The sequence below is a fragment of the Macaca mulatta genome, chromosome 8 (genome assembly GCF_049350105.2).
Source record: "Macaca mulatta isolate MMU2019108-1 chromosome 8, T2T-MMU8v2.0, whole genome shotgun sequence".
NCBI lineage: Eukaryota > Metazoa > Chordata > Mammalia > Primates > Cercopithecidae > Macaca > Macaca mulatta.
The window spans coordinates 89,044,665-89,185,948 of record NC_133413.1 but is presented as its reverse complement, the minus strand read 5'-3'; the positions used below and the strand labels follow the sequence as shown (position 1 = coordinate 89,185,948).

At 35.5% G+C, this 141,284-nt stretch overlaps 1 protein-coding gene across 4 annotated transcripts; it reads right to left on the bottom strand.

Moving 5' to 3' along the window:
• Positions 1 to 34,505: 34,505 nt before the first annotated feature.
• Positions 34,506 to 123,588, bottom strand: PKIA (cAMP-dependent protein kinase inhibitor alpha). 4 transcript variants are annotated; one of them, XM_077942364.1, is made up of 5 exons: positions 123,431 to 123,588; positions 98,517 to 98,542; positions 66,462 to 66,590; positions 41,211 to 41,388; positions 34,506 to 38,034 (listed from the first exon to the last, which is right to left on the bottom strand). In XM_077942364.1, the coding sequence occupies exons 4-5, from the start codon at positions 41,359 to 41,361 to the stop codon at positions 37,955 to 37,957; spliced, it is 231 nt and encodes a 76-aa protein (XP_077798490.1). In that variant the 5' UTR covers positions 41,362 to 41,388; positions 66,462 to 66,590; positions 98,517 to 98,542; positions 123,431 to 123,588; the 3' UTR covers positions 34,506 to 37,954.
• Between the last annotated feature and the right edge of the window lie 17,696 nt (positions 123,589 to 141,284).

The window sequence follows — 141,284 nt, the reverse complement described above, 5'->3', positions numbered from 1 at the left end:
AAACTGCATGATGGAAATACCAACAGAACTGAAAGGATAAATAGAGAAATTAAAAATTAGAGTTGGAGATTTAAACTATCTTCTCTGGGTAATGAATAGAACAAATATACAACTATTATGTATTAATAAAAATTAAAAATTAAATTAAAATTAGAATAAATAGACAAAGCAATAATCAAAAATGTTTTAAAAATTAAATGACACTATCCATCAACTGGAACTAATTGATATTTATGGACACTCTACTCAACAGTAGAAGAGATGCAAATAATTTTCAAGGGCACATGGAAAACTCACCAAAATAACCCATAATGCTAAAACAAATTAAAATAATTTTAAAAAATCAATGCATTATCTACACATAGTGGGATTAAATAGAAATCATTTAAAAAGATGTATGGAAAATCCTCCCAACACACATACATACCCAGGCATAGTTGGAAATCAAACATGTTTCTGAATAGCCCATAGAGCAAAAGCAAACTAAAACTACACTGAGATATCACTTCACACCGTTAGAGACCTCTTAGAATGGCTGAAATAAAAACATATTGACAGTACTGAGGATTGGTAAAAATAAGAGCCATTTGAAGTCTAACATTTTGCTGTTGTGAATGCAAAATGTGACATCTGGTCAGAAAAATAGTTTAGAGGTCTCTCACAATGTTGAATATACACTTAACTGCTTGACCTAGCAATGCTGCTCCTAAGTACTCATCCTAGATAAATGAAAACTTACGTTTAAACAAAACCCTGTACACGAATGTTTACAATAGTTTTATTCATAATTGCCCCAAACTGGAAACAACTCTAACCCCATGCAATAGTTGAATAGATCATCTCTGGCACATCCATACAGTGAAAAACCAGTCAGCACTCTAAAAACAAAAAACAAACAAACAAAAAAACCCAAAACTATTGATACCCTCAACGACATGAACAACTCTCAAAGGTGTTATGCAGAGGGAAAGAAGCTAGTCTCAAAAGGTTTTATTCTCTATTAATTCATTTATATGACAGAAAACTCAAGTCTACAAAGACAGAGAACATATCAGTGGTTGCCAGGGAATAAGGGTGGCAGAGAAGAAAGAGTATGACTATAAAGGGACGGTACAAGGAATATTTTGTGATGATGGAAATGTTCTGCATCTTGATTATTATGGTGGTGACATGAATCTACGCCTGTACTAAAAATTAAAACACTACACCAAAAAACAAATTGTTTTATTGCATATAAATTTTAAAAAATTATGGTGGCAAAACAAAATACCAGTTTGTGATTTCTTTTCTTTTTTTTTTTTTTTTTTGAGACGGAGTCTCTCTCTGTCGCCCAGGCTGGAGTGCAGTGGCGCTATCTCGGTTCACTGCAAGCTCCGCCTCCTGGGTTCACGCCATTTTCCTGCCTCAGCCTCCCGAGTAACTGGGACTACAGGCGCCCACCACCATGCCAGGCTATTTTTTTTGTATTTTTAGTAGAGATGGGGTTTCTCCGTGTTAGCCAGGATGGTCTGGATCTCCTGACCTCGTGATCTGCCCACCTCGGCCTCCCAAAGTGCTGGGATTATAGGCGTGAGCCACTGCACTGGCCTGATTTCTTAATTTAACTTACTTGCTTTATTAATTAGAATAGGCAAAAAACTAGAAGCAGGCAGAGACTAGGTCAAAGATGAACTTACTGTATCTTCAGGCAGCATAAGAGACCTAGATGGTTGACCCTTTTACAAAATATTGGAAGTAAGTGTGCATTTTTAAATGGTTGTAATATAACTAATAATGAGCCAAAACCATATAAATGACTTCTACTTGATACAGTTCTTCTCTTTAATGGTCACATCTGGAGTCTCTTGGTGCATATGCTTTTCTACTATAATTCAAGTATTCTATTACAAAAATTTTTGGTAAAAGTTTTTTATAAATAAAGTTTCTTCCGTAGTAGTTTGGACTTGACTGTTTTAAAGTACGTATGCCAAGAGGTGCAACATTAATTACCTTAGTCCTTCTGAATGCCAGTACTTCTACTCCAAGTTCTGTCACTAACTATGTAATCCCTGAGCAAATCAATAAACATCTCTACCTTCATTTTCCTCATTCATAAAACATGAGTTTTACGCTAACTCTAGGACACATTTTATCTGAAAACATCCACATTTGTGATCCTAGTAGTATTCTGCGGCCTATTTTGGAGGGATAGTTTTGGGTAGTTTTTCCTCTAAGAAAGACATGTTCTTGAAGGCCTGCCTCTTCACTGCCTGGTTTATTGCCCCATTAGTCAAAATAAAGTTAATCTCAAGTACTATTAAACATTGACTCTGTGACAAACTGTTAAGATAGGGTGATTATCTATTCATAAAGGATATTTTGATTAAATAATATATTTCTGGACAATGACAGATCCACGTTAGAATTGTAATCCTGTCTCCTCTCAGTGGTATGACTTTTAACAAGCTCATTGGTTTAAATTTCTCCATCTATAAGACACAGAAGAGCCCCTAATAAGGGTGCTGTGAAGAATAAATCAAACAGTACATTAATATATTTAACAGAATGCCTCGTCCATAATAATTTACTATTATTAGAGTCTTATAAATTCCAACTTCTATTTTTTCTTGATATAAAATAATTGAGCACTGAACAGTATGTATTTTCAATACACAGTAATGACAAGCACAGCATCAGAGGTTCATCCAAAAGCACACGTACTGCCACCTCTACACTTGTGGGAGAATGGGGCTAGGAAAAGTGTATTTGTCAGAAATATGCTGAAACTGTGGAAGAAAAAAAAAGAAAATAAATCAATTCCTTAAACTGAGAAACTTAAGTCAGTTTCACCTGTTCTGTAGCACCAATAATGTCCATGACAATGAACATAAAAATAAAACCAAAGAAGATCTAGAAGCACTTTGAAAAACTAAAAGGTCACTGATACTTTCATTAGGTCATCCTATTCCACTGCAAAACTTTGCATTACTCGGCACACACATTTCATACATAAATCTTCCAGTTTTTAGCTATAATAATTTATGTATTCTTTATTGATAACTGTGATGATTTATAAAGAAGTCCTCCTGTACTAATTTCCTATGGGGCCATTAAAAATAACCATAAACATAGTGACTTAAAACAACAGAAATTTATTTTCTCACAGTTCTGGAGGACAAAAGTATATAATTCTGCAGGATCATGTTCCCTTGGAGTGGACTGGGGAAGATTCCATTTCTTGCATTGCTCTAATCTCTGCCTCTGTCTTCCCATGGCTTTCTCCTCTGTGTGTCTCCTCTCTGTTTGTCTCTTATAAGGACATTTAACATTGGATTTAGGGCTCAAGTGGACAACCCAGGACGATCTTCTTATTTCAAGACTCTTAACATAATTACATCTGTATAGATTATTTTTCCAAATAAGGTAACACTCACAGGCTTCCAAGCTTTAGTACATAGTCATATATTTTTGAGTGTCACAGTTCAGCTCTGGTACCCTGAAAAATTACATGTTTCTGATAGTCTTTCAGCTATAGGGTCTTTCCTTTAATCTCTATTCCTTTACTTCTCATGTTCTCCTCTGACTTCCTCTCTTTTCTTTATCACAACCAATTATCATGCCGGATAGATAAATTAAGTGAATGACTGAGTAGGATTTACCAGTTTTTCAAAAGCTAGGGTAAGCAACTGTAGTCTAAAACAAATGATGGTGAAGACCTTGGTCACTAGTCCAATTATTTCTCTTTTTAATCATCCTACAACTATGAAGAAGTTTATGTTAGAGTGCTCCAGACAATGTAGAAGTGAAAGAACTAAGATTTTTCTTGAGTAGTGAAATGACAGATCAACATAAACTGGATCTGAACATATATCAATTCATGAAAAGAGTAATTTGGCCAGGCGCGGTGGCTCACACCTGTAATCCCAGCACTTTGCGAGGCTGAGGCAGGAGGATCACTGGAGCCCAGGAGTTCCAGAAAAAGAACAATTTTACAGTGGAGAAACTTGATAAACACTACCTCAGCCAAGGTTAGTGTTAAGGTCAACATCAACAGTGATCAGTCGTGGATACCTTTAATATGATGTAATGAAAATCGCATTTACCTCTGTGGTATTCTTTCCCCGAAGGCATAACCCATAGCCCAGGACCAATCATCAAAAAATTCATCAAGAAAAACATCAAAGAAATTCCAGTTGAGAGACAGTCTATAAAATACCTGACCCATATTTCTCAAAAGTTTCATGGTTGTCAAAAACAAGGAAAATCTGAGAAAGTGTCGCATGAAATAGAGATAAAAAAAGACAGAGTGACTAAATAGTATATGGTTTACTGGATGAAATTCCGGAACAGAGAAAGGACATCAGGTAAAAACTAAATAAATCTTTAAAAATATATAGACTTTAGTTAAAAATAATGTATTAATATTGGTTCATTAATTGTAACAAATGTACCACATGAATGGAAGATGTTAGTAATAGGGGAAACAATGGGGGGTATATGGAGACATTCTGTACTATCTTCCCAAATGTTTTGCAAATTTGAACTGTGCTGAAGATAAAATTTATCAAAACTATCACCTGCAGGAGATAAGATAGTTTTCATTTATTAGTTTAATAATATTTTTGTATCCTTTCCAACTGGCAGGAGCCAGGCTAGAGACCAAAGATACAGAGGTAAGGAACAGTCAGGGATCTTACCTTAACAGACCTCAGATCCCTTAGTGAACACAGCCATTAAGCAGGTGACGAAATATAATATAGAGTGCTATGATAGGTAGTGCTATCATATGTTGAACATGATTATAATCTTAAGGCCTCTTTGCATTGCCTGAGTGAGGAAACTTAGTTCCCTGCCCCTCCCCTCCCCTGCCCTCTTCTCTCAATCTCTCTCATCCTCCCTTCATTTCTCTCCCTTCCCCTTCCCTCAACTACTCCAGCTCACTCTCCTCTCACCTTTTATGATAGACTAACGTTTTATATCTTGTTTTCAATCCCTCATTGAATCTACCATAGCACCAGGCCCTAAGCAAGGGTTTATAAGCATTGCAATTATTATATATGATTTCATAAATATTTGTTAAACTAAATTAAAATCCAAAATCCTTAAATGGGTAATTTGAGGAATCTGTGAAGGAGAACTTGAAAGCTAAGAAGAGTTTATAGCAGTAACCAATCTGTCTGCAAACCAATGCTAGAAGTGATATGAAGATGATATCTTTTGCCCAACCTACTCATCAAGATGCAAAGCTCATCATTAATACAATTTACATTTATTGAGTAGGAGTTCTGTGCCAGGCATGCTGCATAATGCATCACACACATTATCTTAGCAAATCCACTGAGCAATCCCCTAAGATAGTAACTATTTATTCTCCCAATTTTAGGGGTGAGATAACTGTGGCTTAAAGAGGTTAACTAGTTTTCTCAAGGTCACATAATTAGCAAATGACAGAGCTCAGATTCAAACAAATCTCAGTAGTTCAATTCCAGATCACACTGTCTGAAAAACAAGAAGGAAGTATTGACTTCCTTATTAATAAGAGCCTGCTTCATGGTCTGAAGACCAGGAGAATTGACAGGTAATTACTTATTTTTTAAACTACTTCTCTTTCTGTTGTCTTTGATTTAAATAATAAATATTCATTCAATTTTTGTAAATAAAATATTTATTTATTGTATAGTTGATCATTGTTCTAGAAATGTCAGTCAATAATTTGTATTTTCTCAAGTTTCTTAATATACTTCAGACCCTTGGGATTAAAACTACTTCTTTTTAAATCCGTATTATAATTATACTATAAAAGTATACTATTATAATTTTTATTTGTAATTATTAATATATATTTTAATAAGACTTCTTAGGATATACTTCAGGAAAAAATAGAAGAAAACAAAAATTTAATTGTATGACAAGAAATTGATTGATTTTCTCAAAATATACCTGCTGCTTATAATTATTATGTTATCAAATAATTTTTCAAAGGCTAAGAAATGCTAAGACATTGTTTGTAGAATTACATATTTTATTTTCAAAATTGTGGTTATTTTATATAATTGTGCTTAGTCCAGAGGGAATAAAAATTTACTTCTTGCAATGATTAATTTTATGTTTCAATTTGGCTGTGCCAAGGAGTGCCCAGATTAAACGTTATTTTTGGTCTGTCTGTGAGGATGTTTCCAAATAAGATTAGTATTGAGTAGGTGGAACCAGTAAAGTAGATGGTACTCTTCTGTGTGCCTGGGCATACTCCACTTCACTGAGTACCTGAAAAGACTGAAAAAAAATAAAAATAAAAAAGCAGCAGCAGAAGGAATTCACCACTTTTCCCTTCTGCCCGATTGTTTGAGCTGGAACATCTATATTCACCAGCCTTGGCACTGGAACTCCTAGTTCTCAGGACTTTGGACTTGGACTGAATTATACTGCCAGCTCTCCTGGATCTCCAGGTTGCAGAGGGTAGATTGTAGAATTGCTCAACTTCCATAATTGCCTCTATTAATAAAAGAGTTAGCATGAACCAATTTCTTATAATAAATTTCTTTCAAAATGCATATCCTTTGGTTCTGTTTCTCTGGAGAATTCTGAGTAATACAGTTCTTGTAGAGTAAAACTTTCATAATTCTCATTTGACCTTTATTTAAACTTTAAGAGGATTGCAAATGCTTCATCATATCTTTTATTTAAGACCAAGTGAAATAAGAGAGTTAGAAATAATTAAACTTATTGTGACTAATTGGTATTGAATTCATTTTTTGTTCAAACAATTCTAGTAATGAAAAATCTTCAAGAATACGTATGAAATAATTTACATTAAGAGATATATACAATGTTAATATAACCTAAATAATATTAGTAATCAGAGCAAGAGAAGAAAAGAAAATGAGGCTTGGTCACCCTCTAGTGGCTTTTCATTAGTTATTAGCTAGGGGAAACTGCAGTAGTATGAGAACCACAGAAAAAGAAAACATCTGCAAAATTTCTTTTATTGAAATAGTTATAGTTATTGGGGCTTAGTTGCTTACATTTAAACTTCATCACTTTCTAGGATGTAAGTAAACCGCTGTAGAAATAGTTAATAACTTTACACTGTTTTGTCAAAAGTTAACTTGTTTTTTCTTTTAAATAAAGGAAAGAAAACATGTTTAATAGCTGTTTAAAGAAATAAAACGTGGAGAAGGGATAATCTTACTCTATACTTATGATTATTAGAGAATGTTCCGTTCATTTTATTTTATTTTTCTTATTTAAAATTAACATACTTAAAAATTATGTATTTACATTTTAATAATGTAATCAGAGTTCATAGTGTTATTTTCTAGGTCTTAAAAATAGTGTTTTTCATAAATACAAAATTGTCAGTGCCATTTTATATATGTATATTTAAATTTCACATTTCCTAAATTTTGTTTGATTCTGATCAGGTATAAAGCATGGCTAAAATAAATTCTTAAAATTTGGAAAGTAAGTAAAACCTCTAAATCTGGTTATTGAATCCTGTTATGGCTGTTTACTAATATGATTTGAAGCCAATAACAATAATATATTTATCTATGCCTGTGTTCTCATCTGCAAGGCAGAAATGTGTATCTTCTGAGAAGCAAATAGTATAATATATCTCTTACCAAGTGAGAAAAGATAATTTTAGGATTTTTCCTGAATGCATTTCTATTCACATTAGCATGAGTTTAGGGTTTTTGTTTTCTTTTCAAACAAAGGAATTTGTTTTGTTCTTTAGAATTATTTAATTTTTTATATTTATTTTAAATTAGCATTGCTTAACCTATGCTGATAAAGTTATGAAATATACATATAAAGTGGACAACTTGTGTCCCGTCTGCCATGATTTACAGTTTCCTAGGTTTGTAAAAATTCTCTGTTGCTCTAAAATATGAGGATTTTGTGTAAAATATAAATTGGTAAAATATAATATTTAAAGGAAGGATGAAATATTGTAGATGTTTGGAGAGGGCATTAGAAATACTGTAGTTTGTCACCTTTGCCAACAGTTGTAATAAGAGAAGGAAAGTGGGAAAGTGATGTAGATGCCACAGGTAGAACATTATTTTATTCATTATTGTTTAGAACAAGAAAACAGGAACCTGGGACTAAAACGAATCTAGATCAATCTTAGAAGTATATTTCTGTACTTTATCCATAGTACAGAAATCCACTGGTGGTACAGAAACCATTTAAGGAGTGTAATCTTTAAAACTTCTGCAATGACATATGCCTAGTTCTTGGAATTAGGTAAAGAGTAGTGATAATGCCAACATAGTTACCAAAATAACAGAACTCTAGGCATTCCCATTTCCCATAATCTGGAGGATACTTTATTTTAAATATCTGTTCATAATCCTAAAGAAAATAATTGAAAATTAAATGCATCACAATTCTTCCTCCGCCCCCCCCCCCCCAAATCTCCCCTCTGAACTTCTCCAATTTCTGCCTATGGTTAGTACCACTCTACAGAACTAGAAAGCATAATTAACTTCCATCTATGTTTATTTTTTTCCTTGTGGTGAAATTATTTTGAAAATCAAATTTTGAATCTGTTAAACCTTTTGATTATATATTTTTAAAGTTCTGGCCGGGCACGGTGGCTCACGCCTGTAATCCCAGCACTTTGGGAGGCCGAGGCGGGCGGATCACGAGGTCAGGAGATCAAGACCATCTGGCTAACACCGTGAAACCCTGTCTCTACTAAAAAATACGAAAAACTAGCCGGGCGAGGTGGTGGGCGCCTGTAGTCCCAGCTACTCGGGAGGCTGAGGCAGGAGAATGGCATAAACCCGGGAGGCGGAGCTTGCAGTGAGCTGAGATCCGGCCACTGCACTCCAGCCTGGGCGACAGAGAGAGACTCTGTCTCAGGAAAAAAAAAAAAAAAAAAAAAAAAAGAAATGTATAACAAGAAGGCCATTTCTATCTCTGAAAACAGGGGTAGCTGAGCCTATGTTGTTTGTTTGAGCCTATGATTGTTCCTGGAATAATCCAAAAGTGTCTAAGAAAAGCAAGTTAATCCAAATTTTTTAGGAAGCACTGGAACCAGCAGTAATATTTGCATTCAGAGAGGAAAATAGCTTGATATACGGATAGCCGAAGTTCTGTGTTAAAAGTTAAAACATAACAATCCTAATAAGACTTTCAGAATTTCATTTTTCTGGCGCGTGGAAGAAAACCGGTAGTATCTTTTAGAATGACATGAAACATGTAGAGCTTTTCCTACCTCCTGGAGTTTTTCTGCTCTTAATCATGCATGCCATAAGCATAGCTGTGAGGATACTTTCAGGAACCTTAATTCTGAAAAATATCAGAAGAATTGAGTGAGTCTGAAAGGTTTGACACTGAAAAGCCTAAGCAAGATAAAGAAACAAAAAAAATGAGGATTATGTTGCCATAGAAAGGAAAAGAGAACAGAGTATGCCTTGTAGGAGAGGAGAGTGTGATAAGGGTGATAATGCCAAGTTGTATTCAATTGTGTATCTCTTTATATTTTGTTCTATCTATGATATTCTTAGATTAAAATAGCCAGTATACTTTGTCATTATGTACAAAACATGAGGATTAATCTAGTTCCCGTTGCTTCCTCTACCTTGGTCAAAAATGAGGTCTATGTTAACAACTCATTTTTAAAAACTGCATAGCAAATTTCATGGGTCCATGTGACAGAGATTTATTTATTTAGATTTAGAATAACAGGTAGTGAAGGTGCCCTCATTTGTGTGTTTAATGTACAGTTATTGCATGTGAATAACCTTTGCAGTATCCAGTCCCCCATTTCTTCCTGTTCATGTTACAGAACAATGTCTTCATGTTCTTTATTGCCGAATGTGTCATGCTTGATTAAAGTCATACCTCCCATCACAATAAAAAGGTAGCTGTTACTACAATGCCATGCCTCTTTGAAAACTGTTTCAATTTTCAAACAATTTAAAAACGAAGTTATTACCACTATGCTTCCCAACTTCCCAAATACGATTTTAAAAATCTGGCAATGTGTTTATTCATAATGCTGCATCATTTATCATTCTACCCATGAATGAATATTGGCTTCCAACATCTCTCTCAAAGTTTGTTACTATGCTTCACTGATCATACTACAAATTCAAGACTAACTCAAAATACGCAGAAAGTGTTAACCATATTCACTTTCTGTTCATGTTAAATTAACTGTTTTTAATTTTACAGAATATATTTGTGCTCTTTAGGCAGAAATAGCTGTGCCCCTAAAATACAGTCTCTTTCTGGGTTTATCACTCATTAGTGGTGAATACAGGCCAAGGATCGTGTTTAGATTCTCATTTACACAAACAAAAATGTTCAGCCTTCCTCTGTCAAATCTTAAAAATAAACATGATGTTTCAATTTGGCCAGAGACCAGAGAGGACATCAAAATTAGTAAAAAGCTTTCTTACTTCAGCCCACATGTTATACCCAACAAAGCAGATATGAAGCTGAATATTAGAACTTTTGAAGTGACAGGAATTAAAATAACTAAATTACAAGAGGGTTCCTATTATAGTCTTATTTAATAAAATTAGAACAATGAATATTAAATATATCGTGTGTGTGTGTATATATATATATGTCAAAGAGTATGTTAAGAGATGATTTTTGGAGCAGAAGGAAAATAGAATTTGATGTTACAATAGCTGCCCTCAAAGGAACTTATAATTTGGAAGATGAATGTATACACCAGTACAAAAAGCAATACACACAGACTGACAGTGGGAAGTAGAGGGGTCTGAATATGCTTTAGATTGTTAAAGCAAGACACATCTACTACAACTATCTGAATCCTTTATTAATTAGAGAGAGATTACAATTGGATTTCATAATAGTATCCTATTGCAAAAATTATCGTTTTATTATAGCATATTTAAGTGTCCTCCTCTGTCCTTTGTTATAGGACCAGGGCCTGTTTTGGAGGCATGGAGTTCGAATTGAGTTGGAGAGATGATGGTAACAGTAGCTTCTAAATATACACCTGATGCTTATACAACCATTATACCAAGAGTAAAAGTAGCTGTTCAATTCCTTTCTGTGGAGCATGGAAGATTCTTTCTATTTGCATAGGCTATAGGTCATTCATAATCAAATTTGAATATGTAATAAGCCGTTCATAGTTGATGGCTTTGGGAAAATGAACTAATTTCTTTACATCTGCGTATCCTCTTATATAAAAGGGGATACAAGCATTCAACATCCAAGGTTGCTATGAGGACCAGGTGCAAAGAAGACCTTTTAACACACATTGACCCCTCCCCTGCTTCCTGACTTTCTAAATTATTCATTTGTAACACAATTATTCTCTTAAGGTTGTCCTTGATATTTCGTTTTAGACTAATTTTATCTGCCTAATTGTAGGGACTGAAAAGGAGAATATACAACATAGTTTGTCCAAAAACACTTAGTAGACGACTCTTCTTATAGTCAAATTTTGTAGTCCATAAAACATGCGAAATATTTAGTCTATGACAATTTCAGAGCAATGTGACAGAGTAGATTCAACCATAATTGGAATCAAAATAATTACCACAGAGATGTATTATTTTTTCCCATATCCTCAGAACAGTATATCGTTTAAGGCAACTGTAGACACTAGTTTATTTCCTGTGGGGGAATGTTATCTGTGGCATTTGTAATAAAATCTTCCTTACTAAACTCCACTTATTTTCAATGATTTTTTTTTTAATGAAACGAATATGGCATTCTCAACTAAAGTTAGGAAAGCATAATAATTATGTTTCTCTTTAAATTAAGCTGTTTCCATCCCAAAAGCAAATACACAGTCCTAACAGGCAACCTGGGACATAAAGGGGCCATTTGGTGTCTTGTTTAACAGACAAAGACAACTGCAGGGCAGCCAGAGGACAGATTTAAATCCTGCTAAGAATAGCAGGAAATATTTTAGTTCACAGCAGTATGACACCACTTGTGGTTTCCTTAGGCATACAAGACAAGTCAACTCAAGCCTGTGGATTTTTTGGGTGAATGGAAATAACTCCCTTCTGTGCTTGTTTTTCACTGGAATGCTGACATGTGCAACGCTTGAAAATTCAGATCAGCCAGAGTTTACCTTGGCACTTGAAAAGAGGAAACTGTTTCAGTAGTACCGCAGTGTTCACTTTCAAGTGAGCAAAAATATAGTATGGTAGATGTAGAGAAGAGAATTCATGATTACCTGTTATTTTTCTTAAACTCAGCAGAAATAGTAGAAGAGAACAATCAAGAAATACTATCCCTTCTATTAAAACACTAGAATGTAGACAACTTATGAATTTCAGATTAAAATTCTTCATACAGGTCCATAGTTCTCCACAAATGTGAACCTTTCCAAGTCTGTGACTGTGGAAATAGTTTGGTCATTCAAGGGCTGTGGCTGTGAGCTATATGTATATTCTCTGCCTAAGCAAAAATGCTGCCTAGTGAAAAATCAAGTGGAATATGGAGGTATAATTGGTAGTAAAGATAAGATAACAGTTTGCTGAGTGCCTAAGATGTGCCCAGCAACTTAAATTCAGTTTTGTTAGGGTTAAGATTGATGGTAGTCGCTAGTTATAACATTGTACTGTGGAATCCTATTAGGGAAAGAAGTTGTTTTTATGTTGGAGTCAATGAGGTGCTGCTTGTCAAAGAGGTCCCTTGAGTTCCATAATTTTCTTTAGTTATGGATGAATTCCTGATTTGTTAGTTTTGTTTTATTCAAAATTTATGTCTCACGTATCTCTCAGTCTGGATTTTCTAGGAAGCACATAGCATATTTAATGTCTTTAAAAGATACATTCTTTCTGACCTTACATTAACTTTAGGATACATTTTTTCTATAGGCCAGGGACATTGCTCAATATTTTCAACTATGACTTTCAGTAAAAATGCAGAAACATTTTTATAGTGGATGATTTTTATACTTTCACCAATGCTGAGAGTTGAAAGACAATCTTAACACCGAGAAGGCATTTTTGAAATGGGAGATTGTAATAATGTGGTTCAAGTGTATTGCATATTGAGCATTTAATCTCACCAAGAGCCAAAGATTTTACGTCACAAGGAGGTACTATTTCAGTGAGTTCATAAAGCTGCATCTCTCATACAACCTGTTTTTCCAAGGAAGACTTTATCAAATGCTGAATCACAATGTATTCTTATTTATACTTCCTGAAATGTAAAATATCAATATTCTTTAGAGTTTTAAATGGTACTTATAGTCATCTAAAACCAGGACTCCTGGAAGCAAAGTCTGGACATTGGCTTCTTTCTTCACCTCAGAGGAGGAGGTTTTCCACTTCTCCATTGAGACATGTTCCAGGTCCAGCTGAAGGAGGCAAAAAATGTTCTTCAGATAACTTGTGTAGATTAACACATGGATAAATGTGGATTTTCTAAAATTTAATAAAAACCTTACCAGACTTGGTAGAAAAATAAGAAAATTTTACAACAAACCAATCTCACTTACACATATTAATTCAAAAAATACTAAGTGAAATATTAGCAAACAAAATCTATCACCATATTTAAAAATAACAAAGCATTCTGTCTGTTGTCTCATCACTTTGTTGAGTGCATCCCTTGCTATGCAGAAGGTTTTTAGCTTGATGTGGTTCCATTTGTCTATTTTTGTTTTGGTTGCCTGGACTTTTAAGTCTTACTCAGGAAATCTTTGCCCAGTCCAGTGTCCTAGAGTGCTTCTCCAGCGTTTTCTTCAAGAGGTTTTAGAAAATCCATTTTGAGTTTATTTTTCCATGTAACAAGAGATAGCGATCTAATTTCATTCTTCTGTATGTGAATATCAATTTTCCCAGTACCATTTATTAGCCTGTCCTTTTCCCAATGTATATTCTTGGTGACTTTGCCAAAAATGAGTTGACTGTAAATGCATGGACTTATTTCTGGGTTCTCTACCCTGTTCCACTGGTTTTTGTGTCTATTTTTATACCAGTACCATGCTGTTTCAGCTACTGTAGCCACTATAGCTTTGTGATATAATTTGAGGTCAGGTAATGTGATGTTCTTTGTGCTTAGTATTGCTTTAGCTATTCTGGATATTTTGCGGTTCTATACAAATTTTAAGCCTTTTCCCCCCATTTCTGTGAATAATGTCGTTGGTATTTTGATAGTATTGCATTGAATCTATAGATTGCTTTGGAGAGTATTGACTTTTTAATAATATTGATTCTTCCAGTATGTGAACATGGAATATCTTTTCATTTTATTGTGTCCTCTTAAATTTATTTTATCAATGTTTTATAGTATTCCTTGCAGAAATATTTCACTTCTTTAAATTTATTTTTAGGTATTGGAGGAAAATACTTCTAAATTGCTCATTTGACAAGGGATTAATATCCAAAATATATAAGGAGCTCAAACAACTCAACAGCAAAAATGGGGAAAATATCTGATTAGACATTTTTCAAAATAAGACCTACAAATGGCCAAAATGGATATGAAAAAGAATACTTGATATTACCAGCCATCAGAGAAATACGTATCAAAAATACAATGAGATGCCACCTCATTCCAATTAAAGTGGCTTTTTCTCAAGAAGACAGACCATAACTGACACTGGCAAGGATGCAGGGAGAGGGGAATCATTGTACACTGTGTGTGAGAAAGTAAAGTAGTACAGTAACTATGGAGAACAATATGAAGGTTTCTCAAAAACCTGAAAACAGAACTACCATATGATCCTGCAATCTTACTGCTGGATATATATCCCAAAAAAAGAAAATCAGTATATCAAAGATATATCTCCACTTCCATGTTTATTGCAGCACTTTTTGCAATAGCCAAGATACAAAATCAACCTAAGTATCTATCAGTGGATGAATGGATAAAAATTACGGTATATCTATACAGTGGAATATTATTCAGCCACAAAAATGAAATTCTGTCATTTCCAACAACATGAATGAAACTGGAGGACATTATGTTTAGTGAAATAAACCAGGTAGATAAAGAGAGATATGTGTTCTCCTTCATATGTGGAAGCAAAAATATTAGAACTCAGGAGATAGAGAGCAGAATAATGGTTATCAGAGGCTTGGAAGGGTAGTGCAGAGGGAGGGTAAAGGCAGAATGATTAGTGGGCACAAAACCTCTAAACAGAAGGAACAAGCTTAAGCATTTAGTAGCACAGTATGGGGACTATAGTTAACAATAATTTATTGTATATTTCAAAATAAGTAGAAGAGTGAAATTGGAATATTTCCACCATAAAGAAATGATAAATGCATGAGGTGATGGTTATCCAAATTATCTTGATTGGATCATTACGCATTATATGCTTGCATCAAAATGTCACATATACCCACAAATATTTAAGTGTTAGATATTCACAAAAATTAAAAGTAAAAAAAAACTAAAGGGAAATAAACATGACAAAGTGGTATTTATTATAGGAATCTAAGGAATATTCAATATTAGAAAACTATAAATTGAAACCTATCAATTCAAAAGGGTGTAGTAATAAAATAATACTGGCCTCTTCTTAGGTATAGAAAGGCCTAAAATGCAAATTCATGTTTAAAAACTCAAATAAATAGAAATTGATGGACTCCTATTTAACATACTTTACATATACAGTAGCTCAAGAGCAAGTATCTTAACGGTAAAGTAGCAGAGATTCTCTAGTACAATGAACTGTACAAGGATGCCTGTTAGCTTCACTGTTATTTCACATTAACTTGTAAATAGTAGCCAATAAAATAGAGAACAAAAGCACTTAGTGACAACACTTTTGAAGAGTTAATACTATTTTTATTCACAGATTATACAATCGTATGTCAGAAAAACTAAAAATGTATCAATGCAAAAATACAACAAATAATTGGTCAATATATAACAATAAATTGTCTACATATGGGTAAACAAAACCAGTTAGAAAATTTAATGGAATAAAAAGAAATCCCATTTATGTAGCAAAAAACAAAACATAGTCAACTAAACAAAAATACAAAAAAATTTCCCAACTTTGCATAAGCATAAAAAGAAATGCCCCAAACCTATGTGACAGAAAGTATAAAATACTCCTGTAAGGTGCAAAAGTTGAATTAAATAAATAGAAAACAACTTATATTCCTGAAGAGAAAAACAGCATCAAAGTGATGTCAACCCCTTCTAGGTTAATTTAAACATTTTAAATAATGCCAATAACCATACCACAATAATTGTTTTTCTGGAGATGAAAATTTGATTATAAAGTTCTTTTGAAAGAATAAATAAACAACGAATGGTTAAGAAAAACCTTGGAGAGGGTGTACAATAGTGTAGGTGATAAACTACTGTCCTTAGCAGATATTAAAGCTTATATTTTTTCTCCATAATTAAAAGGGTATGGTGTGCTTGCTTGACTGGACATACCAAAAATAGAACAGAAAACAAACTCCAGAAATACACCCAACTGCATATGAATATTTAAAATACGACAGTGGCTTTTCAAATTTATGAAGTCAAGACAGACATTTTAATAGTAGTATTGGAAATCCATATAAAATAAGATAAATTGCATCTGTTCTGTCATGACAAATTCCAAATTAATCAGAAACTTAAATGTAAAATGGAAGACTATAGATAGAGTTTCCTAGATGGCTGAATAGGAACAGCTCCAGTCTGCACCTCCCAGCATTAGCGATGCAGAAGATGGGTGATTTCTGCATTTCCAACTGACGTACCAGGTTCATCTCACTGGGGCTTTTCAGATAGTGGGTGCAGCCCACGGAGCAAGGTGGGGCATCGCTTCACCCAGGAAGCACAAGGGGTCAGGGAATTCCCTTTCCTAGCAAAGGGAAGACTTGACAGACAGTACCTGGAAAATTGGGACACTCCCACCCTAATACTGTGCTTTTCCAATGGCCTTAGCAAATGGCAGAGCAGGAGATTATACCCTGCACCTGGCTTGGAGGGTCCCATGCCCATGGAGCCTCTCTCACTGCTAGCACAGCAGCCTGAGATCGAACTACAAGGCTGGGGTAGGGGCGTCCGCCATTGCTGAGGCTTGAGTAGGTAAACAAAGCAGCCAGGAAGCTCGAACTGGGTGGAGTCTAACGCAGGTCAAGGAGCCTGCCTGCCCCTATAGACTCCACCTCTGGGGGCAGGGCATAGCTGAACAAAAGGCAGCAGAAGCTTCTGCAGACTTAAAAGTGCCTGTCTGACAGTTTTGAAGAGAGCAGTGGTTCTCCCAGCACAGAGTTTGAGATCTGAGAATGGACAGACTGCCTCCGCAAGTGGGTCCCTGACCCCTGAGTAGCCTAACTGGGAGACACCTCCTAGTAGGGGCCGACTGACACCTCATACAGCTGAGTGCCCCTCTGAGATGAAGCTTCCAGAGGAAGGATCAGGCAGCAACATCTGCTGTTCTGTAATATTTGCTGTTCTGCAGCCTCCGCTGGTGATACCCAGGCAAACAGGGTTGGAGTGGACCTCCAGCAAACTCCAACAGACCTGCAGCTGAGGGTCCTGACTGTTAGAAGGAAACCTAACAAACAGAAAGGACATCCATACCAAAACCCCATCTGTACGTCACCATCATCAAAGACCAAAGGTAGATAAAACCACAAAGATGGGGAGAAACCAGAGCAGAAAAGCTGAAAATTCTAAAAATCAGAGTACTTCTTCTCCTCCAAAGGAATGCAGCTCCTTGCCAGCAACAGAACAAAGCTGGATGGAGAATGACTTTGACAGTTGAGAGAAGAAGGCTTCTTCTCTTATTAGACGATTGGTAATAACAAACTTCTCCAAGCTAAAGGAGGATGTTCAAACCCATTGCAAAGAAGCTAAAACCCTTGAAAAAAGAGTAGATGAATGGCTAACTAGAATAAACAGTGTAGAGAAGTCCTTAAATGACCTGATGGAGCTGAAAACCATAGCATGAGAACTACGTGATGCATGTACAAGCTTCAGTAGCTGATTTAATCAACTGGAAGAAGGGGTATCAGTGATTGAAGATCAAATGAATGAAATGAAGTGAGAAGAGAAGTTTAGAGAAAAAAGAGTAAAAACAAATGAACAAAGTCTCCAAGAAATATGGGACTATGTGAAAAGACCAATTCTATGTCTGATTGGTGTACCTGAAAGTGACAGGGAGAATGGAACCAAGTTGGAAAACACTCTTCAGCATATTATCCAGGAAAACTTCCCTAACCTAACAAGGCAGGCCAACATTCAAATTCAGGAAATACGGAGAATGCCACAAAGATACTCCTTGAGAAGAGAAACTCCAAGACACATAATTTTCAGATTCACCAAAGTTGAAATGAAGGAAAAAATGTTAAGGGCAGCCAAAGAGAAAAGTTGGCTTACCCACAAAGGGAAGCCCATCAGACTAACAGTAGATCTCTCGGCAGAAACTCTACCAGCCAGAAGAGAATGAGGGCCAATATTCAATTATTCTTAAAGAAAAGAATTTTCAACCCAGAATTTCATATCCAGCCAAACTAAGCTTCATAAGCAAAGGATAAATAAAATCCTTTACAGACAAACAAATACTGAGAGATTTTGTCACCACCAGGCCTGCCTTACAAGACACCCTGAAGGAAGCACTAAACATGGAAAGGAACAACTGGTACCAGCCACTGCAAAAACATGCCAAATTGTAAAGATCATCAATACTAGGAAGAAACTGCATCAACTAACGAGCAAAATAACCAACTATCATCATAATGACAAGATCAAATTCACACATAACAATATTAACCTTAAATGTAAATGGGCTAAATGGTCCAATTAAAAGACACAGACTGGCAAATTGGATAAAAAGTCAAGACCCATCGTGTGCTGTATTCAGGAGACCCATTTCATGTGCAGAAATACACATAGGCTCAAAATAAAGGGATGGAGGAAGATCTACTAAGCAAATGGGAAACAACAAAAAAGCAGGGGTTGCAATCCTACTCTCTGATAAAACAGACTTTAAACCAACAAAGATCAAAAGAGACAAAGAAGGCCATTACATAATGGTAAAGGGATCAATTCAACAGCAAGAGCTAACTATCCTGAATATATATGCACCCAATACAGGAACACACAGATTCATAAAGCAAGTCTTTAGAGACCTACAAAGAGACTTAGACTCCCACACAATAATAATGGGAGACTTTAACACCCCACTGTCAACATTAGACAGATCCAGGAGACAAAAAGTTAACAAGGATATCCAGGAATTGAACTCAACTCTGCACTAAGCGGGCCTAATAGACATCTACAGAACTCTCCACCCCAAATCAACAGAATATACATTCTTCTCAGCACACTTTTCCAAAATTGACTACATAGTTGGAAGTAAAGCACTCCTCAGCAAATGTAAAAGAACAGAAATTATAACAAACTGTCTCTCAGACCACAGTGCAATCGAACTAGAGCTCAAGATTAAGAAACTCACTCAAAACTGCTTAACTACATGAGACACATTTAAAGCAGTGTGTAGAGGGAAATTCATAGCACTAAATGCCCACAAGAGAAAGCAGGAAAGATCAAAATTGACACCCTAACATCACAATGAAAAGAACTAGAGAAACAAGAGCAAACACATTCAAAAGCTAGCAGAAGGCAAGAAATAACTAAGATCAGAGCAGAACTGAAGAAGATAGAGACACAAAATATCCTTCATAAAAATCAATGAATCCAGGAGCTGGTTTTTTGAAAAGATCAACAAAATTGATAGACTAATAAAGAAGAAAAGAGAGAAGAATCAAATAAATGCAATATAAAGGGGATATCACCAATGATCTCACAGAGAATACTATACCATCAGAGAATACTATAAACACCTCTACACAAATATATATGTGTTTATATATATATATATACACCACACACACACACACACACGCACATATACATACATATTTAGGGAGTCAGAGGATCCCAGGAAAGCATGCAGGCTGTCACAAGACCATCTAACTGAATTAAAAATGCACAGGACAATCTCACTTAGTATAGTGGTGTCTACTTTAGTAACTTTAGAAATACATGGAGATTGTATGATTAAAGGCAAAAATAACAGCATGCGTAAGTGTTGTACTGTAGTTGATAAATGTGTTTACCAGGTAGGCATAGGCTAGCAACTGTGACATACTTACACATGTAAATTGGAATGGGATAATAAATAAATGGATGTTGGATAGTGGGAGCCAATTTTCTTATTGCTGAAATGGGAATTTTTATATAAATAAGGGGAAAAGGCTAAAATGATTCAAGTCATAATGGGTTAGAGTTGGAGACATTAGTATGAACTTAGGTCAAATGTAATATAGATACAGATGATAACATCTAGAAATATTTATAGGTACAAGTTGAGCATCCTTCACCTGAAAATCTAAAACCCAAACTGCTCTGAAAACCCAAATTTTCTGAGCACCGATGCCACAAGTAGAAAATTCCCCACTTGACCTCATGTGACAGGTCACAGTCAAAACACAATTAACACTTTGTTTCATACACAGAAATATTTAAAAATATTATATGAAGGCCGGGCACAGTGGTTCATGCCTGTAATCCCAGCACTTTGGGAGGCTGAGGAGGGCGGATTACAAGGTCAGGAGATCGACACCATCCTGGCTAACATGGTGAAACCCTGTCTCTACTAAAAATACAAAAAATTAGCTGGGCATGGTGGCACCCACCTGCAGTCCCAGCTAGTAGAGAAGCTGAATCAGGAGAATCGCTTTAACTCGGGAGGTGGATGTTGCAGTGAGCTGAGATTGCTCCACTGCACTCCAGCCTTGCAACAAAGCGAAACTCTGTCTCAAAAAAAAAAAAAAAAAAAAATTATACAAAATTACCTTCAGGCTATGTGTATAAGTTATACATGAAACATAAATTTCATGTTTAGAATTAGGTCACATCTCAGAGATATCTATTTTTGTATATGCAAATATTCCAAAATCCCCCCAAAATTCCAAAATTCAAAATTCTTTTGGTCTCAATTATTTCAGATAAGGGATGCTCAACTTCTGTGCTTATATACGTAGCTTGGTACACACACATGTATTTATTTCGTGTGTCAGATGAGATGGCCTAAAAGAAATGAGACTCTCGTAGCAATGGGAGTTCTCTAATTAAAGAATCAGGACTCCTTGGAGAAAATGGCTGATTCTAGAACTAGGCAGAAATAGTCAAGATGAGCCTAGATCATCTTGTAGTGCCAGAAAGTAAGAAAGTATTCAATTACCAAAACCAAAACAAAAGCCAAAACGAAACCCCCAAAATAGCTTACACTGGTTTGTGATTGGGATATGTCAAAGGGGCACAGGAGCTCACTGAAAGAGTTTCCGATGACCAAAGCTGAAACTATTTGAGTAATAAATAGAGAAGCACTTTATTATAATCTAAAACATAACATAAATATCGGAATCTATAAGAACTGAATAAATAAGTTAATGGGAGAGAAGAGATAAATCTCCCATGCAGAAGAACCCCAAAGAAATTATGCAGAAACCCCACCCCAAAGGAAGTTGCATGAGTCCCCACAACTTAGTGTGAGCTTCAAATCATGTCTTCTTTCTCAAAGGTATGGTATAGCAAAGAGGGAAATTAAAAGAATTACTTTACAAGGGAGAAACCTGATAAAAATGCCTTCTCCTGGGTAATTAAGGTCAACATCAACAGTGATAAGTCAGGGTGATAATACGTATCCTTAATATGACATAACAAAAATGGCACTTTGCCTTCACAGTCTCCTTCCCCCAAACCCATAACCTCAGCCTAATCATGATAAAAACATCAAACACATTTAAATTGAGGGACAGCCTACAAAACATCTGACTCAATACTCATCAAAACCATCAAGTAATTAAAAAGAGGGAAAGTCTGAAAAATTGCCACAGGCAAGAAGAGCCTAAAGAGCTATAACAAGATGTATACACAATGTAGTAACCTGAGTAAGATCCTAGAATAGAGAAAAGACATTAGGTGAAAACAAGGAAATCTGAATAACATACGAACTTCAGCTAATAATAATCTATCTATCTATCTATCTATCTATCTATCTATCTATCTATCGATCGATCGATCGAGACAGAGTCTTGCTCTGTGGCCCAGGCTGGAGTGTAGTGGTGCTCTCTTGGCTCACTGCAGTCCCCGCCTCCTGGGTTGAAGCTATTCTCCTGCCTCAGCCTCCCGAGTAGCTGTGATTACAGGCGCCCCCAATCACACCTGGCTAATTTTTGGTAGAGACAGGGTTTCACCATGCTGGCCAGGCTGGTCTCAAACTCCTGACCTCAAGTGATCTGCCTGCCTCAGCTTCCCAAAGTGCTGGGATTACAGGCGTGGTTCATCAGTTCTAATAAATTTACCATACTAATGTAAGATGCCAATAACTGGAGGAACTGTGTGCAAAGTTTTAATGTATGCTCAATTAATCTGCAAATCTAAAACTGTTCTAACTAATAAAACCTATCATTGGGTTGGTGCAAAAGTAATGTGGTTTTTGCCATTAATTTTAAGGTCAAAAGCTGCAATTACTTTTGCACCAACCTAATAATAAAAAGAGTTTTAAGGGACTTAGCAATAATTAAAGTATATGCATCTATTATGAACCCAGATTTAAACCAACTAACTATATAGTCCTTTATGATACAATTGTAAACTGGAAGGGTGACTATTTGGTAATAAGGCATTGCTCTTTCTTTAAGTTATAATAATGCTATTATGATTATGTGTAAAATACTATTTCAGAGATGCAAACTGAAGTATTTAAAACTAAAGTGATGGGATGTTTGGATCGTCCTCAAAGTAATCCAGTGGGTTATACTTTCTGTGGGAATATAAACAAAAAAGGTTTTCCAAGAATGTTGGAGCTGGATTGGAGCTGTATAATGGCTACATGGAAGTTCATTATACTACTTTTTACTTGACATATGCATATTTTCTATCAGTATTTTTAAAAATTATAATTCCTATTAGAGAACTATAAAGAGTGTTTGTCCTTAATAATCAAATATATTATTTCTTCTTGTGAATTGTTTCTTCAGTCGTTTAAGCAAGCGTTCATTTATGATAATAAAACTGTGCTATATTTCTCAAAAATAATTTTTAAAAAGGGAGAAAGAAAATATTTCTGATAGAGTTTAAATAAATATCTTGTATACCTGTATGTTCAGTGGCATGGGTTCAGTTAACTTGTTTGTTATGTTTGTTACTGATGTTAAAATGATAACCATTCAATCCTCTCTCATCTGCAGACCAGCGCTAATCACTAACGTGTTTGGAATAAAACATAAATATGTTCTGTATCACTTTCCCAACAGCATCTTCATATTTCAATAAAAAATGATTTAAGTACTTAATTAGTCTTAGGTTAGTTTATCTAATCATTTAAAAATTATGTGATAATCTTAACTGCTCTTAATGTCTATTGAAATGTGTTTCTTGTGTTCAAAATATTCTGTATCATAAAGTTTGTAAGTACTTAAGTCAAATATTTATTACTTACTTGAAATGCAATATATTTCACTGTTTCGTTCTACTAAGGCGATGCTTCAAAAACTAAGATTTTTGATAATTTATGGTTTAAAAAGTTGCTTCAGTTAATTATTGTTTTGGCAAAGCCTCCTACATTTCTATTAGGTAGTTCCAGTGCTATGTTTCTGTCAAGGCATGTTTGGTACTTCCCAAGAGGTTTATTACGTTGCCAGGTAAAGACATTTAAGCAAACAAAAAAGCGTGTATTTTTTTTGGCCATATCTGATTGACCAAGGAGATTTTAGATCAGGGAAACTCACATGAAGCATATTCTGGTTAGCTAAACGTAACAAAGGCAAACTGTACTGTAAGATCTCGGAGTTTTAGGGAAGATATTCTTGATAAATATATTAGAATTGCCAGGCAAACATTTTAACTCATTTCAAATTGGTTTTCCTAAGCATATTTTGAAGCTCATGTGCGTATATTAATGGCTCACAAGTCGACTGAGTGAAAAGGGGACCTGTTGTATTCCACAGTGTTCTTGGAAGACAGTCATATTGGCTACCACTGTTGACTTGTTCCCTGATTGGCATCAAGCCAACCTACATTGCTTTTCTGAATAAGCAGTTTTCTAAAACAAAATCCTTTTGTTGTGCTTTAAGAGACACAGGGTACTTTTTTCTCCCTCTTGGAACTGCATATGGCCACCAGGAGGCAGATATCTATTACTTATTATTTGTCATATTTATAGAAATAAAGATTATAGAATAGAAACACAGAAACATAGAAAAACACAGAAATACATAAAGATATACCTTTATCTTTTACTTGTGGTATATGAAAGACTGGTTTAATTATTGTTAAGTAACCTGGCTTTCCTATCTGATTGAGAAATATGATTTATTAAACACAGATGTTTATTCAAAGACACTTATAGTAAAATTTGATTACCCAGAATGTCTGTTATGTGAAGTTTTCTTAGGTATGGAAGGAAAATACTTTTTATTTTACTATTGTGTGACTAATTTTAAAAGTTAGCTATTCTAGTTGAGTAAATAGATTGACAATCATCATAGCCCCTATATATCTTGTTAAGAATATGTGAGTTTCAAGACTGTCTTTTTTTAAATCAGCCAGAAAATACTTCATCAGTGTGTATGAATAACATGTCAATGTTATGTTAATCACATAATTAATACTATATGTGAAAGTAGGTATTTATTTAAAGATAGTTTTCATGATACATCTAACTAGCAGAAGACGAGTCTCTCTTAGGCTAGAAACTGGAATGGGAGGAAGAGCCTATAGCTAAGAAGGGGAAATTTTCTAGACAGTACTTAATCTTTCTTTGGAGGATCTCATGCACAATACGAAGGCCTGGAGATCCTGGGCTGAGGTTAACTAGATTATAAAAATTTAAAAAAAAATTAAAAAGAGAAATCTTCCTTTAGTCAGCTGGTGAATCTATACTCTCTGTTTTTCTTCTTTTTGTTCTTCCTCAATGTTTACCAGACTCTGCCTGGTCTCAGTTTTACTAAGAGAGCCGACAGAATGGGATTTTATCTGCACTTAAATCAGAAAATTATCAAGAAAGCAGCTGTCAGAGGTGCCAAAGGAAACGTCATCAAATGACTGAGTCTATCGATGCTTCTTACTGTCCTTCCAGTGCCAATCTCTGAAGGCTTTATATTTTCTATAATTAAGAGAATTTATGTCCCCTTTTACTATCCAGTGACACTGTGACACTGCAAAGGTAACAGTTGTTAAGAAAAAGTTAGGACTGAATTTCTTATGTTGACTTGAAGATAGTCCCGACGTAGTCTCTCTCTCTTTCTCTCTGTCTTTTTCTTTGTCTCTGTCTCCTGTCTCTGCATTTCTCTCTCTTCATCTCATAACTCTTGATTCAAATAGTTAATAACACTTTGCTCCACCAAATTTGGCTTTTCTAAACTAAACTAGAGGAAATCTTGTAACATAAATATTTGGTTTGCTGGGATGCAATTAAACTGAGTTTTATGACTGTGGTTAAGTCATTGGATAGCAAGCATCTTGAAAATATCTGACACATATTAGGTGAGAACTCCTTCATATCTGTTCTGTAAATAAATGAATAAAATCTCTGTGCAGCTGAGGGCACTAATCGTAAGAGCTAAAAGCCATTTGACTGATCTCTGAGTCATTTAAGACTATAATCAACATATCTCATATAATGACAAAACAACCACTACATTAGAAGCTAATATTTATTTACACAAAGTGTCAGGCACTGTTCCCATTACTTTACATTTATTGATTAATCTCAACCTTTTAACATTCTTCTTAGGAGCTATTAGTCAACATTCCTAAGAGATGCTATATTATTTCCTTTTACATATAGGAAACTGAGACCGGGAATGGTTAAGTAAATTGTCCAAAATCATACATGCAATGAGGAGTATAGATTCTGAGGCTACGGTGATTAAAATAAGCTTTTCATATATGTTTTTTCCAAGTGTTTTCTAAAATTGTCAGTCATTTGGAATGACACTGGATGGACAGATGACAAATCAAGGTGTCTCTCTGATATTTGGGGAACTCATAAAAGTTCTGATTCTCGTGGTGGCAGCGGTTAGTGGAACTGGGTACCACCCACCACCTCTCTCCTAGTTGATGAATGACTCAGAGGTGTCATTCAGTTGATGAATAATAGAGGTGAAGACTACTCTTACCACCAGCGTTATTCATACATCCCTCCTCTGCTACTTTGCCTTGTACCACCTGTTCCTCACTAATACCGAGGGGCTCCATACTTCCAACAAACTTTAGACTGAATCATATCTAGCAGCCTGAGTCTGGAGCTAATTTCCTTTTTTTCCCTTCCTCCCACATAAAGGCGGGTAGTGACTGAGAGGTGTGCAGGAAGTGCTGGGCAGAGAGATTGAGGAAGAAAGCTGAGGCTGGGAGGATGCAGAATGGAGAGCAACTGATTAGGCATTCTTGAGAATTATAAAAATCATGAAGAGATAAAATGAAGGAGAATAGTGATATGTGAGTAGGAGGAGAGGAATGTGGAGAGACACAATGTATGTGAGGAAGCTCAAGTAGGAAACTGGCAGAAGCAGGCAGGTGGGCTGAGTAGGATGGAGTCAAGAAGGAAGACAGCTGTATTAGGATACTGTCAGATTGAGCCATGAAGGGAGAGAACAGATGGTCATGTTTTCCCTTTATCAACTACAAGTGCTGTCTTTGCAAAGTCAGACTCATTCAAAATATTCTTGTATGGGCTGGAAGTACAACAAGGCATTGTTCTGAGAGCACAGAAAAAAGCGACACTGTGAAGCAACTGTAATTCCAGTAAATGACAGGCCAAATGTTGCTGGGTGTTTAATACATCTAGAAGCTGTTTACTCAGGAGTTATTGAATCATAGAGCCTAAGGATTCAATCCCCTTTTATGCTTTTCACATTGGCTAGAGTTAGGAAATATTTTAATTGACAATTATTTTCTGATTATATCAGTGAGGGAATGCTGTTGTATTAAAGATAACAATTTTGAGTTTTCATAGTAAACATATTTTAAATTACTTAAATCTGAAGGAGGTTAATGACCAACAGGAAAAACAAATGCTGTTTCTATAGAAATTAGCTTATGGGACCAGAGGATCTGTGTAGTAATGAGATGGGCTAGAGCAAAATGTTGGGAAATTATGTACCAAGAAAAGGGGAGTAAGCCCGAGACTTATAACCTGTTCAGCAGGGAACTGAAATCTGTGATACTGGCTTCACAAAGTTGTCATCCATCTGATCTTTTGATAATGAGGGAGGGGAAACTCAGGTGAAAAAATAGATGGATAGTTTAGGAAAGGCAAGGACAGGACCAAATCCCTGGGATCATGCAGCTAAGAAGAGCGGAACAGAGGTGGAGCCATCTTGATGGTTCAGAACTGAATGGAGATTGGATCTGCATGGACCAGGGGATGCAGTGGTTTGAAGCACCTGTGCTTTCTTGGGTAAACACTTCTAAAATATGAATAGGTTTTCAGGTGAGTTATGATTTTGGGAGCTTCAGGTTGCCCTGAGAAACATGACAATAGAACTCTACAGAAGGGTGACTTGCAATGAGCCTTCCTTAATGCATTAGGTGACCATTCTGGGCCAAACTTTGGAACCTACTCTGGAGGGACAGATGAAGATTTAGCATTCACCAGTCTCAGAGGATACAGTTCTTTCTATTGAGTGATGACTAGAAGGGAACATGACAGGAACTTCCAGGATGTTATGATATTTGGATCCTTATCTGGATGTTAGTTACCTGAGTGTTCATTTTAGAAAAATCCATCAAATTGCACATTTATGGGTACTTTTAAATATTTATTATACTTTAATACAAAGCTAAAAAATACCAATGTCTGAACCTCTCCTTACAATAAAATCAAAATCTGTGGAAATTTGGCTGAGTTCCTAATCTTTAAAAAGTATTCTAGCTGATTTGGGTAGGAAGCCAGAGTCAACATCCCTGAGAAAGAACTATACACACACGTGTACACTGTACACCTCTATCCTGCAAAAGTGAATCCTCTCCTTGCTTAATTGCCAGAAAGCAGAATATGGTATAGAGTTCTGTGCTGTATAATATGGTAGGCAAGACATTTGAAATTTGGCTGGTCTGGATTGAGATCAGTCAAAACAGACACTGGATTTTGAAGAATTGGTACAAAATAAAAAATGTGTCAATAATTTTTATATTGGTTATATACCGAACAGTCATATTTTGGATATATTGGGTTATTTTACTGCTTTCTTTCCATTTTTTTAATATGGCTACTGGAAAATGTAAAACTGCATGCTCAGCTCGTATTATTGTTCTATTGGGTAGCTCACATGTAGTTGAAAGAGCATGAGAATTGTCACCTGAGAAAATGGGCATAATTTTCAGTCCTGCTTTTGCAACACAAAACCTACATGGCCTTAGACAAGGCTCAAGGCTCTTAAGTTATCTCAGTCTTAGACTGCTCATTTATAAGGAAATAAATATATTCATATTTCAGAGTAACTGTGAGAAAGAGGTGATATAATAAAGCATCTGAAATATATTCAGAACACAATAGTTACTATTACACTGAGAAAAGTCTTCTACCCCCTTCCTATGGTGCAATATAAAAAGACATCTTTCTTTTATACTTGAACTGCATGTTGTGAGTGGAGACACAGGGTGTCTTTAAAAACTGAAGAGTGAATCAGGGCATGAGTAGGAGACAGTATGGATGAAGGACAGCAGCAGCTGCTTTGCCAGAAAGAACTCCATCTGTGCTTCATTGTATACACCTCTGCTGCTTCTCATTTACCCTCTGACATCACTTCGGCTTTTCCAGCTACCAGATTATTAACCTTTGAATGAGTCCTATGTCTACTTTCATCTCTAGCCGTTAGCTTACCTTCAAAAATGTAACTCTCACTTTCAGAATTCTTTCATTTCTGTGTTAGGCTCCTCACCACAAGCCTTATTCTGTGGCTCAGGGTCCTTGTATGTGGGACATGCCTTGATGTTTACACGTTTCTCTCTGAGTGTTCTGGGAGCTGGCCTGCCAGCCACTTTTGAACTATTTCAGGCACACCCTCGAATCCTCACTGACTTTCATCAGCTTTGAGGGCTTCCAGGTCCTTCTCCATAGTCTCATATTTCTTCTCCACCTAGTCTAGTGTCTCTCCTCAGACTTAGCATCCACACACTGTGCTCTGGTTAATAGGGATTATTTTTAAATTATATGATCCTGTTTTCCTATCTGTGTACCTTAGTTTATGTCAGTTTTTCTACACAGAATGCCTAATTATTTTTTCTTCAGTGAAATACATATTCCAATAGATAATTTCAGTGATTCCTTCATAATATATCCTGTCATGTGCAGTTTCTTTCACAGATCTGTATAGGATGTTCCATGTTCATTTGTTACTATTTAGCAGTTTCAGACATTTATCATAGATATGTATGTACTTCTGTTACAATTTCTATTAAATGATTATCCTTTAATAAATTTTTGGGTCCCCTGTGGCCTCCTTTTTGTATAGAGCCTAATTCAAAAAAGTTTCATCTGAAACCTAGAAATAATTGAAAAGAATTTCCAGTGTTTACTTATATACCTTTAGGATATTAAAGAAGATCTAATTCAGAACCTATAAAAGGCCCTTTTCTCTCCTTCCCAGTTGTGTTTCATTCTGTGTTTTCATTAAAATGTCTTACTTGCCAAACCTCTGAAGCTTATTTTAAAACCCATTTCACTGCTTTAAAAATCTTCCTTGTAATTCTTTATTCTAAATTACGCATGTCTACTTAAACATGTTAATGTTAAACAACTTTTAAAAAATCTGTTTCGATCATTACCTGGTTTGTTCTCAACAAGGAAACTTCTAGAGTTGTTTATCTAAGAATCTTCTTTTTCCTCTTATCACTCTAACTTGTATATCTATTCTCCCAATTCTGTGTTGCAAAAGGCCTAGGAATCAGCTGAGAAAAAACCTAAATTCTCATTAAATAGTAGAATTGAATAATATGTTCTTAAAAGGAAAATGGAGGAAGACTTGAAATACTGGTAGAAAAACTATGGTCCCCATTACTATTTCAGTTTTTATTGGTCTATTGGATTCTGTGTTCTTTTAAAAATTTCACTCTTATTGGACCTAATAAAAAAAGACTTAAACTTAGTAAATGCTCAAATTTTATTTCCTAGACAAATTTGATGATTTGTTGAATTGTATTTAGGACCGTCTGAGAAGGCAGAATCAGTTTAAGTTGTCATTCTTTAGCTATAGCTATTTTTTTTTTTTTTACACTTAAAACTTCATGGTTATATATTGGCTTGTGAATTTCAAAGAGGATGTGGGATAAAGAAAATCTCAGAAATTCAACAGGACAGTCATAATAGTCACACCATCCTACTCAAGCAATGTGTAAAATGAATCATGGCAGCCAAAGTTTAAACATTTTCTATTAGTAGTAACCTACATCATCACCTTTGTCAATCTTTTTCTTAGTTTCAGAGTCCAAAGTTCACAGTACTTCTTTAGTCTTGTTAGATCTCCAAAGTTAATTTTATTACCAGTGTTTTTTTAAAAGATAACATTATTCAGGAAAAAGTCTTTAAGGTTCTATACATGTATATCAGTGAGCTTTCTTTCTTGAATATATAAAAATGTGTTTCTTAATCCCTTTCTACTATTGTTTCCCCTTTTTTTCTGTGAATTTCTGACACTGAGGTTTATTATATTGTTGTTAGAACTCTCATTTCTTTAGGCTGTTTGAGTGCATTTCTGTAAGGCATATTCTCAGAAACTCCAGTGAACTTTTGTTCAAGGCCTGTAAGATCCTTCCTGGAGATCTTCCTCTCTGAACAAAGTACTGCTTAGGCCAAGAGAGTAAGATATAACCCCCTTTTGGCTCATCTTAATTCCAGCAAACTGAAGATAATTCCTGCCACAAAATTCCCAGAAATACCTTTACCAAAAACATTATTTAGCTGGATGGCTTACCTTAATTTGCCCATCTAGTTATGTGTTGTCCTACTGGTCATCTCATTTATTTATGTCTTATCAAATCTTTGTGTGTGTGTGTGTGTGTGTGTGTAAATGCAGCACACCAGTTTGTGATACAAATTTTAAAAGTTACTCTTGTATAAACTAAAAAAAAAGGTGACAGGAATTAAGTTTTTATCCTCTGCAATGCAATATTCTTGAGACTTCACTATTTTCAACCATCAATTTTTTTCTCTGAATTGCATTTTCCCTAGTTGATCTGTGTAGATTCTGTCTCTTAACTTCATTATGTATGAGCTTCAAGAGGGCAGATATTATTTATTTACAAACATCTGCTTATGTTTTTACTGATTAGCAGTAACCTACATAGATAAATATAGATAAACAATAAGGATACAAAGATGAATAAAAGGGGGTTGATGCCCTCAAAAAGCCCACACTTGAGGTGGAGAGATACGCATGCAAACAAACAGCTATGATATAGAGATCCATTTGCGGATAAATTGTTAGAGAGCAAGGAGTATACAGCAGCTGATTTCCTAGGGTAGCACTTGGGAATGGAGATGGGTCAGAAAGACTCTACCAAAAAGAATGAAATGAGGCTTAGTCTGAAAGGACCAATGAGACTTTGCCCACAAGCATGAAGCACATTTTAGGAACAGGATACAAGCAACACAGAGCAAGAAGTTATACACAAATACGTTGTGGTACTTATACTGTAAAATTTTGAAGGATTTTTTAATTAGGAGAGATACATGATCAAAATCATGTATCAGAGCAATACATCTGGTGGCAAGATGGCTAGAAAGAGTGCTGGATGAGGCAGGTCATGCTGAGCAGGTCTTTGCATTATAATAGGTAAGTAAGGATTTAAAGGGTTGGAGTGCACATAAAAAGAAGTGAGCAGTTTCAATAGTGAAGAATTAGAATTGATTGACCAAAAAACCAACAAACACACAAATCAGGGGAAGAGGTAAGAGCTAAAAGGGCTCCAAGAATTTTGATTTAAGGTCAGTGGAAAATCAGTGCTACCGTGATCTGAAATCCGCAGCATATGAGGAAAAGCGGGTTTGAAAATGGGATCATGCACTGGATGTAATATTAGAACACTGAATTTTAAGATTCTTTGAGCAATCCATGTTCAACTGTCCAATAGGTCAGGTAATGAGGAGTGACTCCTGGGCTAGAGATCAAGATATGAAATTCACCATAGGAATGTAGTTGCTGATGTGGGAATGGAGGAAGTCATCTGGAGAGAGAGATTAGAGAAGAGGAATGAGAATGGGAACCCAGGGAGCCACGAAATTTAGTGGGGAGGTAGACAAGGAGGACCCAGTCTTAGATGAGTGAGGAAGTGTCAGAGAGAAAACAGCAAGAAATCACTAAATAAAAACACCTGGAAGAAAAAGCAAGGCAAATGAAGCATTTCAAAAACATTCCGTGGTGAACCATATTAAATGTCATTGAGTAAGCTAATAAAATATACAAAAATGATCCACTCTATTTGGAGTAGATATATTTGTTTAGGTATAATTCAGAGAAGTAGAGCAAGACTGGGATTTTACACACATATGGCTGCTGTTGAGAGAAACAAGTGATATCATTAACATGTATCCAAGAGTAGAATGGAACACAGAACTTTACAACATCACAAGATAATCTTGTTCATCTATGAATGTCTAGGCTCTGTTGGTGGCCAGATATGTGACAACCACTCCTATAAAGTAATGAGCACTATAGGATTTGAGCACATAGCAAGCAAACATTATGGGGAGATTGTGGTCATAGAGTAAGGACATATCCATACATTATGGAAGTTCTATCCTAGAGAGAAAGCTGACTTTTTCTTGATATATGTCGATTCTATATAGTTGAAAAAGACTTTATTATGCAGTGATACCCTATCATACTATTATCAACTGAAAATATAAAAACGTTAAGTTTTATTTTAGGTTAATCTAAGTCCTCTGAATCATCATCATCTGTTAATTTCCACATTGGTTAGAAATTCAATGACAATGACAGAGATGATGAGCTACTAAAGATGTCATTGATAATGAGAAAAATTTTACTGGAAGCCAAATTGCAAAAGAATAAGAAATAAGGAGGAGAAGAAGCATGGAAATAAGGAGTATACATTACTATCTTGAGAATCATAAGTAATGAAGCAAACAGGAAATTGAAAACTTGAGCACATTTGTGAAAAAGGGTAAAGTCAGTAAAGAAAAAGGGATAATTAATAGACATCCTGTTAGAGGCAGAATAAAATTGTTTAAAAACATCAAATGAAGGAATAAATCTTAGCCAGAAAGTGGGACGATTCCTCTGTGCCCAGGGACATGAAAAGAGAGAGCTGTGCAGCACTTATGTCTAGACTGAGGTTGCAAACAATGAATAAGCATTGTTTTAACTTTTTACAGTCATCCAGAAGACAAGTAAAGAGAAGCGAGATGGCCTAATTGATTTTGATGGGGCAGAGATGATAGAAAGGCAAGAAAATGTGGAATCTGAGGAGCATCTAGGAGAAGGATGAACAATGGAGTCCAGACCTGCAGGAAGGTTGCTGAGGAAGCATCCATGTTAACCCAATCAGAAAGATGTGGTGCAAATTAGAAAGTTAATAGGTTATAGTCATATAATTTTGCTAATTTTGACTTTAGTATTAAAGATGAAAAAGATCCCGAATCCCCACACTTGAATTAGACAGACACAAGAAATATACACTGAGTAGCAACACTAGAGGTTCTACAACTTATTTCACTGGCTAGTATTTTGTTGGTCCCAAATCCCTATGGGCGTTTTATCCTTGTGAGCTGAGTAAGATGAACTTAAATCTTTACATCTCCTTTGCTCTTTGGACTGAAGAACTTGCCTGGATTCAGGTTGAGTGCTGTTTGATGCCTACTTTCTCCCGAGCTCCACCTTGGTCTCTGTTTGGTCATTACTGCCTGTGTTTGACAAAAATAAAATGATGGGAAGAGAGAAACACTAAGATAAAAGAAGAGCTCTCTTTGCTTCTTTACCCTAAAATATTACCCTTAATGCAGTAAAACCATGGGTGTCTGTGAGGATTGCATTTTGTTCCTGACTCATTTCAAAGCCTTGTGGTGGAGTGGGCAGGGTGGGTATATCAGGAATCCTTGAACTTCTAGATCACTGATTCTAAAGTGGTGGGGGTGAGGTGGGTGGAAGAAAGGTATCAGAGTCATGTAGAAAGTTATTTTAAGAGAAAGAGTGTTTGTGTATGAATGTATCCATGTGGGGGGTGGGTAGAGGGTGGGTGCTGTAAAAACTTTCCAAGAATTCTAATAAACACCTGTCTTTCTCCTGACTGAAAGTCATCTCCCTACAGATGAGCAAGTAAGAACCATAGGCATGGTATTGGGGGTTAAGATCTAGGAGGTGGGATGGTTCTGGCAGATGACAAAGACCAGGAAGTGGACAACTCGAGTGGAATGGAGTTGAAAATGATTAGAATAAAGACCAGGAAAGAGTGAAGCTGGAGTCCTGGGTTTGTCCACTGCAAGATTACTGAGGTATAGAATTTCTCCTTTATCACCTGCAGCACTCTCTAGCACCAAATACATAGTGTGAATTCAATAAATACTCTTAATAGACTGTGTACATTTCAGAAAAATGTGTTACTTTTAATTACCAATTATGTGAGCATGCAACATTGCTAAATACAAAAGTCATACAAGCTCACAAATGACTTCAGAGACTGCCACTCTTGTAATTAAAGAACAATTTAGGGTCTATTAAGACATCATGAATTATAGATCCTTTCCTATTTTCACTTGATGACTACACATTTTCTCCCTACTACTACTGCTACTACAGGTTTCACTTAGAAGCTTTGCTGCCCGGCAGTTACATTTCTTTATCCATTATTGTTTCCCTGAAGAGAAATAGCAGTATCATTCATCTTCTAAAATGGTGCATTGCCACTGTATCTAAGTAAGACTCAAGTATAGGGCATTTACCATTGACTGTTCTGGCAGTATTATCTAAGAATCAAATTTCAATGTCTGTTATTTATTGGAAAAATATTTCTATGAATTTATGATAACAATATGTTGGCATAGGATGATTACAATTGATAAAAGGTAAATTTAACAATTTCATGCTTGTTGCAAATAAGTCAAAAAGCCAAAGTCCCCATGTTTGTTGGTAATTAAACAAAATGAGTAGCATGAAATATAAAAAATATGAATCATGCTGTTTTTACAGACCACATGCCAGAAAAATAACCTCTGGGAAACACACCCCCCAAATAAGACATAATTGAATTTCTTTTTTTAAAAAAAGATATACTTTGTGTGACCTACTCATATCTGTGTTATTACCCATCCAGGGAGCTTTGAGAAAGGCAATTTCTCCTTCTGGGATTCAGTTTCCTTCTGTAAAATATGGCGGCTGAAGAAGTTCATCTCTAAAAGTTCCCTGAGAGCTCTGCAGTTGGCTCTAATTTTATGACATGTGCACTGGAAAGCTCATTGTTGACAAACGTGGGTACTAATCCTAAATTCATCACTTACCAGCTCTTTAAGCTTCTAAAGGTTATATTTTATTGAGTGCTTATATTTTAATCTGTGAAACTGGATAAAAATACCACTCTAATAGAATTGTTTGAGGATCAAATGGGAGAAGACGAGCTGCAAAGCCATTAGCATAGGAATAGTTGGTTAATAGGCATCCAATGCCTATTACCAAACCCAAGGCCTTGGTTTCCTACCCTTTCCTTCGCTCTTTAAAAATTCAGATCCATGTGTATTCTTGACTTGCAAATAAAGGAAACTAAAATAAAATTTGAAAGATACCATGAATAAGCAAAATGTATAGGATGTGCACATTTTGGAAAAATAATTTGTATCTCCCTAGCTTGGGAATACCTTTGGTTTTGAATATAGCAGACAAAGCAGTAGTAAGAAGTCAAACTAAATCCAAAGCTCCATATGACTTTGCAATTTAGCACTATTTATATATTTAAAGACAAGCATGGCACCACATGCATTAATAATAGTATATCACATAGGAATATAAACTCTCCACATACACTCAGCACTGGTTCTAAACTTTTCGAAATCACATAAAATCAGTTTGGAATTTCACAACCTTAAGAAAGAAGAGAAGTTTAAATTCACAAGAAACTTATTAAAATATTAAATGAAGATACTGAAAACTGACTGTAGGGGTTCGATGGTTTAAACAGTTTACCAGGGATTGCCTAAAGTAACCCTAGGAACCTCTTTTCTCACTTGTGAGTCTATTAATAGGTGATGTGTTTGAATTTTACTGGGCATTTTGGCCCCTGATGGATTAGACAGAAGGAAGCATTCCAAAATTTAATCTTTCCTCTTTCTGCTCTCGGAAAGGCTCACATTATTAACTTTTTTTCTAGTAATATCTGATTGAGTACTAAATGCAACCCATGCCCTTATTCCAGTCAGTTGAAATGTTCTGTAGAAGGAGATGTGAGCAGACTTACCTTTTATCCTGTATGTAATTACATAGTAGGGCTGAGTTTCTGGCACAACCACACAAATTACCTATTGAAATGCTGCTCTAACTACTTCATGTGGAATGGTATCTAAGCCCTCAAGGACAGCTAAGTGGGCTTGTTACTGTAAAGGGACTCCCATTGTCTGCTATTTGTCCAGTAATTCATGAACCACTGGCATATTACTGGTTCCTTATTTATTACCACTGACAAATGATTTCATAATACTGACCAGAGGGATTACACAGCTCACAAAAACTTTCCATATAAGAAGCACGATGTTAAAACACAGCAGAGGCCATCAAACACAGTATTAATGAGAATTTTGTTAGCTTCTAATGATAATCATTATTGTATCAGAATGCAATTCACACTAATTATTAGTAAAAGTTTACAAACATTAAAAAGTGCATAATAACATTTGGATCTGAGAGGGCTGAAAAAAGACATGAAAACACAACACCAGGGCTTTACTTTTGTGATTGGTGTTCACATGATTGCAAGGAGATTACTTTCTCCACCTTATTCAGCTTAGTGAAGATAAGTTGTCCTCCAAATTTAAATAGTATCATACAGCATTGTGAGAAATTTGATTCCATAGAACAAATTATTTCCAGTCCTTAGTATGATCTTGGCTTTTCTTTTCTACCTTTCCAATTGTCCAAAATTCTCATAAATTAAAATATATATATATATATACTAGGTGGGAGAAGTTCTCCACTTGAGAATAAAACAAACTTGATAGATTGAATACCAGTCTGTGCAGACACCAAACAGACTGAATTCAGGTGATATTCACATTAATGGATATTTTCAAATGTCTGTATAATAAAGCAATGGAGTCTTGATGAATCTGTTAGACTTAAACAACTCATCAACATATAATGAGCAAGGGGAAAGACTGTGTTTTAAAAAAGGGTGTTCTATCCTGTGTACACCACCACAGTATGGAAAACTAAAATAAAAAGACAGCCCTTTTAAAAATGAGTGGTATAAAAATTCACAGTAATGCACATCATTTTGTTTTTCATAAGCAATCAGAGAAGGGGGCAGTGCTGAGCATCTATATTGTACAATACAAAACAGTGTAAATAACACAGCAGTAACACACAGATACATAATGCTAAAAACAGTGCTTTCTGGATCTTTCTTTTACTGGGTGAACACTTGAGCCAGAGATATTTAAACTCTGGGGTTCAATCAACCCTTCGCAATTAGACACAATTAAATCCTCTGACATTGTGAGGGGCCAGATGCTACAGGAAGAATCATCATCTAGGTCGGTGCTACTCTCTATAAGCATTTCGTCACATGATCAAGTGAAAGGATCCATACAAAAATGACGCCCAAACACAAGCCACATGATTTCAACCATTGCTAATGACAGAGGTAGGGAAAAGTCTGCCTGCAGCCACAGCCTCTGCCCTCATTTTTAACATGATAATGAGCAGGTTCCTGCAATGCAGCACAGCCATTTTCTTTTTCCTCTTTTCACTCATGGAAACAAATGCATTCCAGACACTCCTGGAGATTTGAGACATTGTCAGGTGTGGTCGAGGGTCAAAGTGGGGTGTTAGCTTTCAGATTTTGCTGCTTCTCCCTGGGCTTCCCCACTTTGTTCTGTAGAACTTCGTTGTGCATCTTCTTCACCTTCTGCAAAAGAAAAACAAAAACGGAATACAGGCAAAATAAAAATGATTGCTTTTATTTCCAGCTCTCAGTATGTCATATTGGCAACTTCAGAAATACTAAAGAGGTCCGAAACCCTTGAAGGGAAAAGTACATTTTCTTGGTAGTCAGTTCGCCACTGGAGTTTTCAAGGACTGATCAATTCTGTGAACTTGGGACAGCATGGCTCAAAAACAAAATAATATTCAAATGTTCAGAGTAGTTAGTGATCAGCTAAGCTTCGGATAAATAGCTCAGAAATCTCATGACCAGGTCATGTCACTTAGATATAGTTTCACAGGCTGCAGAAATCAGAAATGTCTTTAAGTAGAAATCAGAAGTGAGAGCATGTTTACGTTTTTATGCCTGATTGTCTTATTTGAAGAAATATTTTAAAACTGTATTTTCTCTTTTTTATAGCACTTGATGATAACCCAGCTAATTTCTCAGAGGTTCTATTAGTTCAAAGTAAAAGCAATAGTGGAAAATGAAAGGACACTATGTCAGCTGGCCAGTCCCTTGTCAAATAGTTATAATGGCCTCTGGTCTGCCCTTAGAGAACATGTGCACAATTCTAATAAAACTAGCCTCATAACTGCACCCTCAGTAGCAATCTTAGCCAGTGGTATAGCAAACATTTCAATGCTTTCACTCCATATTAGGTCACATTATATAAGTACAAGCTGTTGGCAATTTCAGACTCAAAGATTTAAATATCTGCATGAGATATTTGGTTATCAGGCAGCCAATATGACTTGGTGGACAAAATGTTTTCAGGTGTTGCAATAATATAAACGAATCAATATTTGCTAAGGGTTTGTTATCATAATTCAAATAAAGGCAGGTAAGTGGGCTGCTCTATTCTTTGGGCCATAATGTTATAAGGCAGTTTCTCCTCTACTCTTAGCAAGTACACACGAAGCACCCCACCGTACTCCAACAACATTAAATCTTTAGGAAAATTAAAATCAATTCTTCTACATAAAAATATTTTCTTGTAAAGCAGTACCAAGGGTATGACCAGACATTATATGTCATTTTCATGCACTATTTTATTATGAGAGGCTCCCATGATGCACAGATGGCCTGGTTCTGAGATGTGTAAATTAGCATGCAACAAGAACTTGATAAACAGGAGAAGCTTTTGGTAACCAAAGAAATGAAGTCAAATTAGGGCATCTCTAAGACAGTAGAATATTTCAGGATGAAAGTGATTGTATAAATACAAGATGAGGAACTTGACTCCCATGGGGCTTGGGACCTTCTAGGTGTCTGGGGACACTTCTCAGGGCTTAGCATTATGCTGCAAACATAGAGACTGTTGCTAAACAGATGCTTATTAACAAATAAAAGTAAACATGAAGCAACAATATTGTTGAGTATAAACTAAAATGAAGCTGAAACATTTATGAATTAGAAAGGAAATTCTTCACAATTCTTAGTGACATTGAATTTGTCATTATATATTTGTCTTTTTTATATTTTAGATCTTCATGTTATGCAGTTATTAGTTTTTGTACTTAGAATAAACAAAGTTATTGCTTTGTATACCGTTCCTGGTTTTGGACTTCATAATTTTAAGAGAAACAGCAAATGTTGCAAGAGCCTAGTGAATTGCAATTAGCATGCAAAAATATTTAGAAAAGAAGACATTTGGAAGTATAAAGATAATTTAAATTAATTATAATATAATGAATATAAAATTATTTTATTTACATTTATTAATATAAAATTTCAATTTATTATTTAAGTAATTTATAATAATTTAATATGTTTTCAGGAAAATAAAATGGTCTTAGGACTAACAATTCTCAACTTCAGGAAAAATAGAAAAAGAAGAAATTAAATTACACTATGAATAAAAATGTCCTAATATTAAGAGTGGCTAAAATTAATGCAGACTCTTTAAAATAGCATATGTGTAAGAAAAACAAAATATAAATATTATGCAAGACTGCAGCAAACTGTATTTATCCATCTCATGTTACCAAATTGGAATAATTTCCTATACCATCTTTCTCAGAGCTGTTCTGGGAAGTAACTACTGGTAGCAATAATAGCACAACAATGAAACCTAAGATACACACAGGTCTATGTATTCCAAAGTGGTAACGTTAAAGTTTTATTATTAATCTGAATTTGAAAAGACCAGTCTGAGAAGTACCGAGCTTTAGCCATTGAATAAAATACTGTCCTTATGTATTTTAAAGTAATGTTGCTGAGCCGTTTCATTAATCTATATATGCATATACTCTGACTCCGTTTTCTAATAATCTAAATGTTTTACCTTAAAAATTCTAACAGCGAAGACATATTGAATAATTAAGAGTCAGAAACTGTGATAAGTGCTTTCCATGCACATAATATCAGGGTTCCCTAATCGTGAATTCTTTTCACTTTTAAAGGTTATTTTTACACAAGTCTTCTCAGGGAAACACATTCAGCTTTGATATCTGCAAAAGCTACGGGTGGAGGAACTGTCAGGGAACTTATTCTAATACTCAGAAGTAAAACTGTCAAGTATTTTAATCCATCAAACTTGTTTTTCTTTTTCATTAATGAAGATAGACTCCTTGGGTAAGAATTCCAGACCCAGTAAGGAGACATATTTTTCACAAACCCATTCTATCTGGAATGGGAAATCAAAGACCCTTTTACCTAAGACTTACTAATGTAACAGATCATTTTACTTCCATTCTTAATAAAATTAGCCCTGGAGACTCTGTTTTTCTAAAATTGTTTTTATAATTGAAGTCTATCAGAATTACCTGCAAATCTTGTTAAATATCTATCTAGTAAATGTTAGAGGTGGCCAATATTGTCAAAGGTAGGCGCTCCAACTTAGTTAAATACTGTACATAAGCAATTTCAGCTTTTGTAGAAATTAGGCTTTAAAAAAACACACCATGTGTTTTATTGATTGCATTAATAAAATCAGATTAAGGACTCTGCATTTAAGTGAGAAGCCTTCTAAAGAGACATCACTGAAAATAGAGCAGGATTGATTAAGAGATTAGTCTCAGACTTTCATCTTGCCTTAGATTGTTTAAAACTCTTTATATTAGATTACTTTCAAAGATGACTTTAGTGCCTCAATCCCACTTAGTAAAATGCTGCAAATCATTCCATGCTTATAGAGAAATGTGTGCCAGATGACTTACCTGTCTTGTTGATATCAAGACCTGCTAATTTCAAGGCTAATTCATTGCTGTTGCCACTTGCAGAGGAAACCAGGATATCATGTATTGCATTTCTTCTACCTGTTCTTCCTGAGGCAATAAAATCTGCATACGTAGTTTCCACATCAGTCATTGCTACCAAATATCCACATAGCAGGGACTACAAAAGAAAGTAAAATTAATAGGTAAATATAATGGTAGTCAATGCTAAACATTTAACAAAGACAACTGTTAAACTACCAACCTAGTATATGAATGTGAAACAACTGTCCTGTTTGCAGGTTCACAAAACAAGTAATGCCTTTTCTGATCCTAAATATTTAAATCAAAGGTCTGGGAACCTTTAATGTACAGGGCCTGGTAGTACATATTTAGGGTCACATGATCTCTATTCCAACTACTCAACTTTGTCCTTACAGTAAAAAAGCAGCCACAGTCAATACGTAAAACAAATGTTATAAACAAACTTTATTAACAAAAATAGGGAATGGGCTAGATTTAGCCTACATGCCATAGTTTGTTGACATTTAGTTTACATTATAAAATTATCTTTCTCTAATACCATTTTAGTCATTCTTCAACTCCAGAGAGAACTTGCGATCAGGTGGGGGGCGTTGAGTGAAAAGTAGTTCATCCTAGGGATAAGCAGTAAGTGAGAGCATTGTCTGTACAATTTGTTAACGAAATGGACCAAAATTCAGTTTGCTTTTTATTACCACTATGCACCATGCACCAGCAATTCTAAATATTTTCAGTGATCAAGTACTGCTCTCAGTCCAGAAAAACAGCCTGTACGCTCCCCTCAGTAAGTCATTACTTGAGAGGAGTAACATATACTCTTGATTAAATCTTGGAAATAAAATGTAAAAAGGTATAAAAACTGATTACTCAAAACCCTCTCATTTCTATCATTAAAATGGCCATACTCCCCAAAACAATTTACAGATTCAATGCTATTCCTAGCAAACTACCAATGATACTTTCCACAGAATTAGAAAAAAATCATTCTAAAATTCATAAAGAACCAAAAAAGAGCCCAAATGGCCAAAGCAACCCTAAGAAAAATAAAAATAAAAAACCAGAAGCATCACACTACCCAATTCTAAGCTGTACTACAAGGCTACAGTAACCTAAAACAGCATAACACTGGTACAAAAACAGACAAAGAGACCAATGAAACAGGTTAGAGAACCCAGAAATAAAGCCACACTTAAAGCCATCTGATCTTCAACAAAATTGACAAAAACAAGCAATGGGGAAAGGACTCTCCAATAAATGGTGCTGGGATAACTGGCTAGCCACATGTAGATTGAAACTGGACCTTTTCCTTTCACCATGTACAAAAATCAATTCAAAGACTAAGTCAATTTCAATTGATTAAAGACTTAAATGTAAAACCTAAAACTGTAAAAACTCTAGAAGAAAACATAGGGAATACAATTCTGGACATAGGCCCTTGCAAAGAATTTATGTCAAAGACTCCAAAAAGAATTGCCACAAAAGCAAAAATTGACAAAGGGGACACAATTAAACTAAAGAGCTTCTGCACAGCAAAAGAAACTATCAATGGAGTAAACAGATAAACCACAGAATGGCAGAAAATAGTCTCAAATTATGCATCTGACAAAATTCTAATATCCAGAACTGAAAGGGAACTTAAACAAATCAACAAGCGGTGGTTCACGTCTGTAATCCCAGCACTTTGGGAGGCCAAGGTGGGTGGATCACCTGAGGTCAGGAGTCCGAGACCGGCCTGACCAAAATGGTGAAACTCCGTCTCTACTAAAAATACAAAAATTAGCCAGGTCTGGTGTTGGGTGCCTGTAATCCCAGCTACTTAGGAGGCTGAAACAGGAGACTCACTTGAACCTGGGAAGCAGAGGTCACAGTGAGCTGAGATCACGCCCACTGCACTCCAGCCTGGGTGGAAAGAGTGAAACTTCATCTCGAAATAAATAAATAAATAAATAGATAGATAGATAAATAAACAAATAAAAGCAAAAACCAAACAGCTCCATTAAAAATGGGCAATGGATATGAACAGACACTTCTCAAAAGAAGATACACACATGGCCAACAAGCATACGAAAAACTGGCCAACCTAATCATTAGAAAAATGCAAATCAAAACTACAATGAGATACCGCCTCACACCAGTTAGAGTGGCTATTACTAATTAATTCAAAAATTAACAGATGCTGGTGAAGTTGCAGAGAAAAGAGAACACTTTTACACTACTGATGGGAATATAAACTAGCTCAGCCACTCTGGAAAGCATTTTAAAGATTTCTCCATGAACTTAGAACTACCATTAGACCCAGCAATCATATTACTGGGTATATACCCAAAGGAATATAAATCATTCTTCCATAAAGACACATGCACACGTATGTTCATCAGCACTTTTCACAATAACAAAGACATGGAATCCACCTAAATGCCCATCAACAGTGGATGAGATCATGTCTGTTGCAGCAACGTGGATGGAGCTGAAGGCCATTATCCTAAGTAAATTAATGCAGGAACAGGAAACCAAACACTGCACATTCTCACATATAAACTGAGTACAAATGGACAAAAGAAGGGAACAATAGACACCAGGGCCTATCTGAGGATGGAAGGTGGGAGGAGGGTGAGGATCAAAAAACTATAGGGTACTATGCTTATTACCTGGGTAATAAAATAATCTGCACACCAACCCCCCTAAATATGCAATTTACCCATGTAACAAACCTGCATATGTACCCCTTGAACTTAAAATAAAAGTTGGAAGCAAAACAAACAAAAATAAACCAAAACCACCTCATTTGTAAAATTCTGAATTTGGAAATTCTCTCCTCTCGTCACAGCCACCTTTTCTTTCTCTTTTCTCTTATACTCAATGAACCAATTCTTTATACTGATGCTGTCTTTAATTCCTTGAATCACTTTTTAGTTTCCTCTAGGTCCAGCCCTACTTGAATCAGTTATGCACTACTTTATGTAGTTTTTTTTATTAGCATCAAGAAGTTCCTTTGATCTATTGTTATCTTTACTTCTGTACCTACACTTCACTGCTGGGAAAACACTATAGTATATTTTCTCTGATCTCAGTACTGGGTGGTTGAGTGTTACCAGAAAAAGTCACAAAATTGTGCCAATTGGCTCAACTAGAAATTTCTGGCTCTATTATTAGTATACACTTGGATGGAGTTGCCCAGAAATTCTTCGGTTCACCTCTAGTTGACTCTTCCTTATGCTATTCTCTTTGGGAAGGATTCCAAAGCCTTTCCAGTCTACACACCAGACACCACCTACCTTAAGAGACGACGCTGCATCTTCCTCTGAGAAGATACAGGACATCTGTTACAAATTCTCTAAAAATTCTTCCTTTTTCAAACAACATTTCTCAGTATAATCACCATTCTTTCTTTTTTGGATGGATTGACCTGTCTTTCTAAGACATGCTATTGATTTTATTTCCTTCCACCTCTAATGTCATTACCCACTGCCCATTAACATGACACATGTTGGAGAATACATTTTCCCTCATTTCTTTCCCTTGATATCCATTACAGGTTCTAATAAGGCAGAAACTGCATTTTGTTAATATTTTAATCACATACAATTTCTAGCAGAGTTGTTTGCTGGTGTTAAATAAGAATATGTTAAATAGAACTGACCAATGAGGAAGAAATATATTAATCACCTTTTATCGGTGACCACAGAAAACTTTCCTGCTTCCTGATTGTACTAAATTACTAAATCCTAAAAATTCATCTACTTCAGTCTAGAAGTTTTATAGATGAAGAACCTGAGGACCAGATAATTCAAGTGATCTGACCATATTCACATAGTTAATAATTTAATCTGCCCATATTCACATAGTTAATGAATTAAGTACTTGGAACTTAAGTCTGCAAAGTTCTTGCCCACACTTTTTACTTTACCAGGCAGCCTGTCTATGAGTAAGTCAGAGTTTGAATAAAGTTTTTGGACCTCGGAATAATTCAGTGTTATTAGTGGTAAAGATATTTTCATTATCTGCATTACCATTAACCAACACAGTGTTTGGTTTCTACATTACTTCAAAGGTTTAGAACTGAACATGCACATCAACCTAGCAAAAACATCTTATAAATATTTAAGGAGAGGTGGAGTCACAAGACATATTCAAGCTCTTTTCACAATAATTTTCAATCTTAGTCTCTTTTTATAGCTTTTAAAAACATAGGCTTAGGCCAGGCATGGTGGCTTATGCCTGTCATCCCAGCACTTTGGGAGGCCAAGGCAGGCAGATCACGAGGTCAGGAGTTCAAGACCAGTCTGACCAACATGGTGAAACCTCGTCTCTACTAAAAATACAAAAAGTAGCTGGGCGTAGTGGCGCACGTCTGTAATCTCAGCTGTACAGGGGGCCAAGGCAGGAGAATCACTTGAACCCAGGAGGCGGAGGTTGCAGTGAGCCAAGACTGGGCTACTGCACTTCAACCTGGGTGACAGAGATACACATCATCTCAAAAAAACAAAGAAAGAAACAAATAGGCTTAAAAAAGCACAAGTGCTATTATTTCTGATCTGATAACAATGCTGTAAAATAGGAAAACAAATCCTCATTTTTCAGATGAAGAAAATAAGTCTCAGAGATTTTAAGTAACCATGAAATCATACATATTACCATGACTTAAACTATGGGTATATGTCTTTGGGTTTTCTGTAAAGGGCGGTGTACTTTGCAATAAAGGTCCCTGTTTTTGGCCATTATCATTTCTAACTGCCATAATAATACATACCCTTGTAGGGTTTTATATCTAATTCTCCTTGCTGAAAATAGTTTTTAAAAGATTTGAAATACCAAAAATGAGGCAGAGAAAGTGGTAAAAATTTCCATGGGAAGGTATATATTAAAAGAAAGTGTCTTGTATTATGATTTATCTATTTGGGATTTTTAAAAGATCCTGGTGGCAATCCTACTTGTACGAGGGTAACCAACAACTTACTCTGAATTTTTATTTAGTCCACTCCCAAGTAATGAACACAGGAAGGAAGAAATGAGGTTATGAGAGACATAAAAGTATATTGTGCTTACTTTTAAAATCTTCATATATAGCTTTCATTTCAATTGAATGAAAGACAATGTGGACAATTGTGAGAAGAGGTTATTCCTGTAAAGTTGAAATATATTTTTAGTTCAATGGGCATCCAATTCTGCATCTTTAAAGTAACATGGAAACTAAGTAATGGATATCCAATTACACTAGCCAATATAATTATTATAATACAAATAGCTATTGCTATAAAAGTAATATTTCATTGCTAATTATGTTTTCTTTCTCTAAATAGGTCTATTTTCCAATAAAAGAACAATAGCTAACAAACAACACACACCAAATATGTGAATGAAGGAAAGCATACAATTACATTTTTAAACAAAATATATATTGTATACTCCAGATTTTCTCTATGATTATAGTGCTTTTAGTTAATTCCCCTTAAGCGCTCAAAAATAGATATTTTTACCTGCATGGTGGTTATGGTTTTTTTTTTTTTCAGTCAAGCATTTAGACACTGCTAATTTAGTGATATGACTCCAAGAGATAAATATCTTTTACGTCAAGTATACCTGTATAGATGACTTGTACTTCTGCTTTGAAATTCTGGAGAACAGCCATAAAAATTATGGTTGACAGATATTCACCCCCCAAAATTACAAAATTCAAAAAAAGCCAGATAAATGTCAGCAGCAGATGGAAGTGTAATAGACCAGCAAGTAGCACATATTCTGACTTTATAAAAATAATCAGGAAAAAATCTGGAAAACTTATTAAAAGTAGACTTTGACTCTTTACTAGAGTTTCCTGTCTATGTTGCTATAATTGGAATTTTCTAGACATAACCAAATGATAGTATTGAATACAGACAAGGTAATATGGTGTTACTCTTTTGTATCCAGTTATACCAAAGATGCAATTATACTAATATTCGGCCCTATGGGATAGGGAAAAGAGGGAAATAGACACTTTATTATTTAAATACTGAACTATTTAAAGTTGTATTAAATTTTAAAGCATAAATCTCTAAAACCTGACATCTAAAAATTCAATCAAAATCTATGAATTAGAAATAAGCTTGCTCTTTCTTTTCCCCATTCTTAAAACAGCCTCACTCTCTTACTCTTTAGCAACAGAAGCAATATTGCTGCTCTACAAATTCTTTATATAATGGATTTCAAAACTGAGACTCATGATCTGTGTTTTCCTTTTTTATGCTATCTTTTTAAAATTCCATACACACAAATTTTTTGAGTGAATAAAGCAAAAGGTATTACTATAGTAGAATTTATAGATTTAGATAGATTTCAAGAGGCTATGAAAAGCATGTACTTACGTCTCCTACGTTAAACAAACTGAAGTGTTCCACATCGATGGATTCTAGAAGTTGGGACTATGATGTTGCTAAAATGATTTTTATAGTGACATTGAGTCATGAGCCAAATGGTGACTGGATAACATGCTAATTTTACTCCTGTAAATGGGACACATGAAATGAGACTCACAGACTTGGAGGAAAGAATGGAGAGAATGTCATTAGCATGCACTGAAGACTTCTCTTTAATCTGAATACTATGATTTAAGTAAGAAAGAAAAAAAAAGAAAGAAAATTCTCCTTATTCCACTGTTACAAAATGCTATTATACAACTTCTCAACTTTGACTTTGTGAAATCATGGGAAGCATGTTTAAAGCCCTTGAGCAGTTTACTACATGTTTAATGCTTGGTCTACATTAGTATTTCTGAATTGTTTTGGTCTCAGATATCTATTACATGCTCAAAAATTATGAAGAACTCCACTTAGCTTTCATTTGCCAGGGATAAATCTACCAATATTTAACATATCGGAAATTAGAAAAATTGAAAAAATTAAATAATTACTAATTCACCTCAAATACTATTAATAAACCCATTACACTTTATATAAATATTTAATGACAATAAAATATATTCTCCAAAGCAAAAAAATAAATAAATAGTGACAAGCGTGGCATTGATTTACATTTGTAACTCTCTGGCTTAATTTTGCAAATGTCTGGTTTAATAAAAGACATCTGGCTTCTCATATTTGCTTCTGCATTCAGACTCTCTTAATATGTTGTTTTAGTTGAAGTATGTAAGAGAATCTGGCTTAACAGAGATATTATTATTTTAGCTGGAAAAGTGAGGAGAATTTTAATAGCTTTTTCAGATAATTGTGGCTTTTCTTCAATGTGGAATCTAAAGTCATATGAATATGCTTTCCATACTCTGCCTTTAGAAAGTTCCCATTGTCTTTCTTGCAGTTTGAAATGGTCTTTTGTCCACACATTTTTTCCTTTTTTTTTTTTACACTATCAGACATTGGTCATCTGGAAAATATTGGTACACTGGGTTATGTAAATTTCCCAAATGGTAGCACATTTAATTATACAATATCACATTTGTTAGCAATACCACCTATCTCATCTGAAAAGTCTTTAAGAACTGGGAAACTGACAAATTCACAGGGGCAGATAAGAAGTTTTCCAAAATTATAACTTTTGTTTGAAAGTTCAGATTTTTTTCACTGGCAAAAGATACTGTTAGATTTTGCTTTCCTAGAAGTGACAAGGTCACTTTGTTCATTTTCAAGAAAATCTCTGCCAAATGTCCAAGTTTGTACAACTGCAGTTTGCCTGTCACTTCTTTCAAGTAAAAATGGTGATCCAAGAAAATAGTGTCTAGCTCAGCTCTCAACCCACAGTTGCACAAGGTGCTTTACTTGTGATAACCATGTGTTTGATACACAACAGAAGTACTTCATGAGATGTCCCATTTCATCACACGAATATTAAAAAGATGTGTACTCAAAGGTCGAGATTCAAGAAAATGATTTTTTTTTTTTTTTACTGCTGCATCAAGTACATTCTTAGGTAAGCCTGGCACTAAAAAAAATACTAGTTGTGAGTGTGTAGGGGTGCAGAATACATAGATCACTAGGAAAGTTTGGTGCCGCTGACTTGCTTAGTGCAAAAGTGCCAGCAGTTCCCTGCCCACCCCCGCCTTGCTTTTGCATAATTCCTGCAAATGTCAGCCTTTCCCCCCCTCCCCGAATGGCAACATTACTTCATTTCTCCTCTCAAACTTTCTTTAGATCAGACTCAAATACTTTTTCCCCCTACAATGTTTAACACATAAAAACTTTAAAATGAGAAACTTCACTTGTAAATGTTTAAAATGTTAGAAGTATTATCTTTCTTTAGAAAATATTTTTATAATTGGGCAATGAGTGACCTCAAAGCTACTCATAAATCCTTATACTAATTTCTGGTTTACCCCTATACTATCCCTAATAAAAACAATTTTTTTTTCTATGCTCTTTAAATTTTATTTGTATCTTGCTTTCTTACTCCCCATAGCAAATCTTACCTAATAACTTTGTGGAGACCAAGGTCATCAATCATCTTCAATCCTCTTTCTTTATTGTCACATTTAAAGTCATCCATCTCTTTATTCAAGAGTCCTTTTGCCCACCATTATTAATACCTGACTGGTGCTCTTGATTCTATCTTCGCCTCCATTATCATTCCTTCAATTCTGCCTCTTGCTTCTGGAGTCACGATTTTACTTCAGCTACTTCTTTAACATCTTTCAAATTGCTTACATTTTCCCTGTTATAAAATCTTCTATCTTTTAACTCTGTATTTTTTTCTCTTTCTTTCTTTTTTTTCTCTTTCTTTTTGAGACAGGGTCTCGCTTTGTTGCCCAGGTTGGAGTGCAATGGAACAATCAATCCTGTATGTTCTTTAAGACATTCATCTCTTTTTATTTCATTTACTCCCATATAGGAAAAGAGGTAGATACTAGTTTTCCCTGCTTCCTCTACACTGCTTTATTTTTAATTCCCCTTGTAATTTTATACATATATCTAAGGAGAACTGTTTTCCCAGGAACTATCACTACAGATTATTCACCAAATGCAAGTCTTTTCACAATAGTCATTCATATCAAATTGTATATAGCATTTTACATGGCAGTTTTTTTGTTGTTCTTTTTGTTGTTGTTGTTGTTGCAATTTTGCTCTTGTTGCCCAGGCTGGAGTGCCGTGGCACAATCTTGGCTCACCGCTACCTCTGTCTCCCGGGTTCAAGAGAGTCTCCTGCCTCAGCCTCCTGAGTAGCTTGGATTACAGGCATGCACCACCATGCCCAACTAATTTTGTTTTTTTAGTAGAGATGAGGTTGCTCCATGTTGGTCAGGCTGGCCTCGAACTCCCGACCTCAGGTGATCCACCCACCTCGGCCTTCCAAAGTGTTGGGATTACCTGTGTGAGCCACCGCACCTGGTCTTTTTTTTCTTTTTGAAATGTTCTTCTCTCTTGGCTGCCGTAGTTACTGTAGTCTTTTGGCTGCTTTATAATCTTCCTGTACTTCTTGCTTTTCCCACTACTTATCTCTTAAAATAAATCTTTATTCTCCTTTTTGTTTTTTATGCTCTTTCTGGTAATCCCATTTACCCTAATAACCTTAACTGCCACCTGTGAATTGATGCTACTCAAATCTATAATTCTGGGACCTGATATTTTTTTAAAGCTTCACTAGAGAATTTCTACTGACTGTTAAATACTCCACTATGGATGTCTTTAAAAATCTCAAATTCAGTATATTCAAAATGGGATCTCTTGCTTTCCTCATCTCCACCTCTGCTCACAAAACTGTTCATTCTTTCTATTATTTTGTTAATATCTCCACTTTTTTCTCAGGTATCAATAATAGAAATCTCAGAATTGTATTCAATTACTCCCTCTCACTAATTCTTCACATCCATTAATTTCTCAAAACTCACTAGTTAATTCCATCTATTCAATCTCTCTTAAATATTCTTCATTCCATTCTTCTGGCAACAACCTTCATCATCTCTTTCTTGACTGTTGCAACTGTAGTCTAACAACTCAACTTATCTAAATCTCTTCTCCAATTTACCCTTTAAAGGGTCAGCAGAATTAACTTTATAAAACATAAATAGTGCTCAAAAATCTTCAGTTGTTCCTAGGAACCCACAAAACATAGTTCAATTTTTTGATGGCCCTTAAGAGTTTGAAGCCAATCTACTTTACTAGCCTCGTTTCTCACAGTATCCCTTCTGTTCATAATAAGGTCCAATCACAGCAGCACATGTAATACTCTTGGTATTCTCCTGTTGGTCTTCTCAACCTTTTTCATCTTTCCAGTTACACTCTTTCTCCATCTCCAGGTAGAATAAATAACTTTGTTATTGTGTTGATTTAATTCTGTCTTATATGAGAATTTATTATTTTCACGTTGACCTCTTTATATTATATTTCTGGGTCTTTGATTTTCAAATCCACTGCAACATATGGCACAGAGTTTTGTATTTTGCTCCTAAATCCACAAAACGTATTGTGTAGATTGTTCTTGATTATCTTACTCAAGATCCTCCTTGTGTAAGTAACTTGATCGAGGTCATACAGTTGTTCATAGTAAAACTAGGCTAAGAGAGCTTGTGTCCTTATTCTTACCCAGTTCATTTTCCTGTCTAATAAAATATTTTTTATAAACTTAAGAAGATAAATGCAATTATGATCTCTAGCACTTTCTTTTCTTATATTCACAATGATAACAAAATAGTTTTTAAAATAACAGCAATAGAAAGCACCTAGAGTCCCGAGTAATCTAACCTATTTTCACTTTGTTGATGGCTCCCTCTTTTAAGTTTTTCATCAAATATATAAGATGAAAGTAGCAAATTAAAGCATAGAATAATTTGTTCTGTTCTCTTGTTACGGCTTTTTATATCATTTATTCATTTATTTAATATTTCAAAGGGATTATAAATCATTTATCTGCTAATCTTTGCAATACCCCTGCTGAGACAGTCAATTAGCTGCAGAAGTACTGCTGGTTGGCAAGTGACAAGTAATATTACTTGCACATTACAAAAGAAGAAACAAAAGCAGCAAGAGGTTAATCGACTTGACCAATGTCTTACCCAGTCAGCGGCAGTACTGACGTCAGAAAGGGGAGCAGGGTTTATTCATATCAAAATCGCAAACGCATTAAGGGCCTGGGGCTGGTGGTGTTCTTTGTTATATAACACTTGCCAAATTATTTATTTTGTCTTTTCCTTGACTGGCTCTGTAAGAGTCCAAGGAAGAAAGATACTTTTAAAATCTGTAACCTCTCATTTATCTATGAGTTTTCCTCCTATGTTAAATAAATATTTAGATTTTCAAAGGATTTTAGAACACTGACACAGTTCTCAAAATAACTTATATTAACTTTTCATCTTTAAAATCACAAAAAGGATCTAGTCAAGTTCAGTAATATTTTCTGGTCTGTTCCAAGATATAATACTGACCATAAGAATAACAAAACTGCTACGATTTAATAGTGCCCTATGAATAATAGCAATAACAAAAATAAATATCACATATGTGCCAGATATCACACTCTTTGTATATGGAGTATATAACTTAAATTTCTTAAGAACTCTCTCAAAATAGTATTCTCATTATTTCACTTTTAAAGATTAAATAATAAAGGTTTAGAAATCTTAAGTCATGAAACTAGTAGGTGATTCAACCATTTACAGTTACCATTTTCCAATATTTGCATTGGGGTATAAACTTACTTCATTTTCTGTTAATGGTTTGCCATCAATATTACTTTTTAAATATGTAAGTAGTTTACATTATGTTTTGAAGTATTACTCCATAGGGTGACAGTCTATTGATATCTCAACAGTATCTGGGTTTTGAATATTATGATCTGCTATGCAGAGTATTAATGACACCACCATCTTTTTCTTGATTTCTGTATTTGTTCTACAAAGACTTCCTATTCCATCTCCCACAAATCTGGTTTAATTATCCAGATGATGGTCCTCATATTCAGTTGCCTCACTGTCAGGGCTGTTTTGCCTTATGATAGTAAAAGCACACTCTCTTGAGAAGACCTAGAAAAATATTGACACCTAAAAAAAGGCTTCCAAAGTACTTTTTAAAATGCAAAATTGAGATTAAAAGTATGTTTATTTAATATTATCAGCACTAATATTACAACTCATAAAATGCATCTCCTACTTAGTTATGTAATAAATTATATTAAATATGTGATTTGGTACATTTTAATATATTTGATAAAATGTAGTATGGAGCTTCCAAAAGTGCAATTGCCCAGGATGGGGGAAAGCTCAAAAATGACCCTGCTCATAATGAACTAGAAGTGACTTCGATTGGCAGGTTGAGGCAGAGACGCTAGGCCATGAGAATAAGAGAGCAGGGGTACAGTGGAGAAGACTGCCTGGTGAAATAGGAGAGTCAGAAATTAGTGATTTATTGAATGGGAAGCATGAAGGTAGGGGATTCTAGGTTGACAATTTTAGAATTGCGTCTAGATTTCTAACTTGGATAAATGAGAGGCCAGTGCTGTTTAGTGAAGGCAAAAGGAACAGCAACATGGAAAGTCTAAGAATGCCATTTTAATATGTCACAATGCTATATTTAAGTTAAACTCGGTGATCTTTTCTGAATGAATGACAATGCATTAATTAAAAACACATATTTCATACACATGTTAATATCTGCTATTCTGCAAGCACTTTCTGTAGTGTCTAAATATCTACTACAACTGAAAAAGTGCTTAAACACTTCAATATGCCTCTTTTCAGCCAAAAAGAAAAACAGTTGCCATGACCATGTTTCAACATATTTTAAATCTACACATAATCACTGCCAATTTATAATATCTTCTCTGCAGATGCTAATTTCCTATATAGCATTTTTTGCAAATGTAATTGTTCAGTATCATAATTAATGTTTTTCATTGCTATTACCTGTCTGAATGTTGTTAGAATTTTTTGTTAATCTTTTTATTAATGGAATGCTTTTCAGTAAAATGTGTAATCCTCTTTTTCTCTGACACTGTTATAAGTTATTTCAAAGATTTTCCATACACTTGTTTTAAATATAATTTTCAAATTTTTCAGGCTATTTTAAGTCAGTAGAATAGGCTCTAGAGAAAAGAAAATACTGAAGAACAGAAATGTGATTTAAATGTAAGTGTAAATAAGAAAGTATTCATTTGGCTAATGAGAAATATACCCATGTATATAAAATATATAATGAATATAGCAATCAATAGACAGTTCAAAATGAGATTATCCACTGAACTATTTTTAAATATTAGTGAAAAGATGTGATCAAATCACAATATTAACAAAATAAAAAAATTTATAAGGTAACAAGATAAACAATATGTGTATTTATTTTGGCCAAGAGAGAAGTTGTTATCTGGAAAAATCATGACACGTTGTATATTATCAAAGTTGCAATCAATATGAGCAGCTCTACTATTGACTCTATTATCAAGACTAGAAATTGTTATTATGACTCTATTCCATTACCAGGAATGTTCAAGAAACTATTTAAAATGGTAAACATTAATTTTAACAAATAAATACCAATCCATCTGATGAAGAGGTTTCTGTGAACTGATACATTAAAGGATCTCAAAATCTTTCCTTTGACTACAATACAAACTACTTGAGATTTATATTTTCTAGTTTGCACTCTAAATTTTAGGAAAGTGTTTTATGAACAATTCAGGGCACAAAGTAAATACTTAAAAATAAAAATGCTTGAATTCATTACCTTGTGGTACAAATTAGAATGTCTTTCATATTTACATAACTATAAGACTTTTTATTTCAGCATTATGCATTAACAATGTTTGTGTCTAATTCCCATAATATTTTGTGTCAACCAAACTCATTTGAGTGATAATTAGAAGATCTGGTGCTTATCTTCTAGGCTTTAATCATTGCATGTTACTTCTTTAATTCACACCAACTTTTAATATCTTATAACACAACCAAAGACACTATAAACACATAGAATAAGCACTATGCAAATAACTCAGGATAAAACAGTTTTCAGATGTGAAATTATAGCCTTGCTTGGCTATACTTCCAACTAAGTGCTTCATCTGAATAGAGGTGTTCAACCCAGCTGCATATATAAGTCACCTAGGGTGACTTTTAAACTTACCAATTGCTGGCCCCACTATCAAATCTGATTATTATCTGCATGAAAATAATTGTTTTTCAACTGAGCTTTATTTTATTGGTTGCAAAGGCAGCACACACACACACACACACACACACACACACACACACACACACTCTCACTCTTCCTAGTACTTTTAGAAATTATAGAACAGGGTTAAGCATAACTATTGAGTTTAAATGCTACTTAACAACATGTTAAAATGCAAATGAGTATTAAAAATAAGCTGTTTTACATATATATTTCAAGTCTTATAGAAATCCTTAGGAAATTAATATGAAATGGGAAAACACAAAAATCTTGTTGCTTTCTGTATTCCCTCGCCTGTGGCAATGCAAACAACAGAAATCACTCTGGGACTTCAATTAACCCATTGATGCCGGAGGTTGCAAATTTCTTTTGTGAAAAGTCAGACTTTGGTGACGACCTTGAGCAGTGGGATGTAAATGACTCCCACAAGTTTAGCGTTCCAATAATGGAACACTAGGCATAAATAGGTTAAGGAAGGCTAGAATAGATTAGGTCCAGCCAACATTGTCTCTCTCTGCCATCTCCCTCTAAGGTATGACAACTCCAGTCCCCAACTTATTGTCTCCAACTATAATCTCCTCTACTAAAATGTGTTTTTATACTTAACGTTATACAGTAATTCACCTGTAAGTGCAAATGCAAGCAGAGTCATTTAAAGAAGAAAGGAAAATGTTCTCACAAATTTTTAACACAGAAACAGCATTTCAAGAGTGAGTTACAAAAAAGTAAAATTGAAAAATATTTCTCACAGCTAATACTTGCAGGTAATACTATCATCCTTCTCACAAAAGCAAGACGGATGAGGCATAGAAGGAACGTGGTGTTGAGGGCAATGAAAATAAGCAGTTACTGCAACCTGTTACAAGCGGCATTCAATTGATTAGAAGACAGGGGATTCAATGCCATAATTTTTACAGTACTTGCTTGCCATCTGATGCTGGGAAAAATATTAATTTCTCTGCACTTCAGTTTTCATGCCTCCAAAATGTGGATTCTCAAACTAAAGAAATATTTCAAAACTTGTTGAGGTCTAAAAATTGCTGACCTTAGTGTCTGTGTGCCCTTCATAAAGGGCAAGTTTTCATGAAGTGTGGTATTCTTCTAAAAGGCCTTTGAAGTAAGAAAAAGCTATATTTAGAAAGCCCATTCAGTGTCCCTGGGTGTTCTCATGTCTTGCTGCTATTTATAACCAGGTATAGGCCAATAGGACAGCAGCTTTGCTTTAACTAATAAGTGCCCAGGATTCTGAGAGTTAAAGACAAGTTTTTCATTTTTCTAAGTGTGGATTTAAGAAATCATTGAATACAGGAATTTTTTAAAATTTGTTTGCTGAATTGCCCAGTTGTTACCTGGCCTGACATGGATGATTTAAAAGGTCGCATTTCTGTTTGGACATATAGTTGTTACCCTGCTGTTTTACTATCGCCCTCTTACAGGGTAAACATGTTCAACTGTTTTGAGTTTGTGAGTGTGAATGCTTCTTATGGTTTGTTTTTTTTATGAATTTCATGCCCATTTATTCCAATTTGAATGCAGGTAGAAATATATAAAATTCTTGAAGAACTTATTTTCATTCTTATGAATCTTACTGATTTTATTGTAATACAGAGAACTTTACTAATTTTATAGATATTTGTAGAGTAAAAAACATTGACACAGTTTGGCTTTGTGTCCCCACCCAAATCACATCTTGAATTGTGATCCCATAATCCTCACGTGTTGTGGGAGGGACCAAGAGGGAGGTAACTGAATTGTGGGGGTGGTTCCCCCCATGCTGTTCTTGTAATGGTGAGTACTCACAAGATCTGATGGGTTGAAAAGTGTTGGGCATTTCCCCTGCTTGCACTCATTCTCTCTCCTGCCACCCTGTGAAGAGGTGCCTTCCACCATGATTTTAAGTTTCCCGAGGCCTCCCCAGCAATGTGAAACTGTGACTCAATTAAACCCCTTTCCTTCATAAATTACCCAGTCCTGGGTATGTCCTTATAGCAGTGTGAGAATGGACTAATACAAACATCATTAGGAAAAAAATCCCAAAGCCTCAAAAAGAAAGAAAGAAAGAAAAAAAGAAAGGAAGAAAGAGAGAGAAAGAGAAAGAAAGAAAGAAAGAAAGAAAGAAAGAAAGAAAGAAAGAAAGAAAGAAAGATTGATTTCTGGAATTACATGGTATTAGCAAGAGAGATTAGTACCAGTAGACTAGAATGACTAGCACTGTAAACAGCTTTTAACTATACTAGCTGCCTGAAGAAAGATTATCTGACTCAGGGATGACTTGTCTTTTGTTCATAATTTTTTAAATACAATCTCACACAGAAACGTTGAAATGACAGTAAAAAATACAGTAAAAATGGCTTATTTCTGAAGCCATTTGAGAGTAAGCTGTCAACCCCAAACACTTCCTACAAACATATCCAACTATTAACAAGAAAATCTGACAATTAACACTGATACATTACTATAGTACTGTCTAAACCTCAGACTTGTTGAAATTTTGTCAATTATCCCAATAATGCCCTCAATAACAAAAGGATTCGCCTGAAATCACGTTTCATTGAGTTGTCCTCTCTTAATTTCTTTTATCTGGTAATTTTTCTTGGATTTCCTTTGAAATTCATACCCTTAAACCCTTTAAAGATACAGACTAGTTATTTTGTAGGATTTAGCTGTTTGTGTTTGTCTCATGATTAGATTCAGAAGATGAGTTCTTTGGCAGGAAAGTCAGTGAAGCTCTATTCTCACCACATTCTATCAATAGACAACTTGGGCAAACCTTTAATTTGTACCCTTATTGGGATACTAATTTTACTCATTTGATTAAAAGGTGCCAGTCCTCTCCACTGTAAAGTTATTTATTTCTTTTTTAATATTAATACATTTTGTGGCAAGATACTTTGTGCTTATGTAAATATCCTATTTCTCACCAAACATAATGTATTCAATTTATTTATATTGATATAAACTCACTGACCATTTTATTAAATTAACTATAATGAGTTTCTATTATTGCTTATTTTGACGCTCAGACTGTTTAAGATTTGCCCAGGGGAAATTCCTTCAATTTGGCCAATGTGTCCTTTGACATCTCTCCATCATTCTTTGATATGTTTCTTAATTCTTGGAACAGTATGTTCTAGGGTCATCTTATGCTTTCTCTGCTCTGAATCAGACATTTCTCCAGAAAGCTCCGGTTCCTTCAATAGGAGAATTGTATATAGACACCAAGATCTGGACACTAGGTGTGCTCATTGCTATTGGGGAATAGCTGCCCCAGGCCTTTGCAATAGACTGAGCTATGGGATTTATGTGTATATAGACATACATACATACATGTGAAAACACCTTCATCTACATTATAGTCACACACATATATACTTTACATCTATATTTAATTCTATATTTGCTATACATATTGAAAACCAGCACTTTCATTCCCCCATTTTCATCCACCACCAGAGTTCATTCTAGCTTTTGCCTATATTATACTTTAACTTCCTCCTCAGACAATGAGAAATACTGATTACCTTCGTTTTTAATATTCTCACTTACTAGATCAGTCTCCCTGTATTTTAACAAATTATTGTTGCTACCACTTTTTTACCCCATACAACATTCTCCCCACCTAGCACAGACTATAACTATCTGTATTGAGTGGTTGCTGTGGCCACTCCCCCATGTAGATGCCCCTCTCCCTCCAATAACTTTCAATATCTCACACTAGGCTTCTCCATGCAGACACCCTCCTTCTACTTCTTGGGCTTTAATAGCCAATGCCCAACCATTGCAATCCCCTGTATACCCACCCTGCCCATGGTGTCAAAGGCTTACTAGGCCTCATCGAATGGCTTTTGGACTAAATTGTTTAAGAAGGGAAAGGACAAGGAAGAGGATGAGGAAAGGAAAGTGGTAAAGAATGGAGAAAAACAATATTTTTTCCTAAAAATACTACAAGTGGTTCTTTAGGAAGTTATAAAGACAATATGCAGTATCAGCTAAATAATTAAGCCTAGATTACATATTCTTTACATATCTATATCTATATGCTCTGTATCTTTATAATGATGACATATGTATGCATCATTTATAGCAATAAAATATGTGACAAAATTTATAATATTTATCTAAATATTTTAATACCTCACAACTTAAAAAATTATATAGCACAATTCAATGATTAACAGTTCATGTCTGTGAATGGATTTTTAAGTCTCCATGCCAAGAGTGCTTGGGATAGTATCTGTAGTGGTCTTTATTGGATTCTCTTCATCTTTGGCCACTCAGGATTCATATAATGTGCTGGTCAATTGCATACCATTGGTGCTCTGCACCAGCCCATGTTTATCTGAACAAATATACCAGCTTGGTATTTCTCAAAGGGTTGTCTGTAAAACCATATGCAGCAGAATCACCTGAAGACCTTGTCAAAAGGCAGGTCCCCAGGCCTTCTTGATTTCCTGTTCAGAATCTTTATGGGTGGAAATGGTTGTCTGGAACTCACCTCGGGTGATTCTCATGCATTAAATATTGGTGTAACTCACATGTCTACAATTCCTCAGATTTCTGTCTTTAAAATACACACTTTCACTCTATCATTTTTGTATTTGTTATTCAATAAACTTGCTCATGGCTAAATGTGTAAATACCCTCCAAAGTAAAATGTATCTATCTTTTGCAAAATGTCTCTCACCAAATATCTCCACAAAATGAAATGCAACTATCTTCTGAGATCTTATTTTGAGGAATCTTACAGGTCTTCCAGGTTCAGAAAATAACAAGTGCAAAGGTCCTGATGCTGGAAAAGTCTTTTAGGGAAAAACATTCTAGAGGTGAGTGTGTGAGGGGGAAAGTGGTAAATAAGTTTGGACAGTAAGGCAGAATGAACATTGACTAAGGCCATGTAGGTCAAAGAAGGCAGTTTAATTTTTATTTTAAAAGTGATGGGAGCCGGGGTTTTGGACAGTAATGTTACCGGTTTAAATTTCTTTGGAAGATTATTCTGGCTATTGTACTGGTTATAAACTAGAAGGGCTGTGGCAAGAGGGGAAGGAGGAAGATCCTGTAAGAGACTGCTTGTTGCACTAGGTGAGGCAAGCAATGATGGCTTGCAGTAGGGTGAAGACGGTGAGAGGTAGAGGGATTCAGGATAGATTTTAAAGTTAGAGGTGGAAGAGTTTCTCATGGACTAGATGTAGAAACTGTGGGAAAGTGAAAGTTTAAGGATGAATCCAAAGCTTTTGACTTGAGCAACTGGATGAGTTATGGAGATGGAAACAGTTGGAGTGAAAGTGATAGAAAAAAGTAAACTATGTCATAGTATTTGCTAATTCTGAAGTGTCTGTGATATATAAAGTAGAGATATTTAGTAGGAAATGGAAATTATGAGTCTCAAGTTTGGGTGAGTGGTGAAGGCTAGAGGTATGAATTTGGGAGTCATAGTCATCTGCCTATTGAAGCAATGGCAGAATAAAACTCATGTGCACAGACAGAAAACTGTAGAGGGCCAGGAATGAGTTTTAGGGCACTCTAGCAATAAACACTAAGAAATGGAGGCATCACAAAGGAGACCAGGAAGAAATGTGAAGTGAAAAAGGAAGAAAACTGTGAGAGTATGGTGTTCTAAAAGCCAGTCAAGCAAAGCATTAATGTTGGAAATTATGAGAGCTTATTTTCCAAAGTTTGTTGTATTAATAACTTAAAACTTGATATTCCAAAGAGAGCTTTTAGCAAACAGAAAAAAAAGACTGATTCTTTTTTTTTTTTTCTATTACAAGTGATTGATTGTAACAACATAGGAACTGGAAATGTGAAAAAGGCATCAATAATTTAGGTAGAACATGATTTTAAAGAAAAGTGTTCATTTAACATACAAGTACACAATGTTAAGACATAATATTTTGTCTTTCTATTAACTGCAGCTACAGCATGCTGTAAGTGAAGATGAATGATTACAGTTTAATATCAAATTCAGGGGAAAATATTTGAGTCTTCATAATTTTAAAATAGATTTTAAAACCTTTTTAGGCTTGTGACTTGTCATAAGTGAAACAGAATTTTATAAACGATCATAACAATTTTAGAATCAGAATAAAGTTTACATATAAAATGACTTACTTGAATTCACATGGTTCATTTTTATAGGTGAAGACTAAGACTCGGGTTTTCTGATTACCGAGTATTATTTATTACTTTAACACACTGTCTGGAATATCTTTCAATCATCTATAAGTCATCTATAAAAAGACTAAAAAGGGGCTTATCAGTGATATCTTACTTTTTAAAATAAAATTCTAAGTAATTAGAGGTAGGAGAAATAAGACTCAAGAATATTAAATTGTAAGAAGAGCTTATAAGAGGGGGAAACAGTAAGAGATGCATTTCCACATGGACAGATAGGAGATTTTAGGAGAAAAAAATCAAAACTTTATTTATACATGTTGATACTAGCTTAACGAAACAAAGACAACCATCATGGGACCAGCAGATAATTTTGAATATGTTTGAATATGAAGACTGATACAGATCAATATCCAATTACACTAAAGACCAGATAAGGTCTTCATTCTATTACAGCATATTAGGAATAAGGATACCTCTTGATACTTTGCTATGTGCCATTTTGGGACAATGAACCTCACTATAAAGTGAACATTTATGTCAAGAAGTAGTTTAGGATATAAATTGTAGTCGTATAGGTTACTTTGAAAAGTTAGGAATAACTAACTTTCCTTTATCCTTTTTTTTTTTTTTTTTTTTTTACATTTTGGTTAACTTTTTAAACTTTTATTTTAGGTTCAGTGGTACACGTGCAGGTTGTTATATAGGTAAACTCATGTCACAGGGGTTTGTTTCATAGATTATTTTGCCACCCAGGTACTAAGCCTAGTACCCAATAGTTATCTTTTCTGCTCCTCCCCCTCCTTCCACGCTCTACCCTCAAAAGGCCCCAGTGTCTATTGTTCCCTTCTTTGTGTTCAGGAATTCTCATCATTTAGCTTCCACTTATAAGTGAGAACATATGGTATTTGGTTTTCTCCTTTTGAATTAGTCTGCTAAGGATGATGGCCTCCAGCTCCATCCATGTCCCCACAAAAGACATTATCTCATTCTTTTTTATGCCTACATAGTATTCCATGGTGTATATGTACCGTATTTTCTTTGTCCAGTCTATCATTGATGGGCGGTTAGGTTGATTCCATGTTTTTGCTATTGTGAATGGTGCTGCAAAGAACATTTGCATGCACGTGTCTTTATAATAGAATGATTTATATTCCACTAGGTACATAACCAGTAATGTGATTGCTGAGTCTAATGGTAGTTAACTTTTCTTTTTAATGCCAGAATAACTGTTACATAGAATATCTCACTACGCCACTGTCAAAGACAAAATCCTGGGACAGTAGAGGTCCATTATCTAACCATCTAAAGCTGCACAGTTCACTCATTAGCCACATGTGGCTTCTGAACCCTTAAAAGGTAGCCTAGTTTGACCCAGGTACTGAAATTTTAATTTAATTTAATTTACATTTATTTTTTCAAAAACACACAAAGCTAATGGACACAGTGTTAGACAGCACTGAGAACATTCCCATTATCACAGAAACTTCTATGGAACAGAGCTGACCTCAACATTTAAAACCTTTTTACATTTATTCTTCTTTGTTAAGAAAATTGACTCTTATTAACAGGTAACATTAGCATGATGGTAGATATAAGCTGAAACTCCAAAAACCTATTTAACTTGATAACAATGAGAAATAAGTATGAAAAGATAAATAGAAAATGGAAAGAAGATATTCTTCACAATTTTCCAGAATAGGAAACATAGTGACTATTAAACAGATGAAAAGATTTTCAACCTATTGGTAATTAAAGAAATGCAAACTAAAACTATTAGAGACTGAATTATGTTCCCCAGATATTCATATGTTGAAGCCTCAGTCCTCAGTTGACCGCATTTGGAGATAGGCTCTTTAAAGAAGTCATTTAGGTTAAATAAGGTCTTAAGCGTGAGGCTCTAATCCAATATGACTGGATTCCTTGTAAGACGAAAAAGACTCCAGGGATGCGTGCAAACAGGGAAAAAGCCACGCAATGACATGGCAGGAAGGCAGTAGTCTCCAAGTAAAGGAGAGAGGCCTCAGGAGAAACTAAACCTGTCGACACCTTTCTGGACTTCTAACCTCCAGACCTGTGTAAAAATACAGTCTGTTATTGAATCCACAGACTCTGTGGTATTTTGTTATGGAAGCCCTAGCAAACCAGCACAAAGATCAATTGAGGTTTTATGCTAACTAGATTGGCTGATCTAACTGGTGAGGCTGTAGGACTGCAACTTCATTCAGTAACTTTGAAAAACATTTTGGCATTATCTTTTAAAGCTGAATATTCAAATTCCCAATTACCCAGCAGTTCTAATCTTAGTTACACATGTTAAGATAAATCTTGCACGTGTGTAACAAGAGACATTCAAATAGATGCTCATAAAATATTGTTAATAATAGATCCAAAACCACTCAAATAACATCAACAGGATAATATACACATTTTTTACATTTATACAACATAGTATTATACAGTGGTAACAACGAATAAATACTAGCTAAAACAAAATAGGTATACCTTAGAAACATAATAATGTTGAGTGAAAAAAAGCAAAGTTACATAAAGTATGATGCCAATTTTATAAAACACAAAACATACCATACTTAGTAAAAAATACATAAAAATTAAATGAATGTTAATATAAAACCAAGAGCAGAATTACGCTATTTATGACAGAAAAAAAAAAAAAAAAAAAAAAAAGAAAGAAAGAACCAGAGAAAAGCACAAAGAAAGATTCAGCAGTGTTGATTCTAGTTCTCAGTTTTGGTGGTGTGTTTGCAAGAGTTGGTTTTTATTACATTTCATAACTTACATGTAACAGATCTGCATGCATTACTTTGCATGTATCAAATACTATATAATAATGGTTTTAAAATAAAAATTTCCTGGTCACCGAAGATAACCCTTAGACATTAATTGTAGAGATGGAGATCTAATCCAAAACCACAGATATATTTATTTATGAATATTTTGTACTCAGAGACCTTTCAGCTGAGAAAAGAAATTCTTCCTTTCTCACATGAGAACTTTATGCTACCTAATGAAGCGCCCTACTTTGGGGCAATTTTCTGTCTTTATTTAAGTGATACTAGTCTTTCAGCTGTGTAGAAATTTTAAAAACAACTGATAGCGACTTCTGTTCCCAAGAGAATGCAGGAAAAGAATAAGGTGTGGGAGGCAATTTCATAGCTCACTGATAAGTACATACGAAGACAAAAATGGTACATAGTTAATGCTCCATCTAACAATACAGAATTGTTATTAGTAAGTATATCTGAATATCATAATTAATAAAAGAATAAAATAATCAAATATGAGTAAATGTCCTCTAATTTTGAAACGAGTTTCAGGGTGCTATTTTAGATCACTAGTTCACTTTCACACCTGGGAGAGTGTGTGTGAGTGTTTTGGTTTTGTGGTAACTGGATTATGCTAAATTTTACATTTCCTTCTTTAATGAAATGGATTTTGTTCTCTCTTGGAAATGCAGGAGATAGCAACAGCAGAATGTAGAGAAATAGCTGCTGCAGCTGTACTACCCATGGAAAAGTATACATAACAATTTTAGCAGCTAGTGATTCTGAAATTGCCCTTAACTGTGTCATTATAAAAATGCTTTAACAAATATGTTTTACAGTGGGTGACTATAGCAAATAACAATGTATTGTACATTTCAAGATAGCTAGAAGAGAAGATTCTGAATGTTATCCCCACAAAGAAATAATAAATGCTTAAAATGATGCATATGCCAATTATCCTGATGTGATCATTATACAATGTATACATGCATTAAACATCACACTATACCCCATAAATATGTACAATTACTATATCAGTTATAAATTTGAAAAAAAGAAGTTTCCAAGTAATATAGTTAAGAAATTTATCTGATGGATTTTCTCCCCAAGGCCAAATCATTGAATAGTAAATCTAATGAAGGTACTATGCCTAAATGTAAAGGATAACACATAAATTATTAAAAAGCAGTCTCAGAACTAGAAAAATGGTCAGCTATATCAGCAGACTTAGATTCAGGCTTTCATGTCACAGATACTTTTGTCATAGATCTTGGCAAATATGTGTTTTGTGTTGGTCTTATAATTGTCCTTAGAATCATGGGGACTTATTCATTCATTCAAAAAGTTTTATGGCCCACATTTTATGTGTTAGTTATAGTGCTGGGTTCTGAGACTACAGAAGCCAACACACAAAGCAATACAAGGACAAACTTTTTTCCTTCATTCATCCACTATTCATTATGTGTCTTCATTTTGAGTACTGACTAGGGAACAAGTGCTGTGCTAAATATATATATATAAGTATATATTAATATAATTGCAAATGAGAAGATGAGCCACTGATTATGATGTTACTGCTGTCTTTTTCTTTTCTTTTCTTAGAATGGGATGTCCTTTTGCCCCAAGTGTTGGTCTTAAATTGCAAATGAAAAGAAAATTCTCAGTGGGATGCTGACATGCATAGATAAATGAAAACAGAGCTCCCCTTTCGCATGCTCCATTCACCTCCCTGCCAACTCTCTATATGCGCTCACTTTGATTGTCCCAAGACCAAGACAAGAAGTGCCCCATAGGAACCAAGACAACTTCCTCACATCGTTCACTAGGACTGTTCCTCTTATAGAACTAAATGCCATCATGACCCATAATTTTCATGACCTTCATAGAGGATCACGGAGACAACCTATGAAAATGATTTGTTTGAAAAGAAAACACTGAAAGGGTTAATCTGCTGCTCCACAGGCCTAACCTCCTGGGATTAAGCCACAGGCATGGAGCTCACTAAGTGTACTTAGTAACAACAAGCTAAAAATAGAAAAAAGCATCCTGCTGTTATTGTATGAGTTTCCCTCCAAGGTTTTGTCTGATAAACATCACAACCACCGAGGGGATTGTGAACAGGTTCCTTGCAGGGTAGGTTAGATACCTATTTTTTCAGACAGTCATACCATAGCCAGTTCTCAGCATACTTCTTTTAAGGTAATTAAATGTTTGAGAATTAGTGTTCCTACCTGATTGGAAACCTTCTTGTCTTCAATTCATTGACTATACTAGATCTCTTTTTTCTCAGAGATGACCTTCAGATTTCTATCAGAAATCGCTTCTTTGGGGAAACCAGGGCTTCTCAGAAAGTCAGGAAACTGAAATGGAGATAGCAAGAGAAAGGGAAATTATCTGTACATATAAGTTTCACTTTTTAAAAATTTTAAGCAAATGTTCAAGCATCCATCTTTTGAACAGTATCATAACTTCAGGAAATTTCATGGTTTACAAGTATGAATTCTCACAAGACACGTGATGCGAGTATATGTTGCATTTTGGGATTTCAAGTCAAGGAGTCTTCAAAAGAGTCCTGGTTAGTCTTTGCTAATTAATTGTGTGTGTGTGTGTGTGTGTGTGTGTGTGTTTGTGTCTGTGTGTAGCTTTTTTGTGATGGGGTGGTTGGGAAAGATCTGTAGAAAGATCTACATCTGTTGACTACTAGTCAGTGATGTAGAGGGCAAAAAAGGAAAGTTTTCTGTCTTTTTTAAAATATTCACTTCCTTTCTTCAGTCTTCATCTAGATTTCTCTTCCATCTTCACTTAGATCTTCAAAAAATTAATTTAACTAAACTTAATTATTCATAAACATTGGAATTTGTTGAAGGATATTTTACAGAGACTTTTAATGTCTGTTCAAGCTTTGCCATCACACACAAAATTGTGTATGTGTAGCTTTTCTTGTGATGAGATGGTGGGAGAGAACAAATCTGTTGACTACTACTTAGAGATTTAGACAGATGGACAGATTTAGAAAGATGGATATTAGGGTAAAGTGAAGCAAATTATGCAATAAGTTCCAACACTGTGATTCTGAAACAATAATAGCAGACTTCTGGGTGACTAAGGAGTAACCTTCTCAAATTATACTCATACCTGTTATAGACCATCTGTTCACAAATTCTATACTATCATTCATCATTTATGGAAAACAAATGACACGATCTCTCATTCTCTCCACTTCTTGGCCATTATCATATACATTTTTTCTATCTTTAATGTCATATTCTTTTCCATCTGTTTGAAAACATTAGGATCTAGGAGAGACAGACCATGAGCCAGCCCTTAGCATCTGTACCAGTGTTGGCCCTGAAAGGAACATTGGGCTATTAAGAGACTACAAGTGATTTGGGATTGTCTGAGACTGATCTCCCTCAGAAGCAGAGCCTGAGAAAAGAATTTGAATTCAAACTATTCCTGGGAAGTGATTAAGGAAACTCAAGAGTAGAGTGGGAATTGAGAATAGAGGCATGAAAGAAAGCCAAGAGAGGCACAGCACTGAACAGATTACTCTTGGGGGGAACTGTTACAAGTCCCTCAGAGGAGTCCTGTGAAACCCTGCAGAACATTCCTCAGGGTTATCCCCACCAGTGGGTGAAAAAGCCGAAGTGTTTATGTTCCAAATCCACTCTGTCATGGATTGAAAGTTTCAACCAGATATGTTATCTCCTGCATACTTCTGGCCTGCCCTAAGGAGATGTTTGCAGGTGATGGCACAATTCTATCAGTATGCACTAGAATGCTGAGTGTAGGGGGAGATATAGGTGGCCTCTGACAGCATCGGATACAGTGGCAGTGGGGTATTAATGGTTATCTTGTAAGTCCAAGTTGATAAACTTTAGTTCCTGGGTTGACAGTTTTCTTTTGAGGTAATTAAGTACTAATGCATTGATAACATGTTCCTCTATTAAATCAAATCAAAGTTCCTAAGTCTCTAATCTCCTGAAAAATTTTGTATCTTTGATACAGTCCTAGGTAAAAAAAAAAAAAAAAAGGAAAAATTAAGATTTCAAGTTGACCATTAATTCATCACTCATTTAACACTCACTGAGCACCTAATGTATACCAAGGATTAAGTTAGACATCAGTGTAACCTTTATTAAAATCATTATCTTACCATCAATGATTTACTTCATTGGGGCATCCAGATAGTACAAACTATTACATAGTGCAATGGAAAAGAGAGAAGAGTGTTAATTCACTCTGTGGACCAATAATAAGTGAGTGTTATTTGCAGGTCTTCCTGTAGAAGGCAGTACTGGAGATGGATGTGTAATGTGAAGTAGAGGTAAATTTTTGAGTCAAAGAGAAGACAAATTCACAGTAGAAAGAAAGAGACGGGTTAAGGAACAGAATAGAAATAAATGCCATATACAACCGTTATAAAGAGTGCTTATAGGGGTGTAAAAAAAGAAGAAAACAGAGAGCATGGTAGCAGCCAGATAAAGAATGGTTTGTGTATGTATGAAAAGGATGTGGAATTTAATTCTAAGGAAGATGGAAAGCCACTGAATGATTTTTAACAGAAAAGTTCAAGTTAGAAGAAGATAGAAAGGTTTACTTGTATAACATGATCAGATGTTTGTTTTAGACAGGTCACTTTGGAAATACTGGGGCTTGATTGTTGGAGAAGGGTAGTTGCTATCCTAGACACAGAAAGATTAGTTAATAGTCCATTAATATAAGCCGAAGAAGAAACTGGATATGAAGTTCGTGCACGGCAGTTCTTTGCTTTCAGTACTGGAGGAATGTTATGCCAATACTTCTGACATCCATAGTTTCAGATCTGAAATCTGCTGTCACTTGAATTGGTGTTTCTCTGCAAGTAATGCATTGTTTCTCTCTGTCTGCTTTCAGACTTTTTTCCTTTCTCTTTACATTTCAGAAGTTCAATTATGATGTGCCTTGGCATGAATATCTTTGTGTCTACCCTATTTGAGTTTTGCTTAGGTTCTTGAATCTGTACGTTTATGTCTTTTGCCAGTTTGGGGAACTGTTCTGTCATTATTTCTTCAGATAATTTTTCCATCTCACTGGCTCTCTGTTTTCATTCTGGGAGTTTGATGATATGGATGTTATTTTTTTATTTCTTGTTCACAGGTTCCTGAGATCCTGCCCACTTCTTCACTAAGCCTATGTTTTCCTCTCTGTTTTTCAGGTTTAGTAAATTCTATTGATCTGATCTTGAGGTCACTGATATTATGCTTTGTCATCTCCACTCTACTCCTGAGCCTGCCCAACAAAGGTTTTTATTTTGGTTATTGTATTTGTCAGCTCTATTTTTTTTTACTTGGTTTTTATTTTATAACAACTATTTTGTTGCTTATACTTTCTATTTTTTCATTTATTTCAAGAAATACATAATTGGTTTTTGAAACATTTATGTGATATCTTATTTAAAATCCCTGTCAGATAATTTCAACAACTGATTTATCTCGGTGTTAGTGTGTGCTGACCATAATTTTTTTTCATTCATTTTGTGATTCCCTGGTTCTTGGTATAATGAGTAGTTTTCAATTGTATTGTGAACATTATGAGTGTTATATGACTCTCGATCTTATTTTAACTTATTATTAATTTTAACAGGAAGTTCCCCTATATCAGGGTGTAGCATGAAAAGTACAAGGGTGGGAACGTACAGGTTCCACTGGGCCCTGCTGATACCACACTGGCAACAGAGGAACGCTGACTCACACGGCCTTACTGCAGACAGGTGAGGTAGAAGTTTAGCTCCATCTTTGGCCTTGCTGACACCTTCCCAAGGAGAATGGGACCACTCATATCACGTTGTTGCCTCCAAATGGGAATGGAGGCTCAGCACCGTAACAGGCCCCCTGAACCATGGCAGAGGGAAATGAAGTATCAACTCTCTTTTTTCACACTACCTTAATTCTATCCTATTGGTGTTAGGTGTATGTAGAGGCTTAGTTCCTCACTGGTCTCCCCTGTCCCAGGTTTTGAAGGAAAGTACAGTGCTTCCTACCCCCAACTTGCAACATCCTGTTGCTGATGGCAAGTAGAGGTGGGGGCTTAGTTCCCCACTGGACCCCATGGCTGTGTGCAGGGAGTCCATTTGTAATTAGCTCTGTCTGGCATGATCTCCTTAAGTCTCCTTCCTGATGGGTGGGGTGGAGGCTCAGCTCTCCACTGAACCACACCAGAGTGCTGCCTGCTTGTGAAGGGCAAGATTAGGGTGGTATGCACAATCAACTCTTTACCTGGTCCCTCTGAAATAAAAGTCATGGGTCATGGGTGTAACCATGACCTATGGTTTCATTAGTGTTTGGCTGGAGAAGTGTACATACTGCCAGAAAGGTTTTCTGTTGTTGGAAATCTATTTTCTCATACTTTGGCTAAGAAGCACAGAGTTTTCTTGGAGCTTTTTTTGTCTGTGTCTATTGGTTATAGATTGGAGGCTCCTGTGGTGCCCTGTCTGAGCTATGTGAGAGGCAATAAGAAAACAGGGAACTAATTGCCATGTCATTTCTTAAGTCAAGAAGTAAGTCTGCCTTCCAATTTTCACTATTCAGTGCCTCCTATGTTTATATATTGTATCCATTTCAGGGTTTTAGTGGTAAATGAAAAGACCTGGGAGAAATGCAGCTACTCCATCTTATCACAACCAGAATTATGGAGGTCTATTAATGTTAAAAACTGCTGCTGGCTATAAATTGAAGTTTGACAATATACACCATGCCCTTTAGGAACTATTCTGCTAGACAAATGGCTTCCCAAGGGTTAACAGAGTTATTACGATTTGATTTTCACACTTGTAGAAGTAAAGTGTTCTGTTGAAGGTGAAATTTATAGATAAGGAAGGCTAGACTGATTCATGAGGTAATAGATTAGGGTTGGAGACATTAATATAAACTCATCTTTAGCTTAATGTACATATGCATAGAAACACACATAAAAAAGTATAGATATGTGTATACACATTGTTAGTATACATACACATATCTCTTCACCCAGTCAGCTAAGACAACCTAGAAAGAATGACACCCCAGTAAAGTAACAATGAGTAAACGTAGCACCCAGATCTTGGTGCTAATACCACTCCCCAGTAAAGGAACTAGAGCTTCCTGGAGAAAGGACCAATTCTAGAACCAGGGCAAGAAATATAAAAGATGGAAATAGACCTTCTTGTAGTGTGAGAAATTAAGGAAGTGATTTTTAAAACCCACAATGATTGAGCCATGTCAAAGAAGCCCAGGAACCACTGAAAGAGTTCATAATGGTTAAGATGGAACAATTTGAGCAACAAAATAATGTGGTATATAACCCCAGGTATAAAATTAATGTCCACAGATGCTTACTGGTATAAACAAGTGATTAAATAAATAAATGGCTGTGAGATAGATAAGTCTCCAGTGCAGAAATCTTCCAAATAGCTTATGTAGCTATTCTACCCTAAGGAGGGGGAGCATAACTCTGCTTCTTATTGTTGGCTTAGCATAGTGATTTCCTTCCAGAGTATAATACAGAAAGAGAAAAAAAGAGAAACATTAGAAACCTGATGACCACTACCTCAGCCAGGTGATCAAGGTTGACATCAGCAGTCATAAGTCATGTTTACGAAATGGCCCTTTACCTCTGTGGTCTTCCTTAAAAGCACACTCCCAATCTTGAGAGAAGCATAAGACACATTTTAGCAGTGGGGCATTGTACAAAATACTTGACCAGTATTATCAAAAATTGTCGAAGTCTTCAAAAATAAGGAAAGTATGAGAAATTGTCACAACTAAGGAGCCTAAGGAAACAAGACAACTAAATGTAATACAGTATCCTGATGGAATCCTGGAACACCAATGTGACATGATCAAGTAAAAATCTAGGAATTATGACGAAAGTATGAACTTCAGTTAATGATAATATATCAATATTTGTTCATTAGTTGAAACAAAAGTAACATACTAATATAAGTTGTTAATAATAGAGAAAAATGGGCATAGTATATGTGAGAAATCTCTATACTATCCTTGCCAATTTTCTGAATTAAAAATGTTTTAAAATATAAAGTCTATTTAAAAAGTCAAGTGTTTTCTTGTTTTATGGTTATGTTTCTGCAGTCCCCGATAAATATTTGAGTTTGCTTTACCTCACTGATATTGATGTTGAAGAAAAAAACTAAATAACTCTAAAATGGTTGGTAATTCCAATTCAATAAGCAATAATTCTTGGTAACATGTTTTTGGAAGAACTCACTGAGTAAATCAAAGCAGACTGTCTTTAAATGCTAAATTTCTTTTCTGTGTTTAATCTTCTTTAAGATTAATGTTTGCCATGGGCATGATTCCACTTCAGAGGGCAACGATTATCATAAACATTGGCGGTAGGCAATGTCTAATGTACAGTGAAATATTAATGCAAGATGCTGTATTAACTTTAGCTAAAGTATTTTATGTTTTCAAAATGATGTATTGTTATTTCTGTCTATAAAGCCTTTTTAAAAATACATTTTTTACTCACCTTTTCCAAAACACAAAACTCACAAGGAAATGATACTACAGGATAGTATGCTCATCAGTGTGAACTGAAGGCTCACTTTGCTAGCACTCGTGGTTGCCAGTGATACTGGCATATGTATTACTTTTACAAATCCCTTCCTTGGCACAATCTGATCTCCACAGGGGAAATCTTTGACATAGCAGGCACCTAAAAGCTATATAACATATAGTTTTGTAGCTAGATTTATGAAACATTTTACCCAGAAGTACAATATAATGTAGAAAAGGCTATTTTTCTCTTTGCCTTCTGCTACTCAGAGATCACTCACCATCTTACTTTTTATCAGCCAACAAAGACATGTTTCATAAATTAGACTATGTATTTGTAGCTCAAGATTCTATCTTAATATGACTAACTCCATATGATTTTTATTGGTACCAAATATGTAAATCAACAGGAAATTTTGTGCTTAGCTCTTAAAAATAATTATTATAACTTACTCAATACATTTTTATACTTTTTCTTTGTGTTTTTCAAAACAGCAGTTCTCCTAAGGTGGACTTTGAGCACATAAGTGAGTTGATCCTTTTTTTCCGTGGACAGTTCTCTCATTTCTTTTACCATATCAATTTGTTCTACTTTCTCAAAAAGTAGAACTTCATAACTAAATAATTAAGTCTTTATTGAACACTGATGTAAGGCAAACACAAAAGGCAAACAACTGATCTGTTGGTTTTATTATTATTATTTTTTTTTTTGAGTAATGAGCTCAATTAAAATCTCTCCAGATAACAGGTGTTACTCTATGTAGTGGAAACTGTATTTCCTTATGGGAACTCACAGTCAGGAAAATGAAGACCTAAATAATAACAGAAAAGTGATAACATTACTAACCATGCAACGAGTGCCTGCTTTGTATCTGGCCCTGTAAAAGAAACTATAAACATTATACCCGCCATCCTCATAAAAAAAAAAACCCTAATTACTTTAGGGTTGTGTGTGTAGGTGTAAGAGAAAGCGGGAGAGAGAAGCTTCAATAAAGGGCTTCTGAGAAATATTTGCAAGAGCACTGCCAGGTATCCTTAATAAATAATTTAGCAGCTTCTAACTATGCATAATTATTTCTCATATGGGTGAATATTAAGGATCTTTCAGGTTTAGACTAACAAGACAAAAGGCTTCCAGAAGTTGAGTCCAAATTTTACACTTACATAAAATCCTTATAACAGAAGTCCAAATTATAATTCAATAACTGAAGAGTTTTTAAAATAGTGGATGTGTTCATATCAGCATGGCTTCATCATGTGGATAAGAGGCAAGAAATTGGCAGATGCAACCTGCAGAATCATTACTGTTCCTGTGAAGGGCAGGATAATGAATAAAAATGAAAATAATGAAAAATAATGACTAGAATTTTAGGCAGTTTGCTTAATCTCTATTCCAGGAAAAATACAGCAAGAAAGGAAAAAAAATCTTGAAATTTTGCTAAAAACACTTAAAAGTGATATTTCTTCTTTTTCTACCAAATAATGTGGAAGTCTAATGAGTCAAATATGTCTGACCTTTTCTGGTAAAATAATTATTTATTTGAAAATGTGAGACATAATAATCAGAAAGTCTTTAAAAAGGAGGCCAGAAAAAATTTCCTTTAACACTCCTCTTAAAGAGCAAAATTATAAAAAAGAACCATACTAAAAATATTTTAAAACAAAAGTAAAAATTCCCTTTACTGTTGCAGAGCTTTTAAATTTTTATTGTTGTTTGATTTTTAATAGTCATAGGTTTACATAGTTATCACAAGGCAGACAAATTTGAAATCAGCTCTCTTCAGTAAGCATTATTCTATTTTGCTGCATAGTCTCATAATTATAATTTTAATGACTGTGTAATTTTCTACTAATTGGATATAATTTGCTTTACTCAATCATTTTCTTATTGTTGAAATTAAATGTGTTTACTTTTTTTGTTATTACACATGACAGGACAATGAACACCTTTATATAATGATTTTCTAAATATAAATTATTTTAGTAAATTTCCAGAATTAAAATTACTGGGTAAAAATCTATGACCACTTTTATCTTACTAGACATTGCCAAATTACTTTTCAAGTTATTGAACCAAATTAGATGAAGCATGTTACCAAAATAAGATACTGTTATATGTGATTACTGATTTTGATAAATTAATAAACTGGACCCTCATGTTCCATTTCTTTAAATTTTTTGATAACTATTAAAGTCTAACGTCACATACATATTTAAAATACGAATGTATTTTCTTTTAATTGTCTTCTCTCACTCTTTTCTGTCTCTTCAAAACTTATTCCTAGGTAACTGGAGAAAAATCACGTGACAGGGCACAACTGTATTCCAATAAATTAATGAACACCAACCTCAAATGGGCTTCCAAGACTGGGAATATTGTTCTGACTAACCAGTGAATTCTTTCTTATTCTACTTAAGGACCATTCTTCTTCTTTTTGTTTTTTTTTAATAAGCCTTCCGCACTCTCCTCAAATTTCCCCCTTTCTTCTTTACTTTCCTCTCTCAGCTGATGTGTTGCTTTATATCTCATTAAGAAAATAGAAGCCAGTAAATGGCCCACTGTGAAATCCATTTATCCATTAGCATCTTCACTGATATTTGTATTTCCCTTTTGTTAGAGTTAATGTGAAAGGCCATTCACACTGCTTGTAGTGGTTATTCCATTTTTCCTCATCTGATCAAGAACTTCACAGCACTGAGTCTTCCACAGCCGACCTACTCCTTATAGATTATTCCCATAAAAATTCAAACATATTCTAGACCACTAACTCCTATTTAAAATAGTAAAAAGTATATATGCAACATGGAATCTTCCTTGGTCATCGAATATCTTCTTTATCTCATTTACATCTGTCCTTCTTAAAATTGTTATCTTTATAGATTTTTTTACCTTTTTTTTTTTTTTTTTTTGGAGTCTCATTCTGTCGCCCAGGCTGGAGCGCAGTGGCGCAATCTCGGCTCACTGCAAGCTCCGCCTCCCGGGTTCACGCCATTCTCCTGCCTCAGCCTCCCGAGTAGCTGGGACTACAGGCGCCCGCCACCACGCCTGGCTAATTTTTTGTATTTTTAGTAGAGACGGGGTTTCACCATGTTAGCCAGGATAGTCTCGATCTCCTGACCTCACAATCCGCCCACCTCGGCCTCCCAAAGTGCTAGGATTACAGGTGTGAGCCACCCCGCCTGGCCTAGTTTACTTTCATCTGGCTTCCCTCACTCCAACACCTTTGTCCACTGCTCTGAAATTTCACTTATGAAGGACACCAGTGATCTCCATGTCACCACAGTCAATGGAGAGTTTTTGTCTTTTTATTTCTAGACTCTTTCCTTCTTTCAAAAATAAAGTAAAACAAAAGACAAAAATATTGTTATGCTTTTATACCCACATAATCTTCTACCTTGGTATATTTTACCGCACCAACTTTAATCTGATTTCAAAATATTTTGTTAGTTCCATTTCCATTCAATGGAACATACAACTGTATGAAGGATTATTCTCCACATTTAATTCTCATAATAATACTAGTAACAGTAGTCAAGACTTCTATATTGTTTGGCAGATGCAAGACACTATTCTAAGAGCTTTATTAATGTGATTATTCTTATAAACTTATACATCTTGTATAATTCCCACATTACAAATGAGAAAACTGAGGCATTGAAAGGTTAATTATAATTTATGCAAGGTCAGATGACCACTAACTGATGATGCCTCTTGCCAAGTTAATGCTGAAATTTTAGAGTAGGGAAGTTAAATAATGTCTCACAGATGGGCCTTAGAGTCAGCAAAATTTAATTAATTACACGGACAGAACCAGAAAGTAGAGAAACATTTTGTATTGCATGTGAACTACTAAGTGATGTTAGTAACGTTGTGTGATTGATTTTAATTGAATGAAGATTTTTTTTTCCTTGTTACATTGTTCTTTCAAAAGAAATATTTTTGTCATAGTGTCTCTCATTTTTTTTTCATTCCTTCACATATTCATTCATTAATTCAACACTCATTTCCTGAGCATCTACCACATACCAGTCTCTGTTGAAAGCCTTGGAAGATTTGGTGGTGAATGAGCACAAAGTCCTTGCTCTTAAGCAAAAGCTCTAGTTGTTGGGGCAGGGGGGTGGGTGGTAGAGTACATAAGTAAACAAATTGATAAATGAAACTGATTAATGGGATAGACAGACACAGAGGAGGCTGATCTCTCTGGCCAAGGTGGTATAGCTGGCATCTGAAACGAGACTGAAATGATTACAGGAAAACTGATCTAAGCAGAAGGATCAGTAAATGCAAAGCCATGTGATAGCTACAAGCTTGCTGCATCCGAGGGCTTGAAAACGGCAAACATAACTGGAACCCATGAAGGTCTAGAAGAGATGCTGAAGGGGGCCAGAGCACTGGAGGCCTATAAGTGCTATTAAGTGGTTTATGTTTTAATCTCTTCCCAATATATAACCTTTAGAAGTTTTAAGCAGGGCAAGATATCATATACTTTGTGCTTTTAAAGAGATTACTTTGACTGTTGAGTCTCCTATAAAAATAAAATAGCTGTGCCTCTATGAAGTGTGGGCTTAATGCTAACAAATTTTTTAAGAGCCCAAGAAGCTCAGAAATGACTAGTTCACTGACTATTACCATTAGTCCCAACTAGACTATATTAATATAAGCTTGGTGACCCTGGAGTCCTGAGACATACTTCATCAGGAAAACTCAACTATTTTCAAACTAGCATGATTTTAACAATTGCTGATATTTTTTGAGTTTCAGAACTATTATTTTATTAACTGGAGGCTGGATGAGACGTTTTGTGTAGAAAAAGGGTAGACAGTTGGCTTCTGTCTATTCTCCCTTTCAGTGGGAGAAGTGATGGTTAAGGGCAATTGCTCTGTTGTTGGTGCATTGCCTAAGTTTTAGAACTAACTCAATCCAGTAAATATTTGCTGAAGAACTATAATATATTAGAAGGGAGCTGAGAATGGAGGATACAAAGAGGATAATTAATAATAGAGCAGCTATTACCAACAAGAGGCAGGTACTGTGCAATGCTTAACATGCATTATCCCATGTTACATGAATTTACACATTAACCCTGTGAGGTAGGTGTATTTATTATCCTCTTTTCCTGAGAAAACAGAAGTTTTTCATAAACATTACACTTAACGTTTATCTAAGGTTACATAGCTAGTCAGAGATGGAAGCAGTATTTGGACTCAGAAAGTTTGACATCAGTGCCAACCATTGTGTTCTACTGACTAAAATGCTCCTATTTGAGAAGTTCAAAATTATACATACATGGGTACAACTGACTCTAAGACTACCTGGCACAAACTCTGTGGGATGGGCTAGATTTATGTAAGATGTACTTGAAATGGAGAAGATTGTGACAGAGGGTCACTAAAATATGCTCCCTGTACTAGGAGGGGGGAAAAAAGACTACTCGGCCTAGCCTAGGGCAGTAGGGTAGGCTAATTACATGATGTTAAGGAGGAAGAAGGAGCATTTCTTTCTTTTTTCTTGTCTTATAATTGATTAAATTGTATCTATGTCACAATATCACAAACAAATCACAGCATAATGGACAGTTTTTGGACCCATCTTAGTTTGTATCCTGGTATATGTAGAGTGTTAGACCAACAGTGGCACCTATGTGTAGTTAAATACATTTTAATTTATCTTTAGCCTGAAAGGAAAATAGTTTCTTATATGTATAATTTGGGAATATCTTCAGAAAAAATACTTAAAGTCCACTATCTCAGAGGAAGGCAATTTTGCAAAAGATCTACCAGCAGATGCAAGTCCAAGCACAGCAATCATTTAGTGAGATTTGTACTGATATGCCAAGTCTCATGTTGTTTATTTATGCATTTTTTTGGAAGAAGGCTCATAGAGCTCATATATTCTCAAAGAGATAAAGACCCATACTGATAAGGTGGAAAGATCTTTGCTCTGGAATTAAATCAGTTTACGTTTTGCAGCTTACTAGAATTAGGTAACATTCTTAATCTTCCTGAGCCTGGTGTCTGTCTACCAATAGAGATAACACTAACACAGAGGGATGTGGTTAAATTAAATGATTCAGATAAAATGTTATATATCTTTCCAGGCTATCCTGTTAGGACATGCCTAGTAAATGTTAAGCCATCAGCAAATACTCTGCTTCCTTGACATGAATGAAGTCCATTCTCATGTTCTTCATGGTTTTCCTTGGCCATTGGTCTAAATATCAAGGCCACAGTTAAAAATTATCCCTGTCCCTTCACAGTCCATCTGTCTCCCCAAAGTATTCGCCTTGATGAATTGAGTCCCAATATTAGTAATAATCACTTTAGTTATTAATGTTCATATGTTTAAGATATTTTAATGTAAGATAAATCATTACTCAAGAGAATAGCTAAGCTGGCTTTGTCAAAGATTTCAATGAGATACCAGTATATCTTAATCAGAATTAACTTTCAAAGATGGGGAGAGCAATGATTCAAGATGTGAATAGAAAAACATTTTTTTTTTGTACAAAATGTTACTGTCATTTGTTCTGGTGGGGAAAGAGACAGCTTAGAGTTAGCCTAATTTACATTTTATGATTAGTTTAAAGAAAGTGTCATATAAATTCAGAATGAAAGTAAATCAGTTTTCTTTAAACAGAAATGCAGATTTTAAAATGTCTTTTTATGCAACTGCCAGAAGGAAGCACTGTTTTGTCTGCAAATTCCCAGATTCTGCTCTAGTTTTAAAGGCTAACGACTCTGAAATGCAAATATAATCAGGGTTCCAGATGTGGCAATCAGGAAATGATTTGTGTACCAGCTATTTTTAACAAAAGGCTTGCAAACATGATAAATGAATAGTGAAAGTCAAAATGATATCAAATATGCATGAAAGTAGCATATATATAATCATAAATTACCTTTGGGAATTATAACATTACTTCAGAGAGATTCATGTGGTTTATTCCTATGGAGAATGTAGAGTCAGATGATCTAGGTTATCACTTTGGGACTATGATCTCACCAAAAATCTTTATGTTACAACATATATGATAGAAATGAACACGATTTTACAGAAAGAACTAATCAGATGAATTCAGATTTCATTTATACTTTGGTATAAATAGATCAAATTGTGTTTTATCAACTAGATGTATAATAACTACAGATAAAAAGAACTATGCTGGTTTGCCAGAATGGAAAACACTGGCGAAAGTGAGGGGGCTGAATCTATGACCTCAGGAAAGCAGCTCCATAGCCTCTAACTCCATCACACAGACATTTAGTTCAGATTTGAAAGAGAACTTGTGATCAGTCATTTCAACACATCTCCAAACCAGTTATGTTCAAACATGAAGGGAGGGATAGATATAAGCCTTTTTTTTTTTTTCAAACCACATAAAGGTATCACTCTTCAGTTTTCATCAAAACCACACTTTTTAGGTTATCAGGGTCCACAGTTGTTAGGCAAGCAATGCATGCTTACAGTAGTGCTATCTCCCTGCTATAAATAGCTTCTCAGTCTTCCCACCACTGCCCATCTCTTCTCTGCTTAATGTCTTGGTCAAAACCATCCCCCAGGAACCCCTTTCCACTTAATTGCTGGCACCTGATCATGCTGATGTTTTGATCACCTTAGCTACTTCCTAGAGTCGGTAGTATATATGTGAGATTCAACTTTAAAAATACCCATAAAGGTTGGGTGTAGTGGCTCACACCTGTAATCCTAGCACTTTGGGAGGCTGAGGCGGGTGGATCACCTGAGGTCAGGAGTTTGAGACCACCCTGGCCAACATGGTGAAACCCCGTCTCTACTAAAAATACAATTAGCCAGGCGTTGTGGCCTATGCCTGTAATTCCGGCTACTTGGGAGGCTGAGGCAGGAGAATCTCTTGAACCCAGGAGGCAGAGGCTGCAGTGAGCTGAGATGGTGCCATTGCACTCACCTGAGCAACAGAGAAAGGCTCCGTCTCAAAACAAACAAACCAACCAACCCACAATGTACTAAATACACAGTTTCTAACATAATATGAATATCCAGTAACTGCTGACTAGCATTATTATTATAACATTTACATTAAAACTAATCTGCACTGGTTTAAGTATCGCTTAATGATTGTTTCTTTCACACACCTGTTCTTTTACTTCACCTGGTGTAAAGGAAATAAGTGAACATTTGTTGATTATTAATATGATTGGGCTGTGGCCCCACCAAATCTCAACTCAAATTGTATCTCCCAGAATTCCCACATGTCCTAGGAGGGACCCAGATGGAGGTAATTGAATCATGGGGCGGGGGCGGGAGGGGCGGTCTTGCCACGCTATTCTCGTGATAGTGAATACGTCTCACGAGATCTGATGGGTTTATCAGCAGTTTCTGCTTTTGCTTCTTCCTTATTTTATCTTGCCACTGCTGTGTAAGAAGCGCCTTTTGCCTTCCGCCATGATTCTGAGGCCTCCCCAGCCATGTAGAATTGTAAGTCCAATTAAACCTCTTTTTCTTCCCAGACTCTGGTATATCTTTATCAGCAGCATGAAAACAGACTAATACAACTATCTACAGTGAGAGAGGCAGTGAAAGGTATAGAATTAGTGTAGTTCAAGCCTGAAACTGACCTGGGTTTGAATTCCATCCCTGCCACTTACTTGGACCTCTCTATGCCTCAGTTTCCTTACTGTTACTTGGAGATAATAGATATTTTAGGGACACTACAAAGATTATAAATAATTAAACCAATGTTTGGATCCAGAAGTGATATTCATTACCCGATTTAATGTAAAATATTAGATAATTTGATTTTGTTTTGAGAATCTGACAACTCACCGCTCTGCATCCGCTTACTAAAAATAAACAACTGTAAACAGCATTTTGCATGTAATTTCAGATTTTTGCTACTACAAAACCAATCAGTTAGTGGAAAAAAGACATCTTAGCATTTGTCTAATTTACACTTTATAGTTAGTTTAAAACAAAGTGTCACATACATTTACAAAACCAAAGAGTTGGTACAAACAACTCAGAAAAAATAGGGGAAAGAACTGTAGTTATTGAAACACAGACTACCATCCTGGAGAAGGACAAGCGACAGTGTACTATTGTCTAAATTTGGATCAAAACTATGTCTCTGCTAGGTTCCACTTTAAATGGGATTGAAGTTCCTGACATAATTGTCCCCATCACAGGCAGAAATACCCATCAAATAAACTGCAGTTGAACAGCCTCAGTCCCTTTTCTATAAAACAGGTATTTAATAATACCATTTTGACAAGAGCCTTGTGAATATTAAGAGAACATAAATAAACTCCCTAGCAGCTGACAGCCAAGTAATTAATCTTTCAGCCCTTTCCTCTTTTTCCTGTTTTCTTTTTTTCCGTGTCCTTAGTTCTTTTACACTTCATGTCCCACAATGCTGAAGTAATTGAAATGCTTTTACTCAGATAATCTCATACAATTTCTAGCATAATAAACAAAGCTTAATGCGTTATTGTTTAAACAATGTCATTACTTCTTTTTGATAACCTGATTTTTCCAAATATGTAACTCTTTGATTCCCCTATAATAGTACATCTTATCCATGGGCACAAATTGAGGGAGTGTCAGAAATATTAAGTCCCTGGAAAACTAACAGTGGTGCCATTTTGGGTTTTATTTATATGTTACAGCTTCCCTAAAACGAAGTTATTATCATTTTTACTCTTCTTCTGGTTTAATGCCCTCAAAATGTGGCTTCCAAGTAGTAATTATATTAATTGGCATCACACTCATTCTTGTTTGCTTTTTTCCTGATCATAACAAGAATTATCTGATTGTAAAGTTAGTGAGATGGGCTTTCTGATGGGGAAGGTTGGGAGGAAAAAAAAAATGACAAGTAGGGTAACATACGTACACACAAAATTAGAGGAAGCTTCAGCATAACAAAAAATAGTGAAATTAGAGTCAGTAGGAAGATTTTGTCATGTGTTGTCATTAACTGACCAACTAGAGTAATAGACTCACAAATAACAGAAAGCAAAGAGTGGCAAATCTATCATTCCTGCCAGCTTCTGCTAGTCATCAGAACAATTATCTCCTAGTTTGTGAAAGGATAAAGATGTAGTATTCAAATTTAAATGTTACCAATATAAGATATGGAGATATGTACAGCCTACTATAGTATCTTCATAAATATAGTTTTATAGCATCATAAATTTCACAGTAAAATTATCCATGAGAAATGTAAAATTCATACAAAGTACAATAATATTTTAAATCTCAAAAAATTGAAAAGAATTGCTGACTGTGTCTGGGCACACTTTTCTCTGTTTGCAAAATATGTTAGAGCCAGCCTGTTTTTGATGAAGAGCTACTGTACTGGAGAGAAAGCCTGTATTCATATTCATCATCAGGCAAATTGAGCAGCTGACTTGCTTAGGATCAGTAAGTGCTTTTTTCCTCACTCCTTAACAAAGAACAGAACATCTTATTAAAAAAAACAAAATCCCATTTTTGTTAAAAATAATAGTAAACAATGGAATGTTAGATAATTGATTTTTTTACTTTCCATGTAAAATGATCAATAACTACTACTAAATACTAATTCGTAGTTATATGAATTGGCATCACATTCATTCTTGCTTGCTTTTTCCCTGATCATAACAAGAATTATCTGACTATAAAGTTCGTGGAGCAAGCTTATATGGGCAAGTAGATATTGACTCATGTAAATAACAGGGAGTCATGTTTGGCTGCCTGATTCTGTTAAAAGAAAAATTCATCCATATTCATTCAAAGCAAATGTTCTTTTGGTAACTGAATAAAAATAATAGGTAGTAAGATCAGTTTAATTTACATAACTGCAAAACATAACATTTAGACTTGTGTATGAGACGAAAAATAACTGTGCTTTCTATCATATTTTGTTTTTTTGCTCAAGTACTGCCAACATTCTTAACTGATGGTATTACCTGTTTGTGTCCTTTCAGACCAAACCCCTTTACCCACCAGTGCCATAGAATAAAATCATAGCATTGGGAGACATTTCAAGAAAGTCATTGCTATTGATTTGTACCTCAAATATGACTTAATGCAGCAATAGAATGATTTGGAAGTTAGTAGTTTCTTTTCAGTGCATTAATAACTTTAGCAGTTTTAAATGTCTTTTTCTGGAGTGGTTTCTATACAAACACTCTCTCTCACACACACACTGACAATCACTTTCCTTTTGTAATTATACACTCAATTCTTCTTGCATTCACCAACACCAAGGCACTTTATTCAACTCCTTTTCACTGTTAGTTTGAGATCAGAAAACAGGGATCAATTTCAATGTTCTCTTCAATAAACCTACATTGTATTTATGAACTAAGGAGAAGTGACGTTTGTTTTTGTTTTCCTGTATTTTGAGCCTTTTGAATGACACGTCTCTCCAGCTATATGGCTTATAAGACAGGTCTTATAATTGGGAGGAGCCGAGAAGTTCTGCTGCCTGGCAGACTCTTGTCTCTTTGCCTGAGAACCTCAATCCTTTTGCCTTTCTTTTCCATTGAAATTCAAATATCTTTACTTTAAGATCTTATTCATTTTTTTTTTTTTTAACCTCAGCCTGAATGATCTCAAAGCAAGTTTTGATGATGTGGAGGAGGGAAGAGAATGTCAGGGCATACAGTTACTGTAAAGGGTATTAGATAACAGAGTGAATAGAGTAATAAATAGACTCAAAGGAGAAAGAAATTCAGAAAGTGCAGCTTGATGAAATTTATGCAAATATACTTTTGTTTAAGGTCTAATTAGTTAGAAGAGAAGTATCTGAAGGTGACTACTATTCCTTTGTAAAAGTTTGAAAAATGCAACCTGTAAGTGCCTTGTACCCCTTCATATTATGGAATATATAATATGATTCACACAGTGCAGAAAACACAGATTCCCATAGCCTCAGTCATGCACCATTTTGTAGCCTCTCCACTTTGAGCATTAGAAAGTGGATTGTAGAAATCTGGTTCATCTTATTTTAACTTGCTCATTTCTCAAATTTAAAACAATCTTTTTTTTTTAATTAGGCTCCTTAAACCACAAAATATTGTAAAGTTATTCATTGAAAAGAATGTAATATTTACTACTGCAATATATGATGTGCAATTTATTATGTCTCCTAAATGCATCTTTATGTATTGCATAATCTAAAATTCATATCAGGTATAACTACAATCTAATTCTTGTGTCAACCATGAAAGCCTTTCTTAGAAAGCTGGTGAAATCCTTTGTTACAAATATCAGTCTCTGCTTTTTACTGTTTCTGTATTAGTGTCATCTGCAATCCTCAGCAGGTTACTTTTTCATCCTGGTAAACTTCTAATAATAGGCCACATCCCAATCATGGATAAAATACAATTTGCCGAGAATTCTCTATTTCTATTGAGAATTTTAAAAAATTCAATGAAATGTGCAAGGCCTTCAACAATTTCTGTAGCTTGTTCTTTTCCTAAGTCTACTTGCTTCTTAGGTCAATATTAAGTTCTTGGATTTAAATATTAAGTTCCTGGATTTAAACACTCTCAGGTGTTCTGTTAAAGGCTTTCTCTTCCTTTAGAATCCTTAGTAAAGGAAGTGGTATTTGCAAGGAAGAGAACAATGTCTTCCCTACTATTTAGCTGCCAGGACTTTAGGGCTACATGCTAGGTTGCATAGTGAAAACCCTGGCCTGGCATCAACTGGTGGCATTAAAAATCACTTTTTCACTTCTTTGCAATTAAAATATTTCTACCAATTTATCTTTTCATTAAAAATGACATGAAGAACCCAGTATGGGAATGGCACGTGATTCTGCTTCTGTGACTTGCTCCTTCTAACATTTTTATAAATGCACTCTACATATTGCTGGGTGCTAAATTTGTTTGTTGATACTGGTTCCCAACAGTGCAGTGTCACGGGTCATCTCTGGAAATTATTTCTTTGCGATGTCTATGATGTGTTTCTCCTCTCCTCCCCATCCCGTGTTCTGCTGCTTATTTAAACTTAACATTTGTAAACAGTCCACTGGGTTTGTTTTGTTGATGCATTGGCTGTTTTCCAAGATTTTGTTGTTAATCTTATCTGACTGTTTAAGGATGACCTTTTGTGATGTTATAAAACTCTCAAGAAAAGGAAAACAGATTTGGTCATCTAACCCTCTTCTAAAGACTTCAAAAAAAACCACACACACAAAAAACAAAACAAAAAAACCACAGTTGTTTTAAAACAGTGGCTTGATATAAAATGTTGCAGTATATTACATCTGCATCTGCACATTTTCAACTTTCAGGGACCAAAAATCAGCAGTGCAACATATAATCAGACATAAAAGAAAGCCAAAAAGAAGCCAGTAGGGACATTTTTCTGCCTGATAGTCTAACAGTGTTGGTAAATAGACCTACTACTTCTAGTATTTACAAAGAGACAGCAGTCAAATAACCAATTCAATATAACTAACAATTCTTCCACGAGAAAAAAAGAATGACACCACTTAAGAGTTGATGGACATAGACTCAGAATTATTAGATTTGAAAGGGATCTTAGCAGTCTCATTTTATAGATGAGGAGTATGAGGTCTAGAGTGGGTAAGTGATTTGACAAAGCCAGAAACAGGACTAGGATCCAAGCTGGGATTCTCTGCCTCCGCAGCGGGACCCTGCGTTTATTCCTTGACTGAAGTTTGTAGATGTTTATGCATTATATCAAGATAGCCCACATGCACCAGATTTGTTTCCATTATTACTAAATGAAGCAAGACAGTGTTTTTACGGGTATTGGAGTATAAAGTCAGCCAATGTCAAACTAGTCAAAAGAACTTTAAAAGAGACAGTGCTTTGCAGGTTTTTTTTGTTTTGTTTTGTTTTGTTTTGTTTTTCTGCAAATGGGAATTAGATATGTGTGCATATGTAAATGTAAATTCAAATTTAAAATATAAAAGTAAAATTTTTGAGTTTCTGATAGTTTAAATTATACATAACATCAAAATAAAACCCTTGCAGTTCATCAGATATTTTGTAGTTTTTATTTTTGTAAGAGCCTTCCTTTCTTTATGTATCTACAATGTTGAAGACAATTAATGGGTCAAAATGGAGATATTATGCATTGTTGAGCTAACCTGGATAAACAATCTTTTTTAAGTGCCTTAAATTATATGAAGACTAAAATTATCATTATTCTATTTATTCTATAGAAAGACACTTATGTTTAGGTATAAAATAATGCTCAGAAAACAAGTCCTAGGTTAAAATACTCATTTTCCCCATGACACATTGTCCTTTCACGATTTAATTCAAAGAATTTGCCTTTTTAAGGCTCAATTATGTTTCACCATTGTTCCCATGCATGTTCCTGCTAAGGGTGCCTAATTCTGTTGCTAAGTAACTTTGCAGTCTTGTTGGGGCATAATGATAAATTAATAACTATTTTAAATACGCCTGTTTGGATATGGCCCCTTTAAGAATATCCTGATACTTCTGTCTAAAAGGCTATACAGACTTTTTCATTTTGACTCACAGGAGCATAAATGATAGAATGATGTTTTCCAGAAGAATTGGAAGAATGCCAACAGTGCACCAGAAAAGCACTAAGACTTCCTTCCAGTATGCAATTTTCTTTTCTTTTTTTCTTTTTTTGAGAAAATGATAAAATCGGTCGAATGACAAGTCAAGGATTTCAAAGAATTGTGAGGAAAATAGATATTTCTTTTATACACTAAATGACCATTAGCTTTTTTCTCACCACAAATTCTTTAGAAAAACTTTCAAGCCATATATTATTTTGAAAATAAGTATCATATCAGCCCAACATGGGTATTTGAATTTTATGGGACTTTCAGATTTAACTAAATTTTTAATTAAATTCTCTCCACTTTGCTTGCTGTTGTCCCAGACATCTCCCCTCAATTCAGGAATATCTTCCTTTATAATGTTTAACCAGATAGGACTGGCATCAAGCAGCTTTAATATTTCTTGTCCTGACATACAGAGACATATACAGGAATTATCAATACCTCTCCAGCACATAATAAGAATTAAATAGCATTCTTTTTTTTTTTTTTTTTTTTTTTTTTTTGAGACAGAGTCTCGCTCTGTCGCCCAGGCTGGAGTGCAGTGGCGCGATCTCCAATCACTCACTGCAAGCTCCGCCTCCCGGGTTCACGCCATTCTCCTGCCTCAGCCTCCCGAGTAGCTGGGACTACAGGCGCCCGCCACCGCGCCCGGCTAATTTTTGTATTTTTAGTAGAGACGGGGTTTCACCATGTTAGTCAGGATGGTCTTGATCTCCTGACCTCGTGATCCGCCCGTCTCGGCCTCCCAAAGTGCTGTGATTACAGGCGTGAGCCACCGCGCCCGGCCTAAATAGCATTCTTAATGCACATCTGAAAACACAGAAAGATTGTTCCCTTAAACATCTTTCCTGTGATAATAAAACCAAGGAAACAAAGAGATGTTTCATTAGCAAAGAATCATGGAGAATGTTTTAAATACCGGGAAGAGTCCCACTAACTTCCATCTCAATGACCATCCAAACCAGAATTTAGTTGCTGATGGTTCTGCCAAGAAACCGATTCTCCTTGTGTTGACACTCCCTTCAAATGTTTTGGAAGATACCCAAAACATTACCCATTTTTATTCTTCCCTGTCTCTAGCATTTAAATGTATGTCTAATACTGCATAGATTCTATCTATATTTTGTGGATGATCCTTTCTTGGGGGTGTCATGTAATATGTAAAGTTAAAACTTCTGACTTTTTTCTATTCCCTAAAAATTAAACAATTACAATTTAAATTTACAGCTACAAAGTGTAATGGCTTTATAACGGGGCAATAGAGGCGAGGGCGAGTGTAGCTATATGGCTACTCTGTCAGTTTCTGCACTTAAGAAGTGGAGCCTTTAATACGCTTCTTCCAAAGGACTAAATTAGATATGCTAACATGGTGTCTGCCATATATCATACATTAGACATAAGCTCCTTTTCCTACCTTCACTGAGTATGGCCCACTTTTAGTTGTCTAGGATTTACTAGAACAGTTCATACCTCCAGGAACATGTCTCTGATCATATTCCTTTATAGCATTCATATTACCAAACTAAATACTCTTAATTCTTTTGTAATATCCACACTTATTCCCACATCCTTATTTCCTGAAATCTTTAAAATTCCGTCTTTTTTAACAAGCATTAATTGAATTACCCTGAGGTGAGGGGCATTACTGTAAATCCTGAGATTACAAACACACAATATTCTTGCCCTCATAAACTTCATAGTCTCTTGTTAAGAGTAATAAACAAACAAAAACTTGCAATTTATTCAGATAAAATCTGTGACATTGGCAATCCTGTGCCTCTACAGTAACACATAAACCAAACATCGTATGTTCTCATTCATAAGTGGGAGCTAAGCTATGAGGATGCAAAGGCATAAGAATGATACGATGAACTTTGGGGTCTTGAGGGAGCAAGGGTGGGAAGGGGGTGAAAGATAAGAGGCTACAAATTGGGTTCAGTGTATATTGCTTGGGTAATGGGTGCACCAAAATCTCACAAATCACCACCAAAGAATATACTCATGTAACCAAATACCACCTGTTCTCCCAAAAACCTATGAAAAAATAAAAATAATAGAAATAAATAAAATATTTAACTCAGATAAGGGAGGATGGGTGATCAGGGGAGCTTCTGTCTTTTCAAGCTTTTTTCTTGCGTTGGCAATCACATCTGAATCTGTGTTCCAGGTTTGGATTGACCAAGACAGCCTTAAAGATCCCATGTAGCTTGATGAACTTCCAGCAGGTTTATTCCTTCTGGGACCCTAGGCCTCTAACCACCCTTTTTCAAGATCATTTACTTTAGAAAACTTGCAATTGTAAATTCTTTCTCTGACTCCGTAAGCTCTAAATATTCTACAACCCAGGAATGTCTTTCTGATAGACCTGGGAACCATCTTTTTGAAATGTAATAATCAAGAAAAATAATGTTCCTATTTCCCAATCTGCATGAAAAGATAGGACCCTAACTTGGCTAAGCACCCATTAGCAAACACAGATGTCTAATCACATTGACAAACTCTACCCTAACATCCTCCAGCATTTTTCACTAGCTCACTGCATCATTTAAAAACTTGTCTCCCTTTTATTTCAGCAGAGTTGAGTTCAGTCTTTCTCCCCTATTGAAATAGTCTTGAATACATCTTTGCTTGCCTGTTTAATTTTGTTCTCTAATAGGATGCATCCAGATTTTATACAAGGGGAAGAAATGGATCTTGGCCTAATGTTCTACTCGATACCTAGCATTTTGTCATTGTAATTGCTGACTAAAATAAACCCATCCGATTACGATCTACAGGAAACTATTTACAATGGCTCTAAACTCTTTCACTAGCAATAAATGAAACCTCAGAGTTCATCATTTTCCAACTGTAAATATTTTTTTTTCAAAAATATATTTCTTTACACTTATGCACAAAATGGACCTTTGTTTCACTGAGACTGAGTAGGCTCAAGTAATCGCTTTTCTGAACAGCTTTATTCGAATTTTTTTTTTTTTTTGGTATTTCAATAATTTCAAGGCTTCAGAATTGTGAGCAAACTTGAGACTAATAATCATGCCCATCATTTATAAATGAATAAAGACTCTGCTGATTTTCAATGAAGCTTATTATAGGATCAAATAAGGCACTTGGCTTCATGGGCAGTCTTGATTGAGAAAGGATTTCAGATAATTGATGGTTTTATCTAGAACTCTGAATTTTAAAATTTGATGGGAATTTCTAAATCAGTTATACAAAATTACAAATAATCTTCAAGAAAGACCACATAGCAAAATTTTCTAAAGATTGCTGTAAAAGTTAAGCTTAAATTTGAATTTAGTTCTAAGTTAAAAAAAAAAAAAAACTTTCATCTTGCCACCTTTTTATTATAAAACTTGTAAAACCAGATTTTTGCCTTTTAGTGTGCACATCTGCTATTCTAGCTTTTTCTCTACCAAAAAAAGTTTTAGTAACTTTCATTATATACATCATGTCATATAATACATAGCATCTGAACATTAAGGAAATATGGGAGAATGACGTTATCTTTTCGTGCTACATTAAAATTATTACTTCAAACTCCTTTGGACAGTTTTTAAAAATATGCCAGACATCTAAATCACATAAACCTGCAAATACATATACCCAGTATATCTTTCTTGTTTGGAAACAGACTTTAATTGGTGTAAATAAGTGATAATTAAAGTTAGTGTGTTAATTTTATGTAGTTATAATTTAAGACACAGTAGAAATGTGGTTTTTAATGTCAACACATATGCCTTTTTCAAATATAATGGAGATTCATGTAACCACCTAATAGTGCATGTATTTGTCCATTAAATAAGGCTTAGAATGTACTTTATTATCTCAATGAATTGAGTATGATAGTATGGTGTTTTATAATTATATCTTTTATTTCATCATATATTGTAGATGTAGAGTCACTGGTGGGAAATATATCCTCTGCATTATAACAATATGATTATTGGAAAGTATAATATTCTCTTAATATCTAAGTCAACATGGAATAACAGACAGATTTTCAGCAAAAGGAGGGAGTTGCATATATTTGTCCTTTATTGATAGGCCTATTTGTCTCCAGAAATTACCCTATCTCTATACAATTCAGTGTGTTCTTAAGGAAATCCAAATTTCCTTGCTGTTTAATTCTTTGTTTCCACACAACACTTTCCAAACACATAGCTATTAGATCTATGTGAGGTGGATGTATATATCAAAATTTCTTCAAAAGCCACTTAACCAAGGTGCTAAGTTTTCCAGAATCCAAAACAAATAAGTTTAAGAGCTAGGTATGCAAAGATCCTGTAATACTCTAGATTCCAATGAGCTGCTGATTTTATTAACTCTACATTACTCAGGAAAGTTAGATTGGGTCTTTACACTGAGTTTATTTAATTAACATATGGTTAACACAATTTAAATGCAATTACACTAGGAGATCATGATTGGAAATGTATAATAATAAAGGCAATGTATAAAAAATAAAACACCACTCACATATTCCCTAATTGTTTTCTGCTAAAGAGAGAATCTCACCTCCATGTATTCATATATTACATGTTTCTGGTAGTAAGTTCTCATCTTTTAAGAAAATACATTGAACCTTGTATCTATGTAGTTTAATCCCTCTTAAGATATATTTTCTAATAATCTCTGTTACTGTAATGTTTTTAAAACAAGTTATTTCATACTATTTATCTCAATATGCTTGTAAGGTAATTATTGAGACATTTTATTAATATTTTATTTAGTCTTAGAATTTTAGAGAAAGGTGAACCTAGAGAGGCATTTCTCCTGGTTCAAATTGTGAACATGAATATTCTGAATTTAAGTAACTGGACAAAGTAGGTCACATAGATTAAGAAAACTAAGATGAGCTTCATCTTTCATCACATTTTAGTTGCATTTGGATTAATCTGGGAAACTTCACCCAGATTCAAAAATTAGTAAACCTCCTAATTTTTGGAGGTGGAGAATTTCTACTGTCTGGCTGATTTTTAAAAGGTTGACTAGAAAAGGGTTATATAAATCAAATTAGTGCAAACAACATACTATCTGGTTCTCTCCCAGTGATCATTCACTTTCCTAATTAAATTTCAAGGTCATTAACTACTCATCTTATGTCTTTAAATTTAGAAAGCCTCAAATTAGCAACAAGTATTCATATGACTCAAAGCAGGAATGATTTTACAGAATGATTTTGGTAGATTTATATTTTCCTCATTTGTAACATAAGTGGTTAAGATACATAAATTAATTATAGAGAAGTCACATATTTTTCAATGGAAAAAGTCCTACCCCTGTGCTCCTAATGGCTATTTGTGTGCAAAATTAAAAAAATACTGGTAAGGCCAGGTGCAGTGGCTCACCCCTGTAATCCCATCACTTTGGGAGGCTGAAGTGGGTGGATCACGAGGTCAAGAGATCAAGACCATCCTGGCCAATATGGTGAAACCCCATCTCTACTAATACAAAAATTAGCCGGGTGTGGTGGCATGCGCCTGTAATCCCAGCTACTTGGGAGGCTGAGGCAGGAGAGTTGCTTGAACCTGAGAGGCAGAGGTTGCAGTGAGCCGAGATGGTGCAATTGCACCTTAGTCTGGCGACACAGCAAGACTCCATCTCAAACTGATTTTCTTCTTTTTTTCTTTTTTCTTTTCTGATTCAGACCTTCAGTATGTGTGATGATTAATTGTATGACTAACTAGACAGTAAGATCCTCAAACAGTTTTTAACTTATCAGAATAGTCTTTTAAATGAAATAGCTTTTTAGTAAGTGGGTGTTGAATGAATAAGTGGACAGATCTCATTCACATTATAATGCTTGGATTTTTATGTAGAAATACAAGGTGTAATTTTGTGGTCAAATGCTTCAAAATGGAAATAGAAGTTCATAATTCCATTTGATTTATAACATGACATCTGTTGTCAGTAGCTGGTTAAAAAGACTAGTTTTACTGGTGGCTTCAGAAAACAATAAATAGACTAAATGGGTTACGGGAATCAACATATTTATGGTATCTATTTAATTGGTTTGAGAGCTGAATGAATAGGAATTACTTGCAACAACAATCAGGTGCCAATTTCAATTATGAGGTTTGAACTGCCCAGGTTTCAAACTCAGCTCCACATGTCATTTAATTTTAACTCACTTTATGATGCTTCCCGATCCTGGCACACAGCCCTTATTTTGAGGTAATAGGATTTGATTTTTTTTTTTTTAATGTTACATTGAATACTAGAGTCAAAAGTTTGTATGTGACATGAGAAATGTGATACTTTTGATACGTGGCTATTTATGATAAATGCAGATCTACAGAAGCTTACATAAAACAAAAAAATGCCAATTAGAATTTCACCCTTAAAATAATTACAATTTTGTAATTACAATTTTAAATTGTAGTTACTGACAATCTCTTCCTTCTTAACTATATAGTCCCATATCTAGGCTGAGTAGTTGTGCAGGATACCAAAAGGTCTCCACTGGATATGCCAGCAAAGAAGCAATTTTGCAAGGCAAAGCAATTTTGCAAGTAGTTTCCAAATAAACTAGTCGTGTCCCCAGGACAATCACACAATTAGCAGTTTCAATGTATTAGTTGATGTATTCCCCAAAGCTATGGATTTCATTCACTCTTCAGGAAGCCGTCATTGTATGAAGATAGCCACTTGGTGGCTAGTGAGCTAGGCCAGATTTTGTAAACTCTAGCAAACCTGGGCTCACAAAATAATCTAATGAGCATTCTTGATCTAAATTCAAACAAAATGGGATAAAATACATACATCTAGGCCGGGCGCGGTGGCTCACGCTTGTAATCCCTGCACTTTGGGAGGCCGAGGCGGGCGGATCACGAGGTCAGGATATCGAGACCATCCTGGCTAACACGGTGAAACCCCGTCTCTACTAAAAAATACAAAAAATTAGCCGGGCGCCGTGGCGGGCGCCTGTAGTCCCAGCTACTCGGGAGGCTGGGGCAGGAGAATGGCGTGAACCCGGGAGGCGGAGCTTGCAGTGAGCCGAGATGGTGCCACTGCACTCCAGCCTGGGCGACAAAGTGAAGACTCCGTCTCAAAAAAAAAAAAAACAAAAAAAAAAACCATACATCTTTGCAGGAAGTTTGGGCACTGAAAATACCTGTCACTTAAGATGACAATTCAGCTTAATAAATGAGGCAAACGGTACTGATGAAACATGCCCTTTCCAAGGAAGGAGTCACGATGATTTCTATTGATGCTATCAGTATTTCCAGAAGCCTCTGTTTCCAGTAGGTTATATATAGTATCACAGAGGAACACTGAATTGAGTCTTCATAAAGAATCAGAAAAATAGTTTAAATCTCTCTTGACAAGAAAACCCAAGCTCTTTTATTTATAATGAGAATTATTATCATTATAGAATTATAATGTTACTAAATATATAATTTTTATATGCAAGGAAGACAGACTGGTATATTAGTATTATGTCAGTAAAAGCTAATTAGCATACAACATAGGCTAAGCTTACACTAGGGATTCTAACTTCTGATCTTAAGGTTATGCCACTTTATCCCAATTTTTCCAGCAAAATTGTTTATCAGACTTACTGTATATTATCCCACACTATATCAGAACTATTTCAAAAGCGATCTTGTTAGTCATCTCCATTAAAAAAAATCCAAGCTATGCCTTTTCTATGAAATTTTTGGTGGTTGCCATGACAATGGTATTTCTGTTTCAGCCCACAACTGATATTCTTCAGCTCTTACCCAAAGTAACCTGATTTTACTTGCTAGGTGTCAAATTCTGAGATTCCAAAAGATATTCCCAACATTTCTCCAAAGACTGGGATTAGAAAAACAATAGCATTACTAAATGTTGTATTTTGAAAAAATCATTTATATTTTGAGCACTCTAATATAGGTATTTTCATTCTGCATAATCCTTTCAAGTCTTTTCATTTTAATAAGGAAGCATATTTTTACATAGTTGCAACTATAGAAAGCATGTAATTTAGCTTTTTTCTTTACTATTTCCAATAGTGAAAGCATTTTCCATATATTACCGTTTGGGAGATTCTTTAATAATAATTAATATATGACATATCATGGATATAATCCATGCTTAGTCAGGCCTCTATTACTGGCTTTTTAATTTGTATTTACTTTTTCCCTATTACAAATAAATCCACAGGTCACATTTTAATAGACGTATCTTTTTTTTCCTTCTAAGAAATTATTTGAAGACAGGGGTTATAATTTGTTTCGCTTGGACAGTAATTATAAAAATGTGAATCTGAACGTGTTTAGATCAGGTATGTACATTAGTCTGATATGTAATCAGATTAATGATTACATAGTCTATAATGTAACAGAGACTGTTATCTCTTGTACTATATCTGTTGTTATCTCCTGTACTACATTGGACATTTACATGACCTGCCTGACCTCTGAAAGCATTTAAGTTTTTGATTCCTGGTTTAATATATGAAAAGTATTTTTATGGCTTTCACTTAACTTTTATCAAATAGCTCTTCAAAACCAGTAATACCTATATTTCAATGTCAGCAACATTCAGTGTTTTCCATGTGCTAGGTGCAGTGTAGGCACCGAGAACAGTGCAGTAAGACAACGAACAGGGAGTTTCAAAATACAGTGTGAACCCATGAGAAGGACAGAAACCAGCCTTTCCCAAAGTAGATTGTGGCCCACAGAAGGGGGAAAGGGTGGTAGGCAGGTGAAGTATGGAGGAAAAAGAGAACTTCAGGCAAAGAGAGTACCACATGCAGTGGCCTGGAAAATATAGATCAAAGCACATTGAAATTTCAAGTACTGTGAGAATACAGAATTTAAAGTTAAGTGTTAGAAGACATGAGGCAGTTGAAGTAAGCTGGAGCAAAAACCTGAAGGCACTTGCTTGCCATGAGATGGAATATGGTATACATGTACCCACTGTATAACAACATAACAATCCTTAAGTGTCATTTAATAATTTTTGTCTGATTTATTAGCTATATAAGTATATTACAGTAAATGGGTTTTAATATGTATTGCATGTGAGAACATCAAATTCCTGGTACAGTTAATAGCATGAAAAGTGCCACAGAGATCAGAAACTTCCCAGCACTTGAAAGGAAACTTGTGGAGTTGGACAGCAGCACAGGCCTATGTAAAGGGAAATAGGAAATGATGGAGCTGTAGCCAAAGGTTAGAACAGTAGAAATGCCTGAAGTGCCAGGATAAAGGAGTACACTCGGGATGTATTCAATGGGTAGTAACAGGACATCGTAATTTTAGAGAAAACAAAGTAGCAATGAAAGAAAACACCAATTCTCTTAATTAAAGCAAAATTCAACCTGGCCTGATTTCAGCATTGGAAAACAATCTCCAGGTAGGTGACGGAGGAAAACTGCATCCATTTAGGAATTCTCTTGTTTTGATTATCACTAGTTCCACCATGCCAGCCTCTAGGCCTCCACACTAATGCCTGGGTTTAGGTGTGAACAAAAGTATGTTGCATTATTTCACTTCAGTACATATGGTATAGTTGAAACATTAAAGAATGTATGGGAAAATAAGAGAATAACTAAAACAGTATGAGAAAAATAAAGTCTGTTTTATAAAAGCTAGTTTATTCTTTATAGACAATTGCTAGCCTGGAGTCCCTGAAACTTTAGTTTGTACTCCAAGTATCTGTGAGCCTGGTGAAATAATATGTAAGACATTGTGTGCATTTATATAGACCCCATGTATGAAGGATACGATGGATGATGACCTCTGTCAAAAGACAGAAAAGAAACTTACAATTTGCCCATTAATGCAAGTCAAAGGCATAGGGTGGGACAATTAGATGGAAGCAATGCTACAAGGAATCTAAACAATTTGATCCAAGCACACAGCTCTCTGGGTTGCATTATTTAAAGCAAATCTTAGAATATCTGGAACCAGGGTTCTGACCTCAGTGTTTAAGGCACATGGAGTTCTGAGAATCCCTTTGAAATTACACTGAAAATCTTGGGCACATGTATATTTGTGTGTACATTTCTGAGAGGGCACTACAAGATTCATTAAGCATCACCTTGCTTTAATTCTATGGCACATCTTCATGTTACTTCTGTGTTGGTTCTCTCCATTTCTGAAGGAGGAAGTTCTAGCTGCTGAAATCTTGGGCATAATTCAGCAGGTGGTGACAGCCTTCCCCTGAAGGAACAGCCCAACACTGCATCTTCAGTAAGATTAACAGATGGATAAGAGACAGGAAGCAGATAAGACACTTTTGTAAAAGTTGCAATGAAAAATAGAATCTAAACTCTGGTGGTATGATTGGGAATACAAAAGAGAGTACAGGTAGGAGGGGCATCTTGGTATTTGGTACACACCATAACATTTTTCGTCAAGCTGTCACTCTGTGTCTGGAAAACAAATTTTTAAAAAATTGTCACTAATAGGAAGAAAAATGAAACCAAATAGTGAATCAGTGCCTAGCATACGATAGAGATATAACAAATTCTGGAAAAAAGCAAACTTGTAGGTTGGGACTACAAATTTAGTATTAACAATATGTTAATTTGCAGAACAGATAGTGGTTGGCCTTTTATATTTCTTATGTTTACAATATCTTAATTTCTGGTCACCTCACATAAGCTCATTTGATCTCTTATTGCTTCAGTGGAGTTTAGAAGCTTCAATTTTGAGATGTGGATGACATATGAAGTTATGAGATAGATGAATATAGGTGTTGGAGCTAAAGAAATAATAGAAAGCTTGGTGAACTGTAGTTGACTACAAATGGCCACTGGTTCTGGGGTGAATAGGAAGTGGTCTGAACAGAGAGAGGGCCATAGTACTTCCTAACATTAAGTTCAAAGTAGGGCAGTACAGTATGGTAGTAGAAGCAAAAACAAAGTGGCATAAATACAAGGAATGGCATGGCTCTTCTTATTGTAATTTTTTATATAGGGTCTCGCTCTGTAGCCTAGGCTGAAGTGCAGTGGTGCCATCATGGCCCACTGCATCTTCTATCTTACAGGCTCAAGCAATCCACTTGAGTAGATGGGACTACAGGTGTACACCACCATGCCCAGCTGATTTTTTAAAATATATTTTTTGTAGAGATAGGGTCTTACTATGCTGTCCAGGCTGGTCTTGAACTCCTGGGCTCAAGTAATCCACCCACTTTGGTCTCCCAAAGTGTTGGGATTACAGGTCTGAGCCACCACACCCAGCTTCTGGCTCTTATACTCTTGAAAGAGAAAGCTAACCTTCTGTTGCAGATGGTAGAGGGAATCTAAAAAGAAAAAAAAAAAATTCAAATTTCAGTTGAGCTGAAGAAGCCAGAAAATGTGAAGAACAAAGAAGACTGTTTTGTTAGGAGCGTGGACATTAGAGTTAATAAAAACAAGTGCTAAAAAATGACTTTGACACTTTAATTACCATTTGAATAATTGTGGACTATCCAGAAGTATATGAACAATAGTGCACATTAAGTCAATGTTGAAGAAAGTGATATATTTATTTGAAATACAATTCAACTAGTATTTTGCAATGTTTTAATTCATGTTACCTTATATATGTAAATTTATGAAATAATCAAAAATTTAAAGAGAGATGTTTAATAAGGATGTGCTATTGCTTAATTCAATGGTTAGAGAAATAAAATAGTTCAATGGAAATACATTTCTGTCAGATATTTCCACCTGACAGCTGTTGTATATATGGGATCCAGTATCTGCCTCTCATTTCCCTCAAACTTCTTTGAGGTGGGTTTAGCTTCATGATTAAGAGCATGACCCACTGGTTTGAAGTCTTTGGGTCTGAATTCTAGATTGCCATTTGCCAACTGTGCAACTTTTATTTGTAAAATGTGGATAATATTTGTGAGAGTTAAATGCCACTGATAAATAGTAAGTGGTATAAATTTAAGTGCATAAAAAATTGCAGCTAAAAATATTTATCAAGAAGAATTTGGAGAGTAGACCATGATAGTAGATGGATTCATAGGGGAAACGCAGAGATGTTGAGGTTGGACTGAATTGAATTAGAATACAAGGAGAATAAATAGTTTCAAGAAGGTAACAACTGTTTTAAAAATCTGTAAATGTACCTTGTAAATATATATATATATATAAAAATTATTTTTCAATTAAAAATAAATAAAATTTGCCGATTTAGTTTGGAAATTAACCAGAAATAGCCTAGCAAAATATCTGGTTAATGTGCTACTCAAAATTAATTTTATTTCAATAGATTAAAGTTATATAGGCCTCCTTTGGGAAGAAAACAAATTTTTCTGAAATGCAATAATTATATAATAATTATATGTAATACAGATTTTTGTAGATGGAATCATTGTTATTAGAGTGCACATATGTGTGACTTTTATGAACACATAAAGAATAAAAAAAATCTGCAAACAAAGAAAAACCAGAAGATAACAACTGAAAGAAGTTCCTGCCTCACCCTCTCTGTCCCTCTACCTGAAAAATCAGAATGGTTCACAGGAAAAAGAGATCAGGAGTTGCAACTGGTGACTTCTGACTGCTTTATTTTTTTTACTGTTAATTTAATATAATTTTAATCCTTTTAGAAAGGGCACACTCTATTCCCAGTTTGTCACAGCCTCTCCCACCTCTCTTGGCTTTGATCTGCCCCAATTTGTTTGGCCCTGCAGGGATTTGACTAGGAGCAGCATGCTTGAAGTGCTTTATACACACAATCATAAGAAGCTCAATGCTACCATCAGAAATAGATGTGGATATATATTTATGTCTATTTGAGGGACTAGCTATACAATGTCTCTTTTGAGAAGTCAGCAAAAGCTTAGCAGATAGAGTTCTTACCCTCCCTAATACTTGCTAGGGACCGGGGGGCAGTGGAGCTGGCACCCTCAGGACCTACATTTTTATTTTTCATTTTCCTCCTAGCATTAGAACTCATAGGGAAGCGAGTTACACCCTTTTATTGCCTTGTTCATTCTCTCCATGCATCTCCTATAATCAGGTTTCTGATTCACTTTTTTTTTCATTTCTTCTCTGATGTTGTAATTGCAAAAAGAAAATGAACTTGCCACACTCCTCTTTCTTCTTGACCCCAATGAACTATGAAACTGCTAAATGTTTATTCCCATCTCTTTTATCTAGCAATCTATCCTCAAAGGTGTGAAATCATACAATATGTAAGACAGAATTGTTCTCTCATATGAAACTGTATGTATATGTTTATATATATGCAATTAGAGAAATCTTCACATTCAAATTAAATTCTTACATTAGAGGCTCATGCATTATATGTAATATGATTATGTTTATTACATATAATTATATTACATGTAATTCTAATGTGAGGATTTCTCTAATGTTTACCTTTAAATTTAAGTCCTGCAGGTAATAAATATTTTTGTTCTTGTGGACTACATAATCACATATTCTTCATTTTTTTACCTTTTTTTTTTACCTTTTAAAAATGTAAAGAGCATTCTTAGCTAAGAATGGGTTTGGTTTGTAGATTATAGTTTACTGCTGTGAATTATAGATTGCTTACTGCTGCTTTAAAATAAAAATCTCTGAGGTAGAGAAAAACAACAAAACTCAATAATCAGTATTGATGTTAGAGGTTCTACATCTCAAGAAGTACTATGGAGAAAATATACTTATCAATTTCCAAGAAATCTGAGGAATAGAAGTAAATGGAGTAAGATCATTTATGAATAAATCAGACTAGTTCTTATCCACTTGCTCATGCCCGAGTCTCCCTTTTTGTTTTATGCAACTGCCATTTCCTGAAGATAATCTCTTCCTTACAGTGAGACAGGGTTCTCAGTCTCACCTCAGATTTCCTCATGTGACAAAAGAATTATCGTATTCATTTGCTCAATCTCTGATCACATACCACTTTCATCTTTGATATAGCCCAAATGTTACTGTTCAGAAAATTATTTATTTTGCCCATTAATTGGATCTCATCAACCTTTTCCTCCAAATGTTTTATGCCACATTTAATTAACTCAAATTACAGCTGATTTCCAGGCCTGCCAATATACCACTTCTGCCTTTCACTACTCACCTTGTTTCTCTGCACCTTTTTTGTCTATCATTTTTGCCTCAAATTTCTCATATTTAAAAAAGCCTCCTTGTCATAGCATGCACAATTCACTCATAGATGGGGAAGAAACAGATGTAATGCCTGTCTGCCAAGACACCCACTCTCTCTCACAATGCCCAGTCATTTGTCTCTGGGTTGTGTGCAGGATGGGTCATTAATATTTTGACCTATTCAATACTAAGCCACATATGCTACTGTAACAACTCCAAATTCGGCCTGTCTCCCAGGCTATCAACTTTAGATCAAGCTTTGACTCTTGACCATCTTTGTTCCCTATGGGAATAATTTCTAAACTAATTACACCATAAATTTAATATATTACCTCAGCACACACCAAGAGCTGCCAGATGAGATAAAGTGCAGAAACAGTTTCTGAAGAGTTTTATCAGGATCTGCTACCATATACCTGACACTGTTCTTAGTATGAGAAGCTTAATATGGCAGTGGTTGTCTTTGTGGCAGTTTGGACACCAGAATCACTGTTATTTACTACTCCAAAATAAGCTTGAATGCCTCTCTCCTTCTCCTTGAGAATTATTCTAGTTAGTCTTGAAACTTTGATGTAGTTCATCTTCAAGCTGGATATTGCCATAAATGCCCTTGCACCTGACGTTCAAGAAGACTCATTACTCTCATATTTCCCCAGGATAACTATAGAAGTTTAAAACAATAAAGAGTAGTACTGTGAGAGATAAATAAGGTGGGCTGTTGTTCATTTACTCAGTGTTTATGAATAGTTGTCATGCACCAGGCATTTTGCTTTTGATGCCAGAAATAGCAAACAGTCCCTGCTTTCAATGGCTCCTTTAGCAAAATCCATAATGAGTTTCCATCAGAGAGAATAGTATAAAGAGTGGGTGAAGGGCCAGCGTAGAGTATGGGGGTTATACATCAGCATAGGGACATAGAGAAAGAACAAATTTATCATGAAATACTTTTGGAGAGCAGAACATCTGATTTATGTTTTGAGGAAATGTAGGAGTGTGAAAGACAAGAAGGTTCAGAAGTGAACCTTCTAGGCAGTGGCAACAGCATGATTTAAAGAAAGAAAACATAAAGAGCAATGGTGGTTCAAAAGAACTGTCAATAGATAAGTATGTCTGCAGCAGAAGGCCTATTAGAGGCAGTAGCACTCAAGCAAAAGATGCATGCTTGGTAGCAACCAAAATTTGCAGTGGATAATCTGTAAGGATATATCACCTTTTTATTTTCTTTCTTTCTAGAAGTATTTACTGAGTGGCTCCTATGTGCCAGTAATTATTGTAGGTAGGTCCTGCAATGAAAAAATGATAAAAAGCCAAGACCCTGATGTCATGGAATTTGCATTCTAGTTGTTGGCGGTCGGGGGTGAGGCGGGGAGGGGGTTGGGAAATACACTAACTCAAAAATATATTGATTATCACACAGAAACAAATATGTGGATAAAATTGAAGACTTTTGGTGGTGGTGGAGGTGGTGTAGATTAGAAAGGACTTTTTAGATGATCTGTTTAAGGACTTGTTCCCTTGTGACTTTCCATCTCTTAAAGGCAAGGAAATGTCTACCCTTCAGACAGTAGAGAGCAAGTATTGGAAAAATTTAGTCAGTTAAGCTTCAAAGTCTAAAATCTTCATAGAGATAAATTTTGCTAAAAGTTTATAGCTCTCTTTTACTGTATCAGAGAATTAGATGGATACATTCAAATAATTTTCTACCTTGGAAAAAAAAATATCAGGGTATGCCATGAAAGAAGGTTATGAGTAAGAAGCTTAAAAAAAACCTAAACCTTGTTATTTGGGGGAAATTTTGGTAAGAAAAGAGCTGGTACAGAGTTTTATCAAAGGAAGTGGCCTATAGATTCCTCAGACCCTTCATGACTGGTCCACAAAACCCTGAGTCTATCTAGGTCTATGTACTAAGTTCCTCCAGCCATATGCCCTGACACATCTTAGAGAAGGAAAGGCAAAGTTGCAGACTCAGATGCACTATTTGAAAGAACCACTCAGATTTGGGGGTTGACTGAGATGCCAGGATTAAAATGTAGTGTGTGTGTGTGTGTGTGTGTATGTTTTCTAGCTACCCAGGTAAATTATAGATTATATAAAAACATATTTTCTTTCTACAGTAGAATTATAATCTATTTTGTAATCATGCTGCAGTAGAAAGATATACAGATATTTCTGGGTAAATACATGGACTGTTCAGGGTCAATAGAAATTCTTATATATGCTTTCCCAAAGTTCAAAAAAAAAAAAAAGATACACAACCTTTTGAGGAAAAATAATTGACTGAGTAATAATTCTCATGCAACTGTTTCTTCTGCCTTCCTTAGATTTTTCCGTTTCAGAATGAAATGCAGTTGCCACCTTGTCCTCAGGCTAGTTAATAGTATTTGCACCTTTTTAGACTATGGAGTATCACAAATAAAGACAGTAACTAGAATTGGATTGTCTACCTGCATCAGACTCCTCTTCTTTTTCTTTCAAAGAAATTTGTGCTCACTACTTCCAGAGTCTCTAACCAGAGCTCAGATGGTTTTCCTTTATTTTCATAGCCTCTCATTGTGTCTAAGGCAGCTGTAGTTCTTTCACAAAATACATTTCTCATGTTTTTGTTGCAATATTATTTTTGTTTTTAATTGCTTTTTTTCTTTATAACTAATGTTGGGTAAGGAATAGGCATCATTTCGCAGTCTTAAATATATTTATAAATAGAAAAATATATTCTCTTAATTTTAAATAGTAATAGGACAAATTTAAGAAGCTAAAAATATACAGGTCATACCCTACCAGTCCTGATAAGGTTTTGTTTGTGGTGTTTTTAGTCTTGTTTTTTAATAACAGAGGAAATAAATTACCATTATTTGAAACTTAGAAAGACTGAAGCAGACGGAGGTTAAAAGATTAAACTGTGAGCCTGAGCTTAAGCAGAAAGGTAAGGATTGTTCTTTCTGAATCCCTCAGCCAGTGACTGATTCAGAGGACCATTTACAGTCATCACCTGGCAGCATGCACGGGGTGATTGGTTCCAGGACACTCCCATTTCAAAACCTGCAGATATCAAAATCCAGGGATGCATACCTCTCGGGTACTCTAAATCCTCTCTAAATTACTTATAATACTTAATTCAAAGTAAATGCCATGTAAATAGTTGTTATACTGTATTATTTTATTTGTAATAGTTATCTTTTATTTTTTGGTCTTGAATATTTTCAATCTGCTGGTTGAATCCACGGATGCAGAACACCAGATTCGGAGGGCTGAACATACGTTCAATAGGTTCCTGAGCAGCAGTGATTACATTCACAGCTGACTGGACAGTTTGGTGAGCAAGTTCGGGGCTGGCTTAGTGCTTCATAGTTCTTTCTTCCTCCTCCCCTAATAGTTTGGTTTCAGCAGTGATTTGGTCAAATGTGAACCACAAACCAGCACCAAAAGCATTTTCTAGGAACTTTTTAAAACTGGAAGGCCCAAGGTTGCACTCAGGCTTACTGAGTCAGTCACTCCAAGTGGACCCCATCCCTAAACCTTGAGACCCACTGCTCCTCTGTTGATCTGGGAGAGAAATGGAGGAAAGAAGGAAAAAAAATCCCCAATGTGAGTATGCTAGAAAGTAAATTTGAATAGCTCTTTATATTGGGTACTTACTGTGGGTAATTTACAAATTATTGGAAGCAACCACAAATTAAAACACAGCCAAATTTAAGGTCTCTTTAGCAGAAATCAATCTTATATCATGGCAGTTCTCCTATACTCCAGTCTTTCACTTGATAGATCACTTCCTCAGTAGGATGACCTACAGCAATTCTACACAAACTGCTCTTTACATTTAAACAGTGCTTTCTGTCCTAACATGTCAAAATGCTTGACAAGCAATCAAAAAGTAGCTCACTAAATTTTTTTCAACTCATGGCAGTAAATAGCCTGCGCCTACCATCACTGCTGTTTACTGGAGATTTCTTGGCAGGGAAACTTTAAACGCCTTAGCAATGTCTAGAAAGTCAATTACTAAAGAAGAAAATATTCATTTTGGCTTCCATAGGGCTGTATTTGATGAATTGCTCACTAACTTCTATTATTATGTCTCAAGAATAGATAATGATACTCATCAAGGGCAAATCCCAAAGAAGAGTGTATGCTTGCCTTGATTGAATCTGATTTTTGAGAGATTACATGCCCAATCTATATTTAATTATGATACAAATGCTACTTAACTCCCTGTTATTTCTGGTTGCATATAATTGATACTACTTGAAGAGTAAGAAGCAGAGTCTCACTACACTGGGGACCCTTTGAGAACCAAGTCTGTGTCTTAGTGATCTTTGATGCCTTAGTGACCAGTACCATATCTGGAATAGTATATGTGATCAGTAACTCAAATGTATGTATTTCTTGAATGTATGGTACATGAATGAGTCAAGATACTTTCAGAGTTGGAAGCAATCTGTCATGGAGTAGGAGGAAAAAAGGTAGTGAAAAAACTTCTAAATTCTCAAAACCTAGTGCTGAACTGAATGCTGATAATAACTTGACAACATCCTTTGGCATTGCAGATATTGGGATATCAACATGTAATCTGCCAAGAAAAATAATTTCATAATTAAAATTTGGGTGTGTTCTTGAGCTGGGGATTTCTCTGACCTACCTTCTGATAGAACTTGGAACCCCAGAGTCAATAGTCAGTATAATAGTTTTTCACTTAAAACTGTAACATTTTAATCCAATTTTATACACATGAAATAAAACTGATGGGCAACTCTTGAAATTTTCATCACTGGAATAACCTAACTTCAAAAATGCTGATGGTTAGTTTCTTGAAATATTAATATTACTACAAGTCATAAGTAAAAGCATTCTAAAGTGAGAAACTATAAAGTTGGATAATTACTGTTTGGTTTTGTGGCTTGGTTTGAATAAACAAACACTTGTTTTAAATAAAGCAAAGTTCAGCTGAAGTGACAATCCATCTTTAATCTTGTAAAGCTTCTGTGTTAGATATCTTCTATCTCTAAAGTGCCAAACATGCATATTAAACTGAGTTTTGTTGCATATGATTTCTGTATGCTTTTCTTGTTTTTTGTTCGTTTTGCTTTGTATTGTTTTTTGTTTAAATACAGGGCCTTGCTCTGCTTCCAAGGCTGGACCTTCTAGGCTCCAGTGATACCCCTACCTCGGCCTCCAGAGTAGTTAGGACTATGGCATGCATCACCATGGCTAATTTTTTTAAAGTGCTTTTTTTTTTTTTTTTTTTTAAAGTGCTTTTTGTAGAGATGAGGTCTTGCTATGTTGTCCTGGCTGGTCTCGAACTACTGGCTTCAAGCACTCCTCCATCTCAGTCTTCTAAAGTGCTGGGATTACAGATGTGAGCCACTGTGCCCAGCCCTCTTTTCCTGTTTGAATTTTAAGTACACTTTCATAACAACCTTGTTTGAAAATTAGAATGTAGATTTTATACCATTCTGTTTAACATTCTACTGTCAGCACCTACTACAATAAATGCCTGAAATAAGGTACATAATAAATACGTAATAAAAGTCCTAAAGTATCTTGATTAAAATCTATATCGATTTTAAGTACTTGAAGACAGAAATAGATTCAAATTGCAAAAGAACATGTGAATAATCAAGTCAATGTTAATGTAAGTACAAATTATCTGCTGATTGTGATATTGAAAATGTCTCAGCTTTGGAATTACTTTCTGGTAATCCTGAGTTCAGAGTTATGGCAAGGGCATATTTAGAGCATGTTAATATTTACTGAGACATGTATAAAGGAAGATGTTGAGAAGAGGGCATATAAGATTTGCTGGGCTCCAAATGAAACCTGTCTCATCTGCATGGGACCAACAGGCAAAAGACAGAAATGAACCCATTGTTCTTCTGGATGAAGCCCATGGTGCATGGACTGAAAGAGAGGAGAGGACCTTGAAGGTCCAGGCTTCAAAGATACTCACTGCACTTGCTCTCAAAAGACCAGGAGCTGGACAAGTAAGAATGTGAGCACCATTGCTTTGTACTTTTGTTATTTTTATTTTTTCTGAGACAGAGTCACTCTGTTTCTGTGTCACTCAGAAGTGCAGTGGTGCCATCTCGGCTCACTGCAACCTCTACCTCTCGGGTTCAAGTGGTTCTCATGCCTCAGCCTCCCAAGTAGCTGGGATTACAGGCACACCCTACCATGCCTGGCTAATTTTTTGTATTTAATATTTTTAGCAGAGAAGGGATTTCACCATGTTGGCCATGTTGAATTCCTGGTCTTAAGTGATCTGCCTGCCTCAGCCTCCCAAAGTGCTAGGATTACATAGGTGTGAGCCACTGCATCCAGCCTGCTTTGTATCTTTAAGTACACAGTGACCCTATGCAATAGTAAAATATGGCTCAGTGAATGTTCAATTAAATCTGACCAATCAGAAAAATTTCTTCCTTCTTAGGGAAACAGTTATGATAGAAATGAGCAGGGGTGGGCTGGAGTGGGATGAGGGTGCTTTCCTTTGGCTAAAAGCTCTAATTTTTTTTTTCCCCCATAATTTAAGCCTAATTTAAAACCTTACTAAAATTTGTGGACTTTTATAAAAGGTAAATTTTTATTAATATTAAATAAGCTGAGAATGTTGGGGGTGAAAAAATACCTAATAATAATTTTAAGAAAAGGTAGAATTATTGCTGTGAAAATTACTCAAGTTGGAAAAATAATAGGTACTAGACTTAATACCTGGGTGATGAAATAATTTGTACAACAAACGCCCATGACACAAGTTTACCTATATAACAAACTTGCACATGTACCCCTGAACTGAAAGTTAAAAAGTTACTTGAATTTTATTTGTTCCAAATATGAGACTGCTGTTGTATTTCAGTTATGGTTATTACTAAATTGAAATTCACTTGCTATCTCCATCTGATAATATTACCACATACTTCACTACTGAACATTTAAGACTATTTATTCTATTGAAATCTTTACAAGTCCTTAAATCAAACTTCATTATAAATTACAGCACACCATGTCAACCAGCTAGCAGGAATTTGCCATCTCTCCTGCCTTCCTCCCTCTCTCTCCTCCTTCTCTTTCTTTCCACAAAGCAATTAAATGGGCACACAACAAAGAGCGCAGGGGTCCAAACCCTTATAATAACTATAGGGGTGGAATGTGGAGTCTCACCACAGACCACCTGGTGTTTAAATCCTATCTGTGTGCTTTATTAGCTGTGTGACTACAGGTACTTTACTCAATTGTTCTGTGCCTCAGTTTTCCCATCTGTCAAAAAGGTAGTAATAATGCCTGCCTTTTAGGGCTGTTAGGAGAAATTCATTTGGTTTTAGAACAGTGCTTAGCACAGAGTAAGCACAATAACTTATATTATTTTTCACTTCTGTGGATATACAAAACATTAACATTTGTATCCTTAGCCTCAAAAGCTAATGATCACTGATGTGAATAGTTGGTCAGCTAAATGGAGGAAAAATGCTATTTCTTCAGTTTCTCATTTGGCTTTTTCAACTGAAAAACCAGAATCACTAATTTCTGGCATTATCGGTTGTCAGTAAACAGTATCAAGCCATGATATTTTTGAGAAGGTTCTGAATATTTGCCATGAAGAGAACTAAGAAAGGGTAGAACATAAACTCTTTGATTTGGCTGATCCCAAGTGAAAGATGAAATTAATGATGAAAAATGTAAAAACTCCACTGAGAATTCATACAGAAAGAACCTCAAGTACTTAAAACATACTTGGAATTCAAATGACAGCAAATGACTAATTCTTAAATCAAGAACTCTTCACTAAAATTAAAAATATAAATCCTTTCTTTTTCTTGCTTTCTTGTAGGCGGCGAAAGGGTACTTAGTAGGTGTCAGGCTATTTTAAAAATCAGGTTATAGTGGTATTTCAGAAGCATTATAAATCTAAGGCAGCTCTTATAAGTGACCTGTTTTCAAAAAATTTTATCCTTAACAAAAGCTTGGTAGAAATCCACTGAAACTTCCCAATGTAGTTATAGGAGAGAATTCTGTGAATTTCATTTATCTTTTAAAATAATAGATTATATTACTGCATCTTACACTTAGGTTGCCAATTATATAAATCATGTTCTAGTAAGGACCAAAACTTACTACTTAAATTAGACCTAGCAAATGTGTGTGTGTATAATAAAATGATATAATCTCATGAATGTCAGCATTATGTCGATGCAAACCAGACAGGCATATTTAACCACAGGTAAGTGATCAGCAATGTCAATGTTTATTTTTTAAGCAATCCAACTCTTTAAATGAAGCCATGGTATACTCAAAAGGAGCTGTTGATTAGACACAAAGATATGGTGAAAAAAAATGTTTAATTAAATCTAAGAATCTGTTTAACATGTTCATCTTTGGGTTGATGAAAGTAAATAACCCTTACAGATTTTCCTAGTTCAGGATCCAGTGAGGTTTGTAAGTGAATTTGTAACTAGAAGCAGACCAGGTTTATTTCCATGTTTGTGCTTAACTCTTAAACACACCAGTTGCTATAGGATAGAGGGCAGCACTAGATTGGCCACGGCACAAAACTGGCTTGAATTCTTGCTCTAACACTTAGTAATTGTGTATACTGCTTAACAGAGCAAATTACTAAATTTCATGACTTCGAATTCACTGTCTGCAAAATAAGGACAATTTTAGTTCTACCAACTTTAGAGAGTTGGTATTGTCCAGTAGACAGTTGTTATAAAAATGCTTTGAAAATTATGTGATACTTAAAAATACAATTTATCAGAATTTTAGGATGAAAGAAAACTTACCTTCTTGTATATTTAATATTTTCAAGGTCAGCCTAGATTTTCCAGAAATCTACATAAAAAGTGAACATTTCAGCCACACTCTTAGCAATGTTTAGATGTTAAAGAACATCCAAAAGTGAATTTCTTTTTACACAGTTCTACAAGTAATATATACACATTGAATAAATTTGGAAATAAATGTGATCTCACTGACTCTCTGCTTCTTGATTTAACCATTGATAATTGACTTCTAAATTTCCTTTTAATATTTTCCTCTATGTATGCATCATTTATTGTTTAATGGTCTAGTCTTAGCACTTAACATTTTACAAAAAAATTAATTATATGTGATTTTCTACTCTAAGAATCTTATAACACTTGTGACCTGTTATGTAAATGAATAAAGTTTAGCATAAATAATCTAAATATATTCAAAACTTGTATGTTTTAAAGGATATTCCCATACTTTGTTTGATCATTTCATATATTTCATAGACTATTTCAATATTTATATTTAACCATGCACAAATTTTAATTAGTATTCTTATATAAAAAATATTTAAAAAGACTGATCACTTGAAAACTGACATAAAAACTCTAGAAAGCTTTCTTTTACTTAAGTGAAGTGGTAGATATAAAAGCATAGGAATATAGATCATACTTGAGTTTAAATGAAAATCTGATTAAATGCTATAGAATTGTTGCCCATTCCATATTTTGTTAATAATTGGTAAGATGAGAATTACAGAGAATGACTGAGCATTAGTCATCTATTGATCACACTACTGAGATAACACTGATGTAGTATGATGAATTTGCAAAAAAGGAAGTAGCAGGTATATTGTCAAAGGTTGTCTATCAGTTGGCAAATCATTTTATAGGCTATAAATGATGTTCTAAAATAAATCATTTTGTTAATATCGATATCTGTAAGCTATATCTTAGTATATTATTAATAGGGCAGACACTCTGAATCATGGCTCTTTTTGCCTTTCTGATGCATTTAGTGGAGACACCAATTACTAGAAACCAGAACAGTAACTCCAATAACCTTTAAATTAATTTTGACCCTAAAGTTGGAGCAATTTCAACATTAGTTGGTATATTTACACTAAATTAAAATTTCTAAGCTAGTATTAAAATTAATACAAAGTTTATATGAAATATGAGTAACACTTAATAAAAATGAAAACACTAAAGAAATGTCATAAATATTTGTGTTCTAGAAATGATCCAGAAGGAATTTCTTTTTTTTTGTACAGATGGGGTCTCGCTACAGTACAAGCTGATCTCTAACTCTTGGCCTCAAGTGATCCCCCACCCTGACCACTCAAAGTGCTAAGTACAGGCATGAGTCACCATGCCTGGACTTGTAATTTTTTTTTTCTTGTAGAGACAGGGTCTCACTATGTTGGCCAGGCTGGTCTTGAACTTGTGGCCATAAGTGACCCTCCTGCCTCAGCCTCCTGAGGCACTGAGATTACTGACATGAGCCACTGCACCCAGTCCCATATTTTAAGCATTTAACATTAAGAGAGATGTATTCCAGAGTTAAAATTTAGAAACATCACTTCTATTGTGCTTATATCTTCTAATTGACAGTTCTGGCCTTTAAGCATTTTTGAATTGTAGAGCTAATCAGTTATAAAGCAGAAGAGAAACTCAACAATCCAACTCCTGGCATTTGTTAAAATAAGCCTCTGTATAATAGTGTTATGAAACAAAGTTAAAATGAAGCAGAATCAAAAATAGGCACCATTAATCAACAAATGGCTATTTTTTAAAAATCTAGTTAAATGTATACTACTTGGGTTAGGGTAGTGAGGAAGACTAAATTAAATGCCAGACCAAGTTTGGCTCTCTTACTGTACTTGAACAAATTTTAGTATTTTTGGCCTACGTCCTACCTTGGGGCTATTTAACTGCAGTTCTCAGCTTTCTAACTTTCCTAAGAGAAGGCATGTTATTATCAGGAAGTATAGAAAAAGAACTGAAATGTCCCATGGTACAGTTTCCTTCCTCCCTTTCTCTACTCATTCTCCAAAATAAAAAGGGAGAAATACCTAACAAACAGATCTGACAATTCACAAAGAACAAGTCTATATTCTGAAAAACTTGATTTAAATGAGAACCTTCCAAGTTAGAACTTTGTGAGACACTAAAAAATTATGGCATGAAACATAGATGTACAAAATAATTTATTATGCATTGGACAATGTATTCCTCAAGACAGAAAAGCTGATGGAAGGCCAAATAACTTATGGATTAAAAAAATAACAAAATGAAACAGGTACATTTTTCAAGCTGAAAGGCAACTATGCTATTGTTCTCACATAATTGGACAGTAGTTATAACCTGGTAAGATCTAGTTCAGAGAAGCTTAGATAAATATAAACTTTAAAATTAATATGACAAATATAGCAATCTGAAATAGGTAAATTCATAGTCATACTCATTTATTAAATAAATCACTTTAAAAATCTTAAACATATTCTTGTAACTTTGAAAAACAAACTGCCAGTGAAAAAAATAAGTTTTCCTTGCTGAACTTGGTTCTGGAAACAAAGATTTTTCATATGCTTTTCCAAGCACTTGTCTCTATTTTAAATCAAATCCGACTTTCAAGGAATCAAATACTTGAAATAGGAAGAAAATATTAATGAATACATACATAAATACATATATACATAATTATAGTTTATAATATAAAATATATGTGTACTTGTATGTACATGTATGTTTAAAGCATACATTTTTCAGTGTTTCCAACATCTCATCTTAAAATCAGACTATGCCCCAAATTTACCCCTCAAGCTTTTGGCAAACAGCCAATCAATTCAGCATTTAAATAGGGATTAACAATATTGGCTTGGAGATTTAAGACAAACTTATACTGATGATTTATACTTTTTACTTGAAAGAATGAAGTTATTTTCAGGAACACATGAAGAGACTCTACTAATGGCAGTAAATTATTAACAAATTTGGCTGCAGTTCTTGCTCACCACAAAAATTCTCCCCTGTGAATAACTGTGATTGGCATATTAAATGTAAGGTCCCAGGCAGTTTTTGTACTTGTTTTTTAAAACCCAAATGGCCCATATCAATAACAGAAAGCCATATAAGAAAAAAATGTAAAATTGTGTGCTTTGCAAGCCCAACAAAAATTGTCATCATACTAATGTAAGTATGTCATTAAAAATGCAGCTTTTATAGGCTGGTGTTTCTCCTAGTAAAGGTTCCACATTAAGTGAGGCTCTATTTTTTTTTTTTTAATTTTAGTTTAACAGTTTTGCTATTCACCAAATCTAATCAGTAGCACCTAGTAATAAGTCCCTGAATAATAATGTTTGCACAGTCTCTGTAAATTCTTTGGGCTTCAATAAAATAGAAATGTATCATAGACTAACAAGAGTATGACCTACAATGGAGTTACAGTTTAATTTTTGGTTTTGGACAACTTAATAATATGAAACTTCTCCAATAGTTACACATTAGAAACAACAACAACTATTTGAGTTAGCCAAATAGCAGGATCTTCAAAGGCTTTTGACATTCCTATTTTATATGGCACTTTGCTTCTGAAATAAGCACCCTTATTTAATGCCCGTAATATCATTTCTGATAATGAGCCAGTGAAACAAGTGATTAGACATGTGGTACAATTCAAAGAAAATAAGATGAAGAATTAATAGCCAATTGACTTTTGCCAGGTGATCCAATCAACTACTTGAGAGTTAAAAATAGAAGCTAGATCTAATTCCCACAGCCACTGCTGATCAGAGCCTAACAACCTCTCCTGACACTGGCAGTATCTGCATTAAGACATTTTCCAGTGAGATTCAGGGTCATTTCAAGGCTTAGTTTAACTTACATGGGGAGGGGTAGAAAAAATAATTCATGAACATTTTGGAAAAGATGTAGTAATGAGGTCTGACTGTATAAGTTGTCAGTGGAAATAAAAACGATAAAAATGGAAAATATTAACCTTTATGATGTATATTTCAGACACTTCACTAAGTTCTCCTTTATGTTATCTTCTTTCATCTTCACCACAACTCGGTGATTTTCCTGTTTTAAATATCAGGAAACAACTCACAGTGGTTGAGTAATGTATAAATCACACAGCTAGTAAATGGTAAAGGTATGATTCAAAGCTCAAATTCATTTCCTGAAAGACATGATCTGGATATAAGTGGTAGCCAAAATGTCCCCAAATAAATAAATTAAAAATAAATAGCAAAAGGGAGGAGGAAAGCCCAGTGATCAGAATATATTCATGATAATGGTTAGAGCTTCTTGATTGAACTTGAAAATGATCAAAAGTTGCCTGAGAGCTCTGAGAATAAAATTGTTACAACTTTACAGTCAGGCATTTTGAGATTAACCTAATTGCTTTGCTTTCATAACACCGTAATGCCATTTTATTTCATTTTCCATTTTGTTTATTAGGAAAAAATTTAAACATTTAAGTATTGCCTAAACATGTTAGCGATTTTTCTTTTCTAAATAGATGAGCAAGATGCCAACATTCATCCTCTTATTTGATGGACTGTTTAATGTCAGATAATTTTAGTGTCAGGTTTGAATTTTGTGGTGAAATGTCACTCCAACACATCTCTTGAAGATGTGACAGACCGGCCCACTATCTCACACCTGTATGCAGGTTGAAAACATTTTCAGTTGATAGAACTGTACTTAACTATGATTGTGTTCTTTACAATAAATGAGATTGAAAAAGAGATGCAGACAAAAGAAGTGCTAACTAATACTCTATCATTATAATCTCTGTCTTGCATTCTGAGTTTTCTAAAAGTCCCCATCTGCTGTAGTTGAAAAAGGGAATGTCATGTTTTCCTGCCCTGGGTAAATAGAAGGTGCATGGTTAAGTGTCTCGAACTATTTACTAGAAAAATTCCAGTAAGATATGATTCACTTCTAATTTTCAACTTATAATACCCTAGAGAGAAGAGAGGTTTTTTTTTTTTTTTTTTTTTTTTTTTTTTTTTTTTTTTTTTGAGACGGAGTCTTGCTCTGTCACCCAGGCTGGAGTGCAGTGGCCAGATCTCAGCTCACTGCAAGCTCCGCCTCCCGGGTTTAGGCCATTCTCCTGCCTCAGCCTCTGAGTAGCTGGGACTACAGGCGCCCGCCACCACGCCCGGCTAGTTTTTTGTATTTTTAGTAGAGACGGGGTTTCACCATGTTAGCCAGGATGGTCTCGATCTCCTGACCTCGTGATCCACCCGCCTCAGCCTCCCAAAGTGCTGGGCTTACAGGCTTGAGCCACCGCGCCCGGTCGAGAGTATAGTTTTAAAAGAACCAGGGGAGAGGGTAGTTTTATCTATAATTCACTCCTACCACATCTACAAAAGGAATCACAATGAGCTTGTGTAGAATACCAATCATTTTGTATTGGGGGATAGCTTTCAAAAATAAATGGTATTAGTTCATTTTGTTCAACTAATATTTTGTAATCTCCTATAGTAAAGCCCTATACCATAGTGGCCACTTGAGTTACAGAAATTTTTATGCTGTTGATATTTTACTTATGAAATAACAATTTATATTTATTGAGTACTTAAGAGTATATGATGCTGATAAGCTCCCCAGAAATCTTAACATTGATAAAATATGTCAAATGCTACTTTTTCATGCTTTGCTTTGAAATCCTGAGTTATTCTCTAATCTGGAGAAGATGAAAAAAATGTAATTTAGATTTCTATAGGATCACCAGCTGTATCTTAGCCAACTTTTATCAATGGAGAGTCTCAATAGGTACATTTTTAGTTATCATAAAACCCTTTTGTACTGATTATTAGGTAATTCTTATAAATATGGGCATGTAACAAATAGTTAAGAATAGCAGCCTCATTTTATTTCAGCTTGACTCACTGCAGAAAAGCACAAATTTGAGAAAGCCATTTCCCTAAGAACTACTCACTTCCTTGAGAGCCACGAGAGAGACTAACTTGGATGACAGTGACTTGTCACAATTTATTTTTGATGGCACTAGTTTAAAAAAGTGGTAAAATAGTCTTTTCAGAATAAATCCTTTTTAAAAATCCATTATTCTTCAATGAGTATATCTTATAAATAGAAACCCATATATATATATAATGTTCTTTTACTAAATTGTTAATATATTACCATAGTTACTCTTTAGAATTTTCTGGTCTTTAAATCTAAATTTGTATTTGAGTGATTTTGACAGATTATTTCTAGTGATTCTATTGGATGCCCACCAATTTCAGATTCAATGTTATTTCTGCAAGTCCCAGCAAAATTACATTTTGTAAATGGATAAGGGATCTTAACATTCTGGTTATTTTCCCCTACATTTCAATTATCAGAGAAGCTGAGTATGAAAGATCATGGAGAGTTGTGCAAGAATTGCGTTAAAGGCATTACTAATTTTTCTGTGTTTATTTGGTCAGATTCTGCAGTATATAAGTGAGGAATGCAGCAGGCTGTGTTGCTGTGACTATTGCAATGACCAAAACACTGCTGCTTCTACCCTTTGGTCTCATAACCACAGCAGTGCATTAAGAAGGTGTGGCCGTGGTGTTGCTTATTCAGGCCAAGATCAGAATGCTGATTTGTTTTATATCTGTTTTTCAAAGAGGGTTTAATCAGACAACCATAAAGATAGAGGTAAACCATAGGATAAATGTTTATTGATAATTCCCTCCACCCCAATAAACCGAAGAAAAAGCATACTTTAAAATGCAGTTGTGACATGTCTAGGGTCAGATACACTATGGAGTGTGTCTGTCCAACTAAATAAATGTTCTTGCAACCCTTTAATTTTAAGTAGCTACTCAAATATATAAGACATGTTGCTCCATCTTTGCCCTTTTAGCATTTTAGTGTTTAATTAAAAACTGATGCAATCTCCAGCAAGCTTTATGCTTCTCCTCTCCTGGCCAATGCAATAGAAACTGTCTTCTGCTGAGGAGGATGGTTAAAAGTCTTGCCAGTTCTGTTTATACTTCACATATGCCAAATATGTTTTAGTTTAGCTTAAATAAGGCACTCTTATCACTGGGCTTTATTATTCTATTTCAGAATAAACTAAAATTAATACATTAAAGAGAAACTAAGAAAATAAAATATTTACCATAATGTAGGTACATAAATTTGAACAAAAAAACCAGACCAAATTTTAGATTAGGTTTGATACAAATAACCTATTGCTGGTGCGAACAAACAAAATCCCTAAAAACTATTTGGAGATGTTTCTACTGTTCCACATTGTTATTACAAGACTTAACTGACATCTATGATGCACTTTGTCATCTATGATGACAAAATGCATGATTGAGAAACTTTAATTCTCTCAATACTTGTGAATAGTATTTTTCCTCCATGAACTGGAAATGAAAAAAGTGAGAATATTTCCTTGCTCGGATCATGTTCCGTGGATTTCATTATAGTATCTGCATTGATTTTTAAGATAGTATGAAAGGGTTCCAGAACATTCAGTAATACTATCTGTTGCAGAATGTTAGGATTTTTATAGTCTATGTACTACAGTATTTAGAGTATTCAAACTATAAATATCTGGGCATAATCTTTGACCCAACAATACCACTCCAAGCATTCTTTGATCAAAAGTAAAAGTACCAACATATAAAGACATATGTATTAATTTACTTTGTTTATTACCACATAGCTTGAAGTCACAAAACAATTTGGAATTAAGTAAATGTTTTTCAATGGGTTTTGACCAAATAAATTATGGCACCTTCATAGTGTACATTACTTGACATCTATGGAAGATAATATGGTGGTGTTATATGCTAGCCATGTTTAATGTAACAGAAAGAATGTACTGAAAGTGTTTTGCAATTCAAAATTACCATATGTGTTATATACATACAATGAAATAGTATTCAGCCTTAAAAAGGAATGAAGTTTTGATACATGCCGAAATATGGATGAACTTTGAAAACATTTATACTAAGTGAAAGAAGCTTGAGACAAAAAGACAAATATTGTGTGATTCCATTTCTGTGGTAGCTAGAATATGCAAATTCCTAGGCACAGAGAGTGTAACAGTGTTTAGCAGGGGCTGGGGAAATGAACAGTTATTGTTTAATGTGTATAGAATTTGTTTGTGATAATGAGAAGGTTCTGAAAACTGATAGTGGTGATGGTTGCCCAACATTGTTAATTATACAGTTAAAAATAGCTAAAACAGTAAATTTTATGTATATTTTACCAGAAATAAATTTTTAATTATAAAATCTATAAAATATAAACTTACCTGATATCGAGCATATTATAAAGTTTTCATAGCATTTTACTTATTTTATATGCTTATATAGTTATAGTCTTATTTTGGTACAAAAGAAGGTATTTGGGAAATGTAAAGAAAGTAACAGCTTAAGTTGTCCTTTTGAGTTTTCTATCTTTCCATTTCTGTTTTTTTTTTTCCAGACTAATGTTGTTCTTGTCACACCTCTTTGAATGCTCTTTGAATACATCGACAGGAATCATGCTTGCTAGTACCAGTCCCTTTAAGTATCAGCTGAGAATCTGAATGCATTTTTATGAATCTAAAATGATATGCAGCTCTTTCAGGCTGGTGCTTGTTTTAGAACCTAGGAGGGATGAACATAAATTATCATTCTTTCCTTAACTTGGCAAAAACAAATATATTACTGCAGATGGCATTACCATAAAGAAATATTAATATTGAGACAGTTAATAAGTCCATCCTAAGATAACTGAATATATTCCAAAGTGGACTACACCAATGAACTGCTGGCAATGTTTTCCCACATACGTGGCAGTACGATACTCTTAAGTCTGAGAACAGTTTCTTTTTTGTAAAAATGGCTTTGATTGGAAAACTTTAAGTCATTTGGAATGTGTAACGTTCGGAGCTCCCTTTCCTGCCTTTTCTGTGAATCAAGGTTCTTCAAGTCACTATTTTCGCTAGCACTTGCTTCCTAGTCATCAGTTGTCTTCATGTCAGTGTTAGTGAAGGGCTGTCACTTCAGATCTTAAAGCAGGGAGAACAATAGAAGGAAAACCTCAAGTACTGGAAATGTAAGGACTAACAAAGGACACACATATTGTCCAGGGGAGCACAAATAGATGTTCTTTAACCATTCTGTAAAGACAGCTTTAGTGAATCCACAAACACCTGCATTTGTATGCAAAATTATATGTGTATGCTTCTGTTTGTACTTGGGGAGAAGATGCACAAATTTTACTTGAGTTATCAAAAGTTTGGGATGTTAACCTAAAAGTTTAAAAAGCTGGAAAGATTAATCACAAAACAACTTGAAACTATTCTGATGGCTCTGACTTTGTGTTTTTACAATGCTTTCCCTTACTCTGTTACACTTCAAAGAGCGGGTAGTAATATGGAAAAAAATTCTCTGCCATTCAGGTGACATCTGTGAGCCTAGGTTTTCTCAGTGTAAAATTCTCATATAGTATAAACATCAAATGATATACCAAAGATGAAAGTCCCTAGAAGAGTGGCTTGAAACAAGATAAATTCTCATATGCATAAGGTGCCTTCTCCTGCTTAGAATGCAATAATATTGAAAGCAGGTACAATGTCTTCATTAAAGATTTGTTTTGCTATGCTCACCATGCTTTTAGTATACATTTAAGGACATTTAAGCTCACAATACCTTTTGTAGATTTAAAGATTTGAATAGTATATTTACTATTATTATAAGTATTTTTTAAAAAAACAAATTAGCATTTGCACATATATTGAGAGCTTAACTTGGCTGGTGGAGAAGGGTAGGTAGATAGATTTATAACTCTGGAAAATAACTTATTTCTTCACTAAAATCAAACTGCTGAACAGCCATAATACATATATGTAGCTAGGCACCATAGAGTTGCAGGAAATCAAAACTTATTCCCAGACCCTGCTTTCTTAGAAGAGCAGACAAAGCATGTTCACATGAAGGATAACCCAAAATAGAATGTGCTATAGGAATTTAAAGAAGAGAGGGACACATCTGATGAGGGAAGGAAGGTGGGTGTGGGGAAGGCTTCATAAATGAGTCAGTATCTGAGGTGAACAAGGTTTCAACATGTAACAGGATGGGCTAAAAGAATACATGAAAACATAGGCATGCCACCATCGGGTACAAATTGGAAAGAAGATTCACTTGGTTGAGATTGGGCATGGGGTACTTTAAGGGAATTAATGACAAATTAGATTAAGAGATATCACAGTGCCTGATACATAGTACTTAATACCTTTTAAACACAAATATTTAATCAAAGAAGAACATAGAAGAGAACATATAAAATGAACAGGATGAAATATTGGCAATTAAGAGGTCATTGGCAACTTTCAAAATAGTCCTTTTTCTGCCCATTCTCAGTGGAGTCACTGGTTGAATAGAAATGATATTACTATTTGAGCCTTATTATTGCTATTCTTTTTCCTTTTCCATTTCAAAATTTCATAACTTTTAAAAAAGTTTTTATTTTATTTTTTAATTTGAGACAGGGTTTCATTCTGTTACCCTGGTTGAAGTACAGTGGTGCCATCATGGCTCACTGTAGCCTCAAATTCCTGGGCTCAAGCAATCCTCCTGCCTCAGCCTCAAATCTTAAGGCTATTTCAATTGTAGCTAATGGCAGTAATGCAGCACCAGAAAAAGATATTTTGTTATAAGAGGGCAACTTTGACTCCTAAATTTTTACTCTCTAAATTTCTGGTAACACTGCCTAGCAGACTAAACTTTTTTTTTTTTATTTTTTTTTATTTTTTTTTTATTTATAAACACAATTGGAAAGCAGTAGATTGACTTCAGTTCTATCTTGTCAAACACAAAAGTGCCTGCAGTTCATTTAGTATCTAGTCATTTAGCATCTAATCATGCACATCCTTCCATTTTTCATTCCTCTTTCAATTCTGAACACCAGCCAATTAGTTTTTCCTCTCCCTAGGAAACATTTTAAGGAAAGGAAATAAAGTCATAAATCAGTTTCAGACATAAAATCATACATACATTTCTGCTTAGGCTTCTAAATTTAGAAACTTTCCTCAAACTTGTTTAAACATAACAAAGTCCAAATTCAGAAATCCCTTCAGTTTGATTATCTTCCTCAGTTGTACTAAAATGAAAATTAAATTTTCTAACTTGTTTTCTTCTTAACAAGATTTCTCCAACTCCAATTCATAAATTGTTGGGTTCAACTCACCTGCAAAATCACTAGCAAGTATTATTCCACCGTAGGCAGCACCAGTCTCCTAATCCTGAAACTATTTCCTGCCAAAGAGTTTTGTTTCTTCAGAAAGTAAATGATAGACACTTCGAATTTCTAACCATCATTAGGATATTCTCACGCACTTGCTCTTCAACAGAAAGGTGACTGTCAACATTACAGAAACTGCATTGTATTTCTAAGATCAATTGTACTAATCTGCATGTCATATACCTTAGGTTTATTTAGAATAATTATATTAAAATTATTCTTCTATATTAATATTTATTATTCTTTTCAGCATAATGATATATATGGTTAAGTATTTTAATACTAGAAAAAAGGTGGTAGAATAGAGGGTTTGTTGTTGATCTTGTTCTTTGTTACCTTTTAATGTGACTAAGTAAAAATTCTAGAATCTCAAGAAGTTAATATTCCAAACCAAAACCCTATTTGACACATAATAACAACAAAAAAGGGACCTGACTGACCCCAAGGGACGGTTCCTGGAGTGGGTCACTCAGTAGTGGGCTTTGCCCCCCCCCACACACACACACCCTATGCCTCATATACTGAAGATGGAGACAAAGAAACAAATTCAAATATTTCGAAAGTGTATTTTGTAAAAAAAGAAATTTGCAATCAGAAAGGCAAGAATGATATATAATATGATTAACATGATTTTCCATACTAGTATCTTTGTTTAAAAATAATAGTCAAAGAGGAAAATAAGCAGAGGTAAAATTTTAAGCTACCAATTCTGCCCCTCTTTTTCATTGATCTTCTAATTTAATTTACTGAAATAAAATTGCATGGCTGTTGAGTCAGTCTCTCTAATTTCAAGTTTAAAGATAACAGATCTCCCTTTAAATAGAACATTGGCACACAGATACCCCACAATCTGGCTTATTGCAACTGTTCTCTGTTGGTGAAGTGGCAGCACGTTTGCAATCCCCATAACAGCCATCTTAACCATTTCACAGCATATTATTCAAATGTACATCTCTAGGTGGCAACAAGGATAGGCACTTGGGCTCAGTAGCAAGGGGTCTGTAGGGAAAATCCTAGGATGAAGGATAGGAACCTGCAAATGGCAAGACAAACTAGAGGATACTCAAATAACCAGAGGCTTAGATTGGGCAGCTCCATTGGCTTTCTGACTGCCTACGGGGAGAGCCTCACTGGAAACTCTTTTGAGGTTATCGAGGAATCCTAGAGGCAAACGGACTCCCCTACCTTTTAGAAACGATTTGTCCCAAATCTTAACAGTTAGCTGTCTCAAAACCCAGCTGGACTAAAATTGCTTCAAGAAAAACTGGATGGACTGGCATTCACATTTTTACTTCTACCTATGCCTATGCATAGGGAACATCCCTCACACTCCAGTGGATTCTATGTGTCCTCTCTAGCTTGCAAGTAGCCACAGTGACTACAGCGAACGGAGTTAATGGGCTACCATGTTGGTACAGGGCTACAAACAGGATATTTCATTCCATGCATTTGGGGGAAGGACACAGGTAACAGTATACAGGTAGAATACCGAATAAGAAATCTGTGTGAGGCAATGCCCTTTTTGGGACCTTGACAAAATCAGTCATGGAACCCAGGTAGCGGATAAGAGCTGACAAGAGTTGGCCTGTGAATGGGCACAGCATCTCCGAAAAAGATCAATGAAATGATTGACAGAGAAAATGGCAAATGAAGGGAGAAGCGATGTCAAGTGCTGCTCAACCCAAGCTGAACTCCAGGAGATAAGAGAAGTTTCCCCTCCAAATACAGGCTCTTTCTAAAGGTTCAGTCTTGAAGCAGGTGTTTTGACATTGAGAGGGGCACAGAAGGAAGAGAGTAATTCAAATTATTTTACATTTTGAGTCCTCTTCACTGTCTACGCGAATCTGGCACTGAAATGGTAGATCACGTTCAAAAGTGTATAGAGGCAAGAACGCCTTCTTTGTTTGCCCAGTAACACTGCTCCTCCAACCTCTGCACTTGGTCTCCTAACATTTCCATCCTAGTTGCTGCTCCTTTTCCCATTGCAGAAAGCAGTGGGGTTCTCCCCTTCTTCCCTCCGAGCTGCAAACCCCATTATTAACCAAGCGGAAAGCTCCACGCAGTGTGGCCAGGGAGCACCGGGGCTGGGCTGCTTACCTTCCCCGGACCTAGTCAGCGCAGGTTCCGGCGCCCGCCGCCACGGGACGGAGTCCCGCCGCGCCCGCCGAGTGCTCGGTCAGCTCGCTCCGGCCCGCGCCCCACCTGCCAGCTGCAGCCGTCGCTCCCGCCGCGGAGCTCTGGCCGCATGAAGTCATCCCCGCCCCGGGCCGGATCACCACATTCCGCGCCAGCCGCAGGGGGAGCGGGGCCGCTCCCGACCCCACGGAAGGCAGCCTGAAACTGGCACCCAACGATCGCTGCCCCCCCCGAGGTTGTGGGTTGGTTTTCTGTTAATGCTTTTACAGTTGCAGCATTGCTGGATTATGGACCGAGAGAGAAGAGCCGGGGGGGCGGGGGGGGCTCTCTCTGCATAGCGTCCTTCCTCTGAGCGCTCCCCCATCACCCCGGCTGCATGGACTGCTCCATTCGCCAGTGTGGGTTTCCCACCCTCTTCATCTTCCTTATCAGCATTGTTCATTTGGCTGAATTTGAGAGCAGGAATTGTCTTTTAAGATAAACATTCAAGCACTACAAGAACATTTTAAATTGGTAATGAAGCTTTCTAAGCCCTTCATAGCTGGCTCCATCACCCGCCCCCCCCCCCAACAGACACACATGCACACACGCACACACATACACGTACACACACAGCCCAACCACTCACAATTTTGAAAGCTAGAACCTTTCGTCTACGTAATAGAACGGGAATCTCCCAAAAGACTGGAGAAGTGGGGCCAACCGGAGAAAGTGCTCAAAGAAGCAGCAGGGTGGCCCCATGATTTTGTTGTGTTTATGGTGCACTTGTGCACAGATGTTCCCTCTAACATCTCTTCCTCCTACTCCCTCTGCTCTGGACCCCCTCCCTTCCCTGCCACATAATTGGACAAACCGTTGTGGTGACAGCTGTAACATTTGGAAATCAAAATGCAGAATCTACATTAGCAGATGACTGTATCTCTTTCTTTCCCTAAGGATTTATGAAATTTGCCTTGGGAATGAAACAAGCGTGTGTTCATATAAACCCTTATTAACAAGATTGTTCTCTCCCCACCCCACCCCCACCCCCACCCCCACTCCCACCCCCACCCCCACCCTCCACTTTTGCTTCTTTCCCAAATCTTTTCTGGTGCGAGGGTTGAATGTTTAAGGAAAAATGAGCCTAAATTTGCTCTCTTTGTAGCTGAGCCAGGGATTCCCCCTAGCTGTTGAGTAATTTTCCAGCAGGGAGGTTCCTTGACACTAGGGTTCTGTGGAATGGAGTTCCCTCTTTTAACTTGCCTTGCTGTTCGAATTGACCATCACTTGATACAGGCCAGTTTTACACTATAGATTTGTCCAGCAACCTAAATAGTGCAATTGCACAAGGCCAGGGAAGCACCTTTGCTAAATGAAATGTTTCTATCCCTCTATCAGTCCAAAAGTTAGGTAGTAATGTAGCCAAGAGCTTTCCAACAAAACTTAGAATTCTTGGCCATAGAATGTATGCTCTTTGAAAGTTAGAACAGCTTAATTCATCGCTCTGAGACTCACTTTCATAACATTAGGTCATTAATATTATCATAGAGCAGGAGATTCTTAATCTGTATAAAAGGGGTATATGAATAGAATTCCAGAGTGTGGAATTTGGATGGGAAAATTTCATTTTTAATTTCACTAACCTCTGAAATTTAGCATTTAGCATGTCCTTTAAACATAAATGCAGGCAACAAACCACAAGAACGTTAGGAGTACCTGTGACTTTGTTACCAATAGAAACAACAGCTAATTCCTTATTGCTGTTTTTATATAGATATCTCAGTATATCACTACACTGATGTTATAATCAAATTATACATTTTTTATTTAATAGACTATATTTTTCAGCTTTGGTATCCAGAAAAATTGAGGAAATAATACAGGGAGTTCCGATATATCCCATTCCCAGTGTCTCCTATTAACGTCATACATTAGTATGGTACCTTGGTGTAATTAGTCCATTCTGGCATTGCTATAAAGAACTACCTGAGATTGGGTAATTTATAAAGAAAAGGAGTTTAACTGGCTCATGGTTCTGTAGGCTGTACAGGAAGCATGATTGGGGAAGTCTCAGGAAACTTATAATCATGATGGAAGGCAAAGGGGAAGCAGGCAGGCCCTAATGGCTGGAGCAGGAGAAAGAGAAGGGGGAGGTGCTCCTCCACACTTTTAAACAGATATCATGAGAACTGACTATCACCAGAAAGGCAAGGGGGAAGTCCTCCCCCATGATCAAGTCACCTCCCATCATGCCCCTCCTCCAAAATTGGGGATTACAATTTGACATGAGATTTGGGTTAGGACACAAATCTGAACCATATCATTTGGTTACAATCAATGAATCTATATTGATACATTATTACTAACTAGTCTATAAATAAAGTCTAACTACATTCGAGTTTCCCTGGTTTTTACCTAATATCCTTAAATCTGTTCCAGACGTCCATCCAGGATTCCACGTTAAATTTGGTTGTCATGTTCCCTTAAGCTCCTCTTAGCTGTGATAGTTTCTCAGCCTTTTCTTGTTTTTGATGACCTTGACAGTTTTGAGGACTAGCGGTCAAGTATTTTCCAGGAGGCCCCACTGTTGCAATTTGTCTGATGCTTTTCTCATGACAAGACTGGAGTTGTAAACTATTGGCAGGAGAAAGAAAGAGGTAAAGTCCCATTTTCCTCACATCATATTAAGGTTCCATAGTGTCGATGTGATTTATGACTGGTGATGTTGACCTTGATTGTCTGACTGAGGCAGTGTTTGTCAGGTTTCTCCACTGTAACATTATTGCCCATCCCTTCTATATTGTACTTGTAGGAAGTAACTACATGAAGCCCAAACCTAAGGAGTGGGACTTTGGCTCTACCTCCCTGAAGGCAGAGTGTGTACGTAAAGTATTTGGAATTCTGTGCAGGAGATCTGTCTATTCTCTACCAAGTATTCAATTACTTACTGATATCAATATTATAGACTCATGGAGATTTATTATATTTTATGCTTTTGGTAATAATCAATTATTACTTTATTTTGTTGTTCAATTTGTTCTACTTTTGCCCATTGTAAGCTCTTTCAGTAGGTTCCTGTGCTCCTTTGACTTTTGATGTATGAGTGAGTGAGAGTGTGTGTGTGTGGCGGGAGCGGTGGGGCCGTTAACAATCCCTTACTTTATAGTATTATAAGTTCTTCCAGTCTCAACTTGTATACTTCCTGATTCATTCCTAGAATCAGCCATTTCTTCATGGAGCCCTTGTTCCTTTTACTGGAGAATGGTAATACAAATCAAGACCTGGGCCCTAGACATGGTCATTATTGGCGGGTCATTTTGCTTAGACCTTTCAACTAAGACAGTGAAGAAATATATGTGTATACTTACCCATGCTTCTATACATAAGTATTTCTATATGTGACCATTCTGTATCTGTATTAAGCTAAATATGAACACATACTTATGTCTCCAACTTTAATCCTTTAACACATAGATCATTCTAGCCTCCTCCCTTTGCTTGTCTATAAATTCCTATTCCGATAGTGAGAATCATGGCTCCCACCATTCACTACTATAATTGTTCATTTTCAGTGTACATGTAAAGCAGTATAAAAATTAACCCTTTCCCACAGTATCACAATTTTTAAGTATAGTAATACATATAACTCTCCTATACTTTGTTTAATGAGTTTAAATGCCCATACCTTTGTATATCATGAATTTTGTTTTTAAATATTTTGAAAACAGTATTTTAAACTGGTAATTAGTTTCCTTTGCAATTCTACATATTTTATGCATTTAAAAGCATTATTTTAAGAAGAGTTATGTAGGTTGCTGCAGATTGTCAAAGGAAGCCATGGCAAAAAGTTAGGATACAAACTGTAGACTGTTACTGTGAGGCTATAATGAGATGGTGTGAAATTGCCACTGCAGAACTTCAGGGAGCTGATACTGTATAAGTGTTATCCTTGCATACTTGGGCAGGCTTCTGTCTCCTTTCTCCTTTGAAAGTCTAAATACCTTGAATGAGAGAACATGCTCAACCTTCATAATTTATCATTTAGTTGAAGGATTTGCTAGTTATCTCATGTTGAAGATAAAAGTCCTTATAAAGAGGCAGGAGGTTGAGAAGGTGAAGAGAACCAGAAGGTTGAGATGACTGTGAAGGTTAGAGGTTTTGTAGTTGAACAGACTTGGGCTTGGATTCCCACCACTCACAGCCTGACTTTGTCTTGTTTCTGAAATGAAGACAGCAATTGTTTGTGAAAGATGTTTGATCTTTTTCTTCAAGTTGCCTGAGGCAGTAGGGATGCAACTGTGGCGACTTGGGACAGTCCCAGAACATGTTTTCTTGATCTCCCAGGGTAGTTTCCATCTGTAAAGCCAGACTCACTGAAGATAGTTTCTTGTGATAATATAGATACATTCATCTATCAAAGTATTCTTACCCGGTACTTTCTATTCATGGAAAGGAATCAGTGTGTTGATAGTGTTAAAGACAACGGTCAAAGACATTAAACAGCAGGATTGAGCTGCTTCTGATACTATAGCATGGTAAGAGGCATAAGGAAACCAGAAAGAAAAGGGGAAAGATATTGGGAAATGTCTTATGTCAACATATAGGGTTTGAATCTGTCTTCTTGGAACTTGACATACAGCCATATGTAATTTTTTTTTAACCTGTGGCTTATCTTTGCACAAATTTTTTTATAAAAACCCTAAATTTTGGACCTTGACTTTGAGGTCTGTAATGCTTCCTTTCTGATATTCTCAAATTAGAGATCAAATGGCCTAGTGATGTCATGAGTCTCAGCAAGGGAAAATGTGAAACCAGAGCCAGAGGCCCTGTGTACTGGGAGCTGTCAGCATTTAGAACCAGTCCTTTGGGTTAAGGGAGTCTTTCCAGAAAGAACTCATTTAAATGCAAATACACTATCAAGAGGAGTAACTGAGTATCTCATTTGCAGCCATTAACAATTTAGCAGAGATTAGATTCTCAGATTTATTATTGAGAGGAGTTGTCAGGGTGATTTGGCCCCAGCATCTGTCACCCCATTGCCTGCCAGGTCTCCTGTTCTCATCACTCCGTAGGGGTCTGCCTGAAACTGGGAACTTGGTCTACTAGGAAAGAATTGGGCACTTAATGAATAATAATCAATATTGTTTTACATAATTTTGACTTAAGAGAAAGGGTAGGAGAAGGATTTCCATGGTAATGGTACTCTGTGTGTGTGTGTGTGTGTGTGTGTGTGTGTGTCTGCTAGGCTTGGGCTGATTAATCATGCTCTACAGAAGTCTTACAATTTTATGACAAAGCATCTACTCTTTTAATGAGGTCAGAAAGTGGATCATGTAAAATACATACAAATGTAATGCAAAGCTAGCAATAGAAAGAGTTGCATTCAAGTAATCATAGGTAGGCTAAGAATTTTCTATACTAATATGAAAACATTTTGATATATCATACAGGGAACAAAGATTGGTATTAGATCTTGAAGAGTTTCAGCAGATTGAACAGAAACAGGACAATGCAAGAAGGGGAAGTGACTATAAACAGAACAGAAACTGTTTTGACATTAGGAAGAATTCACTTTGTTTATACTTGTAAGGAGTTGACATAAAATTCTAGATCTATGTAACACAGCTACTATGCTGTAATCAGAACTCTATATTTAATTGTGAAATGTCTGTTTGCTTAGATGACATACCTAGTAAATGGCACATGATACATTTCATACTGTGGTGTAAGTAATACTCAAATAAACCTTTAAAAAATTATTATGAAAGCATAGGATAAAACAATCTACTTAGATAATACTTTACATTTTTTTTCACTTCTTTTATTTTAAGAATATGATGAAACCAATAAAATCCCCCTCTCAAGAAAAGTATGGTTTAATGAAAACTTTTCTACTGCAATGAGTAGATTATCGAATAATAATTATGAAGAATTATGTCTCTATTATTCTTCATCAATGATAAATTTCTTCATCAATTTCTTACCATATACAACTTAGTAGATTATCAAATACTTTCAATGAAGAATTATGTCTCTGTCATACTTCATGAATGAAAATTTTTTTCATCCATTTCTTATATACAATTTAGGCTACTAAAAAGGTAAATTTAAGTTTCATTAAAAAATAAGCTTCAATGAACTGTGTTCATCAGACAAGTTGATACTCATTCAGTGGATTATTTATGGAGTACAGGGTACTAGTACTGCTGTTCTAATCACTGAAGATACAAAAATGGACAAATAAAGCTCTTCTTCATGGATATTTTGTCCAAGTAAAAGGAGACAGAGTTTTTACTCTGTTCCGTCATGGCCCTTTCCACCAACTAATATGGCATGTTAGTTGGTGGAAAGGGCCATGAAGGAGCAGAGTAGGAATGCAGGGCTGGGCGTGGTGGCTCATGCCTGTAATCCCAGCACTTTGGGTGGCCGAGGCAGGTGGATCACCTGAGGTCAGGAATTTGACACCAGCCTGTCCAACATGGTGAAACCCCATCTCTACTAAAAATACAAAAATTAGCTGGGCATGGTGGTGTATGCCTGTAGTCCCAGCTAGTCGGGAGGCTGAGGCAGGAAAATTGCTTGAACCCAGGAGGCAGAGGTTGCAGTGAGTGGAGATCATGCCAATGCACTCCAGCCTGGGTAACAGACTCTGAGGTTCCATCTGAAAAAAAAAAAAAAAAAGAAAAGAATGCAGGTATAGGGGTAGTTATATAAGGTGGTAAGGGACACTTGGGCAGAGATTTAAAGACAATGCAAAAGAAGCAAGATGTGTGAACACTTGAAGAGGTTTAGCACATGCAAGTAGGTGAGCATATACGTCATGCGTGTTCCAGGGACTGAAAGGTTAGTTTCTTTGTAGTGAAATGATCAAAGGGGCAAATTGTTAGGAGATGGGGTTAGAAAGGTAGGTGAGTGAATGTTTATTTAGAGCCTAAAAAGGCAGTGAGATTTAGGGGATTAAGACTTTGTTTTTGGACTTGGTAGCTATGCGTTTCTGATCACATCTTAGTGGAGATGTGAAGTAGACAACTGGATGTACTAGTCTGAAATTCATGGGAGAGATATCATTGCTATAGATGAAAATTTATGAGTCATCATGGTATATAAAGTCTTTAGACTGGATGAAATCACTTCGGAGGTAGGTGTAGGAAGAGAATAGATGATGTTTGATGACTGAGCCATGGGGCATGCCAGAGGATCCAACAGAGGGTATAAAAAGAAGTGAGCAGGGAGATAGGGAAAGCTGCCCCAGAAGCAAAGTGACAAGGGTTTAGAAGGAAGAGGGAGGGTTTATTGCTCCTACACTGCTAGTAGATTAAGATGAGAAGTGATAATTGAATGTAGGATTTGCAGCATGGAGATACCTAATTTCCTTCATAAGAAGAATTTGTGTGTCCTTATCAAAGAACAAAAAATAGTGTAAATGAGTAAATGAAGTGAAAAAAATAAAAGGCAGCCTTTTAAAAGTGGTTTTGTTATAAAAATAAGCAAGAAATGGCTAATAATTAGAGCAGGATATAGGAATAAAAAAGGATTTTTTTTTCTTTGAGATGGACATTTTTGTATGCTGTGGGAACAACTAGTAGAGAACAAGTAACTGATGATGCAGGAAAAAAGAGATACTCAGAAGGGATCTAGTGCAGGAGAGAGGATTTGGCCTTAGATCAGAGGATAAGTATTTCTTCCCCAAAAAGAGAGGGGAGACAGAGCATTTGGCTTCAAGTAGACCCAGATAGGTTGGTAAACATGATGTTCAGAGCTCTAGGGAATTTTGCCTTGCTCTCATCTGCATTCCCAATGAAATAAAAAGCAGCTGAGAATTTAGAAAGATGAATTGGTACTTGAGATGTGAGGAAAGAGAAGTTTTGAAACAGTTGCCTAGAAGGAAGTGAAAGAGAACTGATTTGCACTGAGTTTTCTAATAAGTACTAGCAAGTTCACTCAGGCTTATGATTATGAATTTAAACGAGACAAATTAGCAAAGTTGCTGGGTTTTCTCCAGCCATGGTTAGTTGCCTGGTGCGGGTGCTGAGTTGGCCTAGGGTTCTGTTTCGCTGGGGTTGGCATTTTGTACAGCCAAAACAACCGAGAGTGATGGCCGTCAGAGCTCGGAGTGAATACAGCAGAGTGATTCTAATAGGAACCACGGACTCTGATCTGGGTAAGCATTAGACTGTGAGCAATAGTCTTATACTTGATTTTAACTTTAAGAATCACAAGGACTGAAAACCCTGACTCATAACAGGGTGTGTTAAGGGCAAACACAACTAGAACTCAGTTTGCTGTGTTGTACAGAAATTTTCCATTTTTGTTTTAGTTGAATTCCTGTCTGTAATTTCTTGACTCTTAAGACAATGATAGCATCTTAGGTGAGGTATACATTTTTGATAAAGCAATCTCAGAAATATATTTTAAAAATAAAATTTAAAGCTGTCAGAATAGAAATAAGTATAAGAGAGCTTACAGTGTTTTCAAGTCCTTTCCTTATCATTAAAGAGACATTTAAATGATTTTGTTACATCTGACTCCAACTTTCAGATATGCATACTTCCTCTGGCATTGAAAATAGGAATAAAAAGTAGAAATTGAATAAAAATCTTATCCTCAAAGAGCTATACTAGCATTGTTTTCTTTCTAATATGGACTTAATGTCATTAATGACTCCATTTTTTTTCTCCAATGAATCCAGTTTATTATTGCTCATTTTCCCTGCCTTGTGCTTGTGTTGTAAGTTTGCCCCCTTGTGGATGATTCTGGAACCATCAACATGATTTTTTTTTCTTCTTGTTTTTAGTAGGAAAAAAGATTGAAAGTGTAGATATTGTGGTAAACGGGAATTATTTTTAAAGAAATGTGGAGACTAACCAAAAGAGGTTCAAATTGTTGGACATTTACCTCTCTTCTATTAGTTTTCAAATTTGCTATTATGTTAAGGCCCTCACTAACTGAATTTGGAAATGATGATATTCAAAGAAGTTAAAATGTTAAAATTATCTTAAAAAATGAGAATCCAGAATGACAAAAGGGAGCTAGTCTCACTATTATTTAAACATTAAAAGTCTCAAACTTTTCAACTTAGTAGGATATGATGGCTTTCTTTAAATTAGCTTGAGATTATTTATTATTATTATAATAAATAATTATTATAAATTATTATTAAATTATTTATAAATATAAATACAATTGATTAATCTTCACTTGCTAGGGTTGCATATGGAACTATACAAATTATGAGAAATCCCATTGTTGATATTGTGCATACATCAATGAGTCTGACCTTTTATTAATAGTTTTCTGTACCATATTAGAAAAAAATTAATGCACTCAACTAAGCATTTGTGACTTGGCTCCTAGAGAGCAAGAAGTAGCATAAAACAATCATTAATTTTTATTTACTATTTTATTTATGAAATATTATCTATTGATCACTTACTATGTGCTTGGAACTATTTTATATTCCAGGAATAAGACCCAGTTTCTTTCCTCAAAATAGTTGCAATCCAATGGGGAACAAATCACAATAAAGTGTTATAAATTTTGCTGCAGAATTTTGTACATAATATGAGTATAAGCAACACATTTTAAGTTAATTCTAGAAGAGTAGTTAAGGAAAGCATCATAGAAGAGAAGACCTGAGCTGCCTTGTGAAGTGTTTAATAGTTGAAGAGTGAGAGCCAAGGGATACAAAGCAGAGGAGTTTAGCCTGAGGAAGGAAATATACACAGAGGTAATCATGTGGTTTATTCACCAGTTCTTATTGTGTACACCTGCTGGTAACTTCATCATCATCGTTACCATGCTGGCACTAGTGAATACAAACTTACTGCCACAAGTCAAATAAGCTCTTATTATGTAGTACCTAAATTTTTTTACCATCCACTTTATATTACAATTATTCTCACTTTACACACAAGAAAATGAAACTTTAGATAGATTAAGTTACTTGCTTGAGCTTAGGTGTTACACTTTGAACTTTATGCTCTGAACCTCTGCACTTTGCTAGCTAGAATGATTTGCCCATAGTGAGAACTCAAATAGTGGTTAGTAAGCATAATAATTTCATAAAAAGCAAAGCGAAGTGTTCCACTTTGATGTTTATGATGCAGGTTAGCGAATATGCTTAAGGGCTTATAGATGAGTAATCAAGATGAGAAATGCTCAAATAATAGGGAAAATTGTATTATGCATGTATAGTGGCAAAAAAGAATCCTTCCTAATATCTAATTTCTAGTTCATAGCATGATATTTATGATATTTATACTAACACAGTTAGGCAACATCAATGGGGCGTTCCCTTCTCCTTTGTGACAGGGCAATATTGTCGATGCATAGAAAGAAAATTGACATTACCCGTACACTGCAGATAAGTGCACATTATAACTCTTTAGGAATAAAATCCATTGGGATTTTTTTCATTTTATTTGTCAGCTGGTATATATGAATCATTTTAGGTGAAGAATTATTGCCTGATTGCAGATACTATGTTTGAATTTTCTACAGATAACAATAAACAACCTCTTCCAGTTTTAAAATACCATATCTGACAAATGAGTTGTTATGCTAAAGAGAGGAATCAATGCCATAATGTGTCTGGAATCTAAAATAAATAAGAAGTAGCTAAAGGAACTTGGAATAGATGAAATGAAACAAGACAAGGTGGGAACTAGGTGGCAGCTCTAAAATATTTGAAGCATTGTCCTGTGGAAAAAAGGTTAGGCTGTTTCAAACAGAAGAAGTTAGACCAGTGAGCCAGGCTTAACTTCATAAAAGGATGAACATTTTAATGATTGGAACCTTTCAAGAAATAAAATAGACCACATTTTAAAATTATAAACTCCCTGTGTCTGAATATTTCAGCAGAGGTTGAAGCTAAGAAGTTGAGAAAGTAAATTCTAAGGACATTTGCAGTGAGAAAATTCTATGGTTTTCTAACTCCTCATAAATTTATGTAGTTCATGCATTCCACTCATCATGACACTTAATTGTATAAAGTTTCGAAAAGCCATTGTTCAAAGCTGACTGTTTCCTCTGCCACACCTTATGAATCTTTTGCAAATATTATCTTCTACATCAAATTTGTAATATTCCTAAACAAGATGCTTTTCTTCATAGGAAATTTTCAAACTAAGTTTTTACTAACTGTATTATTAAGCTTAATGTACCAAAACACTTCATACATAAAGTCATGAGTTGCCATATGGCCTTTACTCAGCTTTCTCAGTGTTTATATTTTACATAACCACAGTACAATTATGGAAGTCAGAAAATTTGCACTGATACCATTCTATTAACTGCTTTACAGACTATATTCAAATACTGCCTATTGTCTCTCGGTCTAGGTTCATATCCAGGTTCACTTATCTCAGTTATTTGCTATACCTCCTCATTCTCCTTCAATCTAGGATAGTTTTTCAGTCTTTCATGACCTTGAGTTTATGGAGAATCCTAGGCAGTTATTTTGTAGAATCTCCTTCAATTTGAGTTTCATATGTTCTCATGGTTAGAGTGAGGTTATGCGATACCTGGCAGGAGCACCAAAGGAATGATGTTATGCCCGTCTCAGTGTGCCATATTAGGGAATACAAGAAATCCATATGTCTCATTACTGGGTGGTATTAGCTTTGATGACTTGTTTATAAGGATAGCAGCAAAATTACTATTTTACCCTTTAATATGCATTTTCTTGGGAGATAATTTTAGATTGTTCAATTATTCTATTTCTTATTTCATCCTCCCATACCAATTTTAGAAACTGCCAATAATTCCTGCTTCCACCAGTTACTTTGGTGTTTCACAAATGGTCATTTTCTATTCCCACAATTCCTTCAACAGTTATTAATTATAAGTTAACTATATGGAAGCACTGTTCCTTTCCCCTCATTTGCAAATTTATTTAATTATTTATATCTGTATGCTTATGGATATTTATTTTATTCTCTGTGTTAAAATCAATTACAATTATTAATTATATCATTGCTCAATTTATTCCAGATTTTATCACTGGACTCCCTCAAATCATCTCCTGTGTTTTTTTTTTTACAGGGCCGTACAATTTTTTTAGTAGTACTTTCTTTTCTCACACCACAGAATGTTCCAGGCCTATCTTTTACTTTTCCTGTCCCAGTTCTTAATCCATCATTTCTCCAAGGAGTTCTGGTTCCTTGAATTAGATACTAACAATTATAGGATGGGCATGGTGGATCATGCCTATAATTCCAGCACTTTTGGAGGTCTAAGTGGGAAAATTGCTTGAGTCTGGGAGTTTGAGACCAGCCTGAGCGATACGGCAAAACCCCATCTCCACCAAAAAAAAAAAAACTAGGTGTGGTGGAACACACCTGTAGCCCCAGCATCTTGGCAAGAGTTATATTCATTACTACCCAAGTTACCCAATTGCCATATAAGCAGACAAAACTAGCATACACACATAAACATCTGTTTTTAAATTTATATGAACGTATGTGTATATATAGATATCTATATGATTATCTGTATAAAAGTATGAGTTCAAACGGATACCTGGATTCCAGTCCAACTCAGGGTTTATTTTGCCCTCCTCTCTCACTCTTTCTCTATTTGTCACTTCCTTTTTTTTTTTCTTAATTTCAGTTCTGGGATACATGTGCAGAATGTGCAGGTTTGTTACATAGGTATACACATGCCATGGATGTTTGCTGCACCCATCAACCCGTCATCTACATTAGGTATTTCTTCTAATGCTATCCTTCCCCTGTAATCTGCATTAGGTATTTCTCCTAATGCTATGCTTAACCAGCCCCTCACCCCCTGACTGGCCCTGGTGTGTGATGTTCTCCTCTCTGTGGCCCTATGTTCTCATTGTTCAACTATAACTTAGAAGTGAGAACATGTGGTGTTTGGTTTTCTGTTCCTGTGTTACTTTGCTGAGAATGATGGTTTCTAGCTTCATCCGTGTCCCTGCAAAAGACGTGAACTCATCCTTTTTTATGGCTGCATAGTATTCCATGGTGTATATGTGCCACATTTCTTTATCTAGTCTATCACTGATGGGCATTTGGGTTGATAGCAAGTCTTTGCTATTGTGAATAGTGCTGCAATAAACATACTTGTGCATGTGTCTTCATAGTAGAATGACCCAGTAATGGGATTGCTGGGTCAAATGGTATTTCTGCTTCTAGATCCTTGAGGAACCACCACACTGTCTTCCACAATGGTTGAACTAATTTATACTCCCACCAGCAGTGTAAAAACATTCCTATTTCTCCACATACTCTCCAGCATCTGTTATTTCCTGACTTTTTAGTGATCATCATTGTAACTGGCATGAGATAATATCTCATTATGGTTTTGATTTGCATTTCTCTAATGACCAGTGATGATGTGCTTTTCTTCACATATGTGTTGGCTGCATAAATGTCTTCTTTTGAGATGTGTCTATTCATACCTATGCCCACTTTTTGATGGAGTTGTTTTTTTTCTTGTAAATTTGTTGACCTTTCTTGTAGATTCTAGATATTAGCCTTTTGTTAGATGGATAGATTGCAAAAATTTTTCCCATTCCATAGATTGCCTGTTCACTCAGATGATAGTTTCTTTTGCCGTGCAGAAGCTCTTTAGTTTAATTAGACCCCATTTGTCAATTTTGGCTTTTGTTGCCATTGCTTTTGGTGTTTTCATCATGAAGTCTTTGCTGATGCCTATGTCCTGAATGGTATTGCCTCGGTTTTCCTCTAGGGTTTTTATGGGTTTAGGTCTTAGGTTTTAATCCATCTTGAGTTAATTTTTAAAAACTTTGATGGAATGTATCTCAAAATAGTAAGAGCTATTTATGACAAATCCACAGCCAATATCATACTGAATGTGCAAAAGCTGGAAGCATTCCCTTTGAAAACTGGCACAAGACGGATGCTCTCTCTCACCACTCCTACTCAACATAGTATTGGAAGTTCTGGCTGGGGCAATCAGGCAAGAGAAAGAAATACAGGTATTCAAATAGGAAGAGAGGAAGTCAAATTGTCTCTGTTTGCAGAATTCAGAATTCTAGACATTATTGTATACGTAGAAAACTCCATCATCTCAGCCCCAAATCTCCTTAAACTGATAAGCAACTTCAGTAAAGTGTCAGGATACAGAATCAATGTGCAAAAATCACAGGCATTTCTATACATCAATAATAGACAAACAGCCAAATCATGGGTGAACTCCAATTCACAATTGCTATAAAGGGAATAAAATACCTAGGAATACAAGTTACAAGGGATGTGAAGGACCTCTTCAAGGAGAACTACAAACCACTGCCCAAGGAAATAAGATAGGACACAAACAAATGGAAAAACATTCCATGCTCATGGATAGGAAGAATCAACATCGTGAAAATGGCCATAGTGCCCAAAATAATTTATAGATTCAATGGTATCCCCTTCAAGCTATCATTGACTTTCTTCACAGAATTAGAAAAAACTACTTTAAATTTCATACGGAACCAAAAAAGAGCCCATATAGCTGAGACAATCCTAAGCAAAAAGAACAAAGATGGAGGCATCATGCTACATGACTTCAAACTATACTATAAGACTACACTAACCAAAACAGCATGGTACTGGTACCAAAACAGATATATAGACTAATGAAACAGAACAGAGGCCTCAGAAATAATGCCACACATCTACAACCATCTGATCTTTAACAAACATGACAAAAACAAGCAATGGGGAAAGGATTCCCTATTTAATAAATGGTGTTGGAAGAACTGGCTAGCCATATGCAGAAAACTGAAACTGGAGCCCTTCCTTACACCTTACAAACTTCTTTAACAGTGAGAAACTGATTCTCATGATCCACATTCTATTTACTTATTTGTTCAGTCCTAGAATACACATGATAATTTAAGAATTGTGAAAATACATTTAATAAGTTGATATGGTCTGGCTGTGTGTCCCCATCCAAATTGCATGTTGAATTGTAATTCTCAGTATTGGGGAGGGAGCTGGTGGGAGGTGATTGGATCATGGGCAGATTTCCCCCTGGCCATTCTTGTGATAGTGAGTTCTCAGAAGATCTTGTTGTTTAAAGGTGTATAGCACTTCCCTGCTCTCTCTCTGTCTGTCTCTCTCCTGCCACCGTGTGAAGAGGGTGCTTGCTTCCTCATCACCCTTCTGCCATGATTGGAAATTTCCTGAGTCCTCCCAGCATGCTTCCTGTATAGCCTGTGGCACTGTGAGTCAATTAATCCTCTTTTCTTCATAAATTACCCAGTCTCAGGTTGCTCTTTGTAGCAGTGTGAAAATGAACTAACACACAATTACAGTATTTGTGTACAATTCTTTTTGTCTTTAGCCTTACAGTATGTGTAAGCTCAAAACTGTATGGTCAATATACTGTTTCCTAAAGTTTAGGTTAGTTTTTCTGCATTTCAGTGTAATTTTGTTATTTGTTTGTAATAAAGTTAGGCTCACTTGTTACAGTTTATGTTCCATGTTGAGATCTTTCCAAATACTGCTTGATTTTAAATATTTATTTACCTGGAAATGTAAGATTTTCCATTGTTTTAATGTCAGGATTATACAAAAAGGTATACCCATAGAAATGTCACTCCTTCTCATTCCTTCTACTCCATTCCCATTCTACTTTTCTTTTTGCCCAGTTTCTATCTGCTTCCTGCAGATAATCAATTGCACTAATTTCTGGTTTATCCTTTCTACATTTCTTTTTGCACAAATGAGCAGATATATGTGCATTTTCTTACATTCCCTTTTTTGTTACATGGGAGGTGATATATTTGTAGATACTCAAATGTACTTTGCCTTTAAGGTATTGTGGCACTCTATATCATTTGATATTCTGCAAATCTTTTTTCTCTCAGTGAATGGCATCACGGTTTGTATACTGACTCAAAGCAAAACCTAGGAATAAGCCTTTATTCTTTACTTTTTTTCATTTCTAACATAGAATACATTAGTGAGTTCTCTATAATCTGTATTCAAGTGTATATATATTATATAAAATATATATTATGTCTCTTCATTTTCATAGTCACTAACTTAGTCTATGCTACTGTAATTTCTTCCTTGTTCTACTTTGAGAAATTTTTATGTAAAATACCATACAAATCTGATCATTTCAACTATTTTTTCAAAGCTATTTAATGGCTTTCACTTGCATCTAAAATAAAATCAAAATCCTTAGCCTTGTAGATTTTAGCCCCTATCAATCCTCCCAACTGCATCTTGTCTGCATTTCCTTCATGCAGGTATTCGATTGTTTACCCAGATATGCTCTAAGATTTTCCATTGCAGGACTTTTTAGTAGCTAGCTTTTTCATGTAATATTCTTATTCCTCCTCTTTATCTTGCTGCTTCTTATTTTGTTTCAGCTTTAATGTCACCTCCTCCTAAATATCTTTGCTGCCACCTTTTCTGAAATAGGTTACCACACCTTCAGTCATTCTTTAATCAGTTTGTGTCCTTCACAGCAACTCATATAAGTAATAAAATATAGAAATTTAGGTTGATATGTAATTTGTTGTACATAACTTTGGGGTATATGTGATATTTTGATACTTGCGTACAATATACAATGATCAAATCAGAGGAACTGGTGTGTCCAGAATTTGTGGGTTCTTGGTCTCACTGACTTCAAGAATGAAGCTGCAGATCCTTACGGTGAGTGTTACAGTTCTTAAAGATGGTGTGCCTGGAGTTTGTTCCTTCAGATGTTCAGATGTGTCCAGAGTTTCTTCCTTCTGGTGGAATCATGGTTTCGCTGGCTTCAGGCGTGAAGCTGCAGAACTCCGTGGTGAATGTTACAGCTCTTAAAAGCGGCGCGTCTGGAGTTGTTCATCTCTCCTGGTGGGTTCGTGGTCTTGCTGACTTCAGGTGTGAAGCTGCAGACCTTTGTGGTGAGTGTTACAGCTCATAAAGGTGGTGCGGAGCCAGTGAGCAGCAGAGAAGATTCCCCCCCCCCCCAACCTGCTGTATTCCCTTATCTGGCCCCACCCACATCCTGCTGATTGGTCCATTTTGACAAGGTGCTGATTGGTGCATTTACAATCCCTGAGCTAGACACAGAAGGCTGATTGGTGCATTTACAATCCTCTAGCTAGACATAAAAGTTCTCCAAGTCCCCACTAGATTAGCTAGACACAGAGCACTGATTGGTGTGTTTACAAACCTTGAGCTGGACACAGAGTGCTGATTGGTGCAATTACAATCTAGTTAGACATAAAAGTTCTCCAAGTCCCCACCCTACTCAGGAGACCAGCTAGTTCCCTTAGGGGATCCCGCACCAGGGCCGGGGGCGGACCTGCCCACCAGTTCTGAGGCGGGCACCTGCACTCCTCAGCCTTTGGGTGGTCGATGGGACCTGGGGCCATGGAGCAGGGGGTGGCACCTGTGGGGGAGGCTCGGGCCTGGCAGGAGCCCACTGTGGGGCTGGGGGTGGGGTGGGCTCTGGCACGGTGGGCTGCAGGTCCAGAGCCCTGCCCTGCGGGGAGGCGGCTGACGCCCAGGGAGAATTCGGGCGCCGTGCAGGTGGGCCGCCGGTGCTGGACCCAGCGTGACCTCTGCAGCTACTAGCCCCAGGTGCTAAGCCCCTCACTGCCCGGGCCAGGGACGCTGGCCCCCTGCTCCGAGTGCAGGGCCCACCGAGTCCACGCCCACCCGGAACTCACGCTGGCCAGTGAGTGCTGCGTGCCGCCTGAGTTCCTGCCGGGGGCTCTCCCTGCATACCTCCCTGCAAGCAGAGGGAGCCATCTCCTGTCTCAGTCAACCTAGAGAGGGGCTCCCACAGTGCAGTGGCGGGCTGAAGGGCTCCTCAAGCCCTGCCAGAGTGGACACGGAGGACAAGGAGGCGCCAAGAG

What these genes read in the sequence shown, in the direction of transcription:
- PKIA (XM_028852137.2), bottom strand. An exon ending in TCTTGATATCAACAAGACAG is followed by an intron (nt 38,035 to 41,210) that starts GTAAGTCATCTG and finishes TTTCTTTTGCAG; the next exon opens with AAGGTGAAGAAGATGCACAA.